The sequence below is a fragment of the Beta vulgaris genome, chromosome 8 (genome assembly GCF_026745355.1).
Source record: "Beta vulgaris subsp. vulgaris cultivar EL10 chromosome 8, EL10.2, whole genome shotgun sequence".
Lineage (NCBI taxonomy): Eukaryota > Viridiplantae > Streptophyta > Magnoliopsida > Caryophyllales > Amaranthaceae > Beta > Beta vulgaris.
Window position 1 is genome coordinate 6,000,168 of NC_079209.1, and position 144,179 is coordinate 6,144,346.

The following is a 144,179-nucleotide window of genomic DNA, read 5'->3' on the forward strand; positions in this document are numbered from 1 at the left end:
AGTAATTAAGAAGTGTGATGCTCACGTGTTTAATTAGTTTTCTCATATTAAGTTAGAAAGAGAATTAGTTAGTCCTTATTAGTATTGTGAAGAGTACTTGAGTTAGTTTCATTAACTATGGTTTCGATTAATGAAGATGTGGCTAAAAAGTATTTTAGTTGATAACTATAAATGAAATAAGATAATAAAGTCGGCTTAATTGACTAGTGATTCACTAAAGTGTATTAGTGTGTGTGTTCTAACTACATAAATCAAAGTGAGTTTAGAATTACCTTAAAGAAGTCCCACTTAAATAATGACATTGTTTTAATGAGATAAACTCGCTATGTATGACCATGAGTATGATCTATACTTGGTTTTATTACTGATTATGTTAATGAGAACTCAGCTAATGGTATAACATGGATTATATGTTGTTACTTATAATGAACCTATGATCGATGAAACTTGAGTCATGTGTTTTTGGTTTATTCTTGTTAGTTAATTTAACTGAGAGACTTAGTAATATTGTTGTGGATATTTGTTGACATGATTAATTACTACCAGTTGTGTTTATGTTGATTATTGGAATTTGAAAAACATATATGTATCGATTTGAAATATGTCTTTATAAGAGTTATATGTTAGACGATTATGGTTATCTACAGGGGAAATGACTAGGTTGGATACAAGTTGCTAATTACTTTAATACTCTTGATTATTGGAGGATAATTTTGGAATGGACTATCATTCAGAATTATGAAGGAGATTATAATGTTGGAATTGTTATTCGATTAGTAAGGATTTGAATGCAAGATAGAAATCAATTCATTGAGGTTTATTTACGAGTCGAGCTAGCTTTATATTCTTAATATAATTGTTGGTAGCACAATTAGGTGCTTGATTTAGGTACGGTTGTGAGTTATGTTTAGTTTGTTTAGTTTTATAATTTGGAATTGTGATTATGAATTGGGATGCAAGTCGATGTAGCTAATATCATCGAAGTTATAGATATTAATTAAGGATTAAAGAAATTAGAATGTTAAAGGTTGATCATTTGTGAATTGGGAATAAGTTACGATTACGTTTTTATAGTTTAGATTAGTCTAATTTTGGTTATTGATTATCAACGTTATTTTGAGGTGATTGTTGGAGGATGGCTATGTAGACGTATATAATTCAAGATGACATGGGAAATCAAGTCATGATGGTTGGAGGTTTCGCATAATGGTTATAGAGTGGATGTAACCTTTATGTTCAGCAATATATATTTAAATGCTCTTGTGTGCGTTTTATGAATATTAGATATCATATATCGTTTATAGTAATGCCTGTGAGTATAGATGTATCTCTATGAGTTAGTTGTGAATTGCTATTGGATTATTATAAAAGTATTCTTTTTGTTCAGTCATTGGAGTTTTTTCGAATACTATATTTCTCAAATTATGATTTGGTATGATAACGAGGAAATGATTCAGATATGAGTTAAGACCAGATAAGGTCGAATATGGTGTTATGTTATGAGTATTGAGGTTTAAAGTATAAACCATAAAATATCTTATTTTATAAATATGAAAGTGAGGCATGAATAGGCACCCCGAGTTAGGGCGGGTAAAGTCCCTATTGGTTGCCTTCCAGGAGGGGCTAATCCTGGCGTTATAGGACATGTCCGGGTAAGTCTTGCAAGCATAATAATAAAAGGCTGGGTTGACGACCCTCACTAGTTTGGAGACAGCTGGTACTGCGTGGTACCCCTCTCCACTCGCGTTCATGCCAAACGATCGGATTTTGTGAAAATATAGTAATTGAGTTGAAAGGTTGATTAAATGAGAATATAGAAACATGTCATTGTTGAGAGTCATCTTATTGAATTTTGTTACCATATATGGAACGTGGAATTTGGAAACGTAATATGTATGTTCAACCAGAATATTGATGCTAAGTATGCTATGATTGGTGTGATTGTTGAACTTATATTGATTGTGTGAGAGTCGTTTTCAAGTAAAAACCACCAAAGCATGTGTTACTCTTGTTTACGGGTTAGTACTCAGCTTTGCTGATGTGTATATGTTGTTTTGTCATTTCTGTGGCCTGTCACTTGTTGGTGGCAGTTTTCCTAAATGTTTCAGGTTGAAGCCGAAAGTTAACCTTTGCAAGTTGAAGCTGATACAAGCTGGAGTAGTATTATAGTTGCTATCGAAGTGAGGACGTTTGACTTTGTAATAGTTAGTTGTTTATTTTCTATAATCTATTTCTACATTTAAGAGTCGCTAGTTAGTGCTCCTGATTCTCTATTGGTTGTTGCTCCGCGAAAGCGTTGAGATTGTTGAGCTTGGGATTTGGAAATATTTTATAAATTGAAATTGCAACAGGTTCATATTATTTCTCGCTTTAGCGTTGTCCTATTTTCAAAGGAAACTCTGCCGGATTTTCTGTAGAAATTTATGAGAATAGAGTCTGAGAATCAGAGCGTAGTTATAATAGTTAATTTATTTGAATAGAGTTGGGAATTGAGTTCCACACTCTCCGATGTTGTTCGGTGAGTGTGATGGTAATAGTCCGAGTTACCTCGACTAGAGTCTCTTTCGCTGTGCTTAATCCTTTGTAAGCTAGTGGGGAAATTCGGGCTGTTACAAGTGGTATCAGAGCTTGAGTAGTTTTTGGATACACTGTGATCTCCATATCATAGTGTAGGGGTTGAATATAGGTCTAATGAATTGGCTAAAGAGTTAGATATAAATGAATCAAGCCGTATGAGTGTTTGCGCTTACGCGTGTACTATATGAATCCATTTATTCAAATGGGTATTACGTGTGTGTATATTTGCTAATGTGTATATTATCTTGTTATGACTTGATTGTTCATGATGTTATTTTACTTAAAAGTGTGTATTTTGAGAAAACTTGTATGATTTGCTTAAGTAAATGAATTTCAAACGAGATCTCTGTCGATGAGATGATTGAAATCCAATGCCAACGAATTTGCCCCTTTTGTTTTCTTTGCTCCTTGATTTCGCGAATCAAGTTGAAGTAGAGATACGAAAGATGATGGTAGAATGGAGGCTGGCCATTCATGTCTTTGGAGCTTGAGATTTTAGTTTTATGAAAATAATTATTTGTAAGTTTCGGGGACGAAACTTATTTTAAGGGTGGTAGAGTGTAATAGCCCTGTTTTTAAGAGCCTTTATTAAAATGCTAATTATAATTATTAAGTTAATTATGTTTCCAAAATTCTTATTTTATTTGAGTTGTGGAGTTATTATTATTATTATTATTATTATTATTATTATTATTATTATTATTATTTTATATTTTCGGATTTGAAGTTTAAGTTGAGTGGTATTTGGTCAAATAGGAAGTCAAAGTCGATTTCTCTTCAATTTCCTTTCCCTTGTCGGTTTATAAGTGCAAACCCAAAAAGTAACAAAACCCATCCTTATCTTGATCTTCCTCGTCATTTTTCCCGTGAGAAAACCCACGAAAACCCGAAAACCCAAACCCAGTGAAACCCCAACCCCATTTCGTGCCTCTCTCCTCTGTTCGCCTGTTCTATTCGTCGGCGTCTTAAGTTCACCGGAACCCCGCCGTTTCCTCGCCGGAGATCTGTGCTGCAGTTCCCCCCCCCCCTTGCGGTGATGTTGCTGTGGTTCTTCTTCTCCCGCGTGCTTCGTCTGCTGTTGTGCTTCGTCCGCTGCTCTGCTCCGCCACCGCACCGGTGCGTTGATACCGGCGAGCGCCTCCTGCATCACTGAGCCCTGCCTTCTCCGTTATCTCGCCGGAGTTCAGCTTGTCCTTTTCTGGGCAGCCCTCTTGTCGGTACTAAACCCCCTCTTTTGTTCTTTGTTCCTTTTCTTCTTGTTTGTCAATAGTGAGTGATGATTCACTTGTTGATAATAGTGATTATAGTTGATGATACTTCATTATTGTTGGGTGTGAATTCGTATTTTCAATCGATTGTGTTGTGTGGTGGTTTGCTTCATGATGTTAGTGTTGATTTTATCAAAATCTGATTTAATAGCACCTGCCTAATCTTTTCTTTGTTAGATGAAAATTCACATAAGGATGGATTAATTGTTTTGGTGGTTTATGTTGTAAAATCTGATTCATTTTCTATGTTGCTAATGATTTTCGGTTTATGGTTTCATTTGGTGAAGTTGTTTATGAAACTAGTTTATAATTTAAATTGTAGTTGGTATTACTAGTAAGATATTGTGATTGAAGGCTATAACTTTGTCGACTAGTTCAGTTTCGAAATCTCAGAATATCTTTAGTTTAATGTTGATAGAAAATTTCTAATAAATGTGGTAGTAATCCAAGTTTATGGTTGAAGTATAAGTTAAAAGAATAGTAATTAAGAAGTGTGATGCTCACGTGTTTAATTATTTTCTCATATTAAGTTAGAAAGAGAATTATAGTCTTATTAGTATTGTGAAGAGTACTTGAGTTAGTTTCATTAACTATGGTTTCGATTAATGAAGATGTGGCTAAAAAGTATTTTAGTTGATAACTATAAATGAAATAAGATAATAAAGTCGGCTTAATTGACTAGTGATTCACTAAAGTGTATTAGTGTGTGTGTTCTAACTACATAAATCAAATGAGTTTAGAATTACCTTAAAAGAAGTCCCACTTAAATAATGACATTGTTTTAATGAGATAAACTCGCTATGTATGACCATGAGTATGATCTATACTTGGTTTTATTACTGATTATGTTAATGAGAACTCAGCTAATGGTATAACATGGATTATATGTTGTTACTTATAATGAACCTATGATCGATGAAACTTGAGTCATGTGTTTTTGGTTTATTCTTGTTAGTTAATTTAACTGAGAGACTTAGTAATATTGTTGTGGATATTTGTTGACATGATTAATTACTACCAGTTGTGTTTATGTTGATTATTGGAATTTGAAAAACATATATGTATCGATTTGAAATATGTCTTTATAAGAGTTATATGTTAGACGATTATGGTTATCTACAGGGGAAATGACTAGGTTGGATACAAGTTGCTAATTACTTTAATACTCTTGATTATTGGAGGATAATTTTGGAATGGACTATCATTCAGAATTATGAAGGAGATTATAATGTTGGAATTGTTATTCGATTAGTAAGGATTTGAATGCAAGATAGAAATCAATTCATTGAGGTTTATTTACGAGTCGAGCTAGCTTTATATTCTTAATATAATTGTTGGTAGCACAATTAGGTGCTTGATTTAGGTACGGTTGTGAGTTATGTTTAGTTTGTTTAGTTTTATAATTTGGAATTGTGATTATGAATTGGGATGCAAGTCGATGTAGCTAATATCATCGAAGTTATAGATATTAATTAAGGATTAAAGAAATTAGAATGTTAAAGGTTGATCATTTGTGAATTGGGAATAAGTTACGATTACGTTTTTATAGTTTAGATTAGTCTAATTTTGGTTATTGATTATCAACGTTATTTTGAGGTGATTGTTGGAGGATGGCTATGTAGACGTATATAATTCAAGATGACATGGGAAATCAAGTCATGATGGTTGGAGGTTTCGCATAATGGTTATAGAGTGGATGTAACCTTTATGTTCAGCAATATATATTTAAATGCTCTTGTGTGCGTTTTATGAATATTAGATATCATATATCGTTTATAGTAATGCCTGTGAGTATGATGTATCTCTATGAGTTAGTTGTGAATTGCTATTGGATTATTATAAAAGTATTCTTTTTGTTCAGTCATTGGAGTTTTTCGAAAATACTATTTTCTCAAATTATGATTTGGTATGATAACGAGGAAATGATTCAGATATGAGTTAAGACCAGATAAGGTCGAATATGGTGTTATGTTATGAGTATTGAGGTTTAAAGTATAAACCATAAAATATCTTATTTTATAAATATGAAAGTGAGGCATGAATAGGCACCCCGAGTTAGGGCGGGTAAAGTCCCTATTGGTTGCCTTCCAGGAGGGGCTAATCCCTGGCGTTATAGGACATGTCCGGGTAAGTCTTGCAAGCATAACAATAAAAGGCTGGGTGACGACCCTCACTAGTTTGGAGACAGCTGGTACTGCGTGGTACCCCTCTCCACTCGCGTTCATGCCAAACGATCGGATTTTGTGAAAATATAGTAATTGAGTTGAAAGGTTGATTAAATGAGAATATAGAAACATGTCATTGTTGAGAGTCATCTTATTGAATTTTGTTTACCATATATGGAACGTGGAATTTGGAAACGTAATATGTATGTTCAACCAGAATATTGATGCTAAGTATGCTATGATTGGTGTGATTGTTGAACTTATATTGATTGTGTGAGAGTCGTTTTCAAGTAAAAACCACCAAAGCATGTGTTACTCTTGTTTACGGGTTAGTACTCAGCTTTGCTGATGTGTATATGTTGTTTTGTCATTTCTGTGGCCTGTCACTTGTTGGTGGCAGTTTTCCTAAATGTTTCAGGTTGAAGCCGAAAGTTAACCTTTGCAAGTTGAAGCTGATACAAGCTGGAGTAGTATTATAGTTGCTATCGAAGTGAGGACGTTTGACTTTGTAATAGTTAGTTGTTTATTTTCTATAATCTATTTCTACATTTAAGAGTCGCTAGTTAGTGCTCCTGATTCTCTATTGGTTGTTGCTCCGCGAAAGCGTTGAGATTGTTGAGCTTGGGATTTGGAAATATTTTATAAATTGAAATTGCAACAGGTTCATATTATTTCTCGCTTTAGCGTTGTCCTATTTTCAAAGGAAACTCTGCCGGATTTTCTGTAGAAATTTATGAGAATAGAGTCTGAGAATCAGAGCGTAGTTATAATAGTTAATTTATTTGAATAGAGTTGGGAATTGAGTTCCACACTCTCCGATGTTGTTCGGTGAGTGTGATGGTAATAGTCCGAGTTACCTCGACTAGAGTCTCTTTCGCTGTGCTTAATCCTTTGTAAGCTGGTGGGGAAATTCGGGCTGTTACAAACAACCTCTTTGAGGTTGGGATTGAGCCTTCTCTGATGCTCGATGGAGGAGGCATTACTATCGATGAGATGGATACGATGCATAGCAAGAGAAGGGCTTATCCCCTTAAAGTCATCAATCAAATACCCAATGACATCTTTATATTTTTGCAAAATTCCAATCAGTTTTGATATAGAAATGTCATCAAGACTCGAATTGACAATAACAGGATAAGTACATGCATCATCAAGAAAAACATATCTAAGAGAGGAGGAAGGGGTTTGAACTCTACCTTGGGAGGAGGCTTAGAACACTCCTCTTTTTCAGTGGATGATGCAGCTAGAACCTCAAACGCCTCATCTTGCGTGTCCTCTTCCATGTCCAAGTTAAGGGTGTCGGTAAGTGCAGCATACAAATCGCCCCCAGAATCATCCACACTCATGGTGTCCTCCACCTCATCTTCCACTAGGCTTACCCGGCAAATTTTCTCCATCATAGGTCTCTTCAGTGTCTTAGAGAACTCGAACACCACCCGCTCATTAGCTACCTCAACCGTGATTGTGTCGTTTTTGCAGTTTATCACGGCACCCAAAGTCTTCAGAGCTTCTCTTCCCAGAATAAGAGGAGTCTCGGATCTTCCTCCATATCCATCACCACAAAGTCGCATGGTACAAACACATGCCCAACTTGAATCGGTATATCCTCCAACTCACCACAAGGGACTCTCACAGTGCGGTCCGCCAATTGAATCGTTTTGCGCGTAGGATGAAGAGGAAATTTCAGGTGCTTTGCAATAGAAAGGGGCATCAAATTGACACTGGCTCCCAGATCGGCCAGTGCACCCTTATTCTAAGTCACCTATCTTCACTGGCAAGGTGAAACTCCCGGGATCTCTTTGCTTCTTGGGCATAGTTCGTTGCACAAGAGCACTCACTTGGTAAGGTAGGGAGATAAGCTCATCATTAAGTTTTCGCTTATTGGAGAGGATCTCTTTCAAGAATTTAGCATAAGCTGGCATTTGAGACATAGCCTCAAGGAATGGAATGTTGATTTGCAGGCTCTTCATCACTTCAGAAATTTAGTGAACTTGTCACTCAACTTTCTCTCTACCAACCTGTGAGGATAGGGAACCGGAGGCACATAGGATTTGGTTGGTGGAGGTGATGGCAAGTGTTTTTGTCACCAACTTGAACATGTGACTCATCTTCTCCTCAACGTCCTCTTTCTCAGTTTCCTCAGCTCCACCCTCCTTCTCAACAACCTCAGCTTCTCCATCCTGCTCTAACTCCCCATTCGGCATCTTAGGACCCGCATAACTTGTTCCCGACCTCAAATGAATGGCTTTGGCTTGATGGAGGTTGGGGTTAGGAATGGGTTGGCCTGGAAGTTGATTTGTGGGGGTGGAGGATTCTTCTCAGCTACTTGGGCAATTTGGGTTTCAAGCATTTTGTTGTGGGCTTGTAGCTCTTGAAACCTTTGCTCATGGTTTTGGAGAATTTGGTTCATGGATTGGAGTTGTTGGAGAATTTGGAGAGAGGTGGATCGGAAGATGGTGTAGGTTCGGGATTTTGTTTGGGGAAAGGAAGGTTGGAGGGAGGTTTTGGGTTGTTGGTCCTTTGATGTGGAGCTTGGTATGTGTTGGACCCTTGTGAGGAGGAACCACCTTGGTTATAGTTTTGGTTTTGGTTATACCCTTGCGCAAACCCTTGGTTGTGAGCTGTTGTACCCTTGTTGAGGTTGATTCCATCCTTGTTGAGGTTGGTTGAATCCTTGGGTGTAGTTTTGTTGAGGTTGTCTCCAACCTCCTTGTTGATTATTCCTATACCTTGGTTTCCTTGATATCCATCTCCTCTTGAATTAATTGCCGCCACATGCTCCGAATGGGTACCTCCACAATAAGAAGTATCATGGTTAGTACCACCACAAATATCACAAGAAAAAGAGTTTACCTGTGAAGGAGTAGACGATGCAAGATTGATCTTGGAGAGCTTCTTATCGAGTTGGTCCATCTTAGCTTGAATTTGATCCATGGGGTCAATTTCAAACTTTCCGCTCTTCTTAGGTTGAGCACCTCTTCGTCTTCCACCCCATGAGTAGTTCTTGATCACCTCCTCAATTGTGGACTCAAGTTGTTCTTGCGGGATCTTAGATAGTTGACCTCCCGCTCCAGCATCAAGATTGGCCCGTGAAATCGGATCAAGACCATCATAGAAGAATCGCATGAGTAGATTCTTGTTGAACTCATGGTGTGGGCATGAACGGATCATCTCCTTGAACCGCTCCCAAGCTTCGGCAAGTGTCTCATCGTTCTCTTGCTCAAATGAGGAGATCTTCCTCCTTATGTCCGCAGTCTTCCACTCCGGGAAGTATTTCTTCAAGAATGCCATCGTGACTTCTTCCCATGTAGTGAGGGAATTAGCAGGCAAGCTCTTGAGCCATGACTTTGCTTTTCCGGTAAGAGAGGACCGGAACAGGTGCATCTTGATGTAGTCAGGAGAGACATCATTAGTGTTATCATGGCACAGATCTCAAGAAACCTGTCGAGATGGTCTAGAGGATCTTCATCTGACCCCCCACAAAACTGCTCTGCTTTCACCATCCGAGTATACTGAGGGTGAATGCTGAAATTTGTAGGAACCCGGAATTCCACCTTGAAGAACATAGGAACCCGGATTTCCGAAATCCCTAAACAGTTGTGGATTTTCTTCACCCATTTCTGATTCAACTTCACTTGATGTACTTGAGATTGGTGAAGAAGGCTCGGAACCCAAAGTCAGATTTCCCAAATTCTTCCGAAGCTTTCGCAACGTACGGTCGATTTCAAGATCTAGAGGCAATGTGGGTGAACCGTGAGTTCTTCTTCTCATGTAACACAACAAAGCTAAGCAGAGGATTAGCAAATAACAACCACAGTTAAAAAGAAAATAAAAGAAAAATCAACTAAGCAAACTAAACTAAAATATACTTCAATCAATAGCACAGCATTCCCCGGCAACGGCGCCATTTTGATAAGAGGTTTTTAGTGTGTCGTTCAGGCACTAAGAACCGCTTTCCAAACAATATTTATAGTCCTAACAAGCAACTACTAAGGAATAGTAAGGGCAAGTCAAGGGTCGATCCACAGGGAAAATGGGATTGATTAGTCTATCTAGTCTAGACTACCTAATTGAAAGGTATTTGGGGGTTTGAAATGTTTGGTAACAATTAAGACTATCTAACAACTAAAACAAGCAAATATCACGAGTTTAAATATCAAATAAAGACACTAGAGTTAAGGTTACTAGTATGAATAAGAACGGATGATGATTGTTAATGCGATTGCGAAGCAACAAAGACGATTATGCAAGGTTATTTTCCCTCTAAATTACTTGAGTCCTCTCTCGAATGGTCCTCAAGAGTAATCACTTCAATCAATCAACTAAATCCTCTCTCGAATGGTCTTTAGTTAATTGATTAAGGATTGATAAGTTTGGAAAACCCCTAATGAAGGATCCCCTTAATTTCCATCCAATATCTTGGTATAGAAATTAAGTTGATTCTTGGGGATGATAAAAGAGTTCAAAATCCGATTTAAGAACGTTTGAAATCAAAATACCAAAGTATAAATGTGATCAATATCTATCCTAAGGTCTCAAAACACCAAGATCAATGCATAAACTTCTCCATACATCACAATCACATCAACATCATATTTAAACCCTAATTCATACTTTCACCCTAACCCTAGATTATGAAACTACTCACTAATCATGGAGTTTAAGCAATTAAACATAAAATCTATGACTAATCTAAGGTTAAACATGATTAAGAAATTAAACTAATAGAAATCGCAATTATTAAACTAAGAGAATGAAGATCTTAAATAATATAAGAACATAAACAAACACCAAGAGAATGAAATAAAAACTGAAACTTTGAATTGAATTGAACAAAAGTACCTTGAATGTAAATCGAATCACAAACTATGATCTCTAATCTCAATTACCAATGAAAACTCAAGTGTTTTCTCTCTAATACAAAACCCTAAAGTATTGTGTAAAAACTAGAAAAAGCGTAAGTCCCCAACTCCTCTCGAAAAGAGGGTTTAATGATCGATTGTTTTTTTTCCGGATCGTGAGGTGCGGGCGCACCAAAAGGAGGTGCGGGCGCACCTTGCTCAGGTGCGGGCGCACCAAACTTCAGGTCGGGCGCACCTGAGTCTTCTGCCTCAGGAGATTCTCTTCGTCAAATGGTGCGGGCGCACCAGATGAAGGTGCGGGCGCACCAGATGAAGGTGCGGGCGCACCAAATGTAAGGTGCGGGCCAATGTAGTCTGTTTTGTGCTCCAGAATTGGTCGATGGTGCGGGCGCACCAGTGGCTTGTGCGGGCGCACCATGTGGGGGCATACCAAGCGCACCTCATGCTACCTTTCAGCCTCTAGCTCGATCCCTTATGCCATGTCTCGCATTTCTCGACCCCGAAGAGGGCAATACCTGCAATAGAAACACGAACAAATATGGTGAAAGCATATGTGCTAGAAATTCGATCGAAATAGATCGAAAATCTAGCAAAATGTCACTATGACCAAGTATGATCACGTGAATGAAATAGAAGGGAAAAGTGAGGAGAAAGAAGGAAGAAAAGGAGGAACAGGGAGCTAAAACAAGCCAAAAGAAGGTCATAAAGTGCGTTAGAAACGCACTTATCAGCCAGTCATCCCCATTCTCATAGATGTTCTGCCCGCCCGCGGGATATAGCCCGCGCCCGCGGGTTTTCGAGCCCGGTACGAAACAGCTTCGTCAGTCATTCGTAAAACGGGCGTAACTTTCTCGTTTCTTATCGGAGTTGGGCATATGACCTATCATTGGAAAGCTCTTTGAACAAGCTATCACTTCCAATTTGAATCACATCAAAACCATTTATAGATTGGGATATATGTGCATTCAAAGTCAGCCTTATGTCATTCACAAGATTTCAAGTCATAATTAACAGTTGTTCTTGCTTGTCTCGATTTTCCCTCTATCTATTTGAAGGATACCAGAACCATAGTTTTATAACCCTAAGCCAACCATTATCAATCATATATATATATATATATATATATATATATATATATATATATATATATATTACTAATTCAAAAAAAATCATATTGTTTGTTTAAATTATTGATTTTTTGTTGTGAAATGAGATTTTTCAACATCATTGTATTTATAATTCTAATGTTGTTTTTTAAAATCAAACTCTACTTTCTCATCATCCAAACTCTAATATATATATGTAACTTTATCGATATATAAATTTTAGTTTTTGTCGTAACAACAAAGTTTCCTTAACAAATTTTGTTGCAATACTAAATTGTTTTGGTTCGTTTAGCAAGACTTGAGGTTTTGAAAAATAATATATTTGATCCCGTAAATCAGACCTATGATCAAAGGCTATAATCACACATATATATAGTTTACTATACTTATCGTAATTATTATATTTATCTAAAAAAAGACTAAATAATGTCTTACAATTCATCTACATAAATATATTTTCATGAGTTGTAAAATCATATGTTGAATGTGGATCTTATTTTACAGCATATTACTAACAATCTACAATAGTAAAAGAATTATAATATTTTTGAATTAGGTAGCAAAAGTTATATTTAGTTACATAATATGATAGTTTAGGTTATTTGTTAAAAACGAAAAACTCATTTCTCCCAATCCAAAACTCCTTTTATGTATTTAACTATAAGTAGAACTCTAGTTTTTAAAAATATTTAAAATAGAAATTAATGACATGACAATCCTACGTGGTGATCTTTATTTCACAAGTTGTAAAACTATATTGTACATGAATCTTATTTCGAAGCATATTTTAGGCGCAATCCAATGGTACAAAAATTATATTATTTCGAATTACGTAGCACAAGTTACATACAATTTACCTAATATAATAATTTAGGTTGTTCATTCAAAACCAAACGCTAATTTTCCCTTATATACAACTCACAATATGTATTTAAATCGATGTATATATGTAGTACTCTATTTTTTAAAAGCTAAAAGTAAAAATGCATGACATGACAATCCGACGTGGCGCTCTCCATTTTATAAGTTATTGAACTATATTGTAAATGGATCTTATTTCGAAGCATATTTTGTGTGCTCTCTAACGGTATAAAAATCAAAATATTCTGAATTACGTAGCAAAAGTTATATACAATTTACGTAATTTGATAAATTAGCTTGTTGATTCAAAACAAAACTCTAATTTTCACTTATATATTTTAGATTATAAATGATTTGTTATCAAGGATAATTTTTTGTTCCCTTTTTGTTTTTAAAAAAACACATAATATGAATCTAATTCACATTATATTTAATTTGGACCTAATACTAGAACATGTAATTTATGACAAAAATGAAGAAAAATTATTATAAACAATAGATATAAGTTGAGTTTTTAAGGTTATACGTGATGATTATATGAGAGAAAAGGTGACTATGGAAAAAAGGATCACTATAATAAGTTATTAGACATATAAGAGTAAACTATAGGTTGGAATAGGTAACTATATAACAAAACGGGTCATCTATAATCAATTTGTATCATTGGTCCACAATAATATTGGTGTATACTAGGTCCACATAATACTATTTTTTTAAAATATAAATTACATTAGTAGTATTTCAATAAGTTTATAAATTAGGATTATAATTCTACTAATTTTAGGTTTTCATATTAGAATTTGTCTTGTATGAGACCGTCTACTTTTGAATTAAAATTAGGCAATGGTAAGTCCAATATTAAAAAGAGAATTAGTCCAATATTGACTAAGATAATTTCTTTTAGTGAATAGTTTGATCTAGTTGATGACTAGGCCTACTTTTATATTAATATTAGACCTTCTTTTTCAATAGTTTTTATTCAGATTATACTCATATAAACATTAGATCGATCGAAATTCAATAGTACAATTTATTGAAATCCTTAATTTTCAAAAAATTATCAGCAAATTAGAAGATCAACAGGATAAACATCAAAACTCAAAGAAACATGCAAAAGGTACTTTAAAATTTATCTAAGGATAATCATTCATGAACAAGGACATATAATATCCTATATATATAGTTGTATCAAATTTGAATATACCACATGAATACTTAAGCAATCTGAACCTGAGTAACTATATTTGTATCATTCTTTACCTACGTGTCTACTCAAAATATATACATATATATACATCTATATATACATATATACGTATATATGTATATACGTGTACACACACGTGTGTGTGTGAGTGTGTGGGGTTGGGATCCGGTGAGAATAGGTCCCTATGCGAGAATTTTTTTTATGTGAGAATGAATCTCATCCGTAGGTTACCAAGAGAATTAAGAAAATGACATTGAGCAACTAAGTCTGCAAAACTATGAGAAAATATCATAGTGACCATGTGTTATATCATAATAACCCATCTCTCACATGTTTATAGAAATTAGTCAATAGAAAAAATAATATTTACTATTTCCATATTATGGTGACCATCTGCTATATCATAGTGACCCTCTGCTGTATCATAGTAACCAATACACTTTCACTCAAAGCTAGAAACCACTAATGGCCTAAATATAATGTGTTTTGTTTGGATTTCTGCTGTCTTTTATTGTTTAGGTGCTTATGACGGTATATGATAGATGATGAAAATTTCCAATAATACCTGTTGAATTCTGGGAAAATAGTATTGAATCCGCAAATAATCGAACTAAAACTTTGAAGAACAAAACTCCACGAACGACGATACACATCTATCACATGTTTACAGAAATTAGTCAAGAAAAAACAATATTTATTATTTTCATATCATGGTGACCCTCTACTATATCATAATGACTCTCTGTTGTATCATAGATATAGTAACCAATGTGTTTTATTTGGATTTCTGCTGTCGTTTATCGTTTAGGTGCTTATGATGGTATATGATAGATGATGAAAATTTTGAATAATACCTGTTGAATTCTGGAAAAAATAGTGTGGAATCCGCAAATAATCGAACTAAAACTTTGAAGAACAAAAATTCCATGAACGACGACGATACAGAGGAGAGAGAAAGAGAAGATGTGCAAAACTTTAGAGAGAGAAAAAAGAAGTAGCGTGAAAGGGGTGGGGAAGAAGGGGGTAAGGATTGAACTAAATTACGAAAATGCCATTACTCATAAGTGTAAAGGTCGATATTTGTTATCACATAAAAAAGTGTTCTCACATAGAGGAGGTGTTCTTACAAGAGCCCTCCTTTGTGTAGGGTTGAGATCCAGTGAGAATGAGTCCTTATGTGAGAACATTTCATATGTGAGTATAGATGTAGGTTAGAACATGATGTACTTTGTTTTAGAACATGATATACATCATTTTAGAACATGATGTATATCGTTTTAGAACATGATAGAATACATTGTTTTAGAACATGATATACAACGTTTTAGAACATGATGTACATCGTTTTAGAACATGATGTACATCGTTTTAGAACATAATATATTTCATTTTAGAACATGATGTACATCATTTTAGAACATGTTGCTCATTATTTTAGAACATGATATATATTTATTTAGAACATGATATACATTTTGCATGCATTGATTATTTGTGAAGAATTTGTTTATCATTCATACTTAGGTAAAAAAAAATTGCGGATTTATGTCTGAATTTGAGATCTCGTATTAGTAGATTAAGGATGGAAAATGAAGCAGAAATCCAAAACCCTAGAAATTTGTTTTGTGGTTCTTCAATCTACTAGAGATTTGACATCTTTTAAGGATCGAAAAACCGAAGACAAAAGCAAAGAGGGGAGATGTAATTGTAGAATTCGTTGGAAAAAAGAATAATATTTAACAAACATCAATGGAGTAGAGAGAAAATGAATAAAATTAAATTTGCGTGATTGAAAAATATATGTTTCTGCATTATTTCTGCTTAGAAATTGAGGATGCTAATGTGTGCTGAGAGAGTTGATGTAGGTCCCAAGAAGGTATGCCTGAGTTCCGCTATCCGTACGTCGGAATCCTAGAAAACAAGGTTAGCCTACCCCAAGGGTAGTCCCGGGATCGCCCCTCCGACGCTCAAGTTAGTAGATGATTGAGGTAGAAAGAGAAAGTGATCAATGTAGAGAGAGATGCTCTGGATTTTGTAGCTTAGAATTACTTACCTTTGTCTGATGAGACAACCCCTATTTTATAGAGGATAGGAGCCCCAATAAATGAGGGTATTTTAGTCAGCTCCAGCTGGTAGAGGATTGGCTTCCCTAGATGTCGGGGTATTTTAGTAACTTTGTCATAGATGGGTTGGTCTAAGAAATGGGCCAAAACAATTAGCCCCACGCCAAGTAATCGGAGTGGAAATCTCCATTTTAGGTGCGGTTGATTGGCGGAATAAGATGATTGTATTTTTGCCGATATTGAGTGGGACCTGCAAATCTTCATCCTCGATCGTAGTGGAGAAAATCTTTTGGCGCTAGGATTAACCAAGCACGGGGTCTCGCTGAAGGGGTGCCCTTGAGGCTGGCTGGCCATGTATGTCTTCATTGACCATCAATATAAACTGTAAATGTGTACAAATAGGATGTTACCTCGTACATTCGATGCAAAGTGAAGATATGGAGAATTAGAGATGTTTGTCAGATGCACAAGTTAGGGTTTAGGTTTATACACATTTTATGAAATTCGTGAACTCCATTTGTATTCCCTCGTGTTTCTGTATAAGAGATTAAGGATTGTTGATGGTAGAGGCTTGAAGTAGGTCCGGGAAAGGTACGCCCGAATTTCGTTATTCGTACACCGAAATCTTGCAAAACAAGGTTAAAGTACTCGGAGATTGTTCTGTGATCGCTATGACGCTCAAATCAGATATGATTGAGGTAGAAAGAGAAATCAATAATCGTAGAGATAGATGCTCTAGTTTTTTTTGATGAGAATTGAATACATATTCATTTATGAGACTGATGTTATTTTATACTGTTGGGGGTTCCCAAACAGGCAACCTTGATGGGCCTTTCTTGGTGTTAGTTGATGCCTTGAAACTGGGCTAAGGAAGAAGAATAATGCGAAGTTTATTGCTTGCTCAGTCAACCGGACGAAGTTGTCCCACCGTGCGTCTATAATGGCCCGACCGGGTGGTGTCCAGGCGAGTTGTGTTTTCCCCTTCGTGGCGTTTTGGACGCTTGCGTCCGACCGGGCGGATTTTGGCTTGATCAGACGGTTTTACCATGGCGACGACACGTTTTTTTTTTCACATTTTAACCCTAATTTTTAAGTCGTCATTAGAGTTATATTAGGAGACTGTTCTAGGATTTTTTATTAGGTTTCCTTTATGTTATAAAAGGACCTTTGGTGATCAATTGTGATACACTTTTAGCCTCTAGTATTTTTAGGACTCCTTGTAATTATTATCTCTGTTTTTCTCCATCGTATTGAAGAAGCTCTCAATTCCCCCACATGTGGACATATTTAGGTCTATTTTGACCAAAGCACATAAATCCTTGTGTTTTCTTGTTTATCTTCTTTATTGTTTTTCTCGTTCTTATTATTTCATTAATTTATTCCGCATCAATCAAACACTACAACACCCTTTCCTAACACTTGGGGTAAGAGATTTTGTTGCCTTTTAAGGTAACCATCTTTTCCCGACTTTTTGATGACTTCTGGAGCCTCTCAGCTAGGTCAACTCCATGATTGAACCCACAACTGACACCTGTTTGGTAAAGAGCGAGGTAGGCTCTCTTATAATCTTAGGCTGATTATCTATTTGGCCCAAACACCTAACTAATCGGGGGACCAGCCTCTTGCTTCCTCGACCTATCTGTCTATCACATTGACGAATTTCATTTTCTAGACTTTGGGTGTAGTTGGTATTGCGGAATGCCCCGTCCATCTCTAAAAATTGATTAAGCTAGTCGATTTGTTTCTTACTTTCTTTAGCGTCATGATGTAAAAAGAAAGACAAAAGCCTTTGACACGCTGCACGCATATCATATACTATGTTATTACTTATTACCAATACATTCCTTTCAATTTGACGCAAATATTCCTTTTAATTCGACGCAAGCATTACTCCTACTCGGCACTCGCACCAAGTAGAGGCTAATATTTGATTTGGCCCAGTCAAGGTTTGGAAAAACAACCCACGAATAGATGGAGTATTCCTTGTAATTTCATATGAGTACTCAGTAATTACTAATTACGTGGAAAATATGCTACATTTATCTATTGAATACTAAGAATAAATAAATAATTCTATTATAAAAGGTCGTTTCCCATAAAAAAAATTGGTATGTCTATTTTGACATTGTCGAGTTAGGATTTAGTATTTATTTATGTTTATTTTTAGTAATAGAAATAATAAAATTCACTTACATTATTTTAGGGTAAACATTTTGTAGATAGGCTATGTAAATCGTTTGCCTTTCAATTTCAGGTGCAAGTGTGTTGTTTTATTCAACATTAAAAAAACAATCACACGTAGAAAATTTGGAAATTCAAGTCCACATTCTATTCAGACTTTTGGACACGATCCTCACCATGAACATGGTTGGACGTACGTTCCCATGAAAGACATGCATAAGATTGGAAGCTACTGATATAGTTGTCCTTCTTATATATATATAGGAGTATATATCAAAACCAAGAGTCTAAAACTACATACATTAATTACTACAATTGAATTGCACTAATATAGTATTCCTACTATTTAATTCGATTAATTAGCCGTGATCCATGAATATGATGTCTCTAAGATCTATTTGCAACCGGCATTTTTCAGCTTTATCATATCTTACAACAAATAACACCTTTAATTTAGCAAAACACCCTCATGGTCACCAAGGTTTTGTTCTATTTACTACTTAACTCTGCTTAGTTATGTTTATGATCTTAATCATTATGAGTATTGATGGATTGAAGTTCTTACCTTTAATTTTCTTTTCTCCCTTCCTTTGCTTGTTAGCTTTGGCTAAGCTTAAAAAAATTATTGGAAGTAGGCAGACTCCGACAAGACATCAATTCATCTCGAGTTTTTCGAGATCATCACAGGTTTCGGATAGACTACTTCCAGCAAGAGAAGATGAGCATGGAGGTCTAATTGTGGACATTCAGGAGCCCATGAACTCTTACCACTTCGCGTCTTCCCTTAGATCTTCCCTTTCGTACTGGAGGCAACTGGTTATTATTCTTCATGCTTAATTAATTCTCCATGACATTATATATAAATTACTTTCAAGGTTAACAATACTAGTTATTATATTGTTAATGCAGGGTAAAAGAGGGGTGTGGATTAAACTTCCTATACAACATTACAATCTTATTGAAGCTGCTGTCAAGGTAAGTGGCCTGGCCAGCCTGCAATCTTCTAAATTCCATTGATTTTATACTTAAAACTGGCATGGTTGGTTTCGCTTCTTTAGTTAATTAGGTCCTGTTTTTTTGGATGTTTTTTTGTAGGAAGGATTTAATTACCATCATGCAGAAGCAAGATATTTGATGTTAACAAAGTGGCTCCCTCTAGATGAACCCAGTGCGCTTCCAGCAAATGCATCTCATCGCGTGAGTGTTGGTGCTCTTGTCGTCAACCACAAGAAAGAGGTACTTAGTTATAACAGCTGATGCTTAATTTTCACTACTTCAGCAGAAAATAATACTCTTCTAGTACTTGTTCTGTCTTTGTTGCTTTATAGCTGGAGAGTAATTACATAGCCATATAAATGAGCATGTGTGCATATATGATGCCTCTGAGTTGTGTGTATAACTTTGTTGCACTTCGCACATATGACTATGTCTATGATGTTGTAGGTACTAGTGGTTCAAGAGAAGAATGGAATGTTAAGAGGAAAGGGAGTGTGGAAGTTCCCTACCGGAACGATCAACGAGGTTGGCTTTAGGATCCTTCCTTAGCTTACATAAGTTACCTTATAGTGAGTGAGTTATTGACAATTTAACTGAAAATCTTCAGGGTGAGGACATTTGTGCTGCGGCTGTGCGAGAAGTTAAAGAAGAAACTGGCGTAAGAACTGAACTTACAAGTTTCTCAGAATATATATCCCTTTAACAGTTTAACTTACTTTCTTGCCATTAATTGTTACTTCAATTTGTGCAGATTGAAACTAAATTTGTGGAAATGCTGACGTTCAGGTAGCTCTTTAGTCTTTACATGATTGCTGTCTTACAAAGTTGCCATAGTTTTTCTCAAGGAAGACTAGTTAAGACTTAAGAAGGAAGAAAACAGATTTATACCATCTAATATACCAGATTTTAACTACATGATCTTGTTTATATCAACAGAGAACACCACATGGCATTTTTCCAAAAGTCGGATCTTTTCTTTGTATGTTTGCTGCAACCCTTGTCCTTCAACATCCAAGTTCAGGAATCAGAAATTGAGGCAGCTCAGGTAACTTCATTCACTAATTCTTAAGCTATAAAGATTGCCAATAACTGTATAAGTTGAGTCTTGACTATTACTCCCTCCGTTTCAAAAAGTTCTTCCTACTTAGACCAGTTTCGTCTAACAAAAAGATTACAAATAGGAGGAACAAAAAGAAGCGGAGGGAGTATTTTTTCTTATGGAATGCTTTTTAATATGTCATGACTTGTCCTTATCGATTTCGATGAGCAGTGGATGCCCTTCCAAGAATATGCAGCGCAGCCTTTTGTTAAGAAATATGAGCTCCTGAGGAACATGGTTAAAATTTGCAAGGCAAGTATCAAAGGTCAATATTCAGGGTTTCCTGCAGTGGCTATCAAACCAAGCTTTAGAGATGGAAGGGACTGCATCTACTTCAATAACCAGGCTTCCAAATGACACTAATGCACATCATGCTCTCATGGGTGTAGGATCTAATATGTAAACTTAGAGGATGATGCGCAATGGCCCTAGCTATGACGAGATAAATTTAACAGCCAATAATTCTATTTGATATTGTGTTTGTTGATTAAAGATTATTAATATTTTAAGAATATCAACTATTCAAATTATTTTATTTGTGCAATTAGAAATATTAATTATTAATAATATTTATTCGTTTCCATATTATTTGAGACTTGTGGAGTTTTAATATTTTCTATGTACAACTTTAATTTAATCATTAGTATTTTGAATCATCTATAAGTAACGGTTATAAAAAATTGACATCGTGAAAGAGTGTGTGTGTATGGCGCACACGTGTATGTTTATATCGAGGCAAATTTAATATGATCTCATAAGATAATGTCTATCCATACATATGAATCATAATAAATGACTAAATAGTACTCCCTCTGTTTCAAATTATAAGGCATTTTAGCTAGAAGAATTTGTTTCAAAATATAAGGCATTCTACAATACCAATGTAAGATTAAATGCAATTTTATATTATCAAGATAAGCTTATAGGTTATTTGGTATTATCAATATAATATTTAATGTCAATTCTTATTACCCATGCAAATCTAACTAAAATTAACTAAATTCTTAATCTATGTGCAAAAACCTTAAACGACTTATATTTTGAAACGGAGGGAGTAGTGTATTGAATAGTGTCAAAATTCAATAAACTGTGATTAATATGGAATAGAAGAAGTATAGCTTATATACTTCGAAAAGCAAACAACTTAAGTAAAAAGAGTTGGCCTCTTAACTGATTGACCAAGCATCTTTCTATCACACTGCTTCGCTTTTGAGTAGTTTTGTTTAACTTTTAAGTTTTAGGCTCTGTTTGGGGAAGCATTTTAGTGACTTAAATGATAAGGTGCTATAATTTTAAGTCACCTTATATGATTAGTGGTGTTTGTCGGAGGAACTTAAATAAAATTTAAGTCCAAAATTTGACTGAAATTGAGTTGGGGTAAAATATAGCTTCTGAGATCAGGTGCTGAAAATTATTATTATTATTATTATTATTATTATTATTATTATTATTATTATTATTATTATTATTATATTATTATTATTATTATTATTATTATTATTATTATTTTCTTTTTATCTTTTTAAACCTAAAAAGATATTTTCTTTTTATGTTTTTAAGTCTAAAAAGATATTTTAACTACAGTCATAATAAAACCAAACAGGTTATGCAATCAGCTAGCTTACCAGTTTCAGCATCTTAACGTACAGTTTTAGCTGCTACCTAATCAGTTTCAGCTCCATTGCAATCAGTTTTGCCAAACATACCCTTAATGGTTGAGACTTTTTTGTATAATTATTAAAACTTTTACCTTTTTTTTTTTTGGGTGGGGGGACTTTTACCTACTTAATATAAGTTTGATTACTTAGTTTTTATTCAACCAATTGGCGCATGAATCAGTTTGTCACTATGAGATGGTTCTATAAGAGAAATTGAAAATGTAGGGGGACTACATCCAATGGAATCTTTATGTACACACATTCAGTGAATGTCGTATAAGTGTATAACTTAGGCGGTTTTTTCACCAAATACTTCAGAGTTTTTGGTTTTTTCACGAGGTACCCTCGCACTTTTAAACGTGGTGTACTCTTCAATTTCACAATAATACACTCAAATGTCCTTAATGACTAACATTGGTTAGTCATTATCCTAATTTTTTACTTTAAACCTTAATTAATTCCTAATCTTAACCCTAATACTAACTCCTACCCCTAACCCTAATCCTAACCCATTCTCCCACCACCCACTCCCCCACCCTCTCCACGGCCACCCCCCACAGCCCCTCCCCCCACCCCCTCGCAGCCCCTCCCCTCACCCCCTCGCAACCTGACATCGGAAAAACTATGTCGTTACTAATCTCCTAAGGTCAAACAAAACCTAACTAAATCACTAAACTAGGTAAAGTGATAAGTAAGCTAAGGGTCGAAATCCACAGGGACTAAGGAACCCCAAAATGTATTGATAAAACAATAAGCTAGGCCAGAATCAAGTCGGAAATCGTCAATAACCAACTAAGAACTACGAAAAAGCTAAATATCAAAGATAACTAAAGTTAGGAGATGGGATTAAACACCAACTAATCATGAAATAGGCATAAGAATATCAAACATAAAGATAATAAATGAACACTACTTGAATTAGCTATTGACCCAACACACAACTCCCATCCTACTCTCATAGGCGGAGAAATAGGTGGGTGTAGATACTCGCAAATGACCCAATTTCTCCATTTCTAATCATGTTCCTCAAAACCATGATTTGCTTTCCACGTGCTATCGAGAATGAATGTTTTTCCAATTATGTACCTAAATAAATCAAGGATAGAAAATAAAAATACTAAAATAAAATGAAAGCAAGAAATCACGGGTTACTTCCCGAGAAAGGCTTATTTATGGTCATAAGCTTGACCTTTATAGTAAATAGCAATTCAAAGATCGCAAGAGTTTGTCAAATGCACTAGCACACATTTCCATTAACATAGCATATGCAATACTTAGGCTCCGTTTGATAGGGCGTAAAACGTTTTCCCGGAAAACTGTTTTCCTCTATTTTCAGTTTTACATTGTTTGGTTGGCAAAAGAGTGTAAAACCATTTTCCCTTGGGGTAAATTTACTCTCCCAATGATGGAAAACCATTTTCCTTTCAAAATGAAGGGAAAACTATTTTCCTTATCTCTCTTGTACACTCCTCTCACTACCTCCTTACTTTCCCTTTCATTTTCCTTTGACTTCATCATTTTTCTTACATCGAACCAAACAACGGAAAACTAATTTTGGAATTGTGTTTTCCATTGTAAATTGTTTTCCATGAAAATCATTTTACACCGAAAATGTTTTACGCCCTACCAAACGGAGTCTTAAATAAAAAGTATGCACAAGATATAGTGCAACTTGATACAAAGGAGGAAAGGTATGCCGAAAACAAGAAGGATCAAAAGGAAAAACAAAGAAATAAGAAAAAGAAGAATCAAAATAAAAAGAAGAATAAAATGGCAAAGTTTCCTCAACAAACTCTTTTTTTGTGGCAATCTCACTCTCTTCCTCAAAATTAATCAAATTGGGCCCTTGAAAGGGAAGGGATGAAGGTGGCTCCTCTAATGGAGGTATTTTGGGTAAATAAGGGAAAGAGATGGGAAAGGACGGAAGTAGGTCAAGCTTTCTTGAAAATGGGATATAAGGTGAAGGAATAGAAACTAAGGTTTCACAAATGACTTCTCCTATATCATAAGTCTTCAAATCACAAGCTTTTTCGACCAATGACTCCTTACAAACATCTTTTCCATCCTCTAAATCCTCAAAAACATTACCAACCACCAAATAATGTATCTCACTCTCAAATTGACCAAGATCTTCACTCGAGCAAGAAGGGGTAGTAGGAGAGGGTAGGCACTCTAAAGCACAAGGAGGAAGAGTAAGGTCCAACTCATTAGAGGTAGACACATTAGATTCAAAAAGAGAATGAATAGACTCATAAACATCCTCAATTTCAACAATATCCTCAATAATAGGTCTTTTCTCCTCAAGAGCATACTCCTCATCATCACTACTCTAAAAACCATCATCAAGATCTAGGCTACTCTTTCCCAATTGATTTTCATTTTTAATATCCCTCGAATCAACATCATTAAACTCAAGAATGTCATTATTGCAACCTAATTTTTCCCTCAGCAATTTCAAATCAATTTCTAATTGCAAAAGGGGATAAACAATAGTCGGGGCCTCGGGGGAGCATTTTGAGAATCAAATTGGGGAAGGGGTTCATAATCAAGCATATGAGATTCATCATTGGTAGCATAGGATTGATCATATGAATTTATGCAAGGGCTTGAAGATAATTCATAAGATGCATGGGCAACATTAGCAAATTCATCCAAATGAAAGGAAGTTGGGGGAGAAATACAAGTCTCGGGTTCATAACTAGAGAAATTTTCAAGATTTTGATTAGCATTCATTGACATTTCCCATTCATATGTATCTCTAGCCAACCATTCAAATAGACTCCAAGCCTCATCCAAAGATTGAGCATGGAAATCACCATTAGACATAGACTCTACCACCTTTCTAGTTTCTTCATTTAGACCCTCAAACATCACATCACATCACATATTTCCCATTTTTCAAAACTATGGTCACAATCAAGAGAATCTCCAAGCCTCCAATAGTACCTCCAAAATACTTCATATTCATATTGGGAAAGGGAAAAGATTGCCATTTTTTTGAAATTTTTTTTAAGAAAAGAAAATGAAATCAAATAGAACAAATAAAAGAGAAATAGACAAATAGCCTAGACTCATCTAATCAACACAAATCAATGTTAGCCGAAGTCCCCGGCAACGGCGCCATTTTGACATACGAAAAACTATGTCGTTACTAATCTCCTAAGGTTAAGCAAAACCTAACTAAATCACTAAACTAGGTAAAGTGATAAGTAAGGGTCGAAATCCACAGGGACTAAGGAACACCAAAATGTATTGATAAAACAATAAGCTAGGCCAGAATCAAGTCGGAAATCGTCAATAACCAACTAAGAACTACGAAAAAGCTAAATATCAAAGATAACTAAAGTTAGGAGATGGGATTAAACACCAACTAATAATCATGAAATAGGCATACGAATATCAAACATAAAGATAATACATGAACACTACTTGAATTAGCTATTGACCCAACACACAACTCCCATCCTACTCTCATAAGCGGAGAAATCCTCAAAGACATCAAATAAGGACTCTCATCCATTACTAACATATCCCGAGGTTCAAAGTAACCCAAGTCAATAATAGAAATCAACAGGTCACACTCTCATGCCAACCTAAATCAATCAACTCCATCCAATACGACATTCAAGTGATCAAAGAGAATGCAACATAGATTAGAAGAGCTAAACAAGCAATAATAATCACGCAAATCTCTAAATCCAATCTTGAATGCCCAATTCAATCATCGTTGGGTTTTCACCCAAACCCTAACCAACAAACTACTCCATAAATACATAAATGAGGACTTTAGAAAAATTAAATTTTAATAACATGATAATAATCATTAATCTAACATTAAACTAAATAAAATAAATCATAAATAATTAAACTAATCATGAACAACTAATCTAAGAAAAATAATTGAAATAAAACAATAAAAGAGGAGATAGAGTAAGAAATGCTCATTGATTAATGGTTGAAAGTTCCAATACAAGTGTCACCCTTGAATCTACAATTTTCAACCTCTCTTTGAGTTTTCTCCATTTTCTCTCTCTAGGTTTTGAGAATTTTCTCACTTAAAATCCTAATCTAAGACTAATGGAGGTTAATCCTCCTTCAAAATTAGGTTCCCCTTCATGAGGGATGATCCCTATTTATAGGTCCAATTATTACATCATTAAAGAGTCACGAAAAAAACAGAGCTGTCCGGAAATTTGAAAGGAGCGGGCGCTCCTATGGTAACTGGGAAAAACAGAAAGTTGGAGCGACCAGCGAGCGACCTGGGAGCGGGAGCTCCAAAAACAAGGAGCGGGCGCTCCTTTGAAAAGGGAGCGGGCGCTCCTAAGAAAATTGTACAAACAACTCAACTTCAAATGACCATAACTTTCTCGTTTTTAATGCAAATCAAGCATGTGACCTATTGTTGGAAAGATAACGAGCCAAATTTTACTCTCCAATTTGAATCACTGATAAATGATTTATAGTATGGAAGATATGATCGTTCAAAGTTGACCATCTTGTGAACCTTGTTTCTTCAACTTCCATTTGCCTCCGTCCCTTCATCATTCATGGTTTACTCCACATTTGTGCATTCCTTTGGCTTTTATAGATGAAATTAAAAGTATATTTTAATTGGACCTATAAAGAACCAAGAAAATAATGTAAAAAGTAACTTGAAAAGTAAAACAAAGACATATCTAAAAAGAACTAGGAAAACAAAAAAAAAAAGGTGCATTTTAAGCAAAACAAACAAATAAAAGAGGGTAAAATACAAAATAAAGGTTAGATATAGGGATAAATAAGAGGTTTAGAGTGATATAAATATCACTCATCACAACCCCCACTCGATTTTCCCCCACCCCCGTCGAATTTCGCTCCCTTCCCCCGACCTTTGTCGGTTGGCGCTGCTTTCTTCTCTCTCTCCTCTACTCACTGTAGAAATCAGTTCTAAAATGCATCCCGAATTTTCGATCCTTTCCCCTGGACCCTCGACGGTTGGCGCAGCTTTCTTATCTCTCTCCTCTACTCACACTACTATAGAAAATCGGTTCTAAAATGTAGCCACCAGCTGTAGGCTGCGAAAGTCGGTTCATCCACCTGTTGTGGGATGCGGAAATTGGCGGGGTGGGGAGGTTTGCTGTGGAAGTCGATGGGGGTGGGGGGAAGGTAGTTGAAATCGACGGGGATAGAGGAGGGGAGGGGGGTTGTGTGGGAGGGGGTTGCGGGGATGGTGGGAGGGTGGGGGAGGGGTGGTGTATTGGTGTTAGGGTTAGGGTTGTGGGGTTAGGGTTGGGTTTAAGGGTAGGGGTTAGGATTGAGGTTAGGGTTAGTGGTTAATTAGGTTGAAAATAACAAAATAAGGGTTAATGACTAACGACGGTTAACACCGTCGTTAGTCATTAAGAGTATTTGGATATATTGTTATGAAACTGAGGGGTATTCCGTGTATTTTGAAAAGTGCGAGGATGTCTCGTGAACAAACCGAAAACTTGAGAGTATTTGGTGAAAAATTTGTGACTTAGGTGGTAAAGTTGAATTCCGTCTACATCCCTACACCTAGGTTCTATTCTTTTCGACTGAACTAACTTGAACTCAACTTGTTTGAACTAAATTAGAGTACTAAATTGAACTGAATTTAATTTGTTTGAACTGAGTGAATTAAAAATAATAGAGGCGAATCAAGAAACGGATTTCATAAGACAAGTAAGTATCAAGTCAAGTGGATATTGTGAACTTGTGTCATATGTGAAGGCTTGCGTTCGCATGATGAACACCACATGTATGTGTGTTGGCAGAGAAAATGAGACAAACAAAAAAAAGTAGAGATTCAATTTCTAATTTTGAAGTAGCCACTCCACTCCTGACTCCACTAGCAGAGTAGCAGTGGCCAGAACAGAAGCGAGTGTGTTTACTATACACTTGGTTATAGTTATACCAGACAAAAACAGCAATTAGAATCTGAATCCCTCCCTCTCAATTTCAATCTCATTTTCTCAGCCTTTTTATATAAAAGCTTCGCCCTTCAATTTTGACCGCCCCTTTCTTTCCTTTCCCTACACTTCCATGGCATCCAGTCTTGCAGATTCCTTCTTCTTATCCAAGGTTTTTTTTTTTTTCCTCTCCTCTCATCTCATTTTATATTATAATTATGTAAATGTTCCCTTCAATAAAAATTATGTAAATGTCACTCATTTTTTTTTATTTTTTTTTTTTTGTGCAGGGAACTCATCAAAGTCTCATTCAGCCCACCCCATTTTGTTCCTCTGGTAATCTTTCTTTCTTCTTAATTCCCTATTCTCATTGTTTCTTATTGGAATTTTTTCATATTTTGGTTGGAATTGAATTTGCTATTTCTTACTTAGCTTACTGGGACTATTTTTTTTGCACTTATATTCCCTAAAAATGAATTCTTTAAGGTGAAAGGAATTAAATTTAGTCCCTTTTTGTTAGAGAACAAGATTTGTAAACCGTTTGAATTTTGGGTTTGTAACTTTCTAATGCATTGGATCAGTGTAATATAATTCGCTTTTCCAATTCGCAGTTCGCCCAAAATGGGCAAAAAGAATAGCCCAAAACCAACCATATTTCGTTTCTATCGGTTTGCAGTTCGCGGGGAGATTAGGAAATTATGTTATACTGCATTGGATAATGGGTTTTTTTTGGAGTTGAAAAGACTAAACCTTGTTGTGAAATTTAAAGTAATATGAAAATGATTAGTTTACTTTTATCCAATAATATTTAGAATGGAGATAAAAATTGTAATAATTCTTCTAGTTGTGCTGCAAAATCTAAATATGTTGTAATTTGAACTTTTGTGACTTGTTGGGACTTGTGTGTAATGGTCTATGAAAGTATATTATTATTCAAGATATTGTTTGTTTTATAGAAGTATATTATTATAGCATCGGTTGGTTTCTCTCTGAATTGAAGATATTGGATCATTGCTGAATCATGTCTGATACAATGTATCGAAAGTTCATTTGTGAGTTGTGTCACTTTATTGGCAGGCATATCTTGCACAAAATGGCAAAAACCATGCCTAAAGAAGCTAGGCCACATGAGACTCAACCAACAATGGAAGTGTATAAGAAGAAGGTCAAACTTGGTGCAGGCTGTAGCAGTGCCAGTTGTACCACCGCCGTCCCCATCTCCCCCAACAGATAACACACAAGACCTGAAACAGTTAGCAGAGAGCTATGGTTTTCAGCAAATCGGGGAGCCACTCCCAGATGATGTTACACTAAGGGACATTATTACCTCCCTTCCTAAGAAGGTAATGCTTTCGTTTGCTTATGGGGTTATAATTACTTAATTAGAGTGTCAGCATAACGATTCATTTCAGGGAATCCGATCTTTGCTTAGGTGTTTGAGATTGATGATGCAAAAGCATGTGGATCAGTTTTAATAAGTGTGACTTCATATGCTTTGGGTGTCTTTATGATTGCCAAAGCCCCTTGGTACTTGCTTCCTCTTGCCTGGGCGTGGACAGGCACTGCTATCACAGGGGTAAGTTCCTTCAATTCAACTCCTTGAGTTTGTGTATGAATTCTCCTTACTGTTATAATCCTGTATTATGACTCTCGTTCCTGGTTTTTCCTTTGATTTCAGTTCTTCGTGATAGGACATGATTGTGCTCACAAATCCTTTTCAAAGAATAAGCTAGTTGAAGACATTATTGGGACTCTTGCATTTATGCCACTTATTTATCCTTATGAACCGTGGCGCTTCAAGCATGATCAGCATCATGCAAAAACTAATATGTAAGCACTAAGCAGACATACCTAGAATATATCATGGTTTCCCATTATGTGAGCCTTATCTCTAGCTCTGCTAGAGTGTTTCTCTCACCCTTGGCTCACCCCCCTATACCAAACTTGCTCCTTTCCTGATACTTCCATTATCCTCCACAGTGTTGGGTTTTCGTTACTTGAATTATTGACTTATTAATTTAATATGGATGCTTCAAGATAGCTGTACAATCGGATATTGTAGACGGAATCTAAAGTTTATACTGCTATCCAGCTTATTGCTGCAGAATAGAGCTTAAGCAAGCATGATGCAACTTGAGAATCTCAGCTTCTCATGTTCGAGTCCCTTTTTGTTTATTTAATCAGGTTGCATGAAGATACAGCCTGGCTTCCTGTGATGAAAGAGGATATAGAGTCAGCTCCAGCCTTGCGTAAAGCTTTGATATTCGCTTATGGCCCTCTTCGACCTTGGATGTCAATAGCTCACTGGTATGACCATGAGATGTAATTATGTTTTTTCTTTTTCAAGATCCTGTCTGTATTACTTGATGTAAGTACAGAATTGGTGTCATCTTTTACAAGCAGGTTCAGGCAGCACTTCGATGTGAAGAACTTCAGACCGAGTGAAGTAAACCGAGTCAAGATAAGCTTAGCTGCTGTTTTTGCATTTATGGCTATAGCTTGGCCCTTGATCATATATAAGACCGGGATAGTGGGGTGGATCAAGTTCTGGCTAATGCCATGGTTGGGCTACCATTTTTGGGTAATAAAACATTTTCATCTATTGCTTATAAGCTAAAGTTCTCTGCCTTGACTTGTTTTTCGCTCATTGTTGTTTTCTTATTTCTTGAATTATAGATGAGTACTTTCACAATAGTCCATCATACAGCGCCTCATATTCCGTTTAAGAATTCAAAAGAGTGGAATGCAGCGACTGCCCAGCTTAACGGAACTGTACACTGTGACTACCCCCGTTGGTAATGTACTCTGTACCCATTTTTGCATTGAAAGTCATATATTCATATCTCGAGTTGTAGCTCTAATCTTTAAAATATTCCATTGCTACATGCAGGATAGAGGTCTTGTGCCATGATATTAATGTGCATATTCCTCATCACATCTCTCCTAAAATTCCGAGTTATAATTTGCGAGCTGCTCATCAATCCCTAAATGAGAACTGGGGAAAGGTATGTTTCCTAGTCTTTAAAATATATGTGCTTGAGAGTCCTTAATGATAAAATGAAACTAGGTTTTTAGCCTGCCGCCTATGCAATGTGAAGGTTATTATTTGGAAAAGTTCACAACAATTATACAAACTTGCCTGGACAGGGAATGGGGTAGTATTTCGGCTGGGAAATTGAGGGGGCGGTTGAGCAAGGGAAAGTAGGACTTAAGAGAGGTTGGGGAGGTGTGAAAAATCATCTTAATTAATCGATCCATTGAGTTCGCAACCACTTGGGACAGTACAATCAACTGGTAAGTAACCAGCCACTTGGAACAAGTTGAAAAATGTACCCTTATAGTTTGGCTTATACTATAATAACTCGTAGTTGGGGGTTCTTAATGGAACACCAGCCATAATTGAAATTGTTCTTGGGAATTTTTCCTTTTTTTCTTTTTGAATTGTCAAGTGATCTCATAAATATTAAATACTAAGTTTCATTTTGTATATCGAGTTACATCAAAATTATGAGTTAATATTTATAGTTTTTGTAGTCTAGACTCTAGAACATAGTAAAAATATTACTGCATATATATCTTTCTTGACACTAAAACTACTAAACCCCTTGGGTAGCTCAGTGGGAGCTCCCATCATATACTACTCCTAGAAAAAAAGGATACAAAAATCAATGGATTGGTTCGGAAAGAGAATCTCACGTTTTGTCTTCCTCTTTGTTCCGTTAGTTGCTTTGAGATTTTTCAAGAAGCCTACAAGTTTAAGCGAAGATAAACATTAGTTAAAATATCAAGAACTTTCATAATCAACCCTTCATTAGATCTGGAAAAAGAACAATGAAGGTTCTGATGATATTGATGATTTCCAGCTATATATTAGAAGAATTAAGCTCTCAAAAACTCAAGAGAACAATCTTAATTAGTAGATAAGAAACTCAACCCGCTAAAGAAATTAGGATAACATAACCTAATCTTAATTGAAATTGTAGCTAACAGGAAGGCTGAATAGATACGGATATATGACTAAAACGAGAAGGAAAAGGGAAATCTGACTTGAGAAAATGCGGATGTGAGACAGGATGTTGAGGACGAGAGATTAGGATTCTGTTGTTATCCGTTTGGTGGTTGCTTTACATATTGTTATGGTTTTGATAGCTGTTATGACATTTTCCTTTGCTTATGGCAGTACCTGAACAAGGCTATATGGAATTGGCGCTTAATGAGGACAATTATGACAACATGCCATGTCTATGATAAAGAGGAAAATTATGTCTCTTTTGAGAAAGTTGTCCCTGAAGAGTCACAGCCAATATCATTCCTTAAAAGAGTGATGCCTGATTATGCTTGAGATATCCATTGTCAGCATTTGGTCCCTGGTAGGATCTTGGTAATCTACTTTCAACCTACCGAATATTGGTTCGTGAATCTGGAATTCCGGATGTAGGGTTAATGACAGTCACGTTCGCTATGCAGTACGAGCAAAGTGTAAGGTAGCACACAAAGTATTATTACGACCATTGAAGTACATTCGGTTTTGCAAAAGAGAACTAGTCTCAGCATTTGCAGAATAACAAATTTAGTTATACAAATTAGAAAATGTAACAATATATTTCTGAAAATATATATTTATTGATTGTGGATCGCGATTGAGGAATGTATCATCATTTGATTACATCTTTCAGCTTCTCTTAATTTGCCATTTTTTCTGTGATATTTTGGCAAGACCGGGGTTAGAAGGCTGGTTGTTCACCTCCGTCAACAGATGGACTCGGACGAACAAGTCCCTAGCTTCCTTGCATGCCATCGTTACGATTTATCGTCTAGTTTTTCTAGTTTCAACACTAGAATAAAGGTTGTCTACAAAATACAAGTATTGAAATGAAGGGTAACACTGACTGCCTGTTTGGTTAGATGTTGTAAATGGTGGTAATGATAATGTATTATATAGTATAAATTTGTAAAGTAAATTTCACATCATTACTCATGGTAATACTACTTGATCCCAAAATATCTATTTTCTTCCTATCCATTACCACTTGTGTAAGGTGGTATTGGATGGTAATGGAAATTTCATTACCATGGTCATTGACATGAGAACTTCTTTACAAATTTACACTAAATTACATTACTATTACCACCATTTATGACCACTAACCAAACGGACTGTGAAGATTCTTCCTTTGTGCACTAGCATGGGATACAACAAAGAATATGAAGGGTAACAATGGCAAATCTTCTTTGATGCATTAAAATTCAATGGAGAAAGTAGTTTGATTATCTGACTTGAATTCACAAATGTGAAATTCACAAAATGACCTCGTACTCGTTGTAGATGCATCTTTTGGTCCCCCTTTGGTCTATAAACTCACAAAATTACAAAAAAGTAAAACCACCAACAAAAGCCATTAAATGATTAATGATACAGGCAATTAATTAGATCAACAAGTTGGATGATAATGAATAATGAACAATGAACCTAGCTGTTTAGACAAATATTAGAAGCAAAACCAGATTTATACGCGTGTATGACTGTTTAGTTTTAGAGAGATGGAAGTAAATATCTCTCTCAAAATGGTAAAAGTGCTGCTTTTAATTCTTTCACTTTTCAGTTTCCACAACTCTTGAGTTGATCAAATGGTTTTCACAAGCTTATAATATCTACCTGCCTCCATACAATATTCATTAACAAGTAATAGAGAATTAACTACTAATCATACAGCACATAAACAACACCAGAACACCCTGTTTGAGTGTTTTCTTTCTTTCTCTCATCTTATATTTTCTGAGCTATGAATGACAACAGAAGTTGGGTCAAGGTCTTATTGATATTGCTCATGGCATCATTCATCTTGAGTTTTCCTTATTATATGCAGCCAGATCCCCCTGTAATAGTAGCCATTCTGCTGTCAGTAATACCCATTTCGACCTTGTTCTACTCCTTTCTTTTGGTGCTTTTCTATTGGTGATATATGAAGGTAACTGAGGTTAAACGCCACTAGCATTGCCAAACGACGACATTATATTCACCATCAAGGCTTTGCATGGCGAGGGTAACCTCAGACGGTCAGACCCTGTGTACATGTCGCACCCCCACAGAGTACAAGGAAGGGTATCGTGTTGCAATGCAATTCACATCAAAACTTAGAAGCTTTAAGTTTTTTGTGTTCAATGTAGAACAATGGCATTGCATTAGTCTTACAGTAATGCCTGTTGTAATAATTGTTAATCAATGATAATCTCAGTAATACCTGGAAAAGTTTTTGCATCATAAGAGGGTTTGCAAGAAGATTAAGCCACCACATAAATAAAAAGGGCACTGAGCTAAACTTCATTTCATTTCTGCTTTAAATACGTTACATGTGACCTACATTACATTCTGAATATCCTTCTCCCGATGCTTACTTAAATCCTTAGCTGCTCAATGCCTCAATCTAGATGAAAGCAGAACAATATCAAAAAGGACTAGCCAGCAACATGCCAAGAAGAGTTTTGCTGTTTTACCCGACATCCTTCCAGGCACAATTTGTTGGCTATATCCAAATGAAAGATCAACGACATAGCAACAATGATATAACATGCCGAAGAAGCAAATAAGCTGATTCATGACAGAGGAAACAAGATTGAGACCGTAGGCACTAGGCAGTGCCGGTCTTCTGGATGTACCATATTAGTTCCACTCTAAGCAGAGATCATCATTCATCAATGAGCATAAAGCCAAAATGAAGGCTTCAAAGAATATCCTGCTTTCCTTCTCTGTCCATTACAAGACATGCAGAGCAGATGGAAAATGAATCAGGAATATTCAATTACCAAACAAGGGGAACATTCAATTCCAACTATCTTATAATAGGTCAGGTAACTTGAATAAGCTGTGATAATGTTGAAGTCCAAGGCTAATCTAACTTCCTACAAAATTCCGTTCTGTTCAGGATCTTCATTGCTGGGAGAGTTTGCTTTTGCAGCAGTAATAAGCCGATTTCTATAGAGGGTTTCTAGCTCATGGAAGTATGGGCATGACTTGGCATTCTCAGAAGGTTTCTTCCCATTGCCTGTTGCCTTCTTATAATATTTATTAACATTCTCCCACTTCTCTTTGCATTTCTTCGCACTCCGAACATATCCCATTTTAGCCATCCCTGCTGATACTTCTTCCCACACAGGAGCCTTGGCACCTAAAGTACGAAACTTGTCATCCAAAGCAGCTCGTAGAGTGATGAGCGCTTGGACTTCAGAGGTCGGCCACCTCTTATTGTTAGGATCAAACTTGTCTAGTTCACCTTGCCCCAGCATCTGAGGATCACCAATCTCTTCCCCAGAGAAAACCGGGGGTAACGATAAGAGCTCGGGGACCTGTATGTCAGTAACCCCAAGAGCATTACGAATAAACGAAATAAGAGCAAGGCTACGAGCAGCCTCCTGAGCTCTAATCTGCTCCGCTCTCTTAGCACGCTCCATCTCTCGTTGATGCCACGCTTCCTCTCTAGTAATCCGCTCCTTCTCCTTCTTCTCTATCAAGTCCATTAACTGGTAATGCATCTGCTCTTGCTTGTGTATAACTTGACTCATCAAATTTTCTAAAAATAACTCCATCCTCTTCCTCCTCTTCTTCCTCGGTCTCCCACTCGAACTCGGTTCCTCCACCTTATGCTCGGATTCACCACTACAATCCGACGACGAACTGATTCAAAAAACAATCCAGTCAAATCACTGCACTCCTCCCAAATCATACAAGCTCAACTCTTATTCTCTTCCTCCATTCTAAAATAAGTAAAACACTCCTCTCAAAAAACTCTCACATAATCGACATAATCGACAGAAGTGTTTCACTTATTTCAAAATGAGGTAAGTACATCAAACAACACATACATTTATAATCCACACATCACATTTTTATCACATTTTACACTACATTAAGAGTAACATTCAACGTAAACACAAACAAAATACCTGAAGGAGAAATTGAGGTGTGAAATTTGAGATTTAAAGTTAGAAATCAAGTGAGCATCCATTTCAGACTTCATTTGTAAAAGTGCATCAGCTGACGTGTCATCTTCCAACTTTTCCGGCAACCTAAAATTTCCTCCATTTTCCCCTAAATTAGACTGAAATTGAAGAAACCCTAGCTCCGACGAATTACAACCATTGATTCTGAGCAATGCGTCATCAGACGCAGAATATTCCGGCGGATTTTTACCGTTGGATCTTATAGGGCGGAGTTTCTGTGGCGCCGGAGAAGAAATCAGTGGCGTTGATTGAGGGTAGAAGAATCCAACGGTGGAGGAAGAGTGTGGTTGAGGTTCAGGGTCAGGGAAAGGAGTTAGCTCCTCGGGGAAACCGGCGACGGGTAATTGCCGGTCAGTACTGAATAATTCTTCCATTTTTTTTAGTAGTTGTGACTGGTGAGATCAAAAATTATTGCCGGTTGTGGTGAAATTTTTTAAAAAAAAAGGATAAAATGAGAAAAAATAAAAAGTGGAGATGTTGGGGGAAAGATGAATAGAGGGGGTGAAACAAGAAAGGAAGATTTTTTGGTAAAAATTCATTTGGTAAGGGGTAAATGAAGATGACTACACTATTTTTACACTTAACTTCTGAAGTTGTATTTGGAAGTTTACAAATTAGTGTTACAATTGTATTTGATAATCAAGTTTCACAAACTATTAACCATGTTCTTGAACTATTTTAATGAATGTTAGGATTTAAAATCGATCCTCAGTGTTGGTGATAGATCCAAACTTCGAACAATAATAGTCCTTTTGTTGTTTTGTTGTGCGGTGTTAATAAAAGGATTGATTTCAAGTACTCTCTTCGTTCCAAAATAGCCCGAACACTTTCATTTTATGCTTGTCCCAAATTAATTTGAACAGTTCTATTTTTGACATGATCTCACTATTAATATATTATTTCTTCGGTTTTTTCACCAAATACCCCTGACAAAAAAAATTATTCACCAAATACCCCAACTTTTTTCAAAATTCACCAGATACCCCTAACTTCCAAAAAAATTCACCAGATACCCCAATTTTTTAAAAAAATGACAAATAATACCCTTAATGACTAACGCCGGTTAACTCCGTTAGTCATTAGTGTTAATTAAACCTAAAAAACCCTAAAAACTCTAATTAACCTAAAAAAACCCTAAAAACCTAACTAACCTAACCCGCCTCTCACTCTCTCCCTAACCCACCACCCCCCAACAACCCCGGCCCCACCACCCAGCCCCCCTCCCCTCCCCTTCCCCGCCAGTCGCGCCGCCCCCCTCCCTTCGCGTCGTTCGCGCCTCCCCTCCTCCTCCTTCCATCGCGCCCCTCTTTCCGGCAGCCCCCTCCCCCTCCCTCACTTTCGTCACGCCTCCCCTCCCCCTCCCTCATTCTCATCGCGCCTCCCTTCCCCCTCCCTCACTCTCGTCGTGCCTCCCCTCCCCCTCCTTCCATCGCGCCTCCTCTTTCCGGCAGCCCCCTCCCCTAAATTCGCGCGAATTCCGACCTTTCTCTTTCCTCCGATGAACCAGAAACAACAGCAGCAGCTGGCGGGGCCGACGAGAGTGAGGGAGGGGGAGGGGAGGGGCGACGAGAGTGAGGGAGGGGGAGGGGAGGGGCGATGAGAGTGAGGGAGGGGGATGCCGGAAAGGGGTATGCGGGGTTGCCGGCGAGGGGGAGGGGAAGGGGCGGGGCTGAGGTTGGGTGGTGGGGCTGGTGGGTCTAGGGTTTGGGGGTAGGGTTGGGGTTGGGGGTTTAATTAGATTAATTAAGTTAATTAGGGCTAATTAGGGATAATTAGGTTGACTTAGGGATAATTAAGTTGACTTAGGGCTAATTAAGTTGACCTATGGCAAATTTGTAAATACAAGCTAACGGAGCACTAACGTCCGTTAATAGTAAGGGTATCTGGTGAATTTTTTTAAAAGTTAGGGATATCTGGTGAATTTTGAAAAAAGTTGGGGTATTTGGTGAATAAATTTTTTTGTTAGGGGTATTTGGTGAAATAACCGTTATTTCTTTTATACTCTTTTGGCCCATACTCTACCTTTTATCAATAAAAAGTTACTCAACTTTCTCTTTCCTCCAATAAAAAAATATCTCACCAACTCCTATCACATCTACTTTTAGAATAAGATAACACTTGATAACAACACTATAACTTAGTATCACCTAAAAATATGTATCCTAACAAGTGTTCAGATTTTTCTGGAACAGATGGAGTAGCTATTGTCACCTCTATAAACTACACATTTCTTGCTAATGTCTATGTTAATGCGGCATGTCAAATAAAAAGAAAGGTGAATACTTTACCAAACTCACATGACCACCATTTCCACCATTTCTGGCACTCTTGTCTTGGCTGCAATCAAACAAAAAGTTGCTTTCGACTTGACGAGATGCAAATCAGGGTGGAAGCTAGAAAGTTCTGTTCAAATTTGTATAAGATAAGAACAATAATATAAATTCAAGTTAGAGAAATGGTGAAATTTGCTAGTGATGTGATAATAATAGACTTAAATCTTGAGAATGGGGATGTAGGATAGAGTTGATTAAGGTCGACCTAGCTCTCGAGCCCCGCCCGTCGTGTGGGTTTAATTTTTTTAGGCTGCTCAGCCTGTCATTTGATCATCTCTAATATAAGGATTATTGTCTTTCCTAGTGACGTTGCTATTAGATAGGGAGATATTGCCAAGCGCCCAATGGATCTATTGTAAATGTACCCACAAGGTCGTTGATACTCTAAATTGTTAGATTCTAAATGTCTTTTAAAAGAACTCACGTAAAACTATTAGTTGTTTTCTCGCAACCACCTTTAACATACGTGAGCTACTAATCCTTTGCCATAATAAACATTGACATCCAAATTTCCAAGATAAATCAACAGTGATACCTTAAATCCAAAACATCTACTGAGCGAGACTTGTACGTTAACCCAACTCGAGACCTATTTTGACCCAAAAACAACAACCTAAAGTTAATTGCATTGCAAAAATGAATCTCCTATATTCCACGAAAAGCAGTAAAACTTAAATCACCTAAATTAATATAAGTTTTTTTTTACCGGTTATTATTGATATAGGTTGAACACAAGTATTGTACTCATATCATATGCATTTAAGATTTACTAATATATACTTATATTTGAAAAGACATTATCAAGTTAGCCTATCTTTCACATTGTGTAAAATAATAGTATGAAAGAGAGATATAGGCTGACAAGTTCATTGTTTTTATCATCAATCAGATCGACCAATCTATCATATATACGAAATGATGGATCGGAGCAAATCAACTAATTAAAAAAGAACCTTACATGGCAACTTATGGAAGTTTTTCATTTAACAAAAAAGAGAGGGAGTAGTATTAAACATTTGATACTCAAGTTACTCCAAAACAGTCCACAACATATCATCAACATAGCAAGCATATGTCAAGTCCAAACTTAGTGGAGTAGTAGTAGTCAATATTAGATTTGTAATTTGCAAACCTCACACCATAGCAAGTATGCATGAAGTCATAAGTTCTAGATAACACTATGGTTAAACAACTACATTAAAAGAGAAAATAAGATAATAGGTTTGAATTGTATGATGCATGATGAATAACTCTTTTTTGTTGGTTTGAACTTTGGAAAAAGGCTGCTGAACAAGTTAGGCAGACGAGAAGAATGAAAAAAGGGCTGCTGAATAAGTTGTAGTAGTAGGATCAGATGTAGATAGGAGATTGTTGAGATAGGCTTGAATATTCCAAACACACTTTTAAGAACTCTTTTTTTTTATGAAATACGTGGCTTTACATTATACATTACATTCTCATAAATCACGCCACAACTAAACGTGCTTACAAACATAAATAGTAAGATCAACTGCTCCATATTCTTATGTTATACGTAGATGACAAAAGTTGATTAGGCTACCAAAACTTCTTCTGTTAAATTTTTCTAAGTATTTTCTTTCCTTTGACCCAATTCAATACTTAGACTAATCTGTGATCTGCCCTTCTTCCTCCCCCTTTCTTCTTTTTTTCTTCTTTTTTTTTATATTGTTGAGAGAAAATTGAAGAAAAAGATAACATATGTTACTTTGACTTTAAATAACGAACAAATCAAAGTTTGACTCTTATAAGTATCAAAAACTGTAGCATTGAGTTATGATGTCTAACTAATACCTACAATTTCTTGATTCTTATAGGATGTATTTTTCCATATAGTATTCATTGATGGAAAGTTTCTAATATGTATAGTAATAGATATTAGCAATCAAAATCGACGGCGAACAACAGGTGATAACCTAATGGTATTGGCATCACCTTCAATCCTAGAGGTCAAGGGATCGAGTCTTACCCCTTGTAAGGAGGGATCCCCAATTTCCCCCCTTCCTTGCAAGAGACTTCATCTTACCTTAAAAAAAATCGACGGCAAAATATCAAGATGACTTTGCTATTAGCCACAAAAGTTGAAAATTAATGATTGAAAGATGTATAATAATGTAGTTAATCGAACTCAGTATTTAATCTTTCACGTACTTGTTTGTTGTAAAATATTTGAAATTACTCATTATTTAATCTTTACATATTAGTTTGTTGTAAAATAGTATTTGAAAACCTATAATTTCACCGATGGTATTAGACTTCGATTATTTTTTTAACCGTACTTTACGTATAAGCAAGGCAAGGTTATCTCAATTCTCAAAATATTATAAAGAATGTGTGACATATACTAAGGTAACTTGCCACTATAATATTGATTTAAGATAGAAGATCAACAACAATCTTTGCTTGGTTTTCTAATTCTTACAATCTTCAGTTTTACAAGATTGTGACGCTAGACAACGACAAGGTTACATTTATACAAGGAACAGTATAAAGATTGTCATTGTTCTTTGTACAATATTCTAATACAAGAAAGTCAAAATGTTTGGTAAAATATTAATTATCTCCAAGGGTATTTGATTAAGGCAGGTTGCCCTATAAAAGCAAAGGCCATATTATATTTGCTGATTCATTTGATCCCAACAAACACATTGCTATTTGCTAGTATTATACAACGCAAGAAACTTAGACGATTAAACAGAACTCTAACAGAATTACAAAGAAGATGACCAAATTTTGCGGCTACCACAATCACAACATCTTTGTGATGTTGCTTGTAGCTCTAATATTGGCTTCAATGATACTCAACTCTCAATGCCGCCTCATCGTCAGCCAACTGCCCGGAGAAGAAGACGATCTAGGGATGAAGTGGGCACTCGAGATGTCGAGCAGAGATGAGATAGTGCAACTAGCTGGGTATGGTGAAGAAAAACTCTCCACCGTCCTCATCACCGGTGGAGTTGTTTGCAACAAGGCTTGTTTAGCAACTAAACATAGCAGCAACCACCACCAGCTTCAGCTTTCACCACAGCCTATCTCAGGTGTGTACATGATGCTTTAAAGTTTTAGCACCTACTTGTCTCATGCATTTCAGACGCTGCTATCGTAATCCCTTTTAAAAGTATCATCTTGCGAAATCAAGATATGAATGAGATACAATAATACAGATAATTTTCTCAGAAAAGTTCCTTGAATATCGTTTTTGATGAATCCCATCCTAAATTATAAGAAATCCCCACTAAAAAAGAAGATGATTGATTTCCAAATTTTTGGGAGTTTTAATACAGATGAAGAGTCTCATTTCGTTGGGAAAACTTAGGACTAAAGTTTAACTGCTTGTTGGAAGAGGCTTTTCGCACGGTGTGACATGTTAACATACAGTACTCACAATAAAAGAAAAAGTACAACACGTTAAATTATACTCAAGACCAGCGTTGTTTTAGTATTTTTATTGTCAATTCGAAAGTAGAATTCAAACTTTAGACCAAGCAAAGAGAAGTGAAGATATCATCATACAATCATAACTAAGCAATCAAAAGAAGAGGTCCTCAACCAGAAACAAGAAAAAAAACCTTATGTCAGAATAAACAACTCGTTAGATAATCAGCTAATTCAAAGATTTTCTTACGACTTCTGAACGTTTCCTACACATGGATCTTCAACGAAAACTTTATAAATTTTGTGGTTTACTAATTGTTTGCAGGGGCCTTGGTGGGAGTTGCATGTCATACCAAGAAAGACAAAAGCACCCATTGGGTTAAAGCTGTTACAGACAATTTTGGAGACTTCACAATTGACCTTCCCTCTCATCTACATGGAATCCCAGACTTGGACAAGGCGTGCTCAGTTAAGATCCTAGATCTACCTAAGGATTCATCTTGCCATCAATCAGCTTCTGCTAGTAAACACAAGGAGATCAAGCTAGCATCGACCAGAAATGGAAAGCGTACATATATGGTAAGAGGGTTGGCACTGCAGCATACACTGTCTGAGAATTCAGCAGCTTGCATGAAGAAACAGAAGGATGAGCAATAGATGTCATGGTAAGTGGCATTTCAAAGTAATTGCACAGGTAAAGTGGCTGAGAAACCCAAATATTGTATGATGGCTCACTCGGATGGCGCTATTGTCACAGCAATGAGTCCCACGTTTCAATTCCACCTAATTACGTTCAACAGCAAGTTGGAATACTTGTCTAAAAGGGAAAAAATCATATAGAAGTTTGACAAATATACCACTATGTATATTACATGTATATATATATGTAATTTTGCTGCAACTTTTGGTGATGTACCTTATATATCATTGTGGATTGTCATAAGAGTGTTTCTTAATACACACACCAAGAGCCACTTCTAAATGCTCATACATAATACTAGAAAAAACTACACAATTAATCAGAAGTTAAAATGCTTGTGCTCCAAAAAAAAACAGGTTATACTCCCTTGAGAAAAAAAAAACTTTGCGCAGCTTTAAAGAATCAAAGATACGTTCCATTTCCATTACCTGGAGAACATCAGGAACTCTGGGCAGCACTCTGCTTCCTTCCAGCTATTACGTAGTTGGCAACATCAGCACAACAAGTAAGCTTATCAGCTTCTTCCTCTGGGATTTCGATGGAGAACTCTTGCTCAACGGCCATAACAAGCTCCGTTCTATCCAAGCTGTCCAAGCATAGATCCTTTTGAAAATTAGTTGTTTCAGTTACCTGTTAGAAAGAAAAATTACGCTAATTAATTGCACAAATCAGTCACTTTTCACGCCTTCTTAGCCTCAAGTGAGGATGCAATCGAATAGCTAAAACAAGATTACAAGAAAACATGAGCAACTCTTGCATACAAGTTCCGTAATATCATGAATAGAACTCTTCATTGAACTAACCTTAGCAGTGTCAGTTTGGTTAAACTTCTTGACCAAGCCAATCACTCGATCCATTACACGGTCATCGCCCTCGTTTCCCACTGTAGAGCAGAATTGCCTGCTGTATTTGCTTAGTCCACTAGTATTTTGAACAAGTGACCAATTTCTCAAAGAGGCCTGAAGTCTAACATGCCTCAGAATAGAACTTTTCAAATTCTGCATCTTCTAAATCAATAATATAAACCCATGAGCTCATCACTATCAAGATGACAGTAAAATGTAAAGGTAGACAGTTTTCCCAGATAAAAGGAGATGTCAAGCATTCATGTGAAATGTTACTATATTATTGCTACACTCAAGAAATAACAACATAATAAGTCTATGATTAATAGGAGTAACTGATTCAATTAAATTAACACAAAGGCATTAAATAACAACACAACAATCTTAGGCTCAGTTTGGGTAGGGCATAAAACATTTTCCTGGAAAACTGTTTTCCTCTGTTTTCAACTTTACATTGTTTGGTTGGCAAAATAGTGTAAAACCATTTTTCTTTGGTGTAAAATTACTCTCCTAATGATGGAAAACCATTTTTCCTTTAAAATGAAGGGAAAATTGTTTTTCTTATCTCTCTTGTACACTCCTCTCACTACCTCTTTACTTTCCCTTTTATTTCCCTTTCATTTCATCATTTTTCTTACATGGAACCAAACAACGGAAAACTAATTTTGGAATCGTGTTTCCATTGTAAATTATTTTCCACAAAAATCATTTTACACTGAAAATATTTTACGCCCTACCATTAGCCTTAATGTAGGATAAGGACACCCAACAATGACAATCTTACTTTATCACTGCTACGCTCAACAAATAACAACAAAATTAGTCTATGATTAATAGGAGTTACTGATTTAATTAGATTAACACATAGACAAAATAATTGATCAAGAAAGCATAAAAAACAGCAAAAAAGCTGATACTTCACTACAGCGAGAATCGAACTTGGGTCGAAGGTCGAGCAAACAAGCAATTGAAAAATGAAACAACTTATACTGTATAAATGACGATGAAATCAAAATTAAACACTTCAAGTAAATTTTTCATATGATAGATTGAAGATAAATGAGAAAAATGCGAGTTTTTTTTTTAATACCTTGGCGGCCTTTGAAAATGGCGTTTGAACTGAATGTTGTCTGTTAAGTGTTTGCGTAAATGCCTCAGAGAGTCAGCGATGAGAAGAGAGAAACTTTGCTGACTTGCACTTTGTTCCAAGGTCAGCTCTGAACTCTAATTTGGGCTTGTGTTGTTTTAGCACAAAGGGCTGGACTGGAAAGCTCAACTTAATATAATAGCCCATGATTTGAGTCCATTAGTAATCTTTTTATTTGATGTGTTATTTTCTACTGTTTTTTTTTAAGAGTATATAATATATTCTTTATACTCCCCCTAGAGTCGGGAGATGGCCATTGGTGCGGACTGGACGGGCTGGTCCGTGGATCCTAGTGGGTCGGGCTGAAATTTCAGGGTTTAGGATTGGACTATGAAATTCATGGTTTGGATGGACTGGTCCACGGGCTGAAAAATCTTGGCCCACGCCGATTTGTTACGGGTTTTTACGGTTCAGGAAGCGGTTATGACAGTTTGTGGGCCTGGCGGGCTAACGAGCCGGCATGATAATTATTTTTTCAAAGTTATATAATCATTTATTATTCTTACATAAAACCTTAAAATTAATTAAGATATATACAATTATTAATATTAATGAATAATTTTATTATTTTTAATTTGTTTGAATTATAATACTTCCTCCGTTTTTTTTTAGATGTTACGCTTTCCTTAAATTGCATGTTTCTAAATAGATGTTACACTTTTTTTTATTTCCTAAATTGGAAAGTTTTATGCTGTAAAATTACTCACTTACCCTTACTTATAAGGATTAATCAAAATTAAACTAACTTAATTTAACCTTATTATATACTAATCCAAAATTAATTAAACCTCCTCCCTTCTCTTCCACCACCCCTCCTACACCACCTCAGCTGCCCCATCCCTTCCCCCCACCTCGCAGCCTCCTTACCCACCACCACAGAAGCCCGGCGAATTCCCACCACCACTCCACCACCCACCCGAAATCGCTACCCACCCACCCAAAACGCTACCCACCCACCCACCTGAAAACAAGACCCCCACCCACGAAATTATTCCCCACCACCGGAAAACTAGGGGGAGCAGCGACGACCAAAGGAGCCCCGATGGAACGAAGGAAGAACGACGAAGGTGCCCCACCTACCTGAAAACGCAGCGACCTGAAAACGCAGCGACGAAAAGGGCCCCACCTACCTGAAAACGCAGCGACGAAAAGAACGACGAGGCTGGGCGAGCGGTTCGCGCGACGAGGCTGGGCGAGCGTGTGTGGTGTGTGCGGGGGTGCGAAGGCTGGTCGAAGGTGGCGACGATGTTCGAATTTCAGGTGGGTGGTGGGGTGGTGGTTCGAATTCGGCGGGTGGGCTAATATGAGCGGGTTTTTCGGCGGGTGGGGTGAGCTTTTTGGTGGGTGGGTGGGGTTTTGGGTGGTTGGGTGGGTGGTTCGAATTTCAGGTGGGTGGTGGGGTGGTGGTGGGAGTTCTCTGTGCTGCTGGGGTGGTGGTGGGGAACCCTAGTTGGGGTTCTCTTTTCTCTCTCCTCCCTTCCCTTAAACCCCATGTTAATTCTCTCCTAATTACTCCTCCAATTTTTGCCTAGGGAACCACAATTTTTGAAAGTGTAACATCTAAAAAAACGGAGGAAGTATATGCAATTTGATTGAAATATATACAATTTGATTAATATGTACACAATTTGGTTGAATAATTACTTGGGTTGGGCTGGTTCGGTTCATGGGCTGGGATGGACCGGTTTTGCGGGCCGAGTTGGGCGATATTAGTAGCGAACTTTCGTGGGTTGGGTTCAAAAAATATGGCCCACGACCCACATGCCAATTTCACGATTCGAGTTGGGCTGGACCGGACTTTTCGCGAGCTCAACCCTCGCAGTCCAAGAAACGGGCTGGGCTAGATTAGCTTGCACTATTGGCCATCTCTACTCCCCCCTCTCCACCTGGTAGAGATTATGACTCTATTCTTTTGGACATAATTGAACTAAAGTAAAATTGTAAAAGAAAACTAGTTGAACCACCTGAAATGAGATGAGATGAATTGAGTTGAAAAGAAAAATGGCCTAGGAGTAATTCTCTTTTTGGACTTTGATTTCATTTTCTCCACCTTGTTAATGCAAGGTTATGTGCTTAGTATAGTTGGCGAATAGTTATCCCTCTTATGATACAAACATAAATCACAGTTTAAAAACCCAAAATATCAGTTCACTTATTAATACTTTTATATTTGAGAACGTATTGTGTCGGACTCGTCCGACCATAATCTTGGTCGGACGACTTTCAGGTGGTTCCAATTTTTTTTCAGGTAGTCTTTATTTTTTTTCAGGTAGTTTTCATTTTTTTTCAGGTAGTCTTCATTTTGTTTTCAGTTAGTCTTCTTTGTTTTTCAGTTGGTTTTTGTGCTTTACTTGGGTTTCAGTTGGTCTTTATTCTTTTTCAGGTAGTCTTCATTTTTCTTCAGGTAGTCTTCATTTTGTTTCAGTTAGTCCAACTGAAAGAAAACAAAGTCCAACTGAAAGAAAACAAAGTCCAACTGAAAGAATACAAAGTCTAACTGAAACAAAACGAAGTCCAACTGAAACAAAAGAAAGTCCAACTGAAACAAAACAAAGTCCAACTGAAAGAAAACAAAGTCCAACTGAAAGAAAAAAAGAACTAACTGAAGAATTAAAAAAACCAACTGAAAGATAAAAACAACTAACTGAAAGAAAAAAAAATACTAACCGAAAGAAAAAAGTACATTCCCCCACTCTTCTACCACGTATAGATATTGAAGAAAAAACTACTACCACGTATAGATCGAGAGAACCTCGTATTGATGTTGAAGAAGGGAGGATGCAAAAACTACCACGAAAATCCAATCATCAAGTTGGAAAAACGAAGTGTAGAGGTGCAGTTAAAAAAAGGCTTAGAAAGAAAATAAAAGGAAAAAGAAAAAGGTAAAACCAAAAAATCCCAAAATACATCAGACCCATTTTTTTCCTTCTCTCGTCTTCTTCGCTGTAACTTCATCACACCACCAACACCAAATCTTGCGGTTGAAATCGCATCATTATCATCAAGTTAACAACTGTAAGAAACAAAACAATGCTGCTTCTACTTCCTCATTCATTTCCATTCCATCAGGTAATAATACTACAATGGCTAATCAAAACCAACATGGGTTCAATTCACCCTTTCGAGTTCATTAGATATGGAAGATGCTGGGATATCTCCTAGAGGGCCTAAGAGACAGAAAAATGATGATCAAGTTCTTCGCTACGACGAGAGTAATAATGGAGAGATCATGATAAAGTTTGGGAATGAGAAGCAAGGAAGAGAGAATGAAAATGGGTATCCCATTAGATCTGGTGGAATGAATTTTATAGGAATGGGAGGAGAAATAGCGGACTTAGAATATTGTATAGTACTGGGCTCAGCCCGTCTGACGAGAATATTGGGTCAGACGGTCTGACCCAATACTTTCACTTTATATTTTGGTAAAGCTATGCTTTCGGTCTTACTTTTATGTGCTTTGACTTTGGTTTGATTTGGTTTTGGAAAATAGAGAATTGTCGGAGTGTTGCAAAGTCGTATCTGGGAGGTTTAACTACTTATTCGTTGTGTCGAATTACTTTTGAAACATTTTTTAAGATCCGTTTGGTAGTCGTTAATAAATTACAGTAATAGGAATGAATTTCAAGTGTAATTTTATTAGGGAAACACTCTAAAAATCTCCATGGGGAGGCATTTTCCCATGAGCAAGTAATCTCATCCCTAAACTTATGTCTTTGTCTCCAATGAGAAGCAATTTTCATTACCACTCATTACCACCTACAAGGCGGTATTGAATGGGAATGAAAATTCAAGAAGAAAAGTAGACACTTAAGGATATTAGCATTAACATGGGAATGAAGAATTATATTATTCACAAATTTACACACAAATATGTTCCCATTACCACCATTTATAAACAACTACTACCAAACGGGCCGTTAGTTTTAATGTCGTCATTGTTTACAATGTCAAACTTATATATCAGTATTTCATGTATAACAAATTAAATATGTTTCACCTAATATAATATAACTAGGTATTGGGGTTGAGGTGCAGTGGCATCACTTCCCACCTCATATCTCTAAAGTTCTCGAGTGAGTCCTATTCATCTTACCATATATATATATATATATATATATATATAATATATATATATATTATATATATATATTATATATATATATATATATATATATGTTATTTTTATTTTTTGGGGCTCTCACTAGGAACTCATTGGTAATAAAAAGGATCTTACTAATCTCGAAGGTCAACTAGTCCAACTACATAAGTTAATGCTTGAAAGTAGGAAGTATAAGGAAATCCTACTCCTAAGCACAAGTAGGTAGTGGGTTTTGAACTTGTGACCTTAAAATCATAAGGTGAGTTTCCCACCACTTTCACCAAGAAAACTTGGTGTGTGTATGTACTAATGAATTTAGAATTTTCTTCCAAGATATGATATTGAGCCAAATAAGGTAGACTAAAATTGAGAATGTATATCATGACATTTGTGTTATATCATTGATAAGATTATGTATGCATTGACATGATGTTTGTTCATTATTTTCATAAATTTATGAAGAGTTAATTAAAACGTAAAATAAATGGTGGTCGCTAATACAAGAGTGGCTAGTTAATTATGCTGATTGCCAAAATGGTGCTAAATGATGCTAAAATATCATCAATAACGCAGAGTGACGGTACAACGAATAAGTGACGAAATCAAGGAAAGGAAAACCAATAAAAAAAAGATAAAGAAATTAAGATATCCATGATTATAAAAATTTCAAACGTTACTCTTGTAGTAACGTTCCACAACCGCTACTCATAATCTACTCCAACTGCTACTCGCTACTACAACCACTACATTACCAAACTCTCATAATTCTCTTAAGCAGCGTTTTAATCTTGTCAAACCGCTAACCTCTACCTCAAACGCTAGTGCCAAACAGGACCTTAGAACACCCAATCCACTCTACCCAATTATTGTACTTTTCACTTATTTCCTATTCTATTTGGAATCTAATAGGAGTACACGAGTAAATTTAATTCCTCCAATACAATTACACCCTAAAAATCATCCATTCCAAATATCACAAACACAAAAAAGAAAAAACCCTAGAAAACCAACAAATAAAGCACATAAAAACAAAATGGAAATGGTAAATTTGGTTTAGGTGGGGGCTTGTGGGGGTAACCTCCGAAACAACCAACCAATGTCTTCGAAAGCGAGCATCTGAAAACGACATCTAGCCTTCTCTATTTTTTTCTTTTGTAATAATAAGTAAACAAACAAGATTGAATTTGAAGCAGAAATTATTTGAGAAGAAGAAGAAAAAAAAAATCCAATCTTTTATTCTCCAATTCTCCCCCTCTCACATCTCACTCTTCCTTTTTTCCAATTTCCCACATCCAAAAAAATCCTATGATTATGATTTCTGATTCATAATGATTTCTCATCTTTATTTACTCATAAATTTAAGAAAATTATATATTAGTAGTATGATTTTTATAATATGATCCCTACCCACCAGTACCAGTACCAGTACCACCTTCTAATCCCATCTTCTTCATCTCCCACCACCACTAACTTTCTCTCTCTAACTATTTCTTTGTTGTTCTTGATGGTTACATCCACTTTGTACTCTTAGTTGTTTTTTTTTTTTACTTCAAAAATAAAAAAAACCCTCAATTTTGTCTTTTGGTTCTTTGATTATTAATATTATTTCTTGGGTTTTTTTTTCTTTTTTTGTTCTAATCTGGTAACCCTTCTTTTTGTTTATCTTTAAACAAGCATAGAAAGAAAGAAAGAAGACATTTTTGATTAGTTTTGGGGGAATCTTGATTAGATTCTAGGTATAAAACAACAAAAAAAGTTTGATATAAAAAAGGGGTTTATACCCAATTGCAAAAAATGGGGAATGTTAATGGCAGAGAAGATGGTAATGGAAGCCCATCTGGGTCTGGTTTACTTGTTGAAGAAGAAGAAGATGAAGATGAGATTATTACTGTTGCTGCTTCTTCATCTTCTGCTTTGATGGGTCACTCTCCTCCTCAAAGTCCTAGAACTGTTCAATCTCCCCTCAAATTTGCTCCTCAGGTTAGATTTCCCCTTTTAATTACAGTTTTTGGGTGGATTGATTTGTTGAGTTTTTGGGGTTAGATTTGCTGTTTTTGTTAATTATGTTAGATTATCATATTGTACAATATGGAATTAGATTAATATAGAAGGTTTGTCATTTACTTTATGTTTTGAGGGATTTGTTGAAATAGTGTATCTATACTGTATGTGCTGCATGAACTTGTGTTTAATTGGCCTTTTTCTCTTGGAATTTTTTGTTTTTCTTGAATTATTAGTGTTTGTTTACTGTAATGTTGTTGGTGAAACATGCATTTTATTAACCAAGCTACAATAAAGATGCATTCTTTATATTGTGTTTTGGTGCAATTAACTATCCCATAGAAGCTCTTCCCTTTAAACAATCGAATTTCGAAACGGACCGAAATCCATTAGCTTTGGTGGAATTCTCACATGATGATTTTGTGGTCTCTTGTGAAATTGTGGTCCTGTGTATGGCCATTGGAGCAGTAAGTTTGTTTGGGATTTTGGATGATGAGTTGAGATTAAGCATATTTGCAGGTGGTGATTTATTGGGTTCCTTTGTTAAGTTTTTGACATTTTCTTGTTTTACACCACCTAAAAGTATTTACTTATTGGTGTTTTTGTGTGCAATTACATAGCCCCCTGTGGCTCCGATTCAAAAACCTGATGAGCTGCTTATTGCAAATCCATCATGGTTACAAACGTCGTCGCCTGAAGAAGAGATGAGCTATGAGCAAGGAATTCCAACTATGATCATTTGGAGTTATGGTGGCAAGGAAGTCGTTGTGGAGGGTTCATGGGACAATTGGAAGACAAGGTCTGATGATCTCCTTGATTATTATTGATCTGTATGAAACAATTGTGGTGTGTGATAATGAGCTCTGTGTAGTTCGTGCCTAATAGTAACCATCTTTTCTCTCCAGAAAATCTCTACAGCGATCAGGAAAGGACTTTACTCTCATGAAGGTTCTGCCATCAGGAGTTTACCAGTATAGGTTTGTTGTTGATGGGGCATGGAGATATGCACCCGATATACCGTGGATCCAGGATGAGACTGGAAACTATTTCAATGTTTTGGATTTACAGGTAAACCTCTTTTCTTGTAGAATTTACTTGAATGTAATAATCCTGGATTTGAGGGAGGCACAGTAAAATATATTGAGATGCAAACAAGTGCAGTATGACAATATAAGGGTGGAGAATGTTTGTGCTTATTGACTATAGTCGGTGTTACTTGAGTCTTCTGTCTAATGAAAATTCTGGTTGTTGGTGTGTATTGGCGTCACTCTTTGAACTTAAAAGTTCTATGCCCACTATACTTATCTCTTATGAATGAGCAGAAAACAGAATCAATCTTGAAAACTTTGACTCTTATATCGTGGTTTCACTTTCACCCTTGTGACTCATGGATATATTGCCTGCAGAGAAGTAACTAATATACATGTTTATTACATCTAAAATAAAATCCCTATAAAGAAGGTACATATCATGAAAACAGATATCTCATTATTCTTGTGTGGGAAGAGATTAGTGACTTGACATATCTACTGTTTACACTAATAAACTAGAAGTATATGTTTTGTGTACAGAATGTGCCATGTCAATGTGGCTTGATAAGTCTTAGATTTCTTTATCATTTATTTTTTGTGATTCATGCTATCATCTGCTCATTGTTCATATTGGACACTGTTTTTGTTTGGTGCTTCTCTTAGTGCTGCAAGATGGTGCACTGTCCTCACAGCTTAGAAGGTCACTAGTGATGTGACCTTGGTCATGAAGAATTGACCTTTTTTACTCTTGAGAAATAATTATGGGTGTGTTTATTTCATTCGAAAAGGAGCTAACAGCAAGCCCAAGTGGTAATGCTGAATAACTCTTGCTCTTGGCCTCTGCAACACCTATAGAGTCTTTTAACAAGATTAACTGGAGGATCTTGGATTAACGAGGACAAATAGACAATAGAACCAAAAAAAGAAAAACTACCAACTGACTAACACATCTCAATCTAAGACTATTTGTAACTAGATTAAAATATTACAAGTTTCTCCTGTAGCTCAGATTATTAGAACCAGAAGTAACTTTATGCTAAACGACACTGATCTGTTAATCCATCTAATACCACTAATCTTGATTTAGAAGTGTGTGTATTCATTCTAGGTCGACTAATGTGTAGGGCTTGGTTTTGTGATTCACCAATAGATTCTGATGAACATTTGCAGGATTATGTCCCAGAAGACACAGAGAGTATATCAGGATTTGAGCCACCACAATCTCCGGATGGTAGCTATAACAACACAGAACTTAACCAAGAAGATTTTGCCAAGGAACCACCATTTGTTCCTCCACACCTTAACCTGACCTTGCTTAATGTGCCTTCTCTGTGCACAGAGGCACCACCACCTTCTCTTTCAAGACCTCAACATGTGGTTCTTAATCATCTTTACATGCAGAAGGGAAAAAGCGGTCCATCTGTTGTCGCACTTGGTTCTACACATAGGTTCAAGTCCAAGTATGTGACTGTTGTACTCTACAAATCTCTGTAGGGATATGTTTTTGAGATACTTCATTAATTTATCTAAATCTATAGAGGGTTTGGTTTATATTGGTAATAGTGGGCATAGATCAGAACAATGTACTGTAATGTTGCTGGATGAAGTAGACTTTTGAAGGCTCTCCAAGTACCAAATTTATGTTTGCTTCAAATTGACCAACTCTGTGTGCTCTTTAATTTTTACTCGTCAGCTTGCTTCTCTAACCTCCAAATTGAAGTTTTCAGGAAAAAAGAATAGAGAAATACTAACATCATAGACTGCAGATTCAAGTTATTTCGACCGTGTATTATCTTCATTTTGATTACGAAAACGCCACTTGATTTGCCTTTGTTGTTTATTTGCGAGAGGAGCCGGGAATCGCCTTGTCTATGAGAACTTATTTCAAGCTTGGAGCTGAAAACTTTTCTTGTTTTATCCTTTTTATCTTCCACCCAAGACTTGTTAAGCAAATTGAACTAGTTTACTAGCTGTGACTCTGTGAGTTATTCTACTATCAGCTGATAGTTCTACGACGATTCGACGAACAATGGTATGATATTAGCTTCTAGTTAGTTGTTTTTCCCAGATAGATATCATCAGGAAAGAAAATCGAGATGAGCTATTTAAGTAAGCGCAATTCAACTCTTCTTTTCGCATGATCAACAACAAACCTCTTGAGAAAGAATCAAAAAAATAGGTGAACATGAGTGAGCACAATTAAGGTGGATGTCCTTAGCCTTGTTAGTTTAATAGAGGTTAGTGGTTAATTAGCCGTTTATTTTGGTGGATATAAGTTGGCGATATGAACTATTAGATTAATTAAACGAGGAGACCAGCATAAAGATTAGTTAAGTTGTATTAGGAGGTCTAACTGCAATTAGTTAAAGCAAAAATTAGTAAAAGTTTTGATAATAAAATCTCAAAAGCTAGAAAGTTAAACACACAAGTACAGAAAGATTAAGAAAACCATGAAGTTGTAGTAGTCTCACTTGGCCGGATGGTATTATAGAAGACTAGCTGCTAGTCTGCTAAACCTGCTACGTTAAAAATTAAAATAGGTCCTAACTCCTATAAGGCTATAAGTCGTAAAGTATCTCCCAAGTCCTAACAAGTTTGTCTTCTTTTCTACTGATAGCAGTTAAATAATAAAACCTTCATATTTATATACTTGTTCCGATTTGAAAATTGTACTATTTACCTATTATATTTGACCATGTATTTTTACTTTTATAATGCTCCCTCTATCCCATAATATAGTGTCTACTTCATTTTTGGTGGGTCAAACTTTAAAATCTTTGACCGAATATTCTCATTTGTATATATATAAAAAAAAATATTCATGTGAGATCTGGTTAGATTCGTCTCAATGTGTAGTTTCATATCAACTTTTTATATTTTTTATTAATACGAAATTGAAGATATTAAAGGTCAAAGTTACGTTTTAGAGTTCGTGTAAAAAAGAAACAAGCACCATATTATGAGACGGAGGGAGTATTAACTTCTTATACTTTTTTACTAATACACAATTAAAGTTATTAATGGTCAAAGTACTGTATTTCGACAAATGTGAAAGTCAGTGTAATATCTATTTTATTACGGAGGAAGTATTTCATAGGACACTCATTTGTACTCTTTATTTATCTCCAATTTTTTTTACACCAGCTGAATCTTTCTCCTCCTCTTTCCCCCTTTTTTTTCACTTGAAATAAAATCAAGAGGTGAACATATAGATTTAGAATTGGTCAGTAAGAAAGGAGGGAGAAAATAATTGAAAAGCTGTACATCTTCAAAAAAGAACTATGAACAGCTACCATACATGACTGATATGATGAACTCCACAATTTTCCAACGTTTGAAACAATATAAACTAACTCTACTCTAGAACTCTAGCTTACCATACTCCAATAACAAAGATCATTAGTGTTTTGACTCGATCAAACCACTAACAGCTAGAGCCTGCATTAACATGTATAGTCTGATTTGTGCTTCTGTTTTGCTTCTTCAATTCCCCGTTTGCCGGATCATGTAAAACCTCTTAACTATGTACTTCACAGTCAGGCCACAGCAATTGGGATATGCCAAGTCAATAGGGAAACAATATCCTGTATCAATGTGCTTATTAAGGGGTTCTTACTTCTTACGGCAAACTATTTCTCATCTTACTGTGAATGTAACATCTTCATAGACAACAATAATAATACTACTACCTAGACTAAATTCAATCCAATGGCATAGTATTTGCATGGTTCTCAATGGAGAGGGCATTTTTCGACCATAATCCCTGGGGCAGTTGGGCAAGATGCCAAGGGACAGTGATCAATGTCTGTTCCCCACCATTTCAGTTCCTTGTTCTCGTTTTGTAGAGCGAAGAAAATCAGAACCGCCATGAAAGCTGTCCCGGCATCCAAAGCAGCTGATAGTACATAATTGTACCTCTTCCACCATTCTTTTCTGTATTTGAAAACAAAGTAGTTGAAAATAGTACCAGTGACCAGCCAACTAGCTATGTTTGTTGGTGTTGCTGGTGGCATCCCTGCAAACCCATATGATATAACCGGAATGTTGATCAGTGGTATCCATTTGTTCTTAGGGAACATCTTGTGGAGTACCCACACTGGAACTGGTAAGACTGCTCCGATAAGGAATAGCCACACCAAGTTCCTGTACAACCCTCCTGGACCAAAAAGCCTATTTGGTCCAATCAAGCCCCATATAACCGATGCATCAAAGGTGACTCGGAATTTTGGACACGTCCAAGGGCTGTTCGGATTAAGAGATTCCACATCGCATAAGTTGTCGATGGTGGCTAACATCCACCATGCTACTGCGAGGTTGACCACACCAGCTACCAAAGTTCCGACAAGCTGCCAAATATTTTTTCAGACAAGAATGCAGGAAATTGGTTAGAATCCATCAATTAGTAAACCTTCTTTGAACTTAATGATTTTCTAAATTCTGATAAACATCTGAAGTAGTAGATACCTGAGCTGTATACATGCATCTGGGTGGGATTTTCATGTAGTGCCCAAGTTTGAGGTCAGACAGGAATGACAGAGCATGAACGGTGCTGATTCGCCCGTATATCTTGAAAAGCAAATTAGCTATGGGTTTCCCAGGGTAGATATACCCAAATATAAACTGTGCTATTATGTCATACCCAGGTTGCTGCATTCATTTACACCATGAATCAGAAATCAAGAAAATTCGCGATAGCATAACCAGCTGAAGCAAAACAGCAGATTTTAAGACTAGTACCTGGTTCGTAGTAGCTTGAATGACTCCGATAGGAAGAGTCACAATCCAAGCCAATGCAAATGCAAAGAGCATGGCCCACCAGGGCAGCTGCACATCATCCTTCCAAATAAAAGACATTAAGAGCGACAATACTGCACTCAAAACTAATAGGATAAGGAACCACCATTCAGGCACTTGTTTGTATTTGCTCATCAACTTTGCATGTATATCCTTCTTTGCAGTTTTTATTGCTGACCTGCTCTGCCTCCAGATATCGCTGCATGGCACATCCCGAAAAGATTACTTACTGAAATTAATCTACTGATCTGATTGTGTGTGCATTGACTGAAAGAAGTATACCTTCCATGGAATAGAGCAACATGGGTCAGAGTAGCAGTGAATCTTGCAAATCCAGATCCAATCGAAAGGGCGAAGAGAGGACTAAGATAGAGTTTCCCGTAATTATTATATGCTGCAACGTTAAGGTCACGTTGAGGGGTGAGAATCTTGGTGGTATCATACTTCAATCCATTGGACCTAAATAACTGGTTGGAGAATATAGGGAATTTCCTGGCATCAAAAGTGTCAAACTTCCAGTAGCACACTGGGATTATTATGTATATGAACATGATAAAACCTATCCCAACATTGACTATGGAAAACCAAGGAGCCACCAGTGGGCTGCCATGGTAAGCAGAGATGCCTGCCCAATCCAGGGTGAAGGCACCCACACCTAGCCCATGGTAACCTGATCCAATCTGTTGGGCTGTAATGCTTCGAGGCCACGCCCAACACACCCAGGAGAAAAATGTTAAAATTGGAAACAGATAACCAGGAAGCGCGTAGTAGGCAAAGCTTGCTGCAAAGAAGATGAGGAAAAATCGCATTCGGGTAAGCCCCTGTTGTTTGTGCTCCTTCTCATGAAGTGCCCTGCAACATCGAATTATTCATATTAATATCTTCCTTAGTCCTTACTACTTCATACTAGAACCAAAGAGATTTATTTCACTAGTCCTCAAACTGTCAAGTTAATGAATGGATGGTATACACTCTATTGTTGAAGTTCGGCTCTTTTATGTTACTGTCAAATAAAGCTGATAGTACAGTTAAGTCACTGCTACAAGCCTACAACTCGAAATATTAATGGTTATGGGTTACTTTTTCCATTATAGTATAAGCTTATTTTTGTGAGCATACCTAAGTGCATACCTTTACCAAGATGAGTAACAAGCGTAAGCAAATCTGGAAATACATTTCTCCCCGTTCATTTTGCTTTGTGCACAAAAGAATATACTGGATGACATGCTAATAGAGTTGAAAGAGACAGATTCTCAAGCATGAACTCATTGAGTGGCATGTATGTTATGAAAAGGACTTTGAACAGATGATTTAAATTCCAAAAGGGAGCATTAGAGCATCTTTTACCAAATGAAGAACACTTTTGTTATACAGGCCACTATGTTCATTAGTTGGAGAATTTGTCAAATAATGACAACCTAGAAATTTGAGATCCTCCATAATCTATCTAGACATAGAAATCAAAATTATTCTAGAGAAAGCATATTATCATAACAACCCAATTTTAGTTACTCTATGTGACTTGAAGTTAGCCAGTTAGGTACTTATATCGGGGCATGTGTACGTGACCAAGTGCTCAACTCGACTACTTTATGAAAAATTTTCCATGAATTTGTCCCGAAATGAGCAGTTGGAATTTCAAGGATCCGACACAATACTTGAGTTGAGATAAAGAGTCCAAGTAACATATATGCTTTTTTTTCTTTTTTATATATATGATGGTGAGCTCATACTCCCAAAATCCATTAGAATCTACAAGCATTGGTTCCATAAGTGTGAATGAGAATTGAGAAGGATGGGCAAGTGATAGTTTATCGAACAGATCGATCGAATTGATGCTCTTTGTTTAGACAATTCATGACCATACTCATATGTCTATCTCACTTCTAATAGCCAGAAGTTTGCACCAACTTTATCAGGAAAGGTAATAAAAGAATCTGTAATAACCTTTGCAATTTGCAAGAGCGAGTAGAAAGGAAGAAAGATTGAAGAACAAACCTGAAAAAGGAAACTTGAGCAAGGTTTGCTGGCCACCACATCTCAACTGGGTCAACCAGATACCTCCTCAACATGCCAGCCCATCCATAACCCAATATCTGATCATTTTTGTCACAAGATATTAATCACACTATTAATGCTTTTCATTATACAATGTACTAAGACCCAAATTTGATGAATCAACCTTATTAAATACAAAGACAAACCATGTGATGTGTAAACAATGAAAGTTGGGTACCATAGTCAGTAGCTAGATATGGATAAGGGGGCATCGAATACATATGGTGAGCTACAACAATGGTTAAAGAACCTAACATAGCTAGGTTCAGAGATAATTGAGCATGCTATGACGTTGTTAGGATCTCATATAGGCCTTTATGTCCCTGGCCCGTAAAATTTTATCATTAGTGTACATATCAAACTATGAATATTATTTACCCTGTCATTAACACATACAGTATTACAGAATGAAGTTTTACTGATAAGTCTTTGGTACAAGTGTCCTATATCCTCACATTTACATTCAAGGAGGATAATTCTAAGTGTAAATGAGATCAAAGTCTTTTCTTAATAATTAAGTCTTAACCCTTGGGAGATTATTTGCTTATTTGGTAAGGAACAAATTGTATGAAAAAGAAAGAAATGAAAAGAAATAATCTTCCAAAATTAGGTGATTACAATTGATTATGACTTAGAAAAGGAAATCAAAGAATCCTCTTATGAAACTCTTATTTCTCCTTTCCTTATGTTACTCAGACAAGGATTGAGTGTCTACTCGTATACATATCCAAGTGCCCAACTCGGCTATTTTGTAAATATTGGATAGTGTCTTCTTACGGCTTTACCAACTAAGTTAAGTGATATCCGCTTAATTCTTCCATCATTGGTTAATTGAAACAAAAACAATGAATACATTGAATTCATACTAAACAATATAATCATAGCTTCTTCTATTCATTTTCCTTATCTTCCCCTTTCAAATCAATACTGTATATGTGCTGAAAAGTCCATAAACAAAAGAGAAAGAAAAGAGAGAATTAAGACAAAAGAAAAAGGACGAAGAAAACTCCAAAGAAAAGAAAACAAATTAAAAGGTCGAATGAGAAAGTTACAAGTAATAAGAGAGTGTGGATGAAGATGGAATATGGATGGGACATGCAACCCAACTCCAAGAACAATCTCACACATTTACATTGTCACATGCAAAACCATTGAAGTTAATTATTCGCAGACAACCCACTCAAAATCATACATTATTATTACATACCCCACACCTATTAATATTCTACCTTTAATTTATGGACTATAGTAATTCATAACGTACACAGAATATCAGAATTTACTACTATGCTTCCAAATTTAAGGTCAATTCTCTCTTTTCTATACTATATGCTGAACAAACATGAAACATGGACATGTATCTTAACAGCTATCAGAAAAAAGAGGCGTTTTTTTTTTCCTTTTGAAAAATTTGCTATCGCAAATTAATTATCTAATCAATTGCGTAATTTGAACTAGTAATGTGAAAACGAGATATGAACATGTGGTATAGATTATGCATTCGTGTAACATTATAGGTATAGGTAAAAGATAGAATGGACTTTTACCCGTCTTAGGCTTATATTGAATGTCAAGGTTAACCTAATCAAAGTTAACATAATTATTCTCCACTCTTGTACAATTATTAATAATATTGCACATTAAATACGTCACCTCTTAAAAGTTTACGTCATACTAATCAGTCCTCAAATCTTCTGTCCTATAATTGGTGTATCAATTTCTTGATTCGTTGTTTTGAAATTGTAATTTAACAAGTACCGAGTTATAGTAGAAGTGACACACGAGTGGTACACAAATTAAACGCTTTTATTCATAAAAAAAAAAAAAATCACTACTTGAATGGAGTAGTAGTTGTTAATGAATGAAAAAAGTGTGGAAAATTGATGAATATAATAATAATGGACCAACCTGGGTAGTCAAGACAATAAAAACAGCACATAGGAATCCAATGGATTGCTTATAGTAAGCCTTCATGACAACAATGGCTCCAGTAGAGTAAGCATCACCACCACCATAAGACACACCACAATTTGCAAGTATACTGATGATCACATGCTCTTTTATATTAAAAGGACCCGGATTCAAACTAAATTCCCATCTTCCCCCAAATAACCTATAAGTTCGGGTGGGCATAACCCGAGCCATGAACTTACCCATGGGTAAAACCGCTATTTGCATGAGGATGGCTGATATTGTTAGAGGTTGTGTTCTAAATATGAAAAATGTGTTAAGAAATATTAGTAAAACACATGATAACATCCCTAGGAACCATGCCCGAAACGTTAAAACCGGGAGTGTTGGATCATCGGTTTCGGGTACGACGAGAGCCACCTCCTCCACCGGACACCGCTCATGCTCCTCCTCTTCTTCCATTCTCTCTCCACCGTTAGCCTCCACTACTTTGGTTGCCATCACTTTCTCTCTCTAAACTCTAATATTTTGTAACAAGGACTACCTTCCCTCGAGAGTATATATACCCCCAAAAGTGCACCATACAATTGGAATAATAACGAGTATTTTAATTATACCACTATGACTCGTATGTACCAAGTAAGTGTTGGCTCAATGGTGATGGATATTGGCTTTGGTAGAACAGATCTGTGTTCGAATCTCCGCAACACCCTTGAGACTGAAGGGTGAACCGGGTGCAAACACAAAAAAAAAAAATTATGACTTGTATGTGTTAAATAATACGTACTTGGTTATTTGCTCTCCACAGCGATAATATAATACCTAACTATCGTCTATTTTTATTTACATAAAATAGAGAAGTGTTTCATCTTATTTTAAAATCGAGAAAATAAGTTGTCTTTTTAAAGAGTGAGTGGGTGGCGCTGGCGCAATCAAAATCAAAAATTGATAAAAAGTGTGAACTTTGTGAGATTTTCTCCTACTTTTAGAGAGTGTGTGAGTTTCACGAGCTGTGTATTGCACTCCGCCTTCTTGGCACACTTACGTGCCCGCTCGTTGATTGCCATGCTGTCAGTCTACGTGGTATGCTTAGTTGTGGGACCTAATATTTTGTCCATGTCGGATTGTTGACTCACTTACTTGTGTTAGGCTTGTGTTTTCTTTTTGTCTCTCCTTAGTTTTATCTTTACTCCTTAATTAGGGTGTGATTTCCATATGAATGCTTTTGAGGATCACTTTTAATGTTGATAATTCACATGCATGCACAACCGTTACTTTATCTTAGTGGTCAATTTAATTACTTAGTACATTTTTTAACAAAGTATTTTATCTTTTCTTTTGATCATTTTCCAATAGTGCATATATTATTTTAGACTTTATTCTGTTTAATTATTTTAACTTATTTTAGAGAAAATAATATAAGATAATATAAGTTCCAATAAGATAAGATAATGGTTCAACTTATCTCTACTCATTTAAAAAAAGATGAGATAAAACAAGACAAGATAAGTTGAATCAAACGGATCCTTAATTAAAAGTTTAGATATTTGAACTTTTCTAAAACTTTTTTATATATTTGTCTCCTTTTTATCATTGATCTTAGCTTCATATTTTCTCCATTGGAAACAATTTTCGCTATTTTTTTCAGTTCTCTTCAAGATTTTTATTTTTGATCAACAAAAATAATTTCATTTAATTAGTCAAAATGAAAATGAAAAAAATTCAATTCAAATTTTTTTTTACTCCTATTTTTCATATAGAACTCATAATATAAGCAATTTCGGTAACTTTTTTTTTTTAGTTTTGTTCACTCATGTACAAATGGTTATAATTGCTTTTTATTATCAATCTACTTGATGAATCACCCCCGGCCCGGCCCCTAAATGGAAGCCATTATATTTTTTTTCGCAATCTCACGCCAAAGTGATTATATTCATATAGTAACAACAGGTGATAAATTTCCATCTAAGTCATCTCGTTCTTCCTACTTTTATTTTTCTATTTCTCTTGATCAATGCATACATTATTCGACAGCCCTTATTTTCAATTACATAGGACTATAGGAGTATGCAAAACTTAATAAAAATATTATTATTTTTATTCTATGTTTAACTGACAATTAGTATTTTAGCCCGGGAGATATCGTGGGTCAATGACAGTTATCAAATATATCATTATCATAAATCTCGTACTTGATTTTATTAGTTTTTCTTAATAATCTATCTAGAACAAAATTGAAAATTGACGTTATGACATGATAATTTCGAGAAAGCTTCTAAAAAATTAGGGATAAAAATAACAATGTCAATGAAATTAGGGTACATTACTTCATAAAAGTGTTACAGATCAAAAAGATTGTCTATGTTTTTATGATTTCATATAATTGTAAGACTTTATTGTATTTTACTTTGAAACATTAAACATTAAAATTGTAGTGGATTAGTGGTTAAACACTTATATTTTATGTCAAAGGTCATGTGTGCGAATCCTAGTAATTACATATTGTTTATAGGGAAATTTGACGAAAATAATCCCAACTATCACTGTTTCGCTCAAAATAATCCCAACTATGGGTTATTCTAGAATAATCCAAACTATTGGAAGTACGTTCTCAAAATAATCCAAACTTTTAATTCATCTTATATATAATAGACTCAAAAGGATCATTGAAGGCACGAAAATAAAAGTTTGGATTATTTTGGGAAGTTACCCCAAATAATTTGGATTATTCCAGGATAACCCAAAGTTGGGATTATTTTGAGCGGATCGGTCATAGTTGGGATTATTTCTGTCAATTTTTCCTTGTTTATATTATTAAACGAGATTATAAAAACGTGTATTAGAAGCTTGATGATGGGTTTTAAAATATATCGCAAGTGCACGATGTCTGTTTAACAGAAACTGGCAAATACGAGTCGATCCACAGGGAGAGGAGTTCTACAGATTTGTGCTCAATTATCTAACTACTTCAAGAGAGGAAATGATTGAAGAATTAATAACTAAACTAGAATAACTATAACACAGAAAGATGGGAATTTATCAAATAATAAAAAGCCTAAGGCAATCGATCGGTCCACCATGCTTATACCAATTAATCATAAATATAGTTCAACAATACTTGGATTGAGGTTCGAATAAATAGTATTTCGTTAATCCTTGGTCAGGCATTAACAACTCTTAGATTAACATATGCCAGTACGGTCGCTCAACATAATCAAATCTACCTATTGTAACAAGCCTCTAATGAATACGATCTTTCGATTCTAATTCTTATTAGCTAAACATAACTCATGATATTGTGCAATTACATGAATTAAACAAGCATAACAAATCAACAGGAATTATTCTAATTCAGTCCAAATATCAAAGAACATCAAACCACAATAAAAAAGGTATAAACATGGCTTCCCTCTCTAAGCCCTAGAAATAGATTACTCACTCATAATAATAATAAACTCAATAAACATGATCAAAGTAAAAGAATTCATTAAATTAAATAAAGTAAAGAGGAATACCGAATGATTGAAGAACAATGAAAAGGAAATCAACGATCTCTATAATCTTCAAATGTAAAAGTTCATACAAAACTAGAGAGAGAAAAACTAAGTGTTTAGCCCAAAAAACGTGAAAATAAGATAGTCTAATCGAAAATACTAAAAACCTATTTATACTTTTTACAAAACCGGCTAAAAAAACCGAAAAAACGTGTCTCGAGAAACCGCCCAGTCGGGGGACGGTGATTAAGAATTTACGATGAATAAGTAATTTTGCCCGGTCGGGCGCGAAAGTGAATTTCTTCGTTTGGTCGACCGGTTAGCCGGGCGAAGTGAATGGTGGAAAACTGAAGTTTCTTGATTCGTCCCGACGGGCGCGTGAGCGTTCCTTCCATTGGTTTTTGCAGCAGCTAAGTCTGATGGTTCGCCCGATCGGGCCACACCGCCCGGTCGACCGGGCGAATATGTTTTCTTGCCTTTTCTTCGTGCAATCCGACCGAGTCGCTCGTGCAATCTTCCGGATACTCCTTGGACCTTGTGTGACTGTTTGACTTCCGTGTCGCGACTTAGATAAAGGCAAAAAGTGCCTAATCTGCATCAAAACCTGCAACACACTAAAAGAACTCCAAACGCAATTAATCCACAAGAAACGAGCTTAAAAGAGCTCAAAGCGACTATCAAAACTAAGGGAATTAGAATAAATAATCGATGAATAATAAACATATCACTTGAGCAGAGTGTTACGTGGAACCATTTATTTGATAGGAACATCGTTTGATATATTTGTATAGATAAAGGTACATGACACATGAGTAGTCCACTTAGGTTATGATTACTAAAATCTCTAGCGTTTGGCTTTCAATTATATATATCATCAATCTATGCATACATATATTAAAGGAAAAATTGACAGAAATAATCCCAACTATGACCGGTTTGTTCAAAATAATTTCAACTATATGTTATTCTAGAATAATCCAAACTATTGGGAGTACTTTCTCAAAATAATCCATAATTTGGATTATTCTTGTCTATTTTTCCTATATTAAAAGATGTTATCTTGCATATAACTTTGCCAATACCCACTTAACACCCTTTACTAGATAGGCCCACTTTAAATATGATATAAGCACATTTTATATATTGTGATATCGAATTATTATCTTACAGCTTGAAAAGGAAAACGAAAATTATCGATCACTTTCAATAAGGGATACTAGTTTTTGTTGCATGCGATGCATGGGTCCGTGACATCGCATGAAAGTGATTTTGTGAAAATTTTTAATTTAATTCTCCTTCATTATTTTGGGTAAAGATTTTTCTAAATGTAATTATACAAATAAGTGTATAACTATATATCCATAAAAAAAAAAAGGCTTGATAATTTTTTGTGAAAACCTACTCGTAAGATATAAGTGTTAAAGTGTATAACTATATCTTTATTGATAATGATAGGATCACATAGAAAATTTCAATTATTACTTTGAGAATCATAAGTGGATTTATACAAGTTTCTTTTGTTTTTAAAAAATATAGAAGTTACCTTCATTCAAAAAAATCTTGCAATTATATTAGAGCTCTTTTTAGTTTTCATGACCTTTTTTGCTCTCATTAACTATCTTGGAATAATAAATTACTAGCTTTTAATGCATGCGATGCGTGCGACGACATTTCCCCAAATCAAAACACTACTCCCTCAATTTCCTTACCCATATTACTGAATTTCACATAATATCTTTTCTCTCTATTATATTGAACATCATCTTCATCAATTTCTCCCAATTCAAACCACACACTCGATTTTTTCTCTCTTTTTCAATCGAGACCGTCGATTATTAGCTGAAGATTATCTCAAGCAAGTTGCAAAGTTGGCTTTGGCGGTCATGGAATTGGCTTTCGCTCAGCCCGTCATGGATCACCGAGCTTGCTTGCGGTCATGGCCCAAACTCTGCAGTTTATGTTGAAATTCGATTATATGCACAATTTTTTGATTTTAATATATGGGTTTAAGTATTTTTTTTATTTTCCCCGAATTTGAGTTCTAATATTATGTCTCAAATTTTTTTTTAATATTTGGGCACGAATATTAAAGTTATATTAACAAAATTTAACTTTTTTGATTTTAAATATATGAGTTGAAGTATTTTTTTTTCTCAAATTTTTTTTAATATATGGGCACAAAAATAATTCGAGTTCTCATATTTTGTCTCAAAGTTTTTTTATATCCAGGGCACGAATATTGAAGTCATTTTTTGACGAAATTTCATTTTTTTTATCATTTATGATGTAATTTTAATTTGAATTTCAACTATATTCGAATTAAATTTTGAATAAACTATAATTTAAGTTAATTTTTTTTTTGGAAAAAATATAATACAACACATATTCGTAAGATTTACTGTAATTCGAGTTTAATTTTACTCGAATACAATACATATTTTTAAGATTTACTGAACATACAACAACACACACATAATTTTTTTTTCAATAACGAACTGCGTACCTGAATAACGGTAAAGAAGCGGCAAATTAATGTCGTGAAGCTACAATCTATGAATAGAACTGATTTTATTTTTGTTCGGAGTTTGTGTTTGTAATCGAGTTTGTGTCATGGAAAAATTGATTTGAGAGGATGTTATGTCGTGTAATTTTTTTTACTATTCTATGTAGTATTAACGTTTGGTAAGTTGTTGATTATGAATCTTTTTTATTGGCAAGTTTATATGATTGAATCTTATATGATTGATTGGGTTAAACTTTTATTTGATTGGGTTAAACTTTGATTTGATTGATACTTTTGTTTTGGCAAGTTTATGGATGGAATTGGGGCTGATTAGGTGGCAAGAGGGGGCATTTAAGTAAATTTCAAGGGGGACACCGTTGCTCCCCCTTATCTTATATAATAGAGATAAAAGTATATTTAGGGTGCGGTCTCTTCACCTTAATAAATTAAGTTTCAGGTTCAATAAGTTCATTTCAGTTCAGATAGGTTCTAATCAGGTCTAATCCGGGCAATAAGTTCCAATCATGTGCAATAAGGTCCAATAAGTTTCAATTAGGTCTAATCAGGTCCAATAAGTTTCAATAAGGTCCAAATAGTCAATGATCAATAAAAATTTGTATTATTGTCCATTTTTTATTATTCATATCACTATTAGTTGATTATGTTATTATTGGAATCTTAATTAAAGTACCACAATTATTATATAGTATTATACTTGTACTATTATCTATTATGTTATTAAATATTTGTATTATTATCTATTATTTTATTATTCGTAAAACTATTAGTTGATTATGTTATTATCAAATTTTTTTGAATTAAAGTACCAAAATGTATAGTATTATACTTGTATCATTGTCTATTATTTTATTATTCATATTACTATTAACAAGACTATTAGATATAATTAGTGGTGAAAGTTGTATATAGGCAAGTATGTATATAGTATATTATTTTTGTTAAATTGTTTATCGTAAGAGATAATTAATGATAAATATTTTTTAAAATGGCAAATTTTTATAATTATTATTTCATAATAAATTTTGAGGGGTAGTATGTAGAGGTAATATTTATATTATAACTCATTTAATTTTTTGTCTAATAAGGTCAAATAAGTTCTAATTAGGTCAAATCAAGTCTAATTAGTTTCAATCAGGTTCAATAAGGTGTAATAAGTTTCAATCAAGTCCACTGAGGTCTAATAAGTTCCAATCAGGTCAATAAGTTTCAATCAGGTCCAATAAGTTCCAATAAGGTTCAATCAGGTCTAGTAAGTTGAATCAGGTCCAATCAGGTCTAATAAGTCTAGTTCAGGTCCAATAAGTTCAGTTTAGATAAGTTTATGGTCATTCAGGTGAAGAGAACGCACCCTTAAATTAATTATGCTAGACACTAAAATATTAAAATTTTCCATGTATAATACTTCCTCCATTTCACAATAAGTGAAATACTTTTCTTATTTGGATTAATCACAATAAGTGAAACCAAGCTCTAAATGGTAAAAAAAAGTTCACTCTTATTACAAATATGCCAACAAAAAGCAAGAGGGGACCACAACTCTTTTTCTCCATCACTCTACTTTATTGTGGTCCCAACTTTCTCTATCTAAATTACTTGGTAACTCCCCATTTTCTCTATGTTTCACTTATTGTGAAACAAAGGAAGTATAATAGATGGTATATTCCTTTATATCCAATAATACATTTCTAAAATTGAATCCTTAACAAGTACTCCTTTTGTTTTTTTTATCTTTCTCACTTTTCTGTGCGCATCTCCCAATGCACGTCTTTGAACTTAAATATCTTTCATTATATATTAGTAAAAATTATGACGATTGAATACTAATAATGTACTAAGGTGTTGTTTGGTTGGAAGTTATTTTCCTTGGAAATACAAATTCCTAGGAAATACATTATGGGTGTTGTGTTTGGTTGGAGGGAAATGGTAGAAGCATAGGAAATACAAATTCCAAGGGAAATAGAATTTTAATTCCCATGAAAATGGGAAATCACTCACCAAGCCCCCCCCCTTTGGTGAGTAATTTCCTAGAAAATGCAATTTCCTATGGTATCAACCAAACAATTTTGTCTAATTCCTAGGAAATTAACAAGGGAAAGAATTTCCCATGAAATGTAAATTCCCATGGGAAATTACTTCCCATGTGAAATTACTTCCCATGTGATCCAAACGAGGCCTAAGTGAGACGAATCAAACAAGATCCCACATGACTATATTTTTTCTTATAAATTGAAAAAATTTAAGAATATTCTATTTAAGTATGAATAGTGTCAAGATTCTGAGTGAAAACGATAAAAAAAAATAGAGCATCAAGTATGTGTACACAAAGAAGAAAACATGTATGTGGAAAGATAATTCACTTTCCTAATGTTCATTTTCTAGATCCATCATTTATATGTTTTCTACATATCATAAGACTATAAAATTACTTTGTAACCGCACCACTTCTGAAGTTCTGAAAAAATGGCAAAGAGTCATCTTCTATTAGAGTGGCTTGAAAGGATCCACTGTATATTTAATTTGTGTGTGTATCATTTTCTGAACTTTTATACGTCGCCCAATAATTACTTAAAATCGCAAAAAAAAAAAAACAATGAAATTACATTTATAACCTTCCTTATTTTTTTCTTAAATCAACACCATCCACCCCATCTCCTACCTTTCACCACCACCATCTCCCTCACTTCCTGCCTTCCACCACCATCCACGCACCTTACTCCGGCCACCACCACCCACGCACCTCACTCCACCACCCTCACCTCCACTGAAATTACCCCTCTCTCTCCTTCACTGTTTACGTACCACCAGTCTCATCCACCCTTACCTCCACTTCGCGTGACGTCGCACACTGCAACCAACTCGCAGTGAAATTTTTTTAAACTGTAGAACGTCCCGGCAGGACGTTCAGCCCATGGGACGATCGTCCGGCCAGGACGATCAGCCCATGGGGTGAACGTCTGGCCAGGACGTTCAGCCCCATGGCTGCGGTGTGCGACGACGGTGATAGTGGCAAGGTAGGTGGTGGTGGGGTGGTGGGGAAAAGAGAAGGTGAAATGGCAGAAGGTTGGTGGTGGTGGGGGTGGTGGTGGGGGTGGTGGTGGGGGTGGTGGTGGGGGTGATGGGTAGTGTAGAAAAGAGGAATGGGTAAATTGGGCTATAAAAATATATATTGGGTGATTTTAAGTAATTTATGGGCGATGTTTAACAATCCTCAAGATTTTAGGTACATAAAATGCCAAAAGGGTAGTACTATTTGTTTAGAACTCTCTCATTTTACTTACCCAAATCTCTCTTGTTTTACGAATATGTGGCTATCTAAATAAGGAAATAGGCAAAAAAAATATCTTTGATTTGTCTAATCTTGGGATATACTTCTTTTTTTTGTTAGTTACATCATTTGATATCTGGACATCATTCATGCAACTTTGACAATCTTTCTCACTTTTATATGACAAAATATATTTAAAGATGATCTTATTAAATTCGTCTCAATGCGAAGATTGTAAATGTCAATTTTTTTTATAATTTTTACTTATACACAACTAGAGATATTAACCCTCAACTAAATATCTTAATACACATTAAAAATATAAATGATACAATCAAAAAATATATAATATATTCGAATATATAACAAATATTTACGGATGATTGGTACTTGGGAGGCAGTGGACGAAGGACATTGACCTCATAGAATGATTATAGACCAACCAACTTCCATGATGGAAAAATCGCTTAGGAGTTAGGGGTGTGTTTGGACTTGGGATATGTACATCGACCATGGTCCAATTCAACTTAGTCTAGTTTCCTTATTTGTACACGTGATACCTTCTATGGGCCACAGCCACAGGCATCAATGTCTTTTCGCCTTCCAAAGGAGTCTTACGATGCGGTTTGATATTCGTCACTTCGAGTGGCAAAGCTCGAGTCATTAATTGATAACGATGCATATGATTATAGTACCCCTATCACCCATGCTCTTGTCAGCATTATATCATTGGTGATTTTTAATTGTAACCAATTTCACTATAACTTTCTTTCATTATCTCTAACTCTACCTTTCCCTAAATCGCTTCTTCTTTTAAAAAAGCCATTATGTAACCTAAATTTAAGTTATGCTATGCATATTCTCTATAGTCCATATGAGATTTTGGAATATCAAGCTCATCCATCCAACTATATATATAGTAGAAGAATAGCTTATGTATATTAGATATGCATATTCTGATTACAATTGTATTTATATGCTATCATATAATATTGCTCAAAATAAAATGATGATTCAATACTTTAATATAATTTTATTTACGTCTTGTAATATATTGGTTTGGACTTATATACATATAAATTAAAAAACATATCGAGTATTATCTAATATATAATGTCCGAATTAGAGAAAAGATCTATAGCAGACATTAGGGTTTCGATCCTAACACTTTTATAAATAGGCATTAGGGTTAAAGTCTCTATTGCTACACATAATATAGAATTTATCATCCCATTTATACAGAGATCAAACCATATATATATATATATATATTAGAAGACGCATATCTTGGTGAGCGGATAGAGGAGTCTATATATAATACACTAGGGTACCTTTTCTAAACTACTACACGTAACATGGACTCTTTTTGATCATCCCATTAACAAAGACAAAACCCTAATGTGCTTGTGTATCTATGAGAATGCATTACATGATGGAAAAATTGGGAAGGGCCCTATAATAGACACTAGGATTTCAATCTTAGTAGCCTTTTTATATATATTAATAATAGACACTAGGGTTATGGTTGTTATGACTACAATCTTTATCACTCCGTTAGTAGAGATAAGTGTGTGTATCTAATAACTAGATGCATAACTGAAGAAGATTCAATGCAATACTAACAAATTCATATATGCTTTCACAATTAGAATATACCCAGTAATTCAATATGAAGATAAACGATTCTAGTTGTATTTTAACCATTACATATGCCCACTCGATCTTATTGATTGACGTTAACTATTCTTTGTAGTACTTTTAAAATAAAAAGTTTGAATCTAAATCTAATGGTATACATCAATAATATAGAGTGTCACATATAATGATACAAAAAGTGGGATATAAGTTTTTTTTTTTTTACTCATTCCAAACCTAACACTTACTACTAATATTCTTCTCAAATGAGTCAGCTTCAGGCATCAGCGCTTTATTCCATTTTTCATTTCTGCTAACACAAAGACTAGCATGTCATGTTCAATTATTAATTCATTAGTCCTTTATGGTAATTAAACTTACTAAGCTTAGCCAATGACATTGATGGAGAGCTACTGCCATAGCTCCTACAAGATTTTCTACAAATTTTTACAATCTTTAATTAGACAACATGATCTTTTTGTGGTAATACGTGCCATGATTAACTTTTGGAAAGTCACTCTAGTACTATTTGTTTATTTGAAACCTCATATTATCTGAAATGATTTATTTAATAAACTTATTGCCTATATACTAACTTATATTTTATTGAACTTATAATTCTGAATTAGATATGGATAGCTCTTATTCACCATATCAATAACTTTATTGAATAACTTCTTGCTGAATGTTTAGCACAAGCAACTGCATCTTTCAATCATACACTTTAATTCTGTATTCAGAGTAGAATCAGTTAGAACTAATTAAACATATAGTGTTGAAATACTAATTACATCTATTTATTTTTCAGCTGTGTATGTATATACGACGTTACAGAATAAGTTGTTGTAAAAGGGATTCAAATCCAGATTTTAGGGTAACACCCCAAACATTTTAGCAATTATAACTACTTAGCTTGCACAATATTAGTTACATTTGTAATTTAGATCAGTAACATTCTAGTTGGCCAAAGTTTGAAATCAAGGTGCAGACTCTATGATGTGCTGGGCCAAATAATCCAACAATAACAAAGGGACAAGTAAAGTGAACAACTACAGGAAACTGTTTTTAGTTTCCACTACGAATGGGCTGCTTTGTGCCACCACCTCGATTAATCAGCTCTCTTCAACTTTTCAGTTACAGGAGTTAGGAGCAGTTGTACTGAAAAAGAAATATGTATAGCATATTCGTCTAAAGACTCTTTCTATTACTCCCTCCATCCCATAATAAAGTGTTTATTTCTCATTTTTTTTACGAGAATTAAGGAAAGTCAAATATGAATGATAAGCAATTAATGTTGTTGGAAAAAAAAAAACTGATTTTAGGACAGAGAATGGTGCATAATGGGTGAAAGAACATTAAATATTTAAATATATGACTAATTCAACCCTTAGGTTCAATAAATAAAGAACAACTATTTTTAAAGAGCAAATAAATGATGGTCGTATGGTTTTTAGGCAAATCAAGGGGAATCTATACAAATATATTAAAAGGCGTGCATGACAATATATACACGTCACGTGGCATCTCTGTTACTCCATTAAAATTGTCCAATGTATATATAAGTCATGACAATTAACAAAAGAAAACAGGTTTTTCACCAGGTACGCCCTGAGGTTTCTTAATATTCACCTGATACCCTCGCGTTTTCCAATATTCACCAGGTACCCTTGAGGTTTGGAAAAATTCCTGAAATGCCCCTGCTGTTAAGTTTCCGTCACATTCTTAATTCACCATTTATCCCTCTGATTTGTGAGAATTTAGGATTTGATGATTGCCAACATTTTCATTCGTATTTCATTATTCTCGCCACAACTCCACCACCGTTACTACCAATTACCCAAGAATTCCAGTTGAAACTGACCTCTTTGAATTTCTTGCAAAACTTTAGCCAAAGCAACCCTATGAATAAAGTGTAATTACTATATGATTCAGTCCAAATTCTCTTCTCACACTAACACAATGAGTTGAGAAAGCTTGATCTTCTACAACCACACCTACGAAAAGAAGGGAGGAGGAAAGGAAATGGGGTGGTTGTGTTGGTGGCAGTAGAAGGCGACGAGAGGGAGGCTGCTGGGAGGGATGTTGCGGTGGTGGCAGCAAAGAGGAGATAGTGTGGGCAATGGTGAGAGAAATAGCGGGGGAAAGCAGTGAGATTGAAAGGAGGGATCCGGCTGTTGGGCAACGATTTTAGTGGCGCTGGCAGAGCTCGCCGGTGGTTACGAGAGGTGGAGCAATGGCGGCTGTTGTGGTGGTTGCTATGATACCGAAACAGAGGATGAAAATAGGAGTTTTTAACTTATTTTTATTGGAATTAATTTCTGAATATTTGGTTGTTGTTTGTGATGTAAACTTTGTCTATTCTTCCCTAAGAAGATGGATTTTCATAATTTTAAATTCTCAAAACCATTTGAAACAGGAGGATATAAGTCAAAACCATGGTTCTGTTTTCTTGGTTGTGCACACCATTGAAAACGGAGGAAGATGATCTTTTTCTTCCCCTTTTTCCTTTATTTTTGATTTTTGATATTTGGGATGGAGCTAAGCTACTTTCAGCACATGGGTTTTCCCCCGTTTCAGAACAGGAGTGGTAAGGCATTATGCGCAGGGAGTGGTGGAGGGGTGGGGGTCGTTCGCAGGGGGATGGAGGGGTGGCAGGGAGTTTTGCGCAGGGGGTGGGGGAGTTTTGTGCAGGTGTGGTGGAGAGGTGGGGGATGTTATATGAGGCGGAGGGTTGGGGAGGTGGGTGGATTTGTCGGGGGGTGGTGAGGAGGTGGGTGGGTGGTTTTTTTTGGGGGGGGGGGGGGGTGATGGTGGGTGGAGGTTTAATGTTAATTAGGAATAATTAAAGTTTAATGAGAGTTTAATTAGGATTAATTAGAGTTAATTCGGATTAAATCTCAGGGGTACCTGGTGAATATTGGAAAATGCGAGGGTACCTGGTGAATATTAAGAAACCTCAGGGGTACCTGGTGAAAAATCCGAAAGAAAAATTAGCTTGCAACAAGATTTAAACCCATGACCTTTTGCTATTTTACATGACACAATTACCATCTCAACCAACTTTTTATCATTCTTTAAGTGTCCACATTATTATATTTGTACCTTTTAAATGTTGAGTTTCCTTAATATATTTAATGGGAATGGAAAAAATGAATATCAAGTTCGGAAAACAATACCAGCGCGTGCAGGGCAACGCCCGGGCCCAAATACTAGTTGTAGAATTAAACATAGAAACAAGAACAATATTTTGGAACACCCAAAATGAAATGCAAACACTATAATATGGGACGAAGGGAGTAGTAATTAACAAGAAATTCTAGCTCAGTTAGTAAGTTAATATAAGGAAAAATTATGAACTATTACTTTTTATAATACTCATTTTGTGAACTAGTACCTTTTATGGTTTATTTTTGTCATATAGTATCTTAAATTACTTTAATGTTTTAATATCACTGCTTTTTTCCAAAATTTATGCCAAAATGGTCAAATTTCCAACGTTGTTATTCCCTCCAAATTCATAAAACAATAAAGTACTTTTATAATGCCTTAGTGAGCAGATAGAGGAGTCTATATATAACCTTACTTTAACATTTGTATGAATCATTGGGTGATTAATTAATGGGGCTACTAGCAGATTTGAATCTAATATAGACATTTGAACAACACGCGCAAGTTTTGGAGTGAATAACAAGGTCAATGCCGAAAACTTGACCATTTTGGCCGAATTATGAAAAAAGTTATTAAAAGTAAAACAATAAAGTACTTTAAGATACTAGGTGACAAAATAAAACATAAAAGGTACTAGTTCACAAAATCAATTACAAAAGGTACTATGTCACAATAATTTTAACTAGAATTTCGGAGAAATGGGAGGCTAATTAATAATTATCTATACTTTGTTAATAATATTCTTCATCCCATTTTTTTATTCTATAATATTGACCTTTTGCACCTTATAACCTAATTTAGTTATTAAATATAAAACAAATATTATCATTCAAAATGTTATTGAGTTTATCATAATATATATCATCAAAATATTAATTTTCTAAATTTGAAAAATTTATTTTGAATAAGCCAACCTTTACGTGGTCTTCCAAAAATAAGTCATGCTTTAAATGATTCTTGATTATCTTAAGCTTGTAGGGCTATTTTCTTCTATTGAGCTTAACCTATTTGGGACCTATTTCATAAGTTACATGTGCTATGTGTCACAAGATAATTGATTTGTTTTATATCTTATTTTATTTTTGTTTTACTTTCTCTCTCCTCCCTCCTCCTCCTTTTCTCATAATGGTGATAATTCGCAGGGAGTGAGGAGAGTTTGTCATAGGAGGTAGGGAGGTGGTCACCGATAGAGGAAATGAGGGAGGTGTAAGAGGGTGGGAAAAGGGGTGGTTGCAGGTAGAGGGGGTAGGGTAGGTATTGATATATAGGGGGAGGGAGAGGGGGAGGGCATTTGCAGGGGTGGGGCAAACGGGCGAGGGAGAGGGTTTTCGTAGGGATGGGGTAGAGGGTGACGAGGGATTTTGGATGGGAAAGATTTTAATGGATTATCTGCAATTAAACTCATTTATGGTTAAAGGAGGTGTAAAGTTGACTTACTAGAAAATAATGTATAGTTTGACTTATTTATAACAATTTTCCTATTTTTACTACTAAAAAATTGTTAGGATATAAGATAAGAAATTATGACAAAGTTTTGGAAGTTTGAGTTTGTACTTCTATGATTTTCACAAATTAGTTATTCGTAAAAGTTAACTTATAACTACTTATAAGTTTGTTTAACTTCAATTACTTCCCATATATATGTCACTTTGGGAAGTTTTAAAGGATGGTACCCCAAGATCTGAAGTTAATTTTCATATACTTTATTTGCTAGCTCTCTTTGTATAGGAGTTATACTATTTAATTTATATAATTGTAATAAAGTTTGTTAGAAGTTTGTTAGAAGGTTGTTGGAAGTTAGTTACCTTGCTTAGTATATAAGCTATTCCTTGGCTCATTCTTCAGTTGTAAGGAATTCTATGATAATGATACAAGCTTCTTGTGTTTTCTCTCTAAACTTTCTCTAGATTTCTACATGGTATCAAAGCTTAATCTCATTTTGAGATTGAGGTTCGAAGATTCGTTCATACTATAATTGTGAATCTTCAGTGATTCTTAGCGAATTATTGCAAAATTTCTTGCGATTGCGAAATTTATTGCACAAATTCTTGTGATTATTTTCTTGCAATCGATTTGATTCTTGATTACGATTATAATGGCGATTGAAGATACTAATGCAAATGGAGATTCCAGAAACAATTCTTCTCAGTTGAACAATGGAGGTAATAACAGTAGTCATGAAGGTACTTATGATCCTTATTTCATTGCACAATTCGGATAATCCTACATCATCTTTGGTTGCTACTGCTTTCAATGGCATGAATTTTATTCGCTGGAGTAGGAATGTTAAGCGTGCTTTTATTGCTAAGAACAAAGAAGGATTTATCAATGGTGAGATATTAAAACCAGCTATGAATCATAAAGATTATCTTAAATGGAAACGTGCTGATTTTATGGTTGTTAGCTGTATTTTAAGCTCTATGAACAGTGAGTTAGCTGATGATTTTGGTTATATTGAGATTGTTGTGGATTTATGGCATGAATTAACTGAAATATTTGGACAATCAAACGGTCCTTTAATCTATCAGTTAAAGAAAGAGATTGATAATCTCAATCAAGACAATATGACTATAGTCACATATTATGAAAGCTAAAGAAGCTGTGGAATGAAATGCAGACTTTGAGAGCTTTTCCTTCTTGTACTTGTGGAGCTTTAAGCAGATGTAATTATTTGTTTATGAAGAAGATGGTTGAATTTGAAGAAGAGGATAAGATGATGAAATTTTTACAAGGATTGAATAGAGGTTTTGATAGTACTGTGACAAATGTATTATCCATGGATCCTTTGCCTAGTCTTAATAGAGTATTCTCTATTACTCAACAAATAGAGAAATAGAAGGAAATGAGTAATACTATCATTAAGAGTAATGTTATGAGCAGTAGTGCAATGGTTGCTCAAACTTACAAGAACGGACAGTTTCAAAGGCCTGCTAATGGACAAGGCAAGAAAGACTGGAGAGAGTTGAAGAAAGATAAAATGCATAAAATATGCACTCATTGCAAAGGAAAATGACATACTGCTAACCAATGTTTTTAAGATCATTGGTTACCCTGATTGGTACAATTAAATCAAGGCTTCAAAAGGACATCAAGCTACTGGAGGTCATGGAGGCAGGCTTGCTGCTAATTTGCAATTTACATATGGTGTAGAAGAAGATAGTCCATTGGATGATTCAGTTAGTGAAGTTGGAATGGTTATAGTGAGATGTTGAATACCATATGTCAGGAGGTCATGAAGGCTATGGAAGGCAAGCGACAACACACTGGTGATGTTAGTGGTGCCACACGCTCTTATGCAAATTATGCAGGTACAATCTCTCATTCTTTTAATTGTAACGTGAGTAAATTGCATAATGAGTGCATATGGATAGTAGACTCTGGAGCTTGTGGTCACATGACATATGATGAAAAGTTATTGTCAAACAAAAGGGTTCTTCATAAGCCTATTAAGGTTGGTTTGCCTAATGGGACTTAGATTCATGTTGGTATTACGAGTGATGTTGTTTTGAATAACAAATTGATGATGTCTGATGTGCTACTAGTCAAGGATTTCAGACATAATCTGTCGTCTATTGGTAAATTGATTGACAAACTGGTATTCAAGTCAAGTTTATTAGAAATGGATATGTTTTCCAGGACCCCTCTAGTTCTGTGCTGTTTGGTGCTGCCAAAAAGACAAATGATCTCTACTATTTTGTCAAAGCTACAACAGGTGAAGGTAATGTGGGTCAACACTTTAGTTGTAACACAGTAGCACATATAGGTGATGATGGTGTAAATGGTGTAAATGTGACTAGTTTGCCAAATAAAATAACCACTAGCATGACTCAAACTAAGGTTGCTCATAGAAGTCAATTAGATTTAATTCATGTTAGATTAGGCCATCCATCTTTGTCCAAAATGAGACATGTTAACGATGAATACTGTAAGGGCATACAGAGTATAATTGTGGAGTTTGTTATAATTCAAAGCATCATAAATTTCCTTTCACGGTGAGTAACAGTAGAGCTCTTGAATGTTTTGATTTGATACACTTGGATCTGTGGGGCTCTTATAGAGTTAGAAGCTTGGATGGTGCTTCTTATTTTCTAACTGTGCTTGATGACCACAGTAGAATCACTTGGACATTTCTTTTACACAATAAGATGCAAGTAGAGAGAGTTATAGAGGAGTTCTTATCAATGGTAGAGACACATTTTAATAATAAGATTAGAAGAATAAGAACAGATAACGGTACTGAGATTGTGAAAGAATCATGCAGAAAGTTGTTTGCAATCAAGGGTATTTTTCATGAAAAGAGTGTTCCACATGTCCCTCAACAGAATGGTAGAGTTGAGAGAAAACATAGAAGTCTCCTTGAAATTACCAGGGCTTTAAGATTCCATGCAGGCCTTCCTAAGAAGTTTTGGGGAGAATGTATCCTCACTGCAACTCACTTGATCAACAAGCTTCCTTCTAAAGTTCTCAATTGGAAGACACCTTTTGAGGTAATGTTTCAAACTACTCCTGTTTATGATACACTCAGAGTATTTGGATCTCTTTGTTTTTGTTTTGCATATAATACTCATGTTAATTAAGAAGGATAAATTTGATCCAAGGACAAGAAAATGCTTGTTCATTGGATATCCTTTTGGATACAAAGCTTTTAAGCTTTATGATCTTGATACACATATTGTTTTTGCATCAAGAGATGTGATTTTCTTTGAAACAATTTTTCCATACAAGATACCTCTTCAAAATCATCAACCTGTTTCTTCTATTTCTTCTCCTAGTCAGATTGTTCAGTTAAGTTCTGATCATTTGAATAATTACACTATGCCTATTTCTAATTCTGCTACTTCTTCCTCACCTAACTCTACTTCTATTGATTCTATATATATCTTCTATAAATCCCACAAATACTTTCATTTCTAATTCATCTTTTAACAATGACAATTCATCTTCTTCTTCTCATGATTGTCATGATCGAGGATCCTATTGTCATCCCTGAAATACAACCTACCGTTGTTCCTAGACAGTCTTCCAGAGCAATAAAACCTTCTAGTGCTTTTCAAGACTTTATAGGAGGCTATATTCCTCATAGGGATTTACCTAATTCTAACACTAGTGAATCTAGTGAGTCTCATTCTTTCTCTGTTACTTCATCTCACACTGAAACTAAACATTATAAACAAGCCAAACATGATAAAAATTGGGTACTTGATATGGAAAAGGAGATTCTTGCTCTTGAAAGTAATGACACTTGGAAGCTTACTTATTTGCCTAAAGACAAAAAGGCTATAGGATCCAAATGGGTTTATAAAATCAAATTAATTCCAGATGGTACTATAGAAAGATATAAGGCAAGACTTGTTGCAATTGGATATCAACAAATTGAAGGCCAAGATTTTACTCAAACATTTTATCCAGTTGCTAAGCTAGCTACTGTGAGAACTGTTATTGCTCTTGCTGCTATGAAAGGTTTGGCACTTATGTCAACTTGATGTAAACAATGCATTTCTACATGGTTACATTGATGAAGAAGTGTATATGCTCCCACCTGCTGGTTATAACAAGGCTAAGCCAGGAGAAGTTCGCAGAATTAAATGGTCCATTTATGGGTTAAACAAGCCTCTCGTCAATGGAACAAAGAGCTGAGCAAATTTCTAAAAAGATTAAATTTCAAACAGTCCACACAAGACTATTCATTATTTACTAGAACTCATGAAGGAGAGTTTTTGGTTATTCTAGTCTATGTTGATGATATGTTAGTCACTAGGACTTCTTTATCTCAAATTGAAAAAGTAAAAGCTGAATTGGATCATACTTTTACAATCAAAGATCTTGGTAACTTAAAATATTTTATGGGCATAGAAATATCCAGAAAAGATTCAGGTTTATTTCTTTCTCAAAGAAAGTACATCTATCAAAGATATACTTGTTGATGCTGGAATGGAAGATTGTGTTGCTGCTCTTGCACCTTTATCTTGTGGCTTAAAGTTGTCTACCGAAGTTGGTGAGTTGCTTGATGAACCTGATATATACAGAAGGATGGTAGGAAGATTACCGTATTTGGGGATTACAAGACCTGATTTATCATATTGTGTGCAACATCTCAGTCAATTTGTTCATTCTCAAAGAGTACCACATTTAAGAGCTGCTCTACATGTTCTTAAATATTTGAAGGGTACTTTGGATAGTGGTCTATGGTATTCAGCACATTCTGATTATCAAGTCATTGCATACAGTGATTCAGATTGGAGTTCATGCTAATTCAGCAGTAGGTCTCTTAGTGCCTATGTTGTTTTCCTTAGTTCAAATTTAATTTCTTGGAAAACTAAAAGGCAACACAATGTTAGCAAATCATCTGCTGAAGTTGAATACAGAAGTATGTCAGCTACAACCAGTGAGTGAGCTTGTGTGGATACAAGGGTTACTTGAAGATCTTAAAGTGGGAGTTTCTTTGCCTGTCACTCTCTATTGTGAAAATACTTCTGCAGAACACTTCGCACAAAATCCTATGTTTCATGAGAAGACTAAGCATCTTAAAAGGGATATGCATTATGTGCGTGAACAAGTTGAATCTGGTTTCATACAAACTGCTCATGTTTCCAGTTCACATCAGCTTGCAGACTTACTCACTGAGCCTCTTGCTTCATCTCAACATCAAGTGTTATCTGCCAAGCTTGGACTTCTTTCTAAAGTCCAGCTTGAAGGAGGAGTATAGGAGTTATATTATTTAATTTATGTAATTGTAATAAAGTTTGTTAGAAGGTTGTTGGAAGTTGAATACGTTGCTTGGCATATAAGCTATTACTTGGCTTATTTTCAGTTATAAGGAATTCTATGATAATAATACAAGCTTCTTGTGTTCTCTCTCTAAACTTTCTCTAGATTTCTACACTTTGTAACTTTTACATACCAAAAACAAAAAAAAATCATATCTATATTTTACTTCAGCAACTAGTTTAGAGATATGATTATTCTATCTAACTTAATACTTTCATTCATTAACATTACCCAATTAAGTGCCAAATCTGCTTTTGAAATCAAACTAGTTTTTTTTTTGCCCGTGTGATGCCTCGGGTCAGTTACAATAAACAAATATGTTATTGTTTTAAAATTTCATAATTTATTTTGCTACTCGTATTTTTTATCCATTAAGAAATTGAAAAATTCATGTTACGACGTGATAAGTAAAAAAAATTGAAAAGGTTTGAGTTTGAAAACAATATCTTAAAAGGAATTGTGGTAAGAGAATATGATATCAATATCCTCTTGTAAGTTACGCAATAAGAGTGTTAGAAATGTATATATACTTGTTTAAGTATTTTTAGTTAATTACAATTATTACAAGACTTCATTATATTTTATTTGAAACATTAGACAACAAAGTCATAGTGTATTAATGGTTAGGCTCTACTTTTCATTCCAAAGGTCATGTGTTCAATATCTTGCACTTACATAAAAAATATTGTTATTATAAAATTTACCAATATACTTTTTATGTATATTATTGATATATACCCAAACGAGTTAGGGTAAGGCCTTAAAGGACCGAGTCCTATGTATTACCAAGTTATCTCAACTTTTAGAACTTATTTAGGGCCTTTCAAAAATATTACCTTTATAGTAACTTTTATAAATATGTGACGGTTACATCTAAATAATTTTTTTTTTTATCTATATGAGCCACAAAGGCAGTACAAAGTACAAAGAAGGGAGGGGGATTCAAACCTGCGACCTAACATTCACAACACCTCAATCTTAATCACTAGGGCCAAGACATCCTTGGTATATCTAAATGAATTGAGTAGAATTGTAGGAGTAACCTTTTAGCATAAATAATTTAAGATTAGAATTTCACTTTTAAATTACTTCTATATCTTTCACAGTTGTGCAACTGTTACATCTCAATAACTAATGTAGATTGAAGTGAGTAAGAGTAACTGTTAGCGTTAATTTTGTTTGGTTGACAAAACAAATCATGGGAAGTGCAAATTCCTAGGAAGTAGAAGTATATGAAGTTGTTTGGTTGGTAAAATCATGGGAATTTGCACTTCCTAGGAAGTTCTACTTCCACCAAAATGGAGGAAGTTACCTTCCCATGGGAAGTTCTACTTCCCATTATCAACCAAACACAATTTTACACTTCCTAGAAATTTCAAATACATAGAAAAAATAACTTCATAGGAAGTATGTCTTCCTATATACAATCAAACAAGGCCAAATAGACTAGTTTTTTTCACTTTTAAACTACCTCATCACTTTTCAATTCAATTTATCATGCATCAGTGGAATAGAACTGGCTAATACATATGGTAGAAGACTAGAAGGATATGATAATATAGCCTATAGGCTATGGCAGGCACAACCTACAGGATCTCGCATACCAAAAAGGTTAAACAAGTGGAAGGAGCAAAATATTCCATATCGGGTATGTACCAATACCATGGTATTTATGTAATTTTTATGACAAAAGTAATATTAAAAAATTATAAAAAAAAAATTTCATATTTTTTTGGGGCTTGTTAGCAGTGGCGAATCCAGGAATCGGACCACGTGGGTTCGGAATTTTAATATAAATTTCAAATTAAATTTTTCTATTTGGAGTGATAATTTTTTAAAGAACTGGAAAAAATTAAATTTTTAACAATTGTACTTAGCGGGGATTTCATTCTTTATTACATCATTACTAAAAAAATATGGTAATTAATTTCTTTTAGTAAAGAAAGACTACCAATTTTTTAACAAAATATGAAACTTTAACTAGCTAGCACAAACATGATGTAGACAAAAAGATAATGGAAATTAACCAAATTCATTAGCTTTTACTATATTTGTACTTAGTGGGAGGGAGAGATTTATAATAAAAAAAAAAAGAGCTTTAAAAATAAAGAGGATTAAACAAAAAAAAGAAAAAGAAATATAACATAAGCTTAAAACGAGGACAAACAAGGAAAAAAGAAGACAAAACACATTAGCCAAGATTTGAAACTGCAACCCTTGAGCGGGAGAAACAAATATTAGCACTATGCTTTACCACTGAGCTACCATGTCTTGAAATAACATATTGCGCAGCGTTTTATATATATTAGATCGTTTTTTGCCCAGTTTTCCTGTTTTTGTACCGGATCCGCGTGGGTTCAGTTGAACCCACTGAACCCACGCTGGATCTGCCACTGCTTGTTAGTTGAAATCTTAAATCATATCTGGATTACATCAAATCATATCAGTTCGCTATTAAATCATATTTGAGCTACATCTAATCATATCAAGTAACTGATATGGGAAAAGTTGTCCCATACCGAGTATGGGACTATACTTTCTCCAAGTAGAAGACTAATAGGCATCATTTTCGTTGTACTCTTATATAAGAAGATAGGAATCTGAGACTCAAGTGGGCTAGATAACGAAAGCTACTAATTAGTAATTACGACTCCCATCATCTTGTTTGGTAGCTTTTTGTCGTTAGACATCTAAAGTCTCATGTATGACAATTTATCAGGATGACTAGAGGACCACAATGGCATCAATTTCCATAACATTTCAAGATTAGTTTGCTTTGCCCGTAAAAGAAAAGGATTAATTTGGGTGGACGATATTATGCAAAATATATGACCTTAGGCTCTATCTCTATAGATGACAATTTCATGAACCACTTAAATTTGGTACGAGTAATAATATACTTTAGTTACTATTCACGAAACATGTAGTACTAATAAATCTAAGTTCGTTTAGTCATAAAATTTTTGGGCCTGATAGCCGGTAGGCCATAATTTTTTTTGGGCTGGGTTTATATTTATTATCTATAGCTACTCAAACACATGCAATGATGTGATATAATTAATATTGGAAAACAATGATGGTCCATGAAAGTAGAAACTAGCATTTTTACTAAGGAGTGTTTGACAACAACTTTTGAGTATTTTGTTTATGGTAGGTTAAAACGGTTGGAATTGTGTATATAAAAAAAAACTTAGCTTTTTGAGCAGGTTTTGATTTTTGAAATTAAAATATATTCGACTTTTTTTTTTCCAGAACTCTAATTACTAGCCTAGGAAATGATTTTGCGGTGTCTCAAAGGCTCAAACTAGTCTAGGTAGGTTGGGGAAATAATACACTATTATTGTGATACTATTTTAAGATAATGATATATAGTTATTTGACTATAGTTTTAGGGCATTTTAATTGCAAATTCAAATAAGGGGTAAATTATCAAGCCATAATTGCAAGAATTTTTCCAGTTGTTGAAACTACACTAATTAGGAAATCCAAATTTTCAAAAAAAAAAAAAAAAAAAAAACTCAATCTAAATGTAATATGAACATAGTTCGAGTCTAATTCATATTACTAATTCGATTTAAATTGGATTGAATTTCGATTTTATCCGAATAACTTATATCCCTATACACAAGAAGTCAAGAACACAATAACTCAAGAAATAACTCGACGCTAATCTATACAAATATATTAAAGGCGTGTGTGACAATGTATACACGCCACGTGGCACCTTTGTTACTCCATTAAAATTGTCCAATGTGTACATAAGTCATGTCAATTAACAAAAGTATAATTAGCTTGTAGGAAGATTTCAACTTGTGACTTCTTGATATTATACATGACATAATTATCATCTCAACCAACTTTTAATCGTGCTTTAAGTGTTTACATTATTATATTTGTACCTTTTAAATGTTGAGTTTTCCTTAATATATTTTAATGGGATGAAAAAAATGCATATCAAGTTCAGGATACAGTAACAACCCAGAGTAATACCTGGGCCCAAATACTAGTTCTTATGACTAATAGCAGGGAGTTGACAGAGAATTTTGGGCCTTATCACCTTGGTGGTCAAGGAAACCCATAATGACTTAGTGATATAGTGTTGCTCTTTTCCACCTTTTAATAGGAAAACTAGTTATTAGGCCCGGGTTATGCCCCGGGTAAGAAAAAAATTCATTTATTAATATAATATTTTATGGTAATAACAGTAAATATAACTTAGCCTAGTGGTTAAAACTTTAGTATATGTACTTGAGGTCTCAGGAGTAAACTCTATACTATGCAATTTCTAAATTTTTTTATTGACATGAATTACATGAACTAAAACTCCCTAGGTAGAGCGCCACGTGGCACATTTTCTTGTTTATGCACGCCTTTTAATATATTTGTATAGATATAAATGTCTTATTCTTTTAATTTTAATTCTAATTTATATTAAAAATTATACAAAATTTAGTGAAATATAGGAAGGGTTCTATACTTTTTTCGATACTGGTTCGCCGCCTCCATTTCTAATTAATTTGTATTTACTTAGAATCAAAACAAATAAAAATAAAAAATCAAAATTGTTTGAAAAGAAAACCTATATGTAGTATACCAAATTTCTCCTCCATATAATCACATCTCACATCGAAATGTTCACGCTAACCTAAATCTCTTTCTCTTTCCTTCTCCAATATGGAAAACTAAATCTCTCTTTAAAATCTTTCAGTTTTGCTTTGGTTGTTTTTGGTGTTTTGAGATGAACTTTAATTTCACTATCTATTGGAATAAATTAAAAGATGATAGAGTATAAAACTATTGATGGGGATTTAACCATCAACTTAAACTTTTAGTTTAGTTATGTATGGGAATAATAATTATGCCAATGAAAGTGGTCTATGTTCCCAATTACCTTAACAATGCCATAGCGGCCCAATACGAGTATGGTCAATTTTCTATTGAGAATAATTCGTTATATGGCGCATAGGCACTAAGCGGCTCATTTACTCTATTTGACTAAAATTCACCATTATAAATAAGAGACTAAAGGTCAAGGTAAGGGAATCTCTCCCCACTTTATAAAACTACCCTGCTTTCTCTCTGATATTTATCCATCTTTGGGTATTTACTTGAGCGTCGAAGGCTCTGCTATGGGGACCCCACCCCATATCTGGAGTTCATCTTGCAGGCACATCTTACCGGCGAGGTTCAAGTACTGTTATACATGGCGATCTAGAAATATCAGGTACTCTCCTATTCAATACCGAAACAATTGGCGCTAGAAGGAGGGGCAATAATAATATTAATTATTGCTCGATAACCTTAAGGAGAGATCGGGGTGGAGATCAGTGGATGAACGAACATATATTACATGCTAATTTGTGGCAGATTTTCACCACTTAAATTAGCTACTCTAAAAAAATCAGGAAACGATATATAATCATTAATGTATTGGTGAAACTCTCGAGCGGGCCAGACAAGTATGTATCACCTGGCAGAAAAAAGTTGGTTTTTTTGACATGGTATCGGAGCTAGCATGACATAAAGGTCACGAGTCAACCTCGTCCATCTCTCCTTTCTAAGTGGAATATTTAGCGGCAAGTATGAGGGAGGCATGTGATACATCCACATTTCAATCCCAACGGGCTCTCGTTTGAGAGGATATGATAAGTATAAAACTAATTTTGGGGCTTCAACCATGAGTTTAAACTTCTAGTTGAGTTGGTACTTTGACAAAAGATAACTAATAATGGAAGCTTGGATAATGTGCGACCAATTATGAAGTATAACAAAACCGGGCTTGGTTTAGCACCAAACCGTATTTGGAAATTCTTTGTAGCCCATGTAAGCTCTACGATATGATCTGGTTTAATCATGTGGGATGACTGTGCTCAACGTTGAGGCTGGTAATCTGCTTCAAGATGTATATATATTCTTGCATTGTTTGATGAAGCTCACCCTTTGAAGCCTTTGATTCACATGGTGTGAATATGATCCTATTATAGCTGAGCATGATCGTGTTTGTTTTTGTACGTAACTAATTATGACTCTCGTAAACTTAGCTTTGAGTATATTAACATAAGTTACTTCCAACCTTTGTTAATTGGATCATGCTATCAATTGAATTGTTCCTCGTATTCAATTTGGCAGATTCCTTTACGTAATACCCTATGTTGTAAGGAACTCAGATTCTCTTTTCTACTATCTGTATGGGATATAATACAATATACTTTAAGATATATTTTGTTCTTGAAATCCTACTATGGACATGTTTACTAGTGTGTACAGGGCTATCCTTAGGTTGTAAACTATAAATAATGATTAATGATTATCACTCCAGAGAGAGGAGTCTTCCCAAATCTAGCATGGCATCACAACTTTAGGTTTCTCACTATATATTTTTTTAGCCCTGCACCAAGTCTTCCGTTTGAGCCATCGTGTGCGCCTCCTAGCTTCCTTGTGCGCCACTAGATTTCGCCTCCATGGCTCCACATGAACCAACCGAACCCACAAAATCCGACAACCACTCAACTAGACTACACCCTGCACTTTATGTTACGAATATCAAAATTATATTCCCTTAGTTCTTGATCGTGAAAAAGTTCAATATTCAAATTGAGTTGAGTTATTTGAGTGTCATTCCCACGCCTTTAATGTTTTAGATCACTTCAATCCCGAAGCCACACGCCCATCGAACATCTCTACCGCGTTATGGTTGCGTCGTGATTCCATTGTCAAACAATGGATATATGGCACTATTTCATCTGATCTATTACAAACGGTTCTTTCCCGTGGGAATTATACACAAGCTCTCTAGAACAAATTGAAATCGATTTTCAAGATAATAAACATACTAGTGTCGTCTATCTTGAAAATCAAAATAGGACATCATGACGGGTTGAGGGTGGATGTGGAGTTGGGAGGGAGGATTGACCATAACTATAACAAATATACTTTAGTATATTTTGTTCTTAGAATCCTATCATGGATAGGTTTATTAATATATATAGGACTATCCTTAGGTTATAAACTATAAATATTGATCAATGATCATCATTCCGGGGGAGAATTTTCCCAAATCTAGCATGGTATCACAACTATAGGTCGTTTCTCGCAATTTTTTCGTTTTTGTTCTGCGTTGATTCCTCCATGTGAGCCACCATGTGCGCCGCCTAGCTTCCTCCCCATGGCTTCACCTTAACCAACCGAATCCATGAAATCTGACACCCTTCATACTGAATTCCATCCTGCACTTCCATTATGAATATCAAAAATTGCTTTCCCTTGATTCTTCATTCCGAGAAAGCTCAGTATCAAATTTTGTTGAGTTATTTGAGTGTCATGTCCATGCCTTTAATGTTTTAGATCACATCAATCTTGAAGCCACACACCCATCTGACATCTCTGTTGTGTGATGGTTGCGTCTTGATTCCATTGTCAAACAATGGATATATGGCACAATTTCATTTGATCTATTACAAACGGTTCTTTGCTGCGGGGATTCCACACAAGCTCTCTAGGATAAATTGAAAGCAATTTTTCAAGATAACAAACATACTAGGGCTGTCTATCTCGAAAATCAATTTAATGCTCTTCAGTTGTCAAATTTTTCGGATCTGTCTTCCTATTCTAAACAGTTGAAAACTTTGAAAGGTCAATTGGCTAATGTTTATCAACCTATTTCCAAACAAAAATTGGTTTTACAAGGCATCTCGAGTCTTATTTACACTGATTTTGATGTTGTTGCTACGATGATTCAACAAACAAAACCTTTGCCTTAGTTCGAATACGAAGGCTCCCGTTTGTTACTTGAAGAATCTCGACGTGCTCAAGCTTCGGGGTCATGAAATTCAAGCTTTATGGCTCAAACTACCACCGCACCACCACACTGTAGCCTCAGTCGACCGGTCAGCGCGACGACGGTGGTCGTGGACTCGGCAAGGGAGGCCGCCAGAACAGGAACTATAGCCGTGGCAGGGTTGCATCCTCATTCCTCCCAACAACCGCCTGCCTAGACCACTCAACCCACGCCTCACAATCAGTGGACGGACCCACAACCTCTTCCTTCTTGGTTTGCGTCTGCATAATGGACTCCCAACTAAGCTGTCGGCCCATCCCCATGTCCACATCATCCAACGTGCCAACAATTACACCTAGCCTACCCGATCCCCTATGGGCCTCCTCCAGCTTAGCAGTATCGCGCGCCTTATCAGGACCATCATGCGACTTATGCTCCTCCCTCTTATGAGTATGGCCCTCTTACGGCTCCAACGGAACAGGGTAATGCATTTGCCACTATGACACTTCCTTAGGATAATTCTTGGTTCATGGATTCGGGTGCGACGACTCAATCACTAACTCACCATGGTACTCTCTTGCCCCCTATTTATTTTAAGCACTCCTAATCATATTTTAGTTGGTAATTATCATCACATTCATGGTTATGGTCAATCCTCCCTCCAGACTCCACACCACCCTTAACCCTCCGCGATGTCCTATTTACCCCACAAATTATTAAAAACTTTATATCTGTCAGTAAATTACAACTGACAATAATGCATCCATCGAATTTGATCCTTATGGTTTTTCTGTGAAGAACCTTCACACGGGGAATATAATAGTGAGATGCAATAGTTCGGGGGTGCTTTATCCAGTGATCACTCCACCACCATCCACATGTCTAGCAGTCGCCCTCATAGCCACATCATCTAGAACCTGGCATAATCGTCTTGGACATACTTGATCTCAAGTTTTAAGCATTCTTAGGTCTAAATATTTTATAAATTGTAATAAAGAGCATCACTTTGATTTTTGCAATTCTTGTCAAGTAGGAAAACATCTTCGTTTATCGTTTGATGAATCTAATGGTACTACTCACTTGCCAACGTCCCAAGCCTAATTTCCCACCCTCACCCAGCGCCCAACTCCCGCGCCTTTAATCCCGCGCCTAGCTCCTAGGCCCAATACAACCCCACGAACCCCTCCTTCCCTCATGTGGACCCAAGGCCACGCCATCCTTTAGCCTCGGTACAACCTGCCGCCCCCAGATAGGCTTCCCGCAATCAGTCTTACACGCCCACCTCCTTCACCACATCCTATGCATATCCGGTCCAGATCAGGAATTTTAAAACCGAATCCCAAATTTTGGCCTTCACACTATTACCTCCTTGATATGTCACATATATATATAGCATTTAGATGCATTTTGATTGCATTTAGAACTCCTTTAGAGCATTTAGGTGCATAATGGAATGAATTACGTAAGTTGTGCTCTACTACTCCCCGTTTGCGTGTTTTGTTCATTTTCAGGTTACTTTGATGCAAATTGATTATGATTACCTAAGATCAAGCTTATCAATCATTGAAGATGAAGATAATATGCTCAAGGATCACAATGCATCCATTCGGGACAATTTCGAGTTAGAATGAAGCAAAAAGTTAGCGAACGAAGTGTAAAAACTGACACCTGTTCAGTATTTTGGCTATAACTTTTGATATACAATTGATAATCACCAAATTCCAAATGGGTTGGAAACTAGACTTCAAGGGCTTTCCAATGATAGGTCACACGCCCAATCCGACATCTGGTTTGAGAGATACAGCTTCACAAGTTGACGCAAAAATCACTTTTCTCCGCCCGGTCGACCGGGCGGTTTTGCCCACCGGGCGAAATTATTTTTTCACCAAAATTCAAGGAATTTGCCCGGTCAACCGGGCGACCAAATGGAAAATTTGCTTACGGCCCGACCGGGCGGGTTGCCCGGTCACCGGGCGGATTTGCTTTTTGTCGTAATTTTGATCACCGTCGCCGACCGGGCGGATTTCGCCCGGTCGACCGGGCGGACTCTCAGGACGCGATTTTTTCGGGTTTTTTAGCCGGTTTTGTAATTAGTATAAATAGGTTTTTAGTATTTTGTTAAACCTATCTTATTTTACGTTTTTTAGGGCAAACACTTAGTTTATTCTCTCTACTTTTGTTGAACTTTTACATTGGAAGATTATATAGATCGTCGATTTCCTTTTCCATCGTTTTTCATTTGGTATTCTTCTCTACTTAGTTTAATTTCATGAATTCTTTTACTTTGATTATGTTTATGCGTTTTAATATCATCATGAGTGAGTAGTCTATTTCTAGGGTTTAGAGAGGGAAGCCATGTTTATACCTTTTTGATTGTGGTTTGATGTTCTCTTCAATAATTGGATTGAATTAGAATAATTCCTATTGATTTGTTATACTTGTTTAATTCATGTAATTGCGCAATATCATGAGTTATGTTTAGCTAATAAGAATTAGAATCGAAAGATCATATTCATTAGAGGCTTGTTACAATAGGTAGATTTGATTATGTTGAGCGACCGTACTGGCATATGTTAATCTAGGAGTTGTTAATGCCTGACCAAGGATTAGCGAATACTTCATTTATTCGAACCTCAATCCAAGTGTTGTTGAACTATATTATATTGATTAAACTGGTATAAGCATGGTGGACCGATCGATTGCCCTAGGATTTTAATTATTTGATAAATTCCATTTTTTGCGTTCTAGTTTAGTTTATTAATTACTCAATCATTTTCCTCTCTGAAGTAGTTAGATAATTGACATAAATCTGTAGAACTCCTCTCCCTGTGGATCGACCCGTATTTGCCAGTTTCTGCTAAACAGACACCGTGCACTTGCGGTATATTTTAAAACACATCAAGTTTTTGGCGCCGTTGCCGGGGAGACGGCTAGTTTCTATAGCTTTCTGATTAATTATTTGACTATTTCTGCTGTTCATTGGAACTTCAAGTTCCAATTGAGGCCATCTCATGCACATTTTTCTTTGTTTCTTTTATGCCCAGGTCTAAAAGAACAGGTTCTCCAGTTCAGACTGATCCTGATCTTGAGAAAACCATCCGGCAGCTCAAGAAGACACAAAAGAAGAAAAAGCAGTCTGCTAATCAGAAAAAGCCACGGAAGAACCAACTGAACCAATTATGCCTCCTAAGTTGCTGAAATCTTATGGGGTACCTTCTCCTGGCAATGTTCCCACAGGCCCTACTATGCCTGATATACAAGCAGTCAATTCGAAATCAAGCCTGGCCTCATCAACATGATCCAGCAGAATCAGTTTGGTGGCATCCATCTGAAGACCCTGCAAATCATTTACAACGGTTTCAACAGCTTTGTCGTACCGTTAAGCACCAAGGGGTCACTCCTGATCAGTTGAAGGTCATGGTCTTTGAATTTTCACTAAAGGACAAGGCACAGAAGTGGCTGAATGATGTTAATGAAACTGAGTGGAGTGCTTATCTGAAGCATTCCTGAAAGAGTACTACCCTCCCACCAAAACTGCAGAAATAAGACACAAGCTTGCCACCTTCCAACAAGAACCCGATGAAACACTGAAGGAAGCATGGAATAGATTCAAGGATCTGCAGAGAGAATGCCCACACCACAATCTGGATAAGTGGTTCATCACCCAAGCATTCTACAATGGTCTACAACCCCATATCAAGAGTACATATGATTCATCTGCAGGGGGAGTCTTCTTAGATAAGGAGGTGGATGAAGGGTATAATTTTCTGGCCAACTTAGCAGAGAATGATCATAGTTCTTCCAGGACTATTACAAAGAAAAAGTTGGATGTTGATGCATATGCCTTGTTGTCTTCACAAGTAGCCCAGTTGAGCATGAAGATGGACTCATGAAATCTTTGCAGTCTATATTCCTCCTATGAGTATTAATGCAATGTCTTCCATGGCTCCTATTACTTCTTCCTTTTGTGAAGTGTGTGGTGTTCAAGGCCACTTTGGTCATGATTGTTGCTACAATCAACCTGATCCGAATCAATGGCGCATGCAAATGTTTTTCAGCAAAGACCTCCACACAACCCATACTCTAACACACACAACCCAGGTTGGAGAGAACATCCTAATTTTTCCTACAAGAACAACAATGTTCAAAATCCTCAACCTCCACCACAATCTTCCTACCAACCACCAAACATACCCCACAACATGCTGCTAGAAAACCACATTATCAAGGGGATCCTTAGAACCCCCTCCTGGTTTCAATAGGCCTTCACCCCAAGGCTATCAGCAGCAAACTCCTCATAATACCAGCTCTCAAGAGCCTACTATGTCTGATCTAATGAAAAGATGGTTTCTATGCAGAAAAATCATGAGGAGAGCATCAAGGAGCTGAAGAACACACCAAGCATTTGGAGACTCAACTTGCTCAGGTGGCGGAAAATAATGCACAGAGGCAACCAGGTCATCTGCCGGGACAACCCATCCCAAAGGAGACTGTCAATGCCGTTACACTTCGTAGCGGCACTGTTTATGATGCTCCTCCATGCCCATTGATGATGATGCTCCTAGCAAGGAGAAAGAAGTGGTAGAGGAAGAAGCGGAGAAGAATTCGATGTCTGAGGTCGAACTAGCTAAGGAAGATCAGACAGGAAAGCGGAGGGAAAAGGTTTCTGAAACGCCTATTACACCAAGGCTACCTTTTCCCCATAGGATGCAGAAGTCGAAGGTCGATCAACAACTTGGTAAGTTCTTGACTATGGTCAAGAACCTTGAGGTAACAATTCCTTTTACTGAACTTATTTCTCAAGTGCCTGTTTATGCTAAGTTTTTGAAAGACATGATTACTAAAAAGAAAGACTTTGGTGGGGTAGATCGAGTCGCTCTAACTGAAGAGTGTAGTGCTGTTTTACAAAATAGAACCACCTAAGTTGAAGGATCCTGGTAGTTTTTCCATCCCTTGCCATGTAGGTGCGTTATTTATAGATAAGGCATTGTGTGATTTAGGTGCTTCTGTGTCTGTCATGCCTTTATCTGTTTATAAGAAACTGAATATGGGAGCACTTAAGTGCACTCAAATTACTTTGCAAATGGCCGATCGTTCTATAAAATACCCTCTAGGTGTTTTAGAAGACGTCCCTGTTAGGGTGGGAAAGTTTTATATTCCTGTTGATTTTGTGGTGCTTGATATGGAGGAGGATGCCCAAATTCCTATTATTCTTGGTAGGCCGTTTTTGTGTACAGCTGGTGCTGTTATAGATGTCAAGTCTGGGTCTTTAACTTTGAGTGTTGGTGATGATAATGTCACTTTTAAACTAACCAATGCTGTTAAGTCTCCTATGCTTGAGCAAAATTGCTGCAGGAGGAAAATGTTTGATGAGGGGGGGACTCATTGCCAAGCCCCTCCGATTTGAGATTGAGGAGGTAATATGGTCGTGCGGGACCTTTATAAACCAGCGCTAAGCGGGAGGCAACCCGTAGTTTTTTTTCTCTTATCTTTTTTTTCTTATTATTTTTTTATTTTTTCCCTTTTAGAGAGTGAGAGAGCAGGAGCGTACTAACGTTAATTTTTCCTCTAAGCATAGTCCTATAGTTCATCTTGCGGCACTGAGGACATTGCCACGTTCAGCTTGGGGGAGGATTTTTGTATGTATTTTCTCTCTTTTACTACCTTTTAGTGTAGATCTTTTGCTTTCTTAGGCCAGATTTATTTGCTTTCAGAAAAAAAAAAACAAATATTGCTGAAAATTACCAAAATACGATTTGACTGGATTGGTGTGATTGCTTCCCTGTGCCCCATGATGTTCTTTGAAAGTATATTTGGGCTCTTTATCTGGATAGTTGGGCACTTGAGATTGTGATGCTGGAATGTGAACTCTAAATGCCTTGACCCTCAATGAGTTTTGATAATAAAGCGCTTATCTTGACTGCATACTTGAATTGGTTAGACTGTGAGGATTCATTCTTGCCAATGGATTCATTTCTATATCCATTCTGTTTTCTTGTGTGTTAGTTCCTCATTAGCTGACTGATCTTGACTTTGACATCGTACGCATTGATATCTGATGATTGTGGCAATTGTTGTGATAGAGGCGTTCTTTTGTCTGCTTTTTGAGCCTTAAAGTGATTTTTGTGATATACTTTTATCCCTCCTTAGCCCCTGAGCCTAATGACTATTTCAGGTTACTAAACCTCATTACATGCCCATGGCCCTTATTTTGATATTAATCCCAAGCCTAGCTTGGGGGAGCATATGTTTGAGTTAGTATCTGAGATAGTTTTTATGAGTTACTTTGGATGGAGATGATTGTATTAAGGTACAAAAGCTGAGAAAAAGAAAAGAATGAGCAAAATGAAATACATGTGATTATGGGATTGGAAAAAAATGCAAAGAGAAAGAAAAAGAAAGATTGAAAAAGAAGAAACGAACAAAAAGTCAAAAATTCTTTCTTTTACAAGTGCTTGCAAAGAAAAAAAATTCATCACACTGCTTCAAGGATGAGTTTATTGAAAATTTTGTGATTTATAGAATTGGGACACTTTATTGGCTATATTCAGGTTGATACTTCTAGTAACTTGTGCTCCCTATTCTTGGTTTTTCCACCACATTTCCCATACATAATCCATACCCATACCTAAGCCCATTACAACCCTGAAAAAGTCCTCTTGAGCTTGCGCTTACATTGTCTATTGGATTGATGTGGTCAGTTTGTCAAGGTTAAAGAGTACGTTCGCTACTTGAGTCGACATGATTAGGTTGAGTGACATTATCACCTTTCTAAACACATGAGAGTGTGAGTGGGAAGGGTTATTATGGTTGGGATGGTGAGTGATCGGGCACATCTTTTGCCTGCCACAAAAATGTGAGAGGAGTGACACCCAGTGAGTGCCTTTTCGAGATTTGATGTCATAAAGGCAGCGCATTTGATTGCTTATTTGGGCGATGGTAAATAGAGTAATCTGAACAGTTGAACTTGAATTGTGCCTCTTGAATGATTTATGAGCTTTACAAAAGATTTTATCTCTGTTTTCATATATAAAGGGGTGAAGCAATCATATTCATGTTCATGTCTTATTTGCTTGAGGACAAGCAAAGGTTTAACTTGGGGGAGTTTGATATGTCACATATATATATAGCATTTTAGATGCATTTTGATTGCATTTAGAACTCCTTTTAGAGCATTTAGGTGCATAATGGAATGAATTACGTAAGTTTGTGCTCTACTACTCCCCGTTTGCGTGTTTTGTTCATTTTCAGGTTACTTTGATGCAAATTGATTATGATTACCTAAGATCAAGCTTATCAATCATTGAAGATGAAGATATATTGCTCAAGGATCACAATGCATCCATTCGGGACAATTTCGAGTTAGAATGAAGCAAAGAGTTAGCGAACGAAGTGTAAAAACTGACACCTGTTCATATTTTGGCCATAACTTTTGATATACAATTGATAATCACAAAATTCCAATTGGGTTGGAAACAGACTTCAAGGGCTTTCCAATGATAGGTCACACGGCCCAATCCGACATCTGGTTTGAGAGATACAACCTTCACAAGTTGACGCAAAAATCACTGTTTCTCCGCCCGGTCGACCGGGCGGTTTTGCCCAACCGGGCGATTATTTTTTCACCAAAATTCAAGGAATGTTAGCCCGGTCAACCGGGCGACCAAATGGGAAAATTTGCTTACGCGCCCACGGGCGGGTTCGCCCGGTCGACCGGGGGATTTGCTTTTTTGTCGTAAATTTCTGATCACCGTCGCCCGACCGGGCGGATTTCGCCCGGTCGACGGGCGGACTCTCAGGACGCGATTTTTCGGGTTTTTTAGCCGGTTTTGTAATTAGTATAAATAGGTTTTTAGTATTTCGTTAAACCTATCTTATTTTCTACGTTTTTTAGGGCCAAACACTTAGTTTATTCTCTCTACTTTTGTTGAACTTTTACATTGGAAGATTATATAGATCGTCGATTTCCTTTTCCATCGTTCTTCAATCATTTGGTATTCTTCTCTACTTAGTTTAATTTCATGAATTCTTTTACTTTGATTATGTTTATTGCGTTTAATATCATCATGAGTGAGTAGTCTATTTCTAGGGTTTAGAGAGGGAAGCCATGTTTATACCTTTTTTATTGTGGTTTGATGTTCTTCAATAATTGGATTGAATTAGAATAATTCCTATTGATTTGTTATACTTGTTTAATTCATGTAATTGCGCAATATCATGAGTTATGTTTAGCTAATAAGAATTAGAATCGAAAGATCATATTCATTAGAGGCTTGTTACAATAGGTAGATTTGATTATGTTGAGCGACCGTACTGGCATATGTTAATCTAGGAGTTGTTAATGCCTGACCAAGGATTAGCGAATCTTCATTTATTCGAACCTCAATCCAAGTGTTGTTGAACTATATTATATTGATTAAACTGGTATAAGCATGGTGGACCGATCGATTGCCCTAGGTTTTAATTATTTGATAAATTCCCATTTTTCTGCGTTCTAGTTTAGTTATTAATTACTCAATCATTTCTTCTCTGGAAGTAGTTAGATAATTGAACATAAATCTGTAGAACTCCTCTCCCTGTGGATCGGCCCGTATTTGCCAGTTTCTGCTAAACAGACACCGTGCACTTGCGGTATATTTTAAAACCCATCACTCCTCTATTCCTATTCATCGTTCCTCTATTCCAAAAATTCACAAACAAGCTTTGTCTGACCAAAATTAGAATGTGGCGATGTATGATGAATACAATGCTTTAATTAATATAGGGACATGAGAATTAGTACCTAGGCCTATGGGGATGAATATTGTTAATTGCATGTGGATTTATAGTCACAAATAAAATGATAAAGGTGACCTTCAAAGGCACAAAACTCGTCTTGTTTGTGATGACAGGTCTTAGGAGGTTGGCGTGGATTGTGATGACACTTTCAGTCCAATTGTTCTTCCTGCTACTATTTATACATTGTTATGGTTAGTTATGGCTCGTAACTAGTCTATTCATCAAATTAACATAAAAAATGCTTTTTTACATGGCGACTTATAGGAAACAGTGTATATGCATCAACTCCCCGTTTTTGTTGATAAAAGGTTTCCTCATTATGTTTTTCTCCTATGCAAGGCTCTTTATCGTCTTAAACAAGCTCCTTAAGCTTGGTATTAGTGTTTTACACATGTTCTCTTCAAATAGGATTTGTTGTTGCCTAGAGTGACCACTCTTTATTCACTTTTCGTCAGGGAAATGATATGGCTTATCTTCTTATTTATATTAATGATATTATTTTGTGTACATCTTCTGATGCTCTGCATGATCATATCATTGCTCACTTGAAATCTGAATTTCCCATGTTTGATTTAAGGCCATTCAATTATTTTTAAGCATTTTTGCTACTCGCACACCTTCCTACATGCTTCTTTCACAGAAAAAAGTATGCTCGGAAAATACTGGAGCATGCATGTAAAGGAAATTGTAAGCCTGCCACGACTCCTATTGACACTAACTATAAGCTTAGTGTAGATGCGGGTCCTCCCTGTGGTAGATCTAGGCCTGGCAAAAGCTGACCCAACTCGATAACCCGACCTGAACCTAACCCGTTTAAAGCGGGTTAGGGTTGAGGTTTTCGACCCGATTAAGTAAATGGGTGAACCGGACCCGACCCGTTTATTAAATGGGTAGGTTCAGGTTAAAAAATTCAACCTGAAAATAACCTACTCAACCCGTTTATTTAATTGGGTCAGATTCAGGTCGGGTTGACCCGCCTAACCCATTTAACTTAGTATTTCTATTTCACACATTTGCTTTTTAGTTCGTGCAACTTAGTAAAAATTTAATGGACTAAACTCTAAAGCCCAACTGCCCAAATAAACTACTTATCAACTTGCCCTACTAACCCCTAATATATATTAAGTTAGGGTTTTGTGATTTCTTGTTTATTGTAGCCGTTTCTCATTCACCTACTACTCTCATGAACTCATCTCTCATTCTCTCTAAACTTGACAAATCTGAACCCTAACTTACTACTTTACTAGTCTACTGTAGTCTGTAGCTTGAACTTGAGACTCTCTCACGGCAGACCGGAGACGTCATCACGCCACCACACCACCACCAATCGCCACCATCAACTTTGTAAGTGTATTTTCTTCAATTTTTAGCATTATTTATTTTATGTATTTATCTGCTATTATTTCATTATTTGAAGTGATTAATCATTTATTTCTGATTTTATAATGTTTTTATTTTGTGTAATTATACTGCTTCTATTTCATATTGTTTATTTTTGTATATTATTTTATATTGTTTATTTCGTAAATTTATTTCGTATCTGCTATTCTGAATTTCTGATTTTATATATTATTTCGTAATTCGTATTTTTATTTTATATTGTTTATTTTTGTATCTTTATTTCGGTCCCCTTTTTTACATTGTTTATTTTATATTTATTTCATTATTTTTATATATTGTTTATTTTATATTGTGCAAACTGCTTTTATTTTGTACTGATATTCTGTCCCCTTTTTTGAGATTTTTCTTTCTCATGCACTGATATTTTGTGTAACTATTTGGTACTATTTATTTTGTGTAATTTTCTACTGTTATAGTGTTATTTACTCCCTCCGTTTCCTAAAGATCTTCCCACTTATTGTTCCTACGGATACTAAGGAAAATCAAGTTGTGTGGGGCATGGTGTGAGTAAAGTAGGAGAGAGAAAGGGGTTAAGATAAATAAACAAATAAAAAGGAGTTAAAGTAGGAGAGAGAAAGGGAGTAAAATTGAATTAATAATGTAATGGTGGACCATATGATAGTGACATGAGAGGGTAAATAGGGAAATTTGTTTTGCCAAATAAGGAATAAAGCAAAAGAGGGAAGATCTTTTGGAAACACCCTTAAACGGAAAGAGAGAAGATCTTTAGGAAAGGGAGGGAGTACTTTGTAATCTTCTCTATTTGTCTAATTATATATGGTTTTCTTTGATTTATGTTTTGTGTAATTATTTGCTATTTTTTTTACTTACTAGTTCGAGTTCCTACTGTTGTGTTGTTATGTTGATCCTAATAAGTTATATTTGTGTCATTATGTGGCCACTCAAACCATGGCAGCAGCTGAAACTTTTCATGTGGTTCTTGAGAGTGATGAAGAGATGAATTCACACCAGACACACCAAACTGCTGACAAGAAGAAAAAGGTACCGAAACAAGAGGATGCACTTCACAAGCCTATGAAGCACACCAAGAGGCAGAGGAGGCTGACATCTGATGTATGGGTCCATTTTGAGTTCCTTGAAGAGCCTGATGAGCATGGCAACCTGGTGTGCAAGTGCAAGAAATGTGGCCAGGTCTACAATGCAGATAGTAGCATGGGTACAGGTAACTTAAGACGCCACCTTAAGAATTGTAAGAGGAGGTCCTATTTGGATGTTGGACAAATGATTTTAGATTCTAGTAGTTCTGGTTCTTTGCTAAATAGGATGCCTGATGTTAATCTTGATGTGTTTCGTGAGATGTTAGCTATTGCTGTTGTGAGGCATGATTTACCATTTCAATTTGCTGAGTATGAAGGTGTTAGGAGATGTTTTACATACCTCAATCCTAATGTGAAAGTTGTGTCAAGAAACACTCTTAAGGCTGATATTCAGAAATTGTATGTTAGGGAGAAGGGTAAATTAAAAGATGAGTTAGGTTTAGTTCGTGGTAGGATTGCATTAATATCTGATTGTTGGTCTTCCATTACTACGGATGGTTATATTTCATTGACTGCCCATTTTGTGGATAATTATTGGCGTTTGCAAAAGAGAATTCTTAATTTTCGTTTTATGCCTCCACCACATACAGGTGTGCATTTGTCTGATCATGTTTGTGGTATGTTGAAAGATTGGGGAATTCAAAAGAAAATCATGTCTATTACATTGGATAATGCCTCTTCAAATGATGTTTTTGCTGAATGTTCAAAGGGTGAGCTTGATTTGATATGTAGTGGTGATTACTTTCATGTAAGATGTGTGCACACATATTAAATCTAATTGTGCAAGATGGCTTAAAAGAAATTGATGAGGCTGTTTTGAAGGTGAGAGATAGTGTTAAGTATTGCAAGGGTTCTCAAGCTAGGAGACAAAGGTTTTAAACTTGTGTTGCACATGTTGAACTTGACAAATCTAAGGGATTAAGGCAAGATGTTCCAACTAGATGGAACTCTACTTACTTAATGTTAGAGAGTGTTTTGTTTTACAAGAAGGCTTTCATTCATTTTCAAAAGGTTGATGCTAATTATGTGCACTGCCCCACAACTGAAGAATGGGGGAGGATTGAGAAACTCTTTAAGTTCTTGAAAGTGTTTTATGAGGTCACTAATATTTTTTTCTGGCTACCATTATCCTACTGCTAATATGTATTTGTCTAACATGCTTAAAATTCGAGTGCTCTTGAAAGATGAAAAAGGAGAGTGGTGATAGATTTATGCAAAGAATGGCTAGTAAGATGTTTGAAAAATTCTCCAAGTATTGGGCAAATTTCAGCATTATTATGGCGGTTGCTGTTGTTTTGGAGCCCTGCTTTAAATATCAGTTTGTAGAGTGGGCTTTCAAGAGGATTTATGGTGATGCTGAGGGTGACCTTGAGTTGGAAAAGTTCAAGAATAGGTTTCATGCTTTGTATGAGTCATATGCTGCCCAATCCTCTGTTTTGCCATCACGTAGACGTCGTTCTACTACTGTAGAAGCTGATGCTACCTCTTTGAATGGTGCTGGTGACGAGTTTATGAATGTAAGTTTGTTTTTAAATCCTGCTGTGACTTCCTTTATACTTAAACTTGTAATAATTCAGCTTGTTTATCTAACTTTTTCTGTTTTTTTTTTTATGTAGGATTTTGATAGCTTCTCCTCTGTGAAATCAACCGTGGCTGTTAAAACTGATCTGCAAGTTTACTTGGATGAGGCACTACTTCCTCGTACAACAAACCTGGACATCTTGTACCATTGGAGGACTAATGAGGTGCGGTATCCTGTTCTTGCTATGATGGCAAGGGATATTCTTGCAATACCAATCTCTACTGTGGCCTCCGAGTCTGCGTTCAGTACTGGTGGGAGGGTTCTTGACTGTTTTAGGAGTTCTTTGAAACCAGCCACTGCCGAAGCTATCATTTGTGTCAAAGATTGGACTTTTGGTGAAGGTAATCGATCATATGTTCTTAATATAATTTATTGGACTTGTCTGTTACTTATATACATTCTAAATCTGTATTTTTTATTTTATTTTTTGGCTTGCTATATAGCAACAATGGATCCTCAACTTGATGACTTGTGTGGGAAGATTATGACCTTGAAGGTGGAAGAAGAAGTTGAGACACCAAGCCCTCCAGAGAGTGCTCCCCAAAGTCCTGCTGAATCGGAAATGTCCAATGCCCCAAATCAAATTTAAATATTATTTTCATACCATCAACATGTAATAATTTAGGACTTGGTATTTTGGTGAAACTGATTTATGGCTGTTATTTTTGCTTAAACATTACATTTGGAGCCTTGGAGGCTGGAGCAGTGGAGCTACTGCCCTTTTGGATTATCATCCACTTTTTGATTGTCATCCACTTTTGGATGGTAGGCCTTTTAAGTTTTAACATATGAAATATCAGTTTAGTTTTTGCCTTGACAATGTTGCATTGTTGGTTTGTTGTATTGATTTTAAATGGGTTGATCGGGTCGAACCCAATTAATTAACATGTTTAAAAATTTAAAAGGTTAGACAGATCAAATCAGGTCAACCCGTTTATAAATAGGTCAGGTCAGGGTTGAATTTTTTGACCTGTTTAAGTAAATGGGTCAGGTTCAGGGGTATCTGACTCGTTTATTATATGGGTCGACCTGAACCCGACCCGACCTGATCTGTTTGCCAGGCCTAGGTAGATCCGACTCATTATCGCAGTTTAGCAGGTGCTCTGCAGAACCTCATTTTTACTCGACCATATATTGCTTATGCAGTGAACAAATATGCCTTTTTATGCATGATCCTCCGAAGACACATTATAATTCATTAAAACTCATCCGATATGATATTCAGGGAACCATTGATCATGGATTACATTTATATCCTACTATTCAATTGCTCTTGATCACCTATACTGATGCTGATAGGGGGGCATGTGTCCTGATACTAGCCGTTCTACTTTTAAATGTTGTTGTTTTTATTAAAGATAACTTAATTTCTTGGCAGTCTAAGCGTCAGCCTACTCTTTCTAGATCAAGTGTCGAAGCAGAATATCATGGAGTCGTCAATGTTGTCGCGGAATCTTGTAAGTTATGTAATCTTCTTTTGGAGTTACATTGTCCTCTTCGACTGGCTACTATTGTTTATTGTGATAATGTCAGTGCTATTTATTTATCTCGCAACCGAGTTAAGCACCAACACACCAAGCATGTTGAGATGGATATTCATTTTGATGGGGAGAATTTTATCTTGGGCCAGGTACGAGTTTCACATGTTCCTATGAGATATCAGTTTGCTGACATATTCACTAAAGGTCTTCGGTGGCAGTTATTTTGGAGTTTAAGTCCTATCTCAGCGTTCGCCCTCCTCCTGCTCCGACTGAAGGGGTGTGATAGAATACAATATAATTTAGGATATATTTTGCTCATAAAATCCTACTTTGTAAATTTCCTAATATGTATAGGACTATTCTTAGGTTGTAAACTATAAATATTGATCAATGGTCATCACTCCAGAGAGGAGTTTTTCCAAATCTAACAGTATGTGTACAACCTTTTTTATTGTTTATCTGATTATAGTGTGCCTTATAATTTTATTATCAATGGTGAGACATGGTCATAATCGCATCATACCAATTACCAAGTGACATACAAATTGCGAAATATAAAATTTTAATTTGTAGTAATGTACCTAGTTGCCATAAGCAACAAAGGAATCATAATAAGTATCTTACTTATATTAAGTTAATAATTGGCTGATGAGGATCATAAATTAGCTTTGAGAAAGCAGTACATTGTTGTAAAACATAGATCAAGAACATTATGATTGATTGCCTTTGGCTGATCAGGATCAATTGCGTCCACTTAAATAACGTCCATTATACTCAAAAGGTCCAACAAGAAATATATATCTCCCATCAATTTAGCTTTCACTTCACATAATGGTTGCTTTTTACCTTTCACTTCACATCAAAATTGATAGAAAAAAAATAGTGCATATAATTAAATTTATCATGTCTTGTTGAATATAGACTATAGACAGTAACATACTAAAAAAACAAGGGAAACTAATTAAAGACGTCTTAATCATATTATCATACTAACAAACAATTATTAATGCAACTATAGCTATAGCTAGATACTCCATACATGAAATTAAAGTTATGTATGTTCACATAACAGAACATGCATTTGGGTTCTCATCGCTAAAAATTTGAGGCTGATGATTGAGATTATTAGGATGTTGATCATGATGATACTCCATATGATCATACCTTGGTGTTGTAGATGGCCAATAATAATCGTATGATCTATTCATATCACCCATCATCATCAGCATCTTAGCATGATCTTCAATAATAGGAATATTATTCTTAGGGACTTGTTCATCATTATTGTTATTCTCTTTTGCTTCTTTTTTATCTTCTCCTTTCTTCTCTTGTTCACTACTAGTGCTCGTATCTTGTTTTTTATCTTCTTCATCCTTGACTAAGGACACTTGCTTCCTTGTCCTTTTATGTACATACTTAACCAAATTTTCTGGATCTCCAATCACACCTTTCACAATCACTTGACTTTTCCCTACATCTGTTTCCACTGACTCTATTCCTGTTAATCATCAATAATTCAAATTCATATGTTTAGTAGATACTATAATAATCTTGATACAGCTAGTACGTTTGGATTAAGCACATTTCATGTTTCCTAATGTTTCCCATGCATACAACGAGAGCTAGACGTACATACACCCAAATCTCTATCTTTACTCATTTGCTCATTTGGGTGCGTGACTTTAAATTAATACTAATTCCAAATGAGTAAGATAAGAAATTCAACCTCGCATACGCCTAACTCTCGGTGTATATATATATAGTACTTGTATCTCGGAACATAATAGACTAATAGTATTTATTTGGAATAACGCACCTTTCATCTTTCGAATGCGCTTCCGTAAAAGTTGTGCACAAGCTTCACAATGCATATAGACTTGTAAAACAACTTTTACTATAGGAGGTGGCTGCCACAAAACAATCAATACAATTATATTAACAACCTGTCTGGAAGGCGATAAATAATAAATAATGGACACAGCATATTTTCTAAGTAGGAGTAAAAAGTTATAAAAAGGAGAGAAATTTAGGAGTTGGTGGCGATAATCATATAAAAAATTAAAATTCGTATTATGCAAACATGACATTTGGATAAATGACCACAATACTAAAATATCTTACTAATTTCAAAAATGAATCTACTAATACTTAAAAATGATATTGAAGTAGTGTCGTTCTTTTCAACTTATTTCATAAAAATGAAGTTCGAATAAGTTTAAATAAGCTCTTATACAAACTATGGATATTCCCTTAAAAGAGCATATATAGGAAGGCTTAACTATATAAAAATCATTTCACGAGCAGTATAGTAAACCAAGATAAAGTAATATTGGTATCATTTCTTCAGAGAAAAAAGGGACTGTCGATTATTGGTCATGTAAGTGGAGGATCTAACAGTAACATAGAAAGGGACTGTCTTCTAGTAGGATAGAGAAGGACAGTAATAATACCTCAAAAGTGAAGATTATTGGTCATGTATAAAAGAGATCAAAGTAGGACGAATTTGAGATCTTTTAAATAGTATACTAAAATAAAAGAATATGTTCCCTAATCTATAATGGAAAAAAGGATAGGATGAAGTACGTATTTAGACTGTTTCAGTCGATAGACGAAAAAAAAAGCTATGGTGATCTTCTCTTTGCATATATGTAGAGTATTCATTCATGATTGATAGCAACTATTTACAATTCAAAGTGTGTGGGAGATATTAAAGCATATCTGATCTGAGATATATAGCAAACTCATTGCATGAGATCTAAATTGACTAATATATTTCATGTACTTTTTCTAAAGTGTAACATCTAGCATATACTCCATTAATTCAAGAGCAAAAATATATATACTTCCTATGTTTTGAAGTGAGTGAAACAATTTTATAAAAAAGCTCAATAAAAGAGAGAAGTATTTTACTTATTATTTTAGAATGGAGGAAGTATAAGGTTTTGATTTAAGCGGCCTTACGAGTTACGATGATCCCTTGATCGCTTATTGACGTAGTCACCCGTTGACCAATCATTAATGCTTAGTAATTAATTTAATATTTCTACCTTTAGCTTCCTAATTAAAAGCTACGGTCTCACTAAATTTCGAGAGTGATTCAGCCTTTCTAAATGCAACATACAACTCTTCGTCGTACTACGCGCTTTTAGTGTGCTTAGCTTGTCCCACCTTCTTCCCAGGGCCGCATTGGCATGTACTAATGACCCCAAAACACATAGCCCAAATAAGTAAAGGCAAAGAGAGAAAGAAGGGAAACTAGAAAAGAAAAGGAAAAGAAAAGACTATTACAAGGTTACAAATGCGGCTGAAAATTGCGCCATACTTCTTCAAGCTATTACTCCTTCCATCAACTTCAGTTTCTTATTCAATTCTCCGACTGGTTTTCTCATTCGATTCCCAAATTCCAACTTCCTTTCTAATTTATTCTCCAATTCCAAATAAAATTTAGTTGCAATTTGTTTGGTGAAAATGTACAAATGCACAATATATTTAGGTAATTTCACTCTTTTCTCTGCAATTTTGTTCTTCATTTGAATTTTTTGATTTTGGAAATTCTAAATTTTATTATTTGATTTTCAACCAAGAATTATTATAATTATTTGATAACACACCATATTTTTTCATAGTAATAACTAAGTGTTATACATTCATCAATCTAATTCTTTGTTATGATTTTCTAATTATCTTTGTTTTCACGCATTATTATAATTAAATTTTCCTTGAAAAGTTGACTAAGTATTGTGAAATCAGATTGTTGTTCCCTTAAAAAAATTAGATTGTTGTTGATTAATTTCATATTATTGGTTGTTGTAATTGTGAAATCTGAATTTTTTTGGTTATGTTGTCTTTAACGTTATTTTTAGTTTTTTGATTTTGTTATTCTAAGATTTTTTTTTTATTTGAATAATAATTATAGGTATTGTAGATTGTGGTATGTGATGATTGTGTTGCCCATTTGTGTTTTAAAATTGAGGCTCATTATTGCGATGTTCGGATGTTGTGGTTATTATGGATCTTTTATTTTATATTCTGATGTGTAGCGAAAATATGTATGTCGTTTCGAAAAAAAGAAAAGTGAAAACAAGTACAAGAATGGTAGACATTAGTTTTTTTTTGTATTACTTACTAACCAGGGCCCCATTTTGTAGTTCGGGGCACCAATAACTCAAAAACGGTACTGCCTCTTCTTTGCATTTTGCATACATCTTTTCCCACATATATATAGGAGATTACTTACATTACTTATTGATTGTTGTTGTTCGGATTTTTTAAAATTTACTCCCATTTATTTTTATTAGTTTACCCATTTTTCAGTTATTATAATGGTTTCACTAATTATTTATCATTATCTTTACGTTCTCGTTTTACTCTTTCTTGACTAACAACATTAACTTCAAACAATATGCTAAGAGAAAGGCTAAATTCCACATTATTCAGTGGTGAACAAACGACGAAAAGACCATTATGCCCTTAGATCTAGTTAGACTAAAAAAACCCAATTATATCTCCTATTTTGCACAGCTACACACATATGATGCACATCTAATGCCTTAGCTATGCACATCCAACCCCCCAGTTTGAACATCTAGGAATTCATTAATACACAAATCAGTCGTTAGATGTACAAATATAGTCTTTGGATGTGTAACCACACGTTTTGGATGTGCAGGTAATTTTTTTGGATGTATAAGCATAATTTTTTGATGTACAAATATAGTCTTTTAATGTGCAAATATGTAGTTTGAACGTGCAAACATAGTCTTTGGATGCGCAAACCTACCTTTTGAATGTACAAGAATACTTGTTGGATGTTCAAACATATTTTTCGGATGTACAGATATACATTAATACATAGTATTTAGATGTGCAAATATGTAGTCTGGATGCTCAAACATAGTCTTTGAATGTGGAAACCTACCCTTTGAATGGGTAAATATATAGTTTCGGCTATACATATATAGTCTTTGGATACGCAAATTTGGATGGACAAATATATATCTTGGATGTAGAGACATATTACTTGGATGTGCAAACATATTACTTAAATGTGCAAATAAATTAGTTGGATGTGCAAGTATATGTTTTGGATGTGCAAATATAGGCTTAAATAGTTGAATGCACAAGAATTGATATGTATGTTAGGTCAAACCAACAAAAGTTAAAACAAAATTGAAGAATCACATACTTATTTCGCCTAAAATTTTGTGGAAAAACAAGAATAAACTAATAAAAACCACATTGAATAAGTCAGTAAGTTGTTATTCGATACTAAATAGTTTAAATAAACAAACTTTCCAGTCAATAATTGAGTTTTGCTCTCGTGCATGCAGAATGCATTAGATCCTGCATGCAAGAGAGCAAGAACGCAATTATGCTAAAACTAGTTATAAATAAATTCCTAATAATACTTTATGAGAGAAATAGCTCCTATATACTTCATTTGTTTAGAAATAGTTGCATCATTTCATATTTTCACGTTTGTCAATGCATAATTTCAAACATCAATATCTCTAATTATCAATAAGTAAAAATTATAAAAAGATATTAAAATAATATACATTCAAAAAAATCTAATAAGATCTCATATATATAACTATGTTTTCTCTAAAATATAAATCACCAAGGACAATCAAAGTGCAAGATGTATAAATAAGAAACACTATGCAAATGGTACAACTATTTCTAAACGCATGAAGTATAATTCAGAGTTCAGATTACCGGTCTTAATATGTTATGGACTTATGGGCGCAAATCTGGTATGAAAACAACATTACAGGCGACAAATTAAGGCAATGCCTTGTGGACTGTGGAGTGTAGTAGTATAGATGCAGATGGTGTGGGGGTTGTGGTGTCGGCATATTAATATGTCACCCTTTGATCGATCAACTAGCCCTTTCATTGTAAGATGTGCCTTTTGCTTTTTACCCTCTCCTTTCAAAATTTTCATCTATTTGCAATTTTGCATGCCCTTATGAGTTGTGATAACTGAAAACTGATAACAAAAACTTGTGCATTTGTGTCAGTTTTAGTAAGATAAGGACGTCAGACCAGTGTACGTAGGCCACTTGCTGCTTCAGGTTCTTACAGTATTGTCTCTCATACTCTCACTGTACTACTAATTACTTTCTCTTATTATCTCAAATACAGTAGTTTTTCCTATCATCTGTTTATATGCAACAAACCTTAGCATGGTTCAGTTTGACATAATAAACGATGATAATGGTAATGAATTTTTAATGTAGTTTTGTAAAAGGAATAATGTCAATATAGTGATGAGAGTTTCCTCTCATTAATTTATATTACCATCTATTACTATTTTAGATAAATTTTTTCATATATACATTGTTAAGAACTTGGTTATATAGTTTTTATTAAGACTATATTTAATTGTATCATACTCTATATATAGTTGCATACTCTTTCCGTTTCCTAAAGATCTTCCCTCTTTCCGTTTAAGGGTGTTTCCAAAAGATCTTCCATCTAGTGCTTTATTCCTTATTTGGCAAAACAAATTTCCCTATTTACCCTCTCATGTCACTATCATATGGTTCACTATTACATTATTAATTCAATTTTACTCCCTTTCTCTCTCCTACTTTAACCCCTTTTTATTTGTTTATTTATCTTAACCCCTTTCTCTCTCCTACTTTACTCACACCATGCCCCACACAACTTGATTTTCCTTGGTATCTGTAGGAACAGTATGTGGGAAGATCTTTAGAAAACGGAGGGAGTAATTCACATAGCTCTGCTTCAATTTTTGATCTTTCCTTTGTGTTGTGTGAGCTGCTACTTTTGATACTAAAATATGCAAGAAAACTTAGTAATTCAAGCTTCCCACAATTACTATAGACCCGCGTGAGTATCCTACATATACATTTAAGGGTAGTAACGACTCATTTACTCGGAGGTCTCCAATTTTGATTTTTTGCTCATTTGAAGTCTTCCAACTTAGTAAAGGAAGATGACAACAACTTTGAGTGTACCATATGTACGGTACACTTAGTATATGATAAAAATCGAATCAGCTGGAGCCTAATCCCTAAAGTTAATTATCTACAGCTAATGTTGCAAATTTTATTGGTCACCTATTACTTGCCATAAAAAAAATCTAAGGTGAAATTCGTAAGCTTTGGACCACAAGTTTATCATAGTTTTTTAAAAGAAGTATCTTGGTTGAGACGCGTCTCAAAATTTTCTAAAATTTTAGATTATATGTGTTTCTATATGATCAATTTATGCTAAATAATTATCGATTTATGCATATATTTATTATCATTTCAAACATAATAGTTTCAATTTATAAATTTACATATTTGTTATTTAGTGTATACATTTTTTATATCATTTTATAAACTGATATAAGATATGTATAAACTAATAGCAACTGTGTATAAAATAATAACAAATGAACATATCATTTTATAGATTTATAAATTTGCTATCAGTTTATACATATACTTTGACTTTTTTCCTCTCTCAAAAAAATCCTAAATAGAAAGAACAAATAAAAACAGAGGGAGTATCAATTTAATAACTGAAAACAATAATATGTCTTAGATGATAACAATTATGCATAAGCCGATAACATATATATGTAAATGTAACTTGCAGAATCTCATCTCAGTAATTTAGACGATCTCAACCAAATTTTTCCGTTTTAATAAATTGTTGCCATGTGAGATCTTGTCACATCAATTTTAATAGGTATCTTCAAAATTATAAATATTCATCACAAATCTGTTGAACACACAATTGAAGATATTAAGAGGAGTAGTTCATTAAAAAGACAAAAGCTAACAAACGCTCCGGGCTAATCATTTGGGATAACTAACCGAGATAGAGAAGTTAATCAAAAAAACGTGGTTTGCGTTTTGAAATTGCATTCAGCTTTCTCCATTAATCTCCAACTGAAATTTAAATTTGCAGGTTGCAACTACCACTAACTTAAGGAGCTCTTGATTATCATTACTACTAATCTATTAAAAAAATAGTAATTGTAAAAAGCAAAAAAAAAAAAAACATGTATGCATGTACTAAAAAGATAGGAAATGCATACTTGTTCTTTTTGTTGTTGTTCCTTTTGGACCTTATTCTCATCCTCTTTGGGTTGCTCCTCTTGAGGCTTGGGCAAAGGAGACAATAAATGGGCATTTCGGCCCGTTTTGTGGCGGATTCTGTCACATAATTTCATAGGCTCAGCCGTCTTCCCTTTTACGACCACCATGTTCGTTTTTCGATCCACCGCCACATCTTCCACCCCTTTTTAGTTTGGTACATATATAACACGGTCAGTATGTTCTTATCAATGAAGATGAGATATGTTCTTTTATTTCGAACTGTATATTGTGCTTTCGAGATTTGAGAGCTATTATCATGTACAGTATACTTCTTCTGTTTCTTTTTACTTGCAATATAGCTTCTTGACACGCATTTTAAAGAGAAGATTAGAGAATGTAAAAGGACACACTAATCAAAATAATTTATCCCTCAAAAAAAATCAAAATAATTTAAGCCTTAACATCCTAAGCCATCACTCTTATCATTGTTTAAGTTATTTTGATTAATTTATCTATATACCTTCTCTAATCTTCTCCTTAAATTATATATCAAGGAGCTACGTTACGAGTAAAAAGAAATAGAGGAAGTACCTCGCAAATATGTAGGTTCTACTTTGCGGTTTAGTGATATTATATTCACCAATCCATTAGATAATCACATATGATAATACAAAATTTACAAAGTATTTGGTGACGGTTGAATATATGATAAGATGAATATCATATAATATACACGATTAGTAACAAGTATCAACGTAGTGTTATAATATAATCAAGAGAGAATCAAATTAAATTAAAAGAGATGATAGTAATAACTAATAAATAAAGAATTAAAAGAGAGGGCATACCTTGATAAGCTTTAAGGGATCTGAAAATCTTCTTGGCACAAGCCTCACATTGACAATGCATGTCAACTTTGATTACGATTATATTTTCGTTACTCTTTTCTTCATTACTTTCGTTTTCCTTCTTCTCTTCAACACCTTCTCCAGCTTTCTTTTCCTAAATAGTAATCAAATATACATACTATGAGAGTTTCATTGATCATGTAAAATTTATTATAATCATCATAAAAAATAGTTTTGACCCAATTTAATAGATGAAAGCTCAACACACAATACCTCTCCCATGGAATTAATTACAAACCAAAATGTGAGGAGGTCGATTGGAAAACGCAAGTTACAAGATTCAAGTCGAAGCAGCAAAGATATTATGAAAAAAGGGAGGGTCTTACTTCACTTGACTTGAATAAATAGTCTGAGTGGTAGGTGGCTACGGAACTTATGTGGCACCCAAAGCATGGATTGGCTAGTTATATACCGTCTGATCTAGTTAACTAGTTTCCCTCCGTATCATAATATAATATTAATTAATTTTTCACAATATTTAAGAAAAATTGATAAAGTAGTACTCCCTCTGTTTTTTTTTATCTTTCTCACTTAGAATCTTGGCACTATTCATACTTAAAGAGAATCTTCTCAATTGCTTTCAATCTATAAAAAAAAATATAATCATATGGGGTCTTGTTTGATTCGTCTCAATTAATACATTATTAATATTCAATCATTATAATTTTTACTAATATATAATGGAAGATATTTAAGTTCAAAGAAGTGCATTGGGAGACACGCACAGAGAAAGTGAGAATGATAGAAAAAAACAGAGGGAGTATGATTTCCAAATAAAAAATTAAAAAAGTGTTTTTTTATACTTTTGTCTTATAACTAATTTTTTTACTTCTTTTATCCTTAAAAATCAGAAGTATTAAATGTTCCTTAAAATGGCGTAAAACAATAAATAGAGATACCTATCTCGAAAGGACATTGCGACACCAACCTACTGGGTAGACAATTTTGAAAGGACGTTGCTACACCAACCTATCGGGTGGACAACCCACTACTAGGGATGGCAATCCAATTTGGATCTGACCCTAGTCTGCTCTGATCCGAAGGAAAAAAATTTGAGTCGACTCCGACAGAAAATTAATCCGACATTGACACCGTTTAAAAAATCCGACTCTGAGTCGAAGGAGGATCAGAGTCGGATCTCATGAAATAATCCGACTCCGACTTTGAATCAATCATTCCTTTTTTCTTGTTTATGTTAAATTGTTAATGTATTATTTATGTATAACCTAACTTCGCCTTTCAGCCAATCGTATTATATAGGATTTTTCCATTGAAAAAATGATTGTTAAAAATAATAGTAAAATTTATATTTTTTTTTTAATATACAAGATTTTCATATGATTATTTGAATAAATTGTAATTATTAGATTATTGTATTAAGACTATTCTATTATAAAAAATGAGCAGAAAAATAAGTCAGGTCGGGTTCGGAGTCGGATGTTCGAATTTTAAATCAGATCGAATTCAGAGTCATATCTTCGGATTTTTAAGTCGGATCGGATTCAGAGTCAGATGTTCGTATTTTAAGTCGGATTCGGATTTTCGGGGTCGGATTTTCGGGGTCGGATTTTCGGGGTCGGATTTACAATCCGACCTCTTGTAGGGTCGGAGTAGGATTATGCATTATCCACCCAAGTCCGACCCGTTGGCATCCCTACCCACTACTAATAGAAGTATAGAACATTAAAAAAATAATTATTATGTTGAGTTAGATTCCATTACCACAACCCTCAACAAGTCTTTATTAATAGTGGTCAGCCTACTTGATGGATAGACAAAAAAAATTGCATTTGAAAGGAAACCAAAGCTATTTTAGAAAGTTTATGTAAAATGTAAGAATAATTTAGTCCAAATTGATAAAAACGTAAATAAATACAAAAATGTGAACATTATATTATGAGCTTGATCGAGTAACTTTTATGCGCATTTTGATTAACCTTTAAATCAAATATTCAGCTATTTAATTAAGTTAGACAGATTTATGACTTTATCAATCAGTGCTTGCAAGCAATTAAGTTATCATTTTTAGCTAGATTATTAGTTACGGCTCATTTTCCAGCTAGTATTGTCAAACATAGTCCTATTTTTTGTGGTGAGCATGAAACTAAAAGTAAATATAGTATCTTTGTTTTCTTGTTAATTGTTTTTCCCAAAAATCAATATGAGCCTTTGCGTCAGCAACCCTTTTCGGACGCACTATAACTACAATACTACATTGAAAGAAACATTTTTTTCTGATCTTTTTCGTTTTTGCTTTTGGGTGCATCCGTGTATGTATACACTATACACATGCTACAACTAGTGGTACTCTTTTTTTCTTCCTTTAGAAGTAAGGGACCCATTTGGAGAATGGAGGGGATAAATTTAGAGAGGATGAGAATTCAACCTAGACTAGCTTTTCCTGATTTCACTAATAAAGGTTGTATTCGTGTATTCAAGTTCTAACCGTGTCTTAGTGTCGGGTCAAAATTATGGTTAGCTCTTTATTAGTCCTACACTCATACATCGCAAGGACAAACGGATGATATTTTGAGAACGACACGAGTTTTATTATTGTCTCATTGGTCACTATTTACTTCAATTTTGGGCGTGTTTGACACAAGTTTTTTAAGTAATTTTTAGTGTTTTGACTAGGTTAAAACATTAATTTAAAAAAATAGTCGTGTTTGATGACTTATAAAGCTGGTTTTTACCAAATGATGATATTGGGTTTTTTTTAAATGAAACCACTAATTTTATTGTTTTACTGAATAATAATACTGATTAAAATTGAATTTTACAGCTTTCAAAAGATTATAATTGATTTTACTTAATAGACCTAGCATAATATTGAGATAATATTTAGAAGAGTTTTCTATTCACTCAAGATGTCTTATCGTGCTAGAAAACTATCCTACATATTATCTCAATACATAACCATGTCCCTTTCAAATCTATTATATTCCAATCAAACTTTCTTTAAGTAGAATTGCTTGAAGTATAGGCATTATGATAAAGCAATAATATGTTTAGACAATTGCGTATTTATACGTAAACATGCATCCCAGCTATCTAGCTCAACGATTTTAGTTGATATTTATATTATTAACTAAATATAATATCTACCAACAAATACTTTTAATATTGTATGTACGTCCATATATATATACCAAGCAAGATTTGCCCTAGTGATAAAGGTTTGGACTCTTGATTTCAAGGTTGTGGAATCAAATCCTACTAGGAGTTGTTTAAGGTGAGATTTCTCTTACCATTATCCCCTTCCCACCTGACTGGTTATATCTGTGTGAGGTGTCAGTTCAATAGGTTATATATACACGCGCACACCAAGCAAAAAAATTGCTAATTTGCACTTTTTTAGCTGTCAATTAGCTACTAGACTTGTGTCATGCATGGATTTATAGTTCAATGACATAGGAGGGAGTTAGAAATTTATAATTAATCGAGTACAAATAAAAACTTAACCATGCGTGAATTAATATTTTATCATGTGCTCTCATCACTTTTATAAATTTTTTTTGTTATTTTCACCATGAATTGATCATATCCATTAAAAACTTATCTATTAAAGACTCTGATATCCAATAAGAACACTTTAAATTGATTCAACCTATGCTACTCCTTTAATTTGCTACAATGTCCATCAACCACGTTTAAAAGAAAGGAGATTATGGTTTGGGGATGTAATAGTGGCCAGAATTAGTTATCACTTTGTGAGGATCTTTTGAGAATATGAAAAGGACTAAAAGAGTGTTTAAATCATAGAGTTGGGGACCAAAACCTTAGCACTTAACCTTATCCTTGGTATAAAAACCTTGGAATTTAAAGAGAAAAAAGTAACGCTAAGAAAAGAAATGGTGTCATTTCATTTTCTCCCTGTCTTCAAGTATTGCAACTTGATCATGATACTCAGCCACATGACATTAATCTCAAATAATATTGCCTTCATTATCTATGACATCATACTTTTAATTAAATTTCGATCCACCTTTGACAAAATTTGTGGCCCAAGCAATAATTTAGGCAAAATTTTCAATGATATCATTTAATACTAATAATCACTAGCCAGTTTCCCTCAGAAAAAAAGTAGTATGTTCTTATTCTTTATTTTCTAGAATAGGGGAGGCTTTTATAATACAAAAATAGAATAGGTAATTGTAATTATTTTATATGTTGAATAACATGTTGAATATTCTGAAGTAAACATGTTACACCATAACTTATTGTGTAACATGCATGATAACATCGATTCCAACAAAAATGACATGGACTATATAGATAATGACATGAATCTCATGTCATTATATCATTCATTGCATAATGTCATTTGAGTTATTTTTACAAAAAAAAAAACTATAGTTTATGAGTTGTTATCATAAATTATAGTGTAACTGTTACACTAAAAAAATGCTACGAGATTACTAAAAATATGAAGAGGTTAATTTCTTTTTTAACTATTTTATAAGTTATAACTCTTCTGCATGCAATTAGAGTAGACAAATCAATCCCATCAACTTTGTCTTCATGCATCCACATTCTTTCGATCCTGTTATATACTCCATTTTTATGTTAGCTCCTATAACATAGATATGATCATCATTCATTGGCATAAGTTTCATATAGCAAACATTTATCTTGTTTCTCTTTTCTAAGTAGGAGGGATCTAGCTCCATTTGCTGAAAAGGCTTTATTATTATATAAAATCCTAAGGCCTTTCATATTAGTGTATTAATGTAGGTATTTTTTATTTGTAAGAAACTTAGTCTTCCTACCACAATAATGCTTCACCAGTGGTTCTTTCTTTGGGTCCATTAAAAGTTCACCCACCAGAAAGAGTTATTGTGGTGTTGAGCTATATACATCAATACAAATAGTAAATTAGTATCAAAGTTTAATGTACACAAAATGCGTCAAGTAATCCATATCACCTTAGTATTACTCTATGTGTTTTGAAAGATCATACAGTAAACTTATGGCTTTGATCTAATACAAATTTATTTCAAAATACACTTTGGAACAAAGCTATCTCATGAAGGCTAGACATAAAAAATCGAACCAAGCCAAAAAATGAAAATGGGTCTGATACTAATGGCTCGAACCAGACCCTCTTTGGCCAAGACCGACTCTAGTTGATCAGCCCTTGGTTGGACAGTCACGTTTTAAGACCCTAACTAGTTTTTAAGTCCGAACTATACCTCGAGTAATTATATCTCTCATTATTAATATTTTACTTTGAAGTAATAACATCAAAATATCATTTGGTTGAGTGGTTAAGACATTAGTACATGGATTACATGGCATGAAACACTTAAAGCGAACACAACACGTGGCATCGTTCCTTGCTTAGGAACGCCTTTCAATATATTAGTATAGATATTTCATGTTATAATTCTGATACATGGAAACAAATAAAGGGTGAATGATCATCTTTACCTCCCTCAAAGACCACAATAATAGTAAAAGTTACAAACTTACAATTAACCTGCTCAATCACATCCTTCTTTGCATCAAATAAAAAATCCATTAAAGGGTTTTCCAATGTAAATTCCAAAATGAATGTGATTCTCACCATGGCCACAGATTATGCATTGGGCCCTACAGCCCCTACTTGACCTGTCCGTTTAAAATCCAAAGACCAAAGAGATTGAATGTCGACCGTCTTCACCGCCCGACAATCAATTGGTCCAGGCCCAATGATTGTCCATTCCTCATGCATGATTTCCTATGATACCTGCGACATGTAAACTAAGGTATTACATGGCAAAGCATTAGTAGCCCACTCCTAATTGTTAATTGATCACAAGTTCACAACACTTTTCTTTCTTTCCCTATTTTATCCTTCACAAACCACAAACTCTTAAATTTTTATGGACCTACAAACAGACTTCTATTGAAAGAGAATCTAAAGGTATGAACACATACATATATAGTTGGGGTTCCTACTTAAATTAATATGCAAGAGGTAGAGTTATCCCTAGCTATGTAGGGTAGTAGTCAATTAGTCATCATCTCTCATATGTTTCATCTAGTACAACTCGCATGAACTTTCCTTACCACACCCCCCTATGTCTCAAAATTTTGGTAGTGTTGAACTGAAGTTCATATTTAAGCTCACAAATATAAGAGGTGACACATTAGAGGTGATCATGGACCAGGCCAGGTTTGGGTCGGGCCGCGGTCAAAAAAATTTGCCCATTGGTCGGGTCGGGCCTAAATTTTGTGTCCAAAGCCCGCTATATCGGGCCTAAATTAGCGGTCTTTTGCGGGCCAAAATGGGCCGGGCCAAAAAATAGACTAAAAAGTCGTTTTTGACTTGTCCAAAGCCAAAAAAAATACGGTCGGGACGGCCAGGCCCGGGGGCCGAAAAATTCTGTCCAAAAACGCGCCGGGCCGGGCCAAAATGATCACCTCTATGACACACTAATATAGACTATTATATACTCTTTTCATCTGTAATTAGTTTTCTTAACACAAAAATTTAGGAAAAGAAAAAAAGGTGGTTGTGGAAATCCTCACTTTATGAGAAAATGGCAAATATTTAAGAGTTATAGGTAGAAAGATGACAAAATATTGATATGTTTTTGATGGGTAGTCATGATCATTAAATCAATAAATATAGCAAGTAAAAAGAGATTCATTTATGAAAAATATAACAAGTAAAAAATGATGGAAGGAGTAATAAATATATTTTATAATATTAATAGGACATTTTACATTTTGTCAAAAATAATTCCAGTAAAACCTCCTAATAATGTAATAGGGTAAGTAGGGTCGAATACATATAGAAATGGTCATCTTAACCTAGCTCCTAAGACGTGGAAAATATAAACAAGGTCACGAATATGAGATTTAAGGTTCTAAGCCAATAAAATACGAAAACCAAACTAAGAAGATATAGGGTAATGGTTCACCATGCTTATATTTATAATCTATCATAACATCATCAATATTAGTCTAATATCTAGAGCACATGTTATTAATCCTACAGTCAGGTCTTAACGTTCTCAAATCAATATATGCAGTACGGTCACTAACATAATCAGATTTGTGAATTGTATGTCAACCTCTAAGGAGTGCTATCTCCGATCTATGACACATTATTGACAAAATTTAATAAGACAATTGATCAGGTTATTGCGCAAGATTAATAAAATAAATCTAATCAATCAGAAATTTCAATGACTAACCAAACCAACAATACCATCAATCAAGATTCTAGCATATAAACATGAATTTCCAAACATCAAGATTACATTATAAACTTTCCGACTTTTCGAAAGGCATAACTCCTTGACTAGAAGTCCCCTTGGGGAGTTCCAGCTGTTGTCGGACATCTATTTAATTTTATTTTCTAGCTCAACTGAAATTATTCAATTCTCATAAACACATCAAAAGTTATGGTCAAAACAGTTGACATGACTCATTTTCCACATTTCTTCTTATGATTTTCTACTTTGTTTTAGCTTAAACTCGTTCTATAAGATAACCAAGAGATACCTATACATACTGATCAAGCTTAGCTAATTTTACTCCAACTACGTTCTCAATACCTGAAATATATCAAAAATACGAAAACATAACGCATAGGAGTAGAATAGCATAACTTGCGAACATGATACAATATAAACCTAAAATTAATTTAAATTCTCTAAATTCAACCAAATACACCTAAAAAATATATATAAACATGACATATTAAATATACTCATGTCATCATCTATGATCAAAAGGCTCATTGAACACTAATAAGATCTTATGAGATGAGAAACAAAATTAATACTAGGTATTTTTTTTTTTCCTTTGGCCTTCCTTTGATATGTCAAGGCCCTCCTACTTTAAGAAGTTTTGTGTGTTATAGGTCATTATGGACACCCTATTAGATAATCCTATACTTTTCTCACATTTTTGAATCTTTGTTTTTGCAAATTCAAAAAACCAAAATTTTCTGAATGGGAGCTGGGGGTGGGTTTTCAATTTCAATGGCTTCCTTCTAGAACTATCAATATTATAATATTGCTTTCAACATATTTTCAAATTATTCTAATTTATGTCATTGACATTTAGAGTAAGGCCCTGTTCTTTTGGGTTAGAGTTTTGATCTAACATCTATACTTTCCCTCATTGTTTTACTTCAGTTCGACTTAGTTCAGTTCACTTCACTTTAGCATAAAAGAATAGAACCTAAGTGCCACTAATGCTCTGTTTAGTTGAATACAAGGTCAATATGAAAATCTTTTTGGAGAGGAAAATCACTACTCTTGTTGAAGATATTATTGATCTAGACTAGGCCTGTCAATCAGGTCGGGTTGGGTCGGATTCGTGTTCGGGTCAAGTAAAATCGGGTTGAAAATCCCTAACCTGAACCTGATCTGTTTTAATTTTCGGGTCAATATCATCAACCCTAACCTGATCTGAAAATTATCGGGTCAACCTGACCTGATCTGTTTGATCTGATTTTTTTTAAAACGGGTTGTAAATGGGTCAACCTGAACCTGTTTAACCCGGTTTTTTCAGGTTGACCCAACCCATATAACCTGATTTTTTTTTCAAAACAATTGCATAGTTCATAATAGGCACCAAGTTTATAATTCACATACTTCTACCAAGTTTATAATTCACATACTTCTACCAAGTTCTAGCTAACCAAGTTCATACTTGGCAATATTACAAACCAATTTAGCAAAAATTTATGAAACTATACAACCACAAGTACACAACTCAAACAAACATTGTTGAATCTCCTCCTCCGCCTCTGATGAGAGCTCAATTTGCTCCTTGAAGTCGAAATCAGCCATATTAAACTAGAAACCAAAGTAAACAAATAAATAAAGAGCATGAAAAACAACAGAACATTAATAAAACAACATAGAAAAATCAAACAGAAATAAATGACAGAACATTAAACAAAAAATTAAACAAAAAAATAGCATAAGAAAATAAAACATAAAATTTATAACAGAACATTAAACAAAAAAAATCAAAAAATTAAACAAAAAACCAGAACATTAAAGAAAAAAAAACAAAAAATTAAACAAAAAAAACAAAACATTAATACTAATTGGTAGGAAAAATAGAAAATAACATAGAAAAATAACATTAAACAGAAAAATAGCATAAAAAATTAAACAGAAAATAAATGACATGCAAAACATTAAACAGGAAAAATAAAACAGAACATTAAACAGAAAATAAAAAAAATAGAAAATTAAACAAAAAAACAGAACATTAAACAGAAAATAACATAGAAAAATAAATGACAAAATACAAAAAAAAACGAAAGACAAAATATGAAAATCACATAAATAACAGAAAATAAATGACAAAATACGAAAAAAGGGTCAAAATATGAAAATCACATAAATAACAAAAAACAGTGGAAAAAAATGAAAGAAAATAAAGGACAAAATAAGAAAAAAAAAATTCACAAAAGAAGATTACCTGATTTGAAGAAGAACAACAAATTGTGAGACTTTGCGAGACGAAGAACATCAAATGTTGAAGAAGAGAATTGAAGAAGACTGTGAGAGAGAGTGAAAGACTGAGAGATTTCACTATGAGAGAGAGAGAGGCGTTAGAAATTAGGGTTAAGAGAGAGAGAGAGTTGAGAAAGAAAGAAAGCAGCGTTAAAATTTAGAATTAGGGTTAGAAGAGTAAGAGAGAGAGTGTAGGAAGGCGGGTCATTGTACAATTATTGGGCTGGGGAAATATTTTGGGCTGGGTAAAGTGGCAAACACCAATTTTTTTTTTCTTAGTTCAATTATTCGGGTCAGGCGGGTCATTGTCAGGTCAGAAAATTCGACCTGAACCTGACCCATTTAACTTTCAGGTCGGGTTCAGGTCGACCCATTTAACTAATCAGGTTGAAAACCTCAACTCAAACCCGCTATTTTCATGTCGGGTTCGGGTTGGGTTGTCGGGTTGGGTCAGCTTTTGCCAGGCCTAATCTAGACCCTGTTTGACCATGCTCATAAGAAGCTGCCAGCTCATGATCAGTTTGTTAAAAGGTAGTTACAAGTAACTGCCAGCTTGATAAAGACCCTCCTAACCTCCTTATGATACTCTTGTAATAAGCTTCTATATAATATTGACATCAATCATTTGATGATGTCATTTTCATTATATTTCAATAATAAAAATATCTCCTCCCTTTTTCTCTTTGTTGAATTATCTAATTCTTTCCTTATTTCTCTAAACTCATGTTCAATAGTTTATATATTTTATCATGGTATCAGAGCTTACAAATGTTGCGTGCTTTCTTTCAGGTTTGATTAATAATTTTGTTTGATTTCTTTAGTCTTGCTGGAATTTTTCTAGATTTGTTTGTTGTTTCCTTATTTCTCTAGACTCATGTTCAACAGTTAATATATTTTATCATGATATCAGAGCTTACAAATGTTGCGTGCTTTCTTTCAGGTTTGATTAATAATTTTGTTTGATTTCTTTAGTCTTACTGGAATTTTTCTAGATTTGTTTGTTGTGATTTTTGTTGAGGTTTGATATGAAGTTTTTCTCATAATTCTTGATCAAATATCTATAATATTCTCTTCTATTTGATTACATTCCTGAATATTAATTAAGTCTTTGTTGATTGAGTTAGATCCTTATAATTTTGTTAATCCTGTGATTTCTGTGATATTTTCTCATTTGATTGATCAGTTTTATAATTGTTTTGAATCAATTACATCTGATTTTATAATTCATCTTGAAATATTGAAATTATGTTCACATTCTTAATTCATAAAATGCCCGAAATCAACATAGATTCAAATTCTACTCCTACTTTTCCACTTACACAAAATCCTTGTAGCATTTACTTACTTCATCCTTCTGAAAATATATAACAAATTTTCTTAATTCTGTCAAATTCAGTGGTGATAATTTCACTGAACGGAAGAGAGGTGTCATAATAGCTTTGTATTGAAAAAATAAATTACCATTCATTGATGGATCAATCTTAAAACATGATGCTATTGATCCTATTTATTCTACTTGAGAGGTGTAATGCGATGCTTATATCATACATTAATCACTCTCTTGAGTGTGATTTACTACTTCACAATTGCAAGAGAGATTTGGAAAGACTTAGAAGAAGATATTCACATGAAGTAATATGTCCTTAGACATCCCGACAATTACTAAATATAAATAGGAATAATACAATGAAGATAACAAAGTTAATTATTTTACTAATCATATTTTCTAGCTAGATAGAGGATAAATGTGATTAATAGGACAATATTGATTGGGCCTATAACTAAAATATATTAATCCTATGAGGTCACACATTGTAGCACAAGTTGGACAAAGCAATCCAAATCCATTTAGGATTAGGGTTGAGCCGATCAAAAAGGAAATAGTAGGAGAATTAGTTCTCCTAACTAACCTATAACTCTTCTATTATATATAGGATATAATATTAGGATTTTAGGTGATCAAATTCATTTTAATCAGTTTCTTTTCACAAAAGAGATAAAGCGAAACCCTAAAACTATTCCCTCTAAACCGGCGCATATACCATCAAAAGCAAGAGAAGTTATACTCTTTCGTTCTAGTAAACGTTGGTGTTCAATATAATTGGTACTCGTGGACTAATTAGAGAAGCAACACTTGGGGTTTTTGGATCTTCAAAGCTTGCATACAACAGGGAAATCACGCTACAAAGGTTTGATATTTAATCCCTATTGAGTGATTCATGTGTTTATTGTGTTTGCGATCTTATGATAGATGTTAGAAAATTATTTCCTCAAATTCCGCTCTATGCATCTATATATTCCTACATCACATAAGTCTAATGCTCAATCATATTCCATTCAACAAACTCTTCATGAGTTCTCAAAAGATTCAAGTCCTATTGCATAATATTTCACTCAGATTGAAGCTCATTGGGATCAACTTAGTGGTATAAGTCATGTGTTTGTTTGTACATGTACTAGTTTTACTTGCAATTTTACTAAACAAATTGTCAAGCAATAACAGGAAGAGAGATTCATTTAGCTATTGATGAATCTTAATACTCAGTATGCTAAGGTAAGATTAAACATCCTCATGATGTACACCTCACTTATATTAATGTCTCTTTTGCATATAGGTTGTTGAGTCAAGAAGAAAAAACAAAGAAGTATTGCTTCTAATAGTGATTCTTTTGCAATGGCTTTTGCTGTTGAATAAAAGAAATTTGTTTCATCTCAACACACTAAGTACACACCTTATAAGCCACCAGGCTCATGGTCTAAGCCGGCTTATAACAGTGGTGTTGGGAGAGGGTATGTTGGCAATATGAGGACCTATTTATGTGAACGTTACAATATAAATGGCTATTCTATTAATAGGTGCTTCAACCCTCATGGGCATCCTACTAATTTTAGAGGAGAAAAAGGCAAGAAAATACTGTAGATTTGTTATTCTTTATTTGGTTTCTTAATTAGTTTGCATGAAATCTATATATATATATAAAACAAGGTTCATTTTGCTTACGTGTCAAGCCAGCATTATTCAATGTTCACTTCGCCTACGTGTCACGCTACTACTACATCTGCCACGTGTCATCGCCAAATTCGACACTCTATTATATAAAGTTCACATCCAAAGATTCTGATGTCACATGGCGTGATAATTTCCTTCCAAAAAAAACTACCTTGAAATCAAACAATGATATTAGTGGGAATTTTAAACAACTGCCTATATTATAGCTGTCAATCAAATATAATTGAATGTTTTTTATTTAAAATTCAAAATTCACCCACCAAGAATTGTTATTATAGTTGCGGAAAAATAAAGGTAAAAAATGTTATTATATAAGATGTTCATGTAATCACATCCTAATATAAACTGATTGTCCAGAAAATTAAAATGTGCATTATCCTAATTTCAATTCTCAATTCTAAATTTCTAAATGACAGTTATATACTAATATATTAAATAAATTTTCACTAACTGTTAAAACTTAGAATCTTGATTTTTCAATATATTTCTCACTCACTAACTGTAATAAATTAGAATATTTCTATAGATTGGCATATTCACTATTTCATTTCAACCTCATGTTATTGTTTCAAATAATTTGAATCTTGATTCTTCTCACTCACTGTTATCAATTTTAGAATTATATGACTCATTTTAGTATTATAATTATAAGATATATATAATTGCTAAAAACTACATGCAAACATAAAACATGGAAATTTCATCATAATTCAGTCAAAAATCATTTTTTTAAAATAAACTTACCAAATAATTCCAACCTAATTGACCCATTTAGAAAATTTCTTCGAACTCCATTAATCCAACTCCTTCAAGATTTGCGGATTTTGCATGCGGTCTTTAAATCTTCTTCACTTTGTAGATCGAATGATGTACACCTTGGTTGCATTAAGGGATTATAGTAACCATGCTTCAAATGCAAAAAACATAAAGATAATCAAAGGCTTAATTTCTTCACAAAACCCACATGCGTGAGTTTTATAATTGTTGTTGTTGCAAAAATCGATGACTTGAGAAGATAACAATTCAAGATGTTGGAGTATAATTTTGATCGATAATTTGTGGCTTTAAAGTATAAAAATGTAGCTACTTATAAATGAGAGATTGTAATTGTTTGCTTGAAGTCTCTAGATTTTAGAAGATGAGTAGGCGTATTTTTTGGACTTAATTTTTGGAGGGTTTTGATGGAAAATCGAAGAGGAAGAAGAATGGCGGTTGGTAATGGATAATTGTTCATAAAGAAGTTTAATATATGGTACATAATATAAGGAATGAAGAAAGAATCTATCTCATTTAAGTTCCCTGAATAATCTGAATACAAACAATATAAGTTTGCTATAAAGTGTAACAACTTATAAAGTATTGTATATAAAGCTTGATATAAAGAGTTGAAAATAAAGTCTGATATCTTATTGTATAAGTTGATATTAAGGTTATATAAAAAACAATACAATTTTTAAACATATTAATATGGTTTTATTTTTTGATGTATACATAACTAATTATCAGGTCAAAAAATTGGTTTTTCTTTTTTGATGCATAATGTACGTACTTGATATATGATGTATGCTTTTTGATATAGTTGAAGAATATTTTGTGGATTGTGCGACATAACAATAAGAAAAAAAATTATACGGTTAACTCATAAGAGCCCTTTATTGGATATATCTAACAGTACGACCAATCATAATTTCAGTAGTAAAAATATATAAGAGTTATTGACTTGGTGCTCGAAATCTAGATCTCAATTTCATAAGGACGTCTTAATAGAAAGATATATAAATGAAATATATTGTCTATTTGATAAATTAACTCACATGTTTTTTTTAAAAAATGATGGAAAACGTAATCACTATTACTTTGATTAAATAATATTTAATACATAGGCTTAATTATAATATTTGGTAAATATTTATGAACTTTACAACATATTTTTGGCGAAACTATCATAAAATCTTAATTTATCATTCCCATGTAATTTGCAGGGGTCAAAAACCTATACTAAAATTTTCGATCAAATTTATTAGTAGCATAAATTATGTCCACTCACACATGAGAACCATGGTATTAGGGGGGCTATACTTTGTTTTTGTGTGTAAAGAAATTGATATAGACATTTAAAATTGACTATAAGGAACAATGGCATAAAATTACTGGAGTTTAAAGTATCTATGAGACAATTTTACCGCTAAAAAGTTAGTTAAAGTTAAATAAATGACCTAAGCAGGTCCATTTTTTATAAGGCCCGTTCTAATAAAATAAGAACAATCATACTACTATTATAGATAATTCACAAGTCATAATCTTACAGCACAAGGTCGTAAGCCAGTTTTAAACTATTCTCATTACAAGTTCTAAATTTTTTAATCACAAGGCCATAATAAATATTTCAACCTAAAATTACGAGATACACCTCATTCACGAGTATGTTGGAATGTAAATATAGAAGTTTGAAATTGTTCTACAATACAATTCTAAAAATCGAAAAGAATATGGAAAAGAACAGGCCGGTCATATGGTGATTAAGAAATAAAAGGCAAATCAAGTGAAAAATATGCCATATTTGTATAATTTTTTTGAGTGATTTTCTATTTAAATTAATTTTTTCACTTAGAAATTTAGAGATAACCCCATTCATTTTGATGAAAATCATGCTATATAAAACTTTGAGATTGTTTTTTAATACAATTTGGATAATCATATCATTAAAAAAATAAAAATTTGTAATAAGATAGTTTAATAAGAGAGATGAGTTGAGTGGGATTGCAGAAAGCAAGGATACTGAAAGTTGTTGCGTGATTGAGTGACAGTAGTGCTACACATTGTGTTTTTATATGAGCCTTTGTATAAAACGATAGGCAGAACAAAAGCTTCTTCATTCAACTTTTTTTGTTTTAAGGAATATTTTTTGCAAAGCAAGATATTATATTAATTAGAGCAACCAGTTACAACCTAAAACGAACTAAGAGAAAGTAAACCTTTGCTTAGCAAAAAAAATAAGTTGGTCGGTCACATGTTTTATCATGACATTAGCTACATCAATCACTGAACATACGGGTCATACGTCATTTATTTTTAATACACGATATGATTATGAAAACTTGAAATCAATCAGCTACTATTCAAATCATGATTTTAGGAGAAACATCCTAAAATCTTAAATTTATAAACAAAGTATTCCCCCACATTTTAATGTGTTTTTTTTTTCATTTACGTAATTATAAATGTATATATCACGATTACAATATTTTTAAAGTTTAAAATATTATAACAAAGGATTTTTATATATATTAAATATAATTTTACATTGTATATTCTTTTAATCTTAAATACATGGATTCTAATAATCACGGATTCAATATATTTCGAATAAAAACAACTACTTAATATACAAAATGATGTTGTCGCACATTATACACGGCTCCAAACCATTTCTACATAAAACCTCCCGTGCATTTTTGCACGGGTGGAAAGCTAGTTTGAAATAATAAGAAGAATGAAAATGAAAAGGGTAGGATAATTTGCAGGTTGGAAAGAAAAATGTGTAAGAATATGAAGGAAGTGTGACCGTATGATATTATGACAGTCATTTATTTTGAATTTTTTTTATCAAATAAAAGAAAATGAGAAACCACTTTTTCATGAATTTTTTTTTTCCACCCAACTAAATAGTAAATACTCTCCAAAATACCCGTCAAAAAAAAAATACTCTCCAAAATAGAATCTATAATTTGGCAATTAATATAGGGTAAAGCATAGCAATAACCATATTTAGCACTTTTCTCTCTATCCCTTTTATTATCCTTCAAGCAGCAAGAAAAAGCAAAGAGTATGGTTTAGCCCCCATTTACTTGATCTATGAAGATATTCGAAATCTTGCAAAGTCTTTTATCTATTTTAATTTCTCTCATGTTAAGAGGGCCGGGAATACTGTAGCCCATTTAGTGGCAAGATGGGATACAAGGAATAGTGATGAACTAGTTTGTATGTTTCCAATTCCCCAAAGTATTATGACTTTGGCGGAACTTGATTTGCAATAATATCCCGATCTAATTTTCCCCTCAAAAAAAAAAAGACTCGGGCTATGCCCCAGGTAAGAAAAATTTTTATTTATTTATATAATATTTTATGATAATAACACTAAATACAACTTAGGGCATGTTCTCTTCGGCAGAAAACAACTGAACTGAACTGAACTTATTAGAGCTAAACTGAACTGAACTGAACTTATTGGAGCTGAACTGAACTGAACTGAACTGAATTGAACTAAATCGAATTGAATTGAATTAAATTAAATTAAATTAAACTGAATGTAATAAATATATAAATATATTTTAACAATATAATATGAATATTAAATAATATTATAATGATAAGTATAATAATGAATAAAAATAATAGTATTTTGGATATTTTTAAATGATAGTTATAAATAAATAATATTAATAATCATAAATTAATAATAATAATTAATGATAATAATGATAATTAATAATAATTATTTCATATTATTTGTATATATAATTAATACTGATATGATGATATATAATAACAATAATATTTAAGAAGTAAATTAATATTACTATTTAATAATTAGATTTAATAATATAAAATATTTAGTAATAAAAATAAGTGATTGGGTTTGGATCGCGAAAAATTACATCGTAAACCGTCTTGACGCGGATTTGATTGGTTGTATGGGCTAAAAAAAAGTGGGTTTTTTGTGCTTTGACCTAAACCATGTTCTTCCTAATAATAATAGTAATAATAATGAGTAAAGCTATATAAACAAAATAATATATAGAACAGCCTAATAATAATAATTAATAGAATAATTATATTTAAATAATAATATAATAATATAATAATATAATAATAATAATAATAATAAGAGTAATTAGTAAGATAAATTATACCAACATAATAATAGTATTTAACAAAATGGTTATAAAAGAATGGAACTGAACTGAACTTAGCTTATTGGAGCTGAACTGAACTGAACTGAAAATAAGTTGGGGAGAACAGGCCCTTAGCGTAGTGGTTAAAACTTTAGTATATGTACTCGAGGTCTCGGGATCAAATCCTATATTATGCAATTTCTTAATTTTTTATTATACATGGATTACATGAATTAAAACTCCCTAGGAAGAGCACCACATGGCATATTGTCTTGTTTTCGCATACCTTTTAATATATATATAATATATTAAACGTCTTATGATTGGAAAGCAATATGATGATATATGTTTCTCCCTTCTCTAAAACACTTCGACTTTTGTACAATAATGATATATATAATATTCTAACTTTGTGTGTGATTTTAAAAACATATAAAAACGAATAATTATCTAGTACAATTTCATCCAATTAATCTAAATATTTGCATAATATCAAAAAAATATTATATTTTTTTTTAAATACATATTCAAGTTCAAGCCATGATCTATCTCTATTATATAAGCCAAGGGGGAGCTATATGGTGTCCCCTCTTGAAAATACTTATATACCCTTAATCTGACAAAAAATAATAAAGAAAAGATTTTCTAAATTCTTTCCTTATTTATAAATATGGGTAGTAAAGAAAGTTTTACATTACCAAAAAGAAATACATAAAAAAATGTGTAAAAAAAGGAAAGTCACAATTGAAAATATAAATTGATGACTAAATCAATTTTCAAACAATAATTATAAAAGTAAAGATTCACAAGATTCTTAGTATCTAAACTCTCAGTTGGAATAACAATTCAAATAACATGCATTAATAAACCATAAAAGAATTAAAAAACGTATTACATAATATTTATTTTTTTATTTTTTTTTGGGAGCACAATCAGTTGGGATAATGAATAATTAAAGATATAAACATACATCGTCAGATAATATCAATTTATATTTTTTTTTATTGAAGCACTACTCACCATAGTATGCCTAAAAAGTAAAAACCTCTATTATCCAGTGAAATTAAATTTAACTAATACTCATAAAATACGCATATAATATATATATATATATATATATATATATATATATATATATATATATATATATATATATCTATTTTTAAATAAATAAATAACATAACTTAGATCATTGTTTAAAAGGAGGGTTGTTGAATATCCTTCCAAATACACGATAATAGATCCTACCTTGACTTAGTTCTTTATGTAAAACATTACTCTTTACACTAGCAATGCAAATAAAAAATCATAACGTTCATCAAATATTCACCATAAATTTTACACTCTTAAGTTAGGTTTTTTTTAATGTTTTTTTATGTTACTATTAATCTTAATATATTATCGCACGTATCGCGTGCATATAGGAAACTAAAACTTAATTCAATCAAACTCGTTTGCAGCCCTACATATACTATTTCAGCTGGAATTATTATTTTTATAAATTTAAGTGTTTGTACTATTTATAGAAGAATTTTGTCTGTCACTAAAACTTTAGCGTCGGTGGCTATTGGCTAAGCGAATCCTTTCAAGATCCCAGCTCATTATTTGGCCTTGGTTTACCTACCTTACGTCCTTACCTTTATATTTCCCCCCTAATCCACCTCGTCTCCAAAGATGACGATGGATTGTACGTATCCTCACTTTAACTGTCCACTAGTGTCCATATGTTTCCCCTTCACTTCAATAATGTGAATCAGGTTTAATTTCAATCATCAAATACTATGTAGATAAGAGTATATGATAATGTTGGATATTCAAATCAACAAAACTTTCTTCATGTCATTTTGTTCCATATACTACCAATGACAAGTTTAATCATCATTACTGTACTATTATCTTTCTCTGTCACAAAGAAAAAAATCCTAGTGTACGTACTAGTTCTTTTATAATAGATAAAAAAATTGACAAATTTTTTTTTATCAACATTGAAGATAAGTAATCATTTTCAAATTAACTAGCATGATTTAAAATATAATGATATGATATATGAATGAAAGATTATGGGGACTCTAGATTACTCATTTGTCATCGCATTCCTAATCAATAATAATTGAGGACGACTCTATGAAAATCGCAATCGCTCAAATATACAGTATACTGCATTACTGCCTCCATTACTAATTGAATGCAACAATTTGACTTTCATATTTATTAATACACAACTTTGAATATGCCCTATTTTTGCCTAATAGATTGTTTTATTTCCTATTTACATATATTGTATGTGTTCGTCCGACAATCTTTCACTATCTTTTTCCTTAGAACACATGCAAATAGACAAAATTAGTTATCCACTCAATGTAACTTTTCATAGAATAAATGATAGTGAATATGAATAACTATGAGTAATGTAGGGAGTGTGTATATACTTATACTTTTATTAACTTCAACACTTAATCCCAATGTAATGCAGTCATTTTATTTATTTCAATGATAAACTTGAACTTAGACTAAAACTAAATTAGCAAGCAATTAGGTAATATGAATAATATTAATTGAAAAACTTCATTAAGTTAAATTTTAACTAGCTAAAAGATTGATATAAGAAAAATATAAACCTTATATAGAATATAGTTACACAAATTGCCCCATGATATTTATGAAACAAAGTTTAAATTAGTTAAAATTAAGTCAAATCTCCTTGATCATATTAGTTTATTAGTTAGAGGATTGGGTGAGGTCATATCATTCTACTCCATGAAATTCTTCAATGAATCATAAATCATGAGTCATGAGTTGGACTTAATTCCAAGGAAGATGTTGCCGGGCCGATGGGCACGTATAAAGCTGGCCATGTGGGGCTCGTTTAATTCACATTTATTTACTTGTTTGTTGTCTCTTTCTACTCTTTCTAACCAATTAGCCTCACGAACCTTCTTATTTGTATTGTACATACCAACGAGTATTATTATTTTCTTAAAGTAATAATATCATTTCTTCCGCAACCTTTTCCCCCCTTGGCTCCTTTCTAATGAAGTAACAAATGAATGTAACAACTTGGGAAGTCCCTCCCTCTCCATGTCCAATAACGTAGCAATAAAGTATTGCATGAAAATTGTGGGAATAATGAGTTGTTAAACAAAACAAAAGTATGCCAAAATTCATCACAAGTCCTAACTATGTATTTAATTTCCTAATTCTTAACAAACTCAATCATTGATTAATTCATAATAGTCTCAAATTTAAAAGATAGAATTTATAAACAAGTCGATGTAATTTGTAACTCATTTAAAATGTAAAATCATATAAAATTATTATTCGAAAATATTACTTGTATTATAGTTGTGACTTAGTTAATCAATACTTTGAAATTTTATATAGAAGAATATGGAATATTACTTTTAATTAAGTAGCTAGGTGAATTTGTGACTAAAAGATAAAGTAACTACTACAAGATTAAATGTTTAATTACAAAAGTATTTTCTAAAATTTGGTGGTTTGCCTTATTTGTTTACATTGAAATAAAGCTCGATTGGGGTATAACAACTAGGCTATAAAAACAAAACAATGCTCTTTAGCTACGCTCGAATGACCCCTTCTCATAATGAGCATGTATGCTTCAGTATGAATGAACTTATAATCATGGAATCAGCTCGACCAGTAGATTCTAAATTATAAGTTCATAACCCTAGTCCATTCCCATTTTGGACGATACAGATCTACTAATTCTTTTATATCAGTTAGTAAGAGGTATCTTGAACTAAGAAATAGACTCTAGAAGCTAAAAAAGGTATCCTGGGTATGACATTGTATATCATGCCACAAATATATACAAGTACATGTGTTAAGAATATATTTCTGCTATATAGTGTAATATAATGGATTACCATTTCTACCATTTCTCCATAAATCTGTTTTTGTAGATGAAAATAATAGATTTAGAAATTTATATTATCATAAAATAAATAAAAAAAACTTAGAGAAAAGGATTAAAAAAAAAAAAAAAAACACAAATTGACATTACAAGTTAATAGTAGAACATTGTAAATTGAATCAATTTGTCGTTAAGATGTGAAAAAGGAAGTTAAAATTCGGAAGGTAAGAAGTCGAGAGACGATCACAAATTCACATGGGATGAAAGCAAATGGGTAATACGGTGGGTGAGGCCAATCATGAGCCCACCACCTCCCTTCCATGACCTTTTAGTACATGATGGCTGCTGAGCCCATAAAATTTCAACGCCACCATCATTAGGTGGCAATCCTTTATTTGCTATCACTTTTTTCACCAAATATTGATTCGTGAATCAGCTTATTTCTTTGTTGTTAGGATTACCATTTATTACTGATATGTAAAGAAAGCCCAAGTAGTAGTTGCCAATTTGTACTAGGGGATCAAATGATTCTTTTCTAAAAAATTCTTGGTTAAAAAACATCAAATGGTTTCAAAATCAAGTTTTACTTACTATAGTATATACTAAAATAAAAATGATAATAGTAGTGTAGAAGAGGTTTTCTTTTATTTGTTAGGTAAGGTTAATAGATTGATCCAACTTAATCTAAATCCTCTTAAATCCCCTGAAGCTGAAACCATGTTCAGTATCACAGTAAACTTACGGTGTTACGCTTTCGAATTTCAGAACGCATATGACATAAATTGTTTAATAAACTTAAAATCTAATTAAATTTATATTTATTATGTTTATTTTGAAAACTAACAATCAAAAAGAATTTGGAGCTTTCTTATTCAGTTTTCATATTTCTGACTTTAATTTTAAAAGAAAGGCTAAAAACTAAAAAAACCAGAATCAATAATGAACAAACTCTTTGTATTTCACTCTATTAAATTATTGACTAAGGATATACCGACTATTGTTATCATATTAATATACTTTGAAATTGTTGTACAAACATGAGCATATCATTTACTACAATAATTAATAAAATAAGCAATACTTGCGTTTGTAATATTTCACCTCAGTCACACCACTACCCCTACTTAATGAGTCAATTTAAAGCACCCCACCTTAAGAATATCCAGCTCCTCTTGCCTTCCTCCCCTCTCTTTCACTCTTTGTCTACCATCTTCATTCCCTTTCATATTAAGCACCCTTTTTCCATCTAACATTTTATCACTTAACTAATCACTCCTCCTCATCTCATCTCTTCTCTTTCCACAACAGATTCATCCATTATCTCATCTTCAACCATGCCTTGCTCTAAGGAGGAGAAGGTCAAATTTCTATATATCTTCTATTCTTTTATTCTTCAAATTTATGTAATGCGTGATAATCAATACTATATGTTAATAAACTGATTATGTTGTTAATATATGTATGGAATTGTTCAGGTTACAAGAATGGCGCTGAAGGTTGATCTTGACTGTGATCAATGCTATAGGAAAGTCAAGAGAACCCTCTGCAAATTCCCTCGTGAGTCTCTTAGCTTCCATCGTCATTATTTCATATGATTATTATACTACACAGTAACATACTTACCTGATCAAAACTATATATTACCTCCGTTTTTTATTATTTGCAACGATTAGACAATTTCCCTCTTTACTCTATGTCAAATCGTTACACATAATTAAAAAAACGAAAGTAGTCTTATGAATTATGATTATGATTATTATTAAATTCAATCAAACTGGACTAAGTTATGAAAAATGTTTGTATTTGTGTTTTAATGACAAGAGAAATACGAAATCAAGAGTACGATGAGAAGAATAACACGGTGATGATTACCGTGGTCTGCTGCAGTCCTGAAAAGATCAGAGACAAGCTCTGTTGTAAAGCAGGCAAATCCATCAAAAGCATTGAGATCATCAAGCCCAAGCCCAAGCCCGCTCCTGCTCCTGCCGAGCCCGAGAAGCCCAAGCCCGCTCCAGCTCTTGCTCCTGCTCCCGCTCCCGCTCCCGCTGAGCCCGAGAAGACCAAACAAAAGCCCGCTCCCGAGCCCGAAAAACCCAAGCCCGCCCCGGCTCCTGAACAGAAGCCACCTGAAAAGATCCAGAAAAACGGCTCCAAAAATGGCTCAAAAAAAGTCGAGCCTCCTCCAGCCGAGCCAGCGCCCAAGCCGGCTCCAAAGCCAGCTGAGCCAGCGCCCAAACCGGCCCCAGCTCCAACTCCAGCTCCAGCTCCAGCTCCGGCTCCAGCGCCAAAAGCACAGGAGCCGCAGGCCCAATGGGTACCTGGGTACCCGCCCGGCCCGCCACCGCAAGCGATGCCAATATCAATATGCTGTGCTCCATGTTATGATGGAAGACCCGGAGGTCCATGTTACGGGTCATCGGGTCCCGGGTACCCGTACGGGTATTACGGGCACCCGTGCCCGCCGCCACGTGGATATTGTGCTAGTCGGTGCGATTATTTTAGCGAGGAAAATCCTGCTGCATGTTCTGTCATGTGAGCTGTTTAGTTTGTTTTTCGGATTGCCTAAATTTCCTCCTCTCATTACTACACTACTACTTACATCGTTTACCCACGTATTGCAAAAATTTTATTTTATTTTTTCTGAAAAAAAATATATATGGGTCAACTGTGCACATGATCTATAGATTAAAGTTTACAGGCTATTTTTATATAATGTCAATATGGAGAATATACTATATACTAGTAAGCAGATATTGTATGAAGTTGAAAGGATGGAGTAATAAAGTGGAGTTCTTAATAAGGTTGTTTGGTGACTTTGGTGGAGAGGGTAGTGAGGATGGTGTATGTTTTCAGCGCACACAATTAGTGCGCTATAGTTTAATGAATCCAACTTTAGCTTAATATTATTGCTTCAATCTATATGTGTCATGCTGCTTTGCTTTTTGTTTCTCTTATTTTCACCTAAGTATCTTTTTCATGATATTTGATGGATGGAAGTACAATTATAGAGGTGGCAAATATGTCGTGTCGGGTTGTATTTGTGTTTTGTCTTGTGTAGTCGTGTTGTAAACAAATGTAAAAGGTACTCCCTCCGTCCCATAATATAAGTCCTGATTCTGTTTTTACGCGGGAATTAAGGTTAAATGGAATCTTGTTTTATTTGAATAAAAAAAATATTTTTATTGAGAAACACTTGCATTGTTTTTTCTTTTTAACAAAAAATAAGAACTGTCATTTAATGTTGCATGGTTTAATGTGTAGAGGAGTTCAATGGGGTAAAAGATTCCATTTTGTCATTAATAATGGTGCATTGGAAGCTGAAATTATGATGACATTTTGGGAATTAAACTATATTCATGAGGGTATTTTGGAAATAATTATTGATTGAAAATAGAAATAAGACTTATATTTTGGGACACCTTATAAGGAAACAGGACTTATATTATGGGACGGAGGGAGTAGATAATTGCATAATATGGCAAATTGATCTAAACGAGTCGTATATGGGTTTGTTTCACGTTGCTGTGTCGACTTCGTATTTCTCTTAATAACTTCGTGATCATGTTGCCGGTTTCAGTCGTGTTGTTGTATCGTATCAGATACTGCTAACTCTGAGTACATGAAGTTATTCTTTACTACCTCTCGTTACTTTTTCTATGGAAATGAATATTAACTTTGAGTAAACACTAAACAATGATCCAGGTTCATGTCCATAGATTTAAGAACATTGACAACAAAAACAATTAATTATAGCTAGAAACAGAGGGAAAAAGGTACTTTGTTAAAAGTATATACTATTTGAATGCTTTGATCTTAGAGTACTCTTGATGTGAGACTCCGTGTGGCCAGGCAATGCTCAACTCCATGCCACCCCCTTAGGCAGAAACAAAAAAATATGTATATAGTGACATACTTCTTGACTTCTTGAGTATGTGATATTTAAATTTATGGTTTAGAAATAAAATTTTATCTATCAATTCAGTGAATTATACCATCTCAAGATAGCCAATAGTACGGGCCAATTCGGCCCATCCAACTCAGCTCGCCTCTTGGGGTGTGTGGGCTGAGCTCGCAAAAAGCCCGATCCAATCCAACTTGAAACGTGAAATTTGTGGGTGGGATGTAGACCAAATTTTTTGACCCAGTCCACAAAAGTTCGCTACTAATATCGCTCAGTCCGATCCAGCCCGTCATATGAACCAGCGCAAGCCAGCCCGAGTAATTATTCAACCAATTGTGTATGTTTCAACCAAATTGTGTATATTTTAATCAAATTATATATTTTTTAATCAAATTGCATATATTATAATTCAATCAAATTCAAAAATAATGAAATTATTCATTAAAAGTAATAATTGTATAGATTTTAATTACTTTTAAAAGTTTTATGTAACAATAATAAATTATTGCAATGATTAAATAATTTTGAAAATAAAAAATTCTCATGTCGGCCGGCCAGCCAGCTAGACCCACGAACCGACAGAACCGATTCATGAACCGTGAAAACGATAACAGACCGATGTGGGCCAAGATTTTTCTGCTCGTAGACCGCACAAACCGTGGACCAACCAACCCAGCCTAGAACCGAACCATGAAATCTTAGTTCGACCCATTAGAACCCGCAGACTAACACGTCCAGCCCGCACCAGAGGCCATCTCTAATCTCACATATGTTAAATTCAAAAGATCTTCTTCAAAAACATAGCATGTTAAGGAAATACATTATATGTTAAGGATTTTCTACTCGTAGACCGCACAAACCGTGGACCAACCAACCCAGCCTAGAACCGAACCATGAAATCTTAGTTCGACCCATTAGAACCCGCAGACTAACACGTCCAGCCCGCACCAGTGGCCATCTCTAATCTCACATATGTTAAATTCAAAAGATCTTCTTCAAAAACATAGCATGTTAAGGAAATACATTATATGTTGGGGAAAGGATCGAACCCCTAACCTCATAAACCAAGGGGGAGCGCTCTACCCAATTGAGCTAACTCCTATTCTTACTTGCAATGCTTAATGAGAATAGAGAAAACTAGTATGATTATATTCTTTTACCCTAATAAGTCATAAATATCCTACCAATTTCAGCTATTATACTTATTGAAATAATTCAAATATTTTTAATTTGCATTATTACTTTATCACAATAATTCCATTGTTGACGGTTGCTCCACATTGTATCTAGAGTCTAGAGTCTAGAGTCTAGAACTCTAGACAAAGGGCATTTATATGAGAAATATATAGTTATGTGGAAGAAAACCCAACGTGATAATGCATTTAATTTCAATATATTGTAGTGTTTTTTAGTATATTTGTTTTTTCACGTTTGTCGAGATACATTTTTAAACGTTAATATCTTTAATTGCGTATAAGTAATAGATATAAAAATTTGATTTTTGAAATCCTCGCATTGAGAAGAATCTAACAACACGAATAACTATATTTTTATTTATATATGATGTGAGATAGCTTAACAGAGTTGGTTGATGAATAGTGACAAGAGGCACATTGTGCAATTAAAAAAACAAAGTAATTAAGTATGTGTACACTCTACAGAAGATTTGTTTTATCATTTTTAACATAATTTAATATAAGCCACTATTATCATTAAAAAAATTATATCAGAATTGTTATGTTTATTTTAACTATTACAATAAGTAGTGTATATAATTTCAAATAAATAGTATAAAAGGCACTTGAATAATTTCATTGAGCATCAAGTGAGCATATTTTTATCATACACTAGTTATTAGGTCTGGGTTATGTTCGGGGTAAGCAAAATTTCATTTATCAATAAGGTACTTTAAAATGATACCATTAAATACAAACTTGGTATAGTAGTTAAAACTTTGGTATATGAACTTGAGGTTAAGGGGTCAAATCTATACTATGTAATTTTATAATTTTTTTTAATTGTACATGGATTACATGAACTAAAACTCTTTTAGAGAGAGCACCACATAACACCGTTCCTTGATTAGAAACGCCTTTTAATATATTTATTTTATAGATATATGTGCTTACTAACATGTTAATAATCAAATAAATTGACATGTACAAAAGTAAACTTTTATTAATACGCATAAATAAAATAAAATTGCTCCAACTTTGTACTCATAATAATCGGAAAGTGTGTCCAAAACAATACAACTATATAAGGGTCAAGGGACTAAATAAAACTATGTAATGCCCCCTCCCAAAAAAAAATTAAAATAAAAGTGTGTGACGAACTTTATTGATAAGATGAAGTTGGTACCAAATCCAAAAGGTTGATGGATTTATGTCATCTTTCGCCAATGAGCTAATTGAACTGTTTAGGCTTTTTCCATACAAGTGACTTTTGTCCCAAAGAAAGACTGGTGCGAGTTGTGTCAGGACCATAGAAAGTAAAATTCAATATCAAGTATCGCTTTGCTTCCTTTTTTCTCCTTTAATATGATTTAAATTTTAAAGTTAGGTTACATTCTTTTTAAACGCATTAAAATGAAGTAAGCTTCAAGAATGGATAATAAGTTGAAATTGCAATAACAAGGTTGCTCTTGAGCTACTCCCTTTGACTTTTAAAGATTTATCATATTTTTATATAAGTGCGTTTCCAATAAATCCTTCCTCTTTAGTAGTATATTAGATTTTGTGTCTTGAAGTTTTGTTCATGAGCTAGCTCATCGACCACCTTGAATTATAGGTCGAAAAGTTCGGTTAGGAGATTTTCCAATTCGATATAATCTATTTGTTTTTCTGTAAAAATCCACCGTATAAGCTGGTTGTATTTGAATATGAATAGATTTTTTTAAAATTTTAAATAATATTAAATTCTAAAAAAAAGACATATATCCCAAATTGTCAAAAAATTTTGTTCTTCTTATAATAAATAGAGGGATTTGAACCCTCGGTGTGGTTTTGGGTGTATTAACCGCAACTTTTGGCGCAAAACACGGAAATCAAGATATTTTATAAATTGGATCCTTATTTGAAGAGTACACAACCGTATGGATGATAATGGTGTGGGAATGTCGAAGTGAACCAGAAACATTTAGGTAAGGAATATGTTTGGTTTGATTTCATAAGAATTGGATTTTTAGTGTCACTAAACTTATATCACACTTTGATACTTATAAGAAAAAACATTCATATGGTGATCTTGTTAGAGTTATCACAATTCATGTGTATGTTTCAAGGAATGTCACTAATATGAAATTGAATATATATACTCTGTCTATTTTTTTAAAATATTTGTTACAATGTAGGGTGGAGTAAGAACTAAGGGAAAAGAGCAAAGAGAAAGATGGACCAGTGAACCACACAATTTCTCGGGTTGAATCAAGTACCCGATCTATATCTTTCATTTCTTTTTCAGAATATTCATTACATTATCTTGTACAGCTATGGTGATTGGTGAACTATGAAGTAAATGTTTTCCCTACTTCCTTCACACAACCAATCAACTCAAACAAAATTAAACTGTTTATCCCTACTAATTACAAATCAAAAACGTGGAGTACATTAGAGAATAATTTGAAATCAAAAAAATCATTTGCCAAACTATTAAGAAAAAGATGAGCCCAATGCAATTTTTTTTTTTTGTTGAAAAAGTTGTCATATATTACTCAAACATCATTCGAAAACTGAATACAATCACTAGAGATCCCGATGCATACTTGTTGGGCCCATGATTTCACAACTTGGCGCTACATTGCAAAAGATTCAAAGTGGAGAGAATTGAAGATGGGCCGGCAAAATGGGGAAGACCAGTTCAAAACATGGCAGTTAAGTTGTTGAGATTTAAGGGGGATTTGTGCTGACATGGCGCTAAAATAAGGGGACCACTCTCAAGAACAGCTGGCGAAAATTCTCTCTAGTATATATATATCATGTAAACCTAGAAAAGTGGCTAGTTCTTTTTTTTATCTCTCTCTCTCTAAGAAAACAGATCAAAAAACTTCACCATCTCCTTTACCACGATAGTTCACCTTGTAACAAAGGGCAAAGCTCTTTACTTTGCTCAGTCTTTGTACGGATTTGACGTCATATTAGTGGATTGGTGATCACGAGCATCACCCGCGGTTTTTCCCTTTTAGGGTTTTCCGCGTCAACAATTTCTTGTCCCTTTTATTGCTTTATTTATTTTACGTCGTACATTTCTTTAATAATGTTGATTGTTATCCATATATTGATCTAGTTGTTGGCACCTTAATCTTTTGCGTATTTGATACAAAATCGGCATAAACAATTTGGCGCCCACCGTGGGGCCACAGCAAGATCTTTATACGTTTATTGGCAGTCACATCTTTTCGTTTTATTTTTCCATACTCTTCCATCTTTTCGTGTTTTCAATGGCAGGACAATGGGTCACCACCCAAGAGGTTATTGACGAGCTCAATCGCGTCAAGGCGGAGATGGCGACGCTAAAGGAAAGCTATGTCGCGTCGTGCATGGAGATCCAAAGCTTGAAGTCCGCCAAGAAGACGTCAAAGGGGCCTAAGCCTCGCAATGTCCGTGGCGTCTCCAGGATGCGGAGCCTGGACGGCGATGGGTTCGAGACCCCTATGAATCATGTTGATCCCGAAGATGCTGACGATTCGGAAAAGGAAGATGCCGACGGCGGTGAGAATGACGGCGCTGATCCCTCAAAAGAGTCCGTCCAAGGCCGTCTCGATGATCCTATCCAACAGCGTCTCCAACAACTAGAAGACATGATCGCTCGCATCCCTGGTGTCCCCAGGCCTATGGAAAAAGCTACCCTAACAGTTATGCTGATTCTCTCTTTTGCAGATCCCATTGCGTTGATCGAGGTGCCCAAGCGGTTTTCTGTCCGAACTACTAATGCACCACCATCATGATACATGTCACACATACAAGCAACGGATGATCACCATCTCGATCCCGAAAAATATGCGAGAAGCGTGCATGTGCAAAGGCTTTGGCTCGACGTTGACCGGTCCTGCACTACAGTGGTTCATTAATCTCGATAACGGGATTATTTCTTCTTTTGCTCAATTAGTTAATACTTTTAATATGCAATTTGCTAGCAGCCGCAAAATGGAAAAGCAAGCTAGCGATTTGCACAGAATTGTGCAAAAATCTGACGAGTCTCTCAAAGAGTTTGTGAACAGGTTTAACAGGGAAAAGGTGTCCATTCCAAATTGCGACGCCCGGATGACCATTGAAGCTTTCAGGCGTGGCTTAGATGAGGAGTCCGACCTCTACAAGGAGCTGACCAAATATCCATGCCCGACGTTCGAGGATGCTCAAGCTAAGGCCCTGGCGCAAATCAGGCTAGAGGAGGACATGCAATCCAGAAAGGCTTATGCCAATGCTGACAACCGGAAAGCAACGTCCAACAAGCAAGCGTCATGGCGTCAAAAGCCTTACGAGCGCCCCCAGCAGGTCCATAGCGTCCGTCAGGTCGGGTCGGCCAGCGACTGGAAAGATGATCCTGGCCTCCCCCAAGCAAGCGAATATGGCTTCAACGTCACATGGGAGGTATCATTAATACTTTACATTCTTTAGGTTCTGCTGTTAAATGGCCTTTCAGGAACGAGAAATCGACGGCCCATCGCGACAAATCTAAATGGTGCGAGTTTCATGGAGACCATGGGCATCACACCGACGAATGCATCGCCTTGAGGCGAGAGGTGTCCCACCTGCTGAAGCAAGGATATCTAAGGACGTTGACGGAGAAAGGGAAGCAGACGGTGTCAAAAATGACGACCGACGTCAACCGCCGTCATCGCGCCTCATGTCAAGGTAATTAATGTTATTAGCGGTGGTTCAGATATTTGTGGACTAACGTATTCTGCAGCTAAACGGCATGCACGAGATGGCCCAAATCAAGACGCCATCCCAAAGAGCTCCGTCACCCCGTGACGCCGAGTTGGAGGCTATGCCAATCACTTTCGACGACGCCGATCTTGGCGACGACAGGGACATACATCACGACGGTCTGGTAATATCTCTAACTGTCAGTAATTGCTTGCTTAAACGTGTGTTAGTGGACAATGGCAGTTCAGCAAACATCCTGATGAGAGGCGCTCTTGAAGACATGGGATAGATGAACGTGACGTCATCAGAAAATCCACTGTCCTTGTGGGATTCAGTGGGGAATCAAAGCATACATGGGAGAAGTGACCCTGCCGACCTTCGCCAAGGGAGTTAACATGCCAACTAAATTTTATGTCATTGACTGCCCTTCCTCTTATAATGTGATTTTAGGCAGGCCATGGATCCATAGCATGAAGGTTGTCCCCTCGTCGTTCCACATCATCTTAAAGTTCCCCACAAATGGGGAGTGCAAGAGATCAAAGGGGACAGACGGATCGCCAGAGAATGTTACAAAACGTCTTCAAACCCAGGAAACTGAAGCATAGCAATTACAGATGCAGACGTTGGGAGAACAAGACTTTGACGAGCAGCAAGTGGATGAGGTCGTCTTAGACCCCAAACCAGATCAAACGGTCAAAATAGGAGCTGCGTTATCTCCCGAGTCCGTCAACAGGTAATAGATTTTTTAAAAGCTAACGCTGACTTTTTGCATGGTCCCATAGGACGTCACAGGGATAGATCCCGACGTGATCACACACAGACTCAACGTTGACCCAACCATAACCAGTCAAACAGAAAAGACGTAATTGCTCCCGAGCGAAATCAAATCATCAACGACGAAGTCCAAAAATTATCGACACCGGCAAGGTAAGGGAAGTAAAATATCCTGATTGGTTAGCTAACGTCGTGTTGTAGGTAAGAAAAATGGGAAGTGGAGAGTC

At 34.7% G+C, this 144,179-nt stretch overlaps 10 protein-coding genes and 2 non-coding genes across 13 annotated transcripts; 7 read left to right on the top strand and 5 right to left on the bottom strand.

The window, feature by feature from the left end:
* The first annotated feature begins 9,152 nt into the window (after positions 1-9,152).
* LOC125492994 (small nucleolar RNA R71) lies at positions 9,153-9,259 on the top strand. The gene has a single exon (XR_007269379.2). It is a non-coding gene; the product is annotated as a small nucleolar RNA R71 (small nucleolar RNA).
* Positions 9,260-18,827: 9,568 nt separating this feature from the next.
* On the top strand, positions 18,828-20,742 carry LOC104900861 (nudix hydrolase 2). The gene is made up of 8 exons (XM_010688391.3): positions 18,828-19,106; positions 19,200-19,265; positions 19,386-19,526; positions 19,734-19,811; positions 19,894-19,944; positions 20,038-20,072; positions 20,223-20,331; positions 20,557-20,742. The coding sequence occupies exons 1-8, from the start codon at positions 18,828-18,830 to the stop codon at positions 20,740-20,742; spliced, it is 945 nt and encodes a 314-aa protein (XP_010686693.1).
* A 7,187-nt stretch (positions 20,743-27,929) lies between these two features.
* Positions 27,930-32,594, top strand: LOC104900797 (omega-6 fatty acid desaturase, chloroplastic). Its single transcript, XM_010688317.4, has 10 exons — positions 27,930-28,124; positions 28,243-28,288; positions 29,030-29,295; positions 29,385-29,528; positions 29,631-29,782; positions 30,137-30,259; positions 30,356-30,533; positions 30,629-30,747; positions 30,843-30,957; positions 32,133-32,594. The coding sequence occupies exons 1-10, from the start codon at positions 28,086-28,088 to the stop codon at positions 32,292-32,294; spliced, it is 1,344 nt and encodes a 447-aa protein (XP_010686619.2). The 5' UTR covers positions 27,930-28,085; the 3' UTR covers positions 32,295-32,594.
* A 1,653-nt stretch (positions 32,595-34,247) lies between these two features.
* Positions 34,248-36,410, bottom strand: LOC104900798 (trihelix transcription factor GT-2). Its single transcript, XM_010688318.4, has 2 exons — positions 35,894-36,410; positions 34,248-35,624 (listed from the first exon to the last, which is right to left on the bottom strand). Exons 1-2 carry the CDS (start codon positions 36,322-36,324, stop codon positions 34,853-34,855), a joined length of 1,203 nt encoding a protein of 400 aa, XP_010686620.2. The 5' UTR covers positions 36,325-36,410; the 3' UTR covers positions 34,248-34,852.
* Positions 36,411-40,913: 4,503 nt separating this feature from the next.
* LOC104900801 (hypothetical protein) lies at positions 40,914-42,603 on the top strand. Its single transcript, XM_010688322.4, has 2 exons — positions 40,914-41,339; positions 42,002-42,603. The coding sequence occupies exons 1-2, from the start codon at positions 41,024-41,026 to the stop codon at positions 42,331-42,333; spliced, it is 648 nt and encodes a 215-aa protein (XP_010686624.2). The 5' UTR covers positions 40,914-41,023; the 3' UTR covers positions 42,334-42,603.
* On the bottom strand, positions 41,798-44,481 carry LOC104900800 (acyl carrier protein 3, mitochondrial). Of its 2 annotated transcripts, none has more exons than XM_057391235.1 (4): positions 44,312-44,481; positions 43,180-43,380; positions 42,805-43,006; positions 41,798-42,459 (listed from the first exon to the last, which is right to left on the bottom strand). In XM_057391235.1, exons 2-3 carry the CDS (start codon positions 43,378-43,380, stop codon positions 42,815-42,817), a joined length of 393 nt encoding a protein of 130 aa, XP_057247218.1. In that variant the 5' UTR covers positions 44,312-44,481; the 3' UTR covers positions 41,798-42,459; positions 42,805-42,814. The 2 variants fall into 2 exon arrangements, with proteins under 2 accessions (XP_057247218.1, XP_057247217.1); XM_057391234.1 differs by having other exon boundaries at positions 43,180-43,383; positions 44,312-44,480.
* Positions 44,482-49,647: 5,166 nt separating this feature from the next.
* On the top strand, positions 49,648-53,203 carry LOC104900802 (SNF1-related protein kinase regulatory subunit beta-2). Its single transcript, XM_010688324.4, has 4 exons — positions 49,648-50,447; positions 51,089-51,267; positions 51,374-51,536; positions 52,670-53,203. The coding sequence occupies exons 1-4, from the start codon at positions 50,262-50,264 to the stop codon at positions 52,991-52,993; spliced, it is 852 nt and encodes a 283-aa protein (XP_010686626.2). The 5' UTR covers positions 49,648-50,261; the 3' UTR covers positions 52,994-53,203.
* A 1,543-nt stretch (positions 53,204-54,746) lies between these two features.
* Positions 54,747-61,107, bottom strand: LOC104900803 (oligopeptide transporter 3). Its single transcript, XM_010688325.4, has 6 exons — positions 60,260-61,107; positions 58,292-58,389; positions 56,576-57,145; positions 56,237-56,492; positions 55,964-56,146; positions 54,747-55,845 (listed from the first exon to the last, which is right to left on the bottom strand). Exons 1-6 carry the CDS (start codon positions 60,761-60,763, stop codon positions 55,231-55,233), a joined length of 2,226 nt encoding a protein of 741 aa, XP_010686627.2. The 5' UTR covers positions 60,764-61,107; the 3' UTR covers positions 54,747-55,230.
* Positions 61,108-92,432: 31,325 nt separating this feature from the next.
* LOC125493005 (small nucleolar RNA R71) lies at positions 92,433-92,539 on the bottom strand. The gene has a single exon (XR_007269387.1). It is a non-coding gene; the product is annotated as a small nucleolar RNA R71 (small nucleolar RNA).
* An 11,519-nt stretch (positions 92,540-104,058) lies between these two features.
* Positions 104,059-112,538, bottom strand: LOC104900804 (hypothetical protein). Its single transcript, XM_010688326.4, has 5 exons — positions 112,375-112,538; positions 112,102-112,255; positions 111,253-111,455; positions 105,010-105,100; positions 104,059-104,691 (listed from the first exon to the last, which is right to left on the bottom strand). The coding sequence occupies exons 1-5, from the start codon at positions 112,381-112,383 to the stop codon at positions 104,255-104,257; spliced, it is 894 nt and encodes a 297-aa protein (XP_010686628.1). The 5' UTR covers positions 112,384-112,538; the 3' UTR covers positions 104,059-104,254.
* A 22,013-nt stretch (positions 112,539-134,551) lies between these two features.
* LOC104900805 (uncharacterized) lies at positions 134,552-136,325 on the top strand. The gene is made up of 3 exons (XM_010688327.4): positions 134,552-134,768; positions 134,886-134,967; positions 135,234-136,325. The coding sequence occupies exons 1-3, from the start codon at positions 134,745-134,747 to the stop codon at positions 135,944-135,946; spliced, it is 819 nt and encodes a 272-aa protein (XP_010686629.1). The 5' UTR covers positions 134,552-134,744; the 3' UTR covers positions 135,947-136,325.
* Positions 136,326-142,308: 5,983 nt separating this feature from the next.
* Positions 142,309-143,467, top strand: LOC130589811 (uncharacterized). Its single transcript, XM_057391398.1, has 2 exons — positions 142,309-142,899; positions 143,219-143,467. Exons 1-2 carry the CDS (start codon positions 142,309-142,311, stop codon positions 143,465-143,467), a joined length of 840 nt encoding a protein of 279 aa, XP_057247381.1.
* Positions 143,468-144,179: the final 712 nt, after the last annotated feature.

Excerpts from the sequence above, each read along its gene's own strand:
- LOC104900861 (XM_010688391.3), top strand. The coding sequence starts at position 18,828 with ATGAGTATTGATGGATTGAAGTTCTTACCTTTAATTTTCTTTTCTCCC. Across the intron at positions 19,527-19,733 it reads TCGTCAACCACAAGAAAGAG|GTACTAGTGGTTCAAGAGAA; the intron begins GTACTTAGTTAT and ends ATGATGTTGTAG. Across the intron at positions 19,812-19,893 it reads CTACCGGAACGATCAACGAG|GGTGAGGACATTTGTGCTGC; the intron begins GTTGGCTTTAGG and ends GAAAATCTTCAG.
- LOC104900797 (XM_010688317.4), top strand. The coding sequence starts at position 28,086 with ATGGCATCCAGTCTTGCAGATTCCTTCTTCTTATCCAAG. Across the intron at positions 29,296-29,384 it reads TTACCTCCCTTCCTAAGAAG|GTGTTTGAGATTGATGATGC; the intron begins GTAATGCTTTCG and ends ATCTTTGCTTAG. Across the intron at positions 30,260-30,355 it reads TGGATGTCAATAGCTCACTG|GTTCAGGCAGCACTTCGATG; the intron begins GTATGACCATGA and ends TTTTACAAGCAG.
- LOC104900798 (XM_010688318.4), bottom strand. The coding sequence starts at position 36,324 with ATGGAAGAATTATTCAGTACTGACCGGCAATTACCCGTCGCCGGTTTC. Across the intron at positions 35,625-35,893 it reads CACCTCAATTTCTCCTTCAG|TTCGTCGTCGGATTGTAGTG; the intron begins GTATTTTGTTTG and ends TTTTTGAATCAG.
- LOC104900801 (XM_010688322.4), top strand. The coding sequence starts at position 41,024 with ATGACCAAATTTTGCGGCTACCACAATCACAACATCTTTGTGATGTTG. Across the intron at positions 41,340-42,001 it reads TTCACCACAGCCTATCTCAG|GGGCCTTGGTGGGAGTTGCA; the intron begins GTGTGTACATGA and ends AATTGTTTGCAG.
- LOC104900800 (XM_057391235.1), bottom strand. The coding sequence starts at position 43,380 with ATGCAGAATTTGAAAAGTTCTATTCTGAGGCATGTTAGACTTCAGGCC. Across the intron at positions 43,007-43,179 it reads ACCAAACTGACACTGCTAAG|GTAACTGAAACAACTAATTT; the intron begins GTTAGTTCAATG and ends TCTTTCTAACAG.
- LOC104900802 (XM_010688324.4), top strand. The coding sequence starts at position 50,262 with ATGGGGAATGTTAATGGCAGAGAAGATGGTAATGGAAGCCCATCTGGG. Across the intron at positions 50,448-51,088 it reads CCCTCAAATTTGCTCCTCAG|CCCCCTGTGGCTCCGATTCA; the intron begins GTTAGATTTCCC and ends GCAATTACATAG. Across the intron at positions 51,268-51,373 it reads TGGGACAATTGGAAGACAAG|AAAATCTCTACAGCGATCAG; the intron begins GTCTGATGATCT and ends TTTTCTCTCCAG.
- LOC104900803 (XM_010688325.4), bottom strand. The coding sequence starts at position 60,763 with ATGGCAACCAAAGTAGTGGAGGCTAACGGTGGAGAGAGAATGGAAGAA. Across the intron at positions 57,146-58,291 it reads GCTCAAGTTTCCTTTTTCAG|GGCACTTCATGAGAAGGAGC; the intron begins GTTTGTTCTTCA and ends TCGATGTTGCAG. Across the intron at positions 56,147-56,236 it reads TTCAAGCTACTACGAACCAG|CAACCTGGGTATGACATAAT; the intron begins GTACTAGTCTTA and ends AAATGAATGCAG.
- LOC104900804 (XM_010688326.4), bottom strand. Across the intron at positions 111,456-112,101 it reads ATCCCTTAAAGCTTATCAAG|GGGTGGAAGATGTGGCGGTG; the intron begins GTATGCCCTCTC and ends CAAACTAAAAAG. Across the intron at positions 104,692-105,009 it reads GCGCATTCGAAAGATGAAAG|GAATAGAGTCAGTGGAAACA; the intron begins GTGCGTTATTCC and ends GATGATTAACAG.
- LOC104900805 (XM_010688327.4), top strand. The coding sequence starts at position 134,745 with ATGCCTTGCTCTAAGGAGGAGAAG. Across the intron at positions 134,769-134,885 it reads CTTGCTCTAAGGAGGAGAAG|GTTACAAGAATGGCGCTGAA; the intron begins GTCAAATTTCTA and ends GGAATTGTTCAG. Across the intron at positions 134,968-135,233 it reads AACCCTCTGCAAATTCCCTC|AAATACGAAATCAAGAGTAC; the intron begins GTGAGTCTCTTA and ends TAATGACAAGAG.
- LOC130589811 (XM_057391398.1), top strand. The coding sequence starts at position 142,309 with ATGCGAGAAGCGTGCATGTGCAAAGGCTTTGGCTCGACGTTGACCGGT. Across the intron at positions 142,900-143,218 it reads GCTTCAACGTCACATGGGAG|CTAAACGGCATGCACGAGAT; the intron begins GTATCATTAATA and ends CGTATTCTGCAG.